The 114,239-nt window shown below is 32.2% G+C and overlaps 2 protein-coding genes and 3 long non-coding RNA genes across 10 annotated transcripts; 4 read left to right on the top strand and 1 right to left on the bottom strand.

Annotated features, from left to right (window-relative positions):
• Nucleotides 1-22,878: 22,878 nt before the first annotated feature.
• LOC139488997 (uncharacterized) lies at nucleotides 22,879-52,308 on the top strand. The gene is made up of 12 exons (XM_071275016.1): nucleotides 22,879-22,936; nucleotides 27,117-27,225; nucleotides 29,444-29,656; nucleotides 31,020-31,235; nucleotides 32,161-32,361; nucleotides 33,317-33,490; nucleotides 34,730-34,927; nucleotides 38,589-38,723; nucleotides 39,280-39,417; nucleotides 47,734-47,874; nucleotides 49,147-49,177; nucleotides 50,091-52,308. The coding sequence occupies exons 2-12, from the start codon at nucleotides 27,171-27,173 to the stop codon at nucleotides 50,218-50,220; spliced, it is 1,632 nt and encodes a 543-aa protein (XP_071131117.1). The 5' UTR covers nucleotides 22,879-22,936; nucleotides 27,117-27,170; the 3' UTR covers nucleotides 50,221-52,308.
• Nucleotides 40,465-44,016, top strand: LOC139488999 (uncharacterized). The gene is made up of 2 exons (XR_011656134.1): nucleotides 40,465-40,632; nucleotides 43,455-44,016. It is a non-coding gene; the product is annotated as an uncharacterized lncRNA (long non-coding RNA).
• Nucleotides 52,309-52,401: 93 nt separating the features above from the next.
• On the top strand, nucleotides 52,402-79,674 carry LOC139488998 (uncharacterized). 2 transcript variants are annotated; one of them, XM_071275018.1, is made up of 9 exons: nucleotides 52,402-52,715; nucleotides 54,129-54,159; nucleotides 56,684-56,792; nucleotides 71,638-71,856; nucleotides 73,644-73,862; nucleotides 76,901-77,065; nucleotides 78,071-78,211; nucleotides 78,816-78,846; nucleotides 79,255-79,674. In XM_071275018.1, the coding sequence occupies exons 3-9, from the start codon at nucleotides 56,738-56,740 to the stop codon at nucleotides 79,373-79,375; spliced, it is 951 nt and encodes a 316-aa protein (XP_071131119.1). In that variant the 5' UTR covers nucleotides 52,402-52,715; nucleotides 54,129-54,159; nucleotides 56,684-56,737; the 3' UTR covers nucleotides 79,376-79,674. The 2 variants fall into 2 exon arrangements, with proteins under 2 accessions (XP_071131119.1, XP_071131118.1); XM_071275017.1 differs by lacking the exons at nucleotides 52,402-52,715; nucleotides 54,129-54,159 and adding an exon at nucleotides 66,507-66,601 and having other exon boundaries at nucleotides 56,682-56,792.
• A 9,271-nt stretch (nucleotides 79,675-88,945) lies between these two features.
• On the bottom strand, nucleotides 88,946-99,715 carry LOC139488995 (uncharacterized). Of its 5 annotated transcripts, none has more exons than XR_011656131.1 (4): nucleotides 99,449-99,467; nucleotides 91,671-91,805; nucleotides 90,284-90,354; nucleotides 88,946-89,086 (listed from the first exon to the last, which is right to left on the bottom strand). It is a non-coding gene; the product is annotated as an uncharacterized lncRNA (long non-coding RNA). The 5 variants fall into 5 exon arrangements; XR_011656132.1 differs by lacking the exon at nucleotides 99,449-99,467 and adding an exon at nucleotides 98,806-98,824; XR_011656130.1 differs by lacking the exon at nucleotides 99,449-99,467 and adding an exon at nucleotides 98,114-98,132.
• A 73-nt stretch (nucleotides 99,716-99,788) lies between these two features.
• On the top strand, nucleotides 99,789-103,597 carry LOC139488996 (uncharacterized). Its single transcript, XR_011656133.1, has 3 exons — nucleotides 99,789-100,028; nucleotides 101,918-102,048; nucleotides 103,226-103,597. It is a non-coding gene; the product is annotated as an uncharacterized lncRNA (long non-coding RNA).
• The last annotated feature ends 10,642 nt before the right edge of the window (nucleotides 103,598-114,239 follow it).

The following is a 114,239-nucleotide window of genomic DNA, read 5'->3' as shown; positions in this document are numbered from 1 at the left end:
CCTTTCTGTATTATCTGATGAGTTAAGACCTATTTAACTGATTTTTATAGTTTGTTCTATGTTGTAATGTTATACCACAATCCTAGCTTAGGGAAGGGTTGGCGCCTTGAAACTAGTTTAACCCCGCCACATTAAATATGTGCCTGTTCCAAGTCAGGAGTCTGTAATGCAGTGAATGCCGGTTTTTGCTGTTTCTAATGTGTTTTTTTCTTCATTATTTTGCGTAGTAATTCTTGTGGGCTGCCGCTACACCGCTGTCCCCGGATAAAGGTTGTCGTTTGTTGATTTTGTTTTTCGTTCATTAGTATGTACATTAATCTGTTGGATAGTTTTTTTCTTTTGAATTGTTTTACATTTGTCATTTCAGGGAAATTTATAACTGACAACGCGTCATTGGTTTGATTATTGTTGGAGACTATACGGTGATATATTGTTGTTAACGTATATGCCATTTGTCTTCTGTGGAGAGTTGTCTCATTTTCAATCATACCACATATTCTTATTTTTATATTGACATACGCTTTACATTATACTTAGTAGTAAATACAGATGAATTGTATGTGTAATACAATCATTGGCAAGCGTGCTGTATCAGCCACCCGTGATGATATCGATATCAGCACAGTTGCAAAAGCTTTATCACACCTTTAATCTGTATGACGTCACGTCATCGATTGCAACCACTGTTGCAAAGTCTTTATCAAATCCCTAATCTGTATGACGTCATGTCAAACCTATAATCTGTATGACGTCATTTCAAACCTCCGTATCTGTATGACGTCATGTCACATAAAAAAACATCTACTTGAGGTATATATATATAATGAAGTGTATATGATATGGCTTTTTCAATATCACATACCGTATCAACCCTCAACCAATATAATCCCTCGAGCAGAGCTCTTGGGATCATATTGGTGTCTCGGGTTGATACGGATGCGATATTGAAAAAGCCATATGATATTCTCTATTTATAAAACGTTCTAGTGGGGCTTTCGTTATTCACCTGTGCAGTTACTGGATATTTTACCAATAACAAAATAATCTTATCGGTGATAACATACATACCTCTGCGTTTTTTCTGTTGCATATAAAATTTGATGTACTAATTTAAAATATCACAACTTTAAATAGTTTGCAGTACAGCATTAAATATAAAATCTTAAAATCTACAAAAACCATTATAAATAGAAAAAAAGTAACAAAATAAAAACACTAAGGTAAAAATATTAATAGGAAATCCTTATAAACTGACAAATAAAACTCTTGAAGATATCACCGTGTTGAATTTGCTCACCTTATTCCATTTATGTGCCTGTGATAGCTTCATGGTAACTATACGGACTTCGACTCTTCGAGTGATGAGTTTTGACTGACAGTGTCCAATTAGTATCTTCCACTTCATGTTTACTTTGAGTACAGAAGAAATAAATATCACTTTGATATCTATAGGGGAAACTGTAATGTATGCTCTATCCGTAAAAATAAGAATTGTATGTGTCCTTCATTTTAACTTCTGAATATGAAGTAATATTATTAATTCGTATATTTTAACAAATTTGATTCGTTTAGGGATAGTCACATGTTAAACTATATTTTCGAAGGTAAAGAGAAAACGGCGGATAGCAAAACGCATATTGACCGGCAAAAAGCATATTGCACGGTTATTTTTAGAATATACTTTGTGACGTCATGTAATGAATTTTAGGATATTGATTAACGTTTTGAAACAAATGATATCTGTGATCAATTATTTGACGAAAAAAAATCTTCAAATACATAAGATGTCCCCAAAAAAAGTAAATGAAATAACAACTAATATGTTGTTATTGTCAAGGAGACAATGTAATATATATAAAATTCCAACAAACCTAAATGACGATTTTGATACAAACATGGTCGGAAATTAATAATATAACAAATATAGCCTTTGTATGAGGTCAATACAGGATATATCGACCCAAAGAAGTATATCGACCTCGGACTTCGTCCTCAGTCAATATACTTCTTTCAGGTCAATATATCCTTGTATCGACCTCATACAAAGGCTATATTTGTATAATATTTACAGTTTGACGATATTGATGTAGAAATACAGATATCAACATTTTACATTAATATTAGTTAATTAGGTCTTTCCACTTTTCCGTGGGAAGACCTATTGCTTTTCTTTTTCTGATTATTTTTTTTTCTTCTGCCTAATTTTTTTCCTTCGCTGTTTTTTGTTTGTTTCACAAGATGTTGCTTAGATATTTGGAATATGATATCGGACAGTTTATACGCTTTTGAAACTGACAACACTTAACTCAATACTTTCCCATATTAGAGTGATCTTCCCGAACACTGTTTTTTTTTTGTTATCTCTAAGGCTTCGCAACCATATAAGAAAGCGACAAATTTATTTTTCCATATTGCTCGTTATATCCTCAGATGTTCTGTTTTATTTTGACCGAAGCAGTATATAGATTCCATATGAGAGTTATTCCCCCTTTTGTATTTGATATAAGTGATATGCATTTCTATCTGTAAAACCATAAGTGATAGAGGCCTAGGGTCTTTTGATTTGAGATCCTTGGTAAAAAAATTGAAAAAAAGGTCAAGGTCAAAGGTCAGAGTCATATTCTAAATTTTGATTTTGGTTTGTTTTTGATTATTTTCAAAAACCGTATAACATATCGACAAATTATTTTTACTAAATTGTTAGTTGCAACATGTCGTAACACATACATTTTAGTCGAAAGGGTACGTAGACATTTGATGCCAGTTTTCCCCCTTTTATATCTAATATTAGTTGTATGGTAATATAACTCATTTACAATATTAAGAAGAGGCCTAGAGTCTTTTGATTTAAGGTCCTTGGTTGATGACCTTGAAATTGAGCTCAAGGTAATAGGTAAATAACGTTCTAGATTTTGACCTTTGCTTTTTTATCATATGTATACATGATAAAGACATGGGACTTTTTGAAATTCAAACCGAAAGTGACCTTTTGTAAACCGGAAGAAGCTATTTTTTGTACTAAATCTATGTATCAGTATATAGAACCACATATTTTTGGAATCAGTGTCAAGTAAACTATCAAACTAAACCGGAAGTAACATCTTTAAAACCGGAAGTAAAAAGTTATCTTCCTTATTTATACATTTTTGTATAGAAACAATACATATTTTTAATCAGCGTTCAATAAGCTGTGATTGGACGCTGATATGACATTTCAAATCAAATTTTAATGTTTTCATTTCAAAATAAATCCTTACTAGTGGAAAGTTTGTTCTGTGAACAATTGGTTTTTAATTTTCTTTGTTTTACTTTAAAATACTTGTAAATGAAATTCATGCCATACTTTTTCTTACCTGTTCCATTCCGTAGTTGCCGTTTGTTTATTACCAAAATACACACACCTACTGTCATCAGAACACCAAATAGGAAACCTCCAGTAAAAAGGCCAATCTGAGTCGATAATTGATAAAAGAGGGACGAAAGATACCAAAGGGACAGTCAAACTCATAAATCTAAAACAAGCTGACAACGTCATGGCTAAAAATGAAAAAGACAAACAGAAAAACAATAGTACACATGACACAACATAGAAAACTAAAGAATAAACAACACGAACCCCACCAAAAACTAGGGGTGATCTCAGGTGCTCCGGAAGGGTAAGCAGATCTTGATAATCTGCGTCTGCTTTATTTACAGAAACTGAAATTAGTAATAAAACATACATAGCATATATAGTATAACGATTTGTTTTTATATTTTCAATGAATTATTATTCTGTTTCAAATCAATTTAACCTTTTAAAATGTTGAGTGATGTGTTAAAATGTCAACGTCAACTGGGGCTGCTAAGTAGTTAATGTATGCCCTGATAATAGTTAAAGGAGATGTTAAGTATACCTAAATGAAAACAATCGGAAATGATTACCAAAGACATCTAATTGTTACATACAGTATTCACCATAGATATATAAATACCATTTCGAGTATATAGAATCTGCGAAAATTATTAACAAAAGTAATCGAAATTACGCCGTCAATACTAATCTCTAAATAACATAAAACGTCAATATATAGCACAAGACGTGGTTCCTGAACTCTAACGCCCCATTGTTACATATCTGGGTCGCTGGTGTTTCCGTATTTGTAACAAGGGTTTATATCGGTTCTATTATCACATACTCCATCAACAGGATCGCACATATTTGAGATACAACCCTTACAAAACTGAGTACAATTTCTTCCGAATCGACCATAAGGACATTCTGAAACAAAATGTGAGGAATAAATAATTGTACATGACAAAAAATATTATCAGATAAAACCCATACCAAACAGTTAAAGAGTAAAAACAAATAAAAAACGTATACTTTAACGGAGAATGATTACATACTTTAAACCTTCGTACAGAAAATTAATTTTACTAGCTACATGAGCTACATAGGTTTTCTTTATTTTTGATTTTTGTGATTTAAATTGTCAATGAAATTTTTTTAATTAAGGTATTGAAGTACAAAATACACGGCAAAATTCATATGGAATTTAAGTTTGAGCTAATGTAATTTATTCCATTGATCTCACAAATTTTCCTCCTTTTTCAAAAATGAAATAAATATCAAATAAATAAGGGGAAAATCTTTGAAAACAAAGAAACAAACTGTGTGTACAATTTAATCCCAACCATTCGTTATCACATCATAAAAGACATCCTTCATTAACTGTATTACATGTTTGGTTGAAACAGTTTACTGAGCAAATCTCAAAACAACCCGTACCGTATATACCATTCTGACATTCTGGAATATTTATTTAAGTCAACATTGATACAGACATTTCTATGAAGAAATGTCTGTAACAATTCTTAATACAGTTGTATTTTAACGCTATTCTCGGGGTTTTCTTATCACTGTGTCCGTTGCATTCAAATGACTTTTTTGTGAAACGTTGTAACACTTTCCAAGAGCGGTCACATTATCCAATATCAATAAAAAGACCAATGTGTATACAAACACCCTAAATAGATACAATTTTAATTGATAATTTGAGGTGTCGGCCGTGTTTTTTTTTTTAATTTTGGGTCCTTCTTGCTATTCAACTTTGTACTTGTTTGGCTTTATAACTATTTTGTTCTGAGCGTCACTGACGAGTCTTATGTAGACGAAACGCACGTCTGGCGAATTAAATTATAATCCTGGTACCTTTGATAACTATATACACTACTGGGTCGATGCCACTGTAAGTGGACGTTTCGTCCACGAGGGTATCACCAGCCCAGTAGTTAGCACTTCGGTGTTGACATGAATATCAATTATATGGTCACTTTTATAAATTTCCTATTACAAAATTTGATTTTTCGAAAAACTAAGAATTTCTTATCCCGGGAGTAGATTACCGTAGCCGTATTTTACATAACTTTTTATGGGATTTTGGATCGTTAATGTTCTTCAACTTTGTACTTGTTTGGCTTTATAACTATTTTGATCTGAGCGTCACTGATGAGTCTTATGTAGACGAAATGCGCGTCTGGCATATTAGATTATATTCCTGGTACCTTTGATAACTATTTTGTCTACATAATACACATTCAGTGATACTAAAAGAAATCCAGTTAAGGATCAAATCAAATACGAAGTTTAAAAGCATTAAAATAACGAAACATTCACAATTGATATCAGAAATAATGCCTACAAACTTGATTATGCACACTTTTGATACAATACTCGACATACTTGTGTTACAGGAATTTCCGTATACATAACCAGGGTTGCATCCAGTTGAGATGTCACATATTCCATCTACATGATCACACATATTTAATAAACAACCGTTACAAAATTGTGAACAATTTCTTCCAAATTGACCAACAGGACATTCTGAAAAAAATGTTAAGGGAAAACATTGGTAGATATCAATGTAGAATAAATGATAACACATAAAACAAAACTCGGTCGAAGATTAAACCTCAGGTACGGAACTACACGTTCTTTTCTACTGTTTAATTTTGTTGTTAAATGTGATAAATTAAATGCTTTTTAATTTTATATTGAATTGCTTAATTGAAATGATTAAGGTAGATCATAAGTAAATGTTTTTTGAGACAAAATTTTCTTATACTTAGCCAAAATAAAGATTCTACTATGCTCTTTTCAAAAATATAATAATAAGTATGGGTCACCGAGCTATTTTTCAAGCTATGAGTCGTTGAAAATTGCCTAAATTTGGTTAGATTGTTCTTGGAAAAACACATTTGTGTGTATAAAAAAAAATCTATGAGATAGAATTTTGAAATAAATCATGAAAAGATAGGTTTTGTAATATATTTTAAGAATATAAAAAGAAAAAATGGTGTCACCGAACTTGTTTTCTGTCTACAAGTAAAAAGAAAAATTTCCCTATCAGTTCAGTATAATTTTTTTACTAAAAGAGTTATCTTTCCTAAAATGGCTCATTTGAAAAAAATGATTCTAAAAGCAAAAAAAATAAAATTTGTGTAAATATTTTGTATTATACAATAAATTACCACGTTTCCTTTATATCATTAAACAGTCTAACCATTAAATTGCAAATCTGTCTCCAAATTTGCAGATTTAGGCAAATAACTAGACCGATTTTTTAATGTGATTGTTAAATCCAAGATGGCGGTATACCATGTATCTACCTTAAGTCAGTGCCTCTCAGAATGTTAGTCTAACTTAATTTCTTATCAAACTAAAATTCTTGTTGACAAAGTTGATGTTTTAATTAAAATAACCAAAAACATTCCGATTCATGAGAAAACATAAAAGAGCGTATTTACATTTCATTTCAACGTCAAATGTATATATATGCAGGTTAGATGAAATACACTGTTACTCAGTTATTTCATAAATGTGTAGCATTTTTAAACGAAATGAATAAAATACCAAAAGCAGATCCTTGGTAAAAATATATAAACCTTGTGTACATCGAGTCATTGCCATCAACAATAGCATCCCAGACAGATATTTCCATATACATTATTACATGAATATGTATCAGAAGAATCCTTACTGTATCTATCAGGATGACTTGATTTCGTAGTCGATTAATGGGGAACATGTAGCTAAACACATAAAATGGTACTAGTAGTCTTTAAAAACAGTTCAAATCTTGGGTACAATTGCTTCCCTGCCATCCACCCTTGCATACTCCTATGCAATTTCCAGTAATTGTATTACATGTTTGATTTAAACAGTTTACTGAACATGTCTTAAGACAATCTTCACCATACGTACCCGCATGGCATGCTATGAAATAAATGCAGCATATGACACGTTTTAATTTTTTAACACTAAATGTACAAAATCGAATCATAGACGAAAGAGAATGAGCAAAAATTGTTCTCACAATCTTTCAACTTTAGAAGATCAGTTATGGCATAAATAGTTTCGTATTTTACTTTTCTATTGTGAAACTAATTCGACAATTTGGAAAAATACTTTGAATGTGCTTAATCTTTCTAAAGCATAATATGTATAACATCTTAAAGAACAATATTGTTTTCTTCTGATTATTGAAAGTATGAACATTATAACAAATGTGCAATCATTAAATCATTTGCAATAATTCGATTGATTATCCCAGCAGGTGTTCATACTTTTTATTTTACGGTTTATGATAAACATTTGCGTAGTTTATGAAGTTAGAAATGTTTATTGGAACAGCAATCATGTCATATTTTATTTGTATATAATATAAAAGAGTGTATCACAATTTGAAATATTCTTATGTAACGCAGTTAAAATCGTATGCTTTCACACAAGCCAAAGTCTTGTCTCAATGTTGACTTAATCGTCCATTTCATGTGAGGCTTTTCTTAGATTGTTGATTATTTTTCTTTCGTATTCCTCTCTGAAAGCAGTATTGTAAATACAATTATTTTCAAAACTAATCATGTTGTTTCAGAACGAAAGTATTTGAAATTTAAAGGTGAGTAGATACACAAACGTAAGTATGTAATAGACACGTATTTGTAATTTAGTGGCTGTTGCTATTAATTGTCTATTATATTTGATATATTAGTTATTGTCAAATATATAAATAAAACCGTTGGTCTTTTTGTTTGAATTGTTTAACATTTTGTCATAGCAATTTGTAGCCAAATATACGGTATGGTTTAACTCATTCTTCAAAGCCATAAGGTGACCTACAGTTGAAATTATTTTGTCTTTAGTGGATAATTGTTTCATATACAATTATATCACATATTCTTATTGCTACACTGTGTACCTTGTCCACATTTATCTCCAATCCATTCATCTAAACAGCCAAATATACAATTTCCGGTTTCAAGGTCACATGGTCCGTGACAATTTACTGGGCACGACTGATTACAGATAGGACCATAATGGGAAGGAGGACAACCTAAAAGAGAGAATATATTTCTATAAAAACGTATTGCTAAAGATCGTATTATTTCTTCTGTAACCTGTCTGATATGACTGACATACATTCTTAATTTCATAGTCTAGGACTTTTATAAGCAAACATTGTAAAAATTAAAAACAAGTTCAAAATTGTCTGTCCTTCATCACATACGATCTCTATTACAAGACCAACCGTTTGTTCGTATTGTTAATTAGCTTTCGTCTTGAAACTACAGGGACAAAACGCCACTAGACATAATGCAAATATCAATCAATAATCAATTATGAATAAAAAAAAAGTAAATGCACCGATATATAATTGATATGAAATTGTATAATGACTATTTATAATACAGACGTGAAAACTTTTTTGCACCATTTGTATTCTTTATTTTTTCTCTTTGTGCATGTTGTGCTAATTTCAATTTATCGAATAAGTCGAAAGTAGATAGTTGAATGAAGCATATCGTAGTGTACATTACTGGTGATATTTGTTATTTTCTAATGTATTGTTTAAGATTAAAAGCTTTCAAAAACTGCTATTTTAAAGTTGAGGTAACCAGTATATTGTCTTAAGCTTAATTTAGGCTTGCCGCTTTAAACGATGAAGGAGTAGGTTCAATAAGGGCCGATTTTGGTCTCAAATTTCATGTTCATCTAATGAAAGATTTTAGACACTTTTTTTTAAACACTTGAGTGTCTACTTTAGTCGATTCATTTAGTTTATGTAAAAGATTTGGACTGACTTAGTCCTTAAAGACGCTCAAATTCAAGCTTATATAAAACAAATCTATTAAATATGCCATTAAATGTCACTTTTCAAATGTTTTTTTGTCAAAAATGACAGTAGCCGCATCCGTGTTCACTCCCAGCCTTTATATATGTTATGTATTATCATCAAATACAACTTATATTTAATATTTAAATGATCACAAATGCGGCCACTTCCATTTCAGACTGAAATCGTCTAAAATTTAACTCAAATGCTAAAATTGAGAAAGATTTCAGTAATTTAGCATGACTTAATAATGCTAGTACCCGATATATGTGCATTATATTGTCAAAACAGCCCATATTTATGTCACAAAAGTATTTTACTTTTCAATGAAAATTTTACATGTTTACAATTTTGTAAACCTGCTTTATTTTGGGGCCGAAAGGGATCTTACTGGACCCATTTCTTTGAGAAAGTTGTATGAACGTCCATACTGACAACATTGCGAAACCGTGAATTATTTTACCATTTTGAACCCTTTCTTAAAGATAACTGATAACATTTCTGTAAATGCAATGTTTTGAAATGACAAATATTAATAAAGAATTTACTTGTGTGTTTATCGATTGTTGTGATTGAGATGCAAGTTTATAAGAATTCTTTTTTTAAAAATTTTCACGCAGTTACTACTATTTTCTAATATACATTGTTTCCAATAGTTAAATTATGTTGTGATAAAAACACTCACCAACAATGCCAATTTCACATACTTCAAGTTCATTAGATATACTCTGAACTTGAATAACATACGTCAAAAATCTGAAAACGGCGTTAAAGATGATTTCAGTAGGGAAACATTTTCCATTTTCAAAGAAAAAGCTTGAATTTGAAGCATACACTGTATGATTACCATCGTTTGTTGCATTTGTTAGTTCTAAAACAATGGATTGAGTTAAAAAAAATTATTTCACATACAATGGGGTTAAAACTGACAAATAATGCTTCACTTTCCGATTTAATTAATAGTTAATAACAAACATAAAAGTAACGAGCTTTTCATGCAACATAATTGTTGAGCAGTCCTATCAAACATCTTAAGAAATAAGATTTAATAAGTTAGAATTTAAAATCAATATCGAAGTTGAATATGATTACAAATAAAACATACATTTTTAATTCGAACGATTAAACAATTCATGAACAGCAAATGGTAACAAAGTTTTAAACATTTTAAAAAGAAGTTTAATTTTGTACTGTACAACTGGTTTTATAATTTTATTATTTAGCAAACCAGTATAGCATATACCAATCAAAGGAACGACCATTTTATAGATTCGCATATGGTATCGTCCGGTATCTACATTCCTGTTGTTTTTTTTCAATTGGTGGAACGCTGTCTCATTGCTATTGATGGATAACATTTTTTATATGTATCTGTCTATTATTGTTTAGAATTCAAACAATTTCAAAGAACAATTGTTATTGATTGATCAATCTATTTTGATTGCAGTGTCAGCAAAAAATAAATTTGATAGGAAAATAACACAAATTTCAATAAAGTCATTCTAATTGCAGTTAACAACAATCGTATTATGTACCTACAATTGTTCACTATAAAATATTGGTTCACAAAGAGAAATAAAAAAGAGTGAATCAAATAAACACATCACAGATACCAGATTAGTGGGCTTGTGATACCCTCGGGGAATTAACCAGCAGTAGCATCGACTCAATGTGTGTAAATAAACACATCATAGATACCAGGATTAAACTTTGCATTTACGCCAGACGCCCGTTTCGTCTACAAAAGACTCATCAGTGACGCTCGAATCCAAAAAAGTTTAAAAGGCCAAATAAAGTACGAACAGACGTACCCTTGCACGTTATTACTTTCGAAAAAAAACCCAGATATGTCCCTTATAAAATTAACAATACCAGTTTTTATGTACTAGATGCGCATTCATGTACTTCAGCCGACTAGATTTTTTATAAATTTCACCAATGTATAATCGTCTTTTTGAGTAAGTTTCAATGGAAATTGTTAAGAACGGTTAAAGATTATGACCAAAATAGGTGCTTTTGGTATTTCATCAACAAGTGAAGATTTTAAAAACAGGTGAGATAGTCCTCATAGTTTTCAAAAGAACTTGTTTTTATACCCAATGAAATAAGTTAAATATATACTGTTAACCAACATACCACCAAAAGTTATATACACTCCAGTCAAAATGCAGTCAATCCGAAATGTTACCGTAGTTCCGTCTGTTTTAATACATGATTTTCTATTTCAATCAGTTACTAGTCTACCTGGTTCGCTACCATTTGGTTTTTGCGCGACTAAACCGTCTGATGCCATGTTATCTATGAAAAAAATGTATGTAGAATTTTTTTTCTACTACCGAGTTTAATGAAGGCTACACTAGTTACAGCAAGTAAATTAAACAGGAACTTTTAAACCCGCTGCAAATGTTTGCACCTGTCCTATGTCAGGAATCTGATGTACAGTATGTGTCGTTTGTTTATGTTATTTATACGAGTTTCTCTTTTCTCGTTTTTTATATAGATTAGACCGTTGGTTTTCCCGTTTGAATGGTATAACACTAGTAATTGTGGGGCCCTATATAGTTTGTTGTTCGTTGTGAGCCAAGGCTCCCTGGTGAAGGCCGTACATTGACCTATAAGGGTTTACTTTTATAAATTCTGATTTGTATGGAGAGTTGTCTCATTGGAACTCACACCACATCTTCCTGTATCTAATTATTTGTTGCTCTTAAGCAGGTCAAAATTAGATGGATATGGTAGAATATAAACATGCTATAAGCCTTGAATTCACCATGGATGGCACGTGTGATTAGTAAGATCGCGGTCAAGAGTTGAGGATGTCAAAAGTATAAATTGCGTACGCAAATACAGAAATGGAAATATTGATAACGTCTAATTAAAAGTATTCTAACAGTACACACGATTATGCTTGCCAATGAGACAACTATCTTCTAGAGAACAAATGAGGTGGAAGGTAATAACCATACGTCATCATACATCCTTTCACAATAAGCTAAAACCATACCGCATAGTGAACTTTAAAAGACCCCAAAATAACAAAACTAATGGCCTGATTTATTTACAAATCAATAAATGAAAAACAAATATGACATAAATCGACAAACGACAACCACTGAAATACAGGCTTCTTAGATAGGACCGTTACATACAAAATGTCAACACGCCATCAACAGTCGGGGAAAACACGATATTGTGTAATGCTAAAATATATGTATCGACAGATTACAGGACTGTGAATTTATTTAAAAAAAAATTAAGACATAAAGTCGAAATGTTTAAAATAAGTCGTATATGCGACACAGAGGCTTTAACTTTTGTGCAAATACATTATTTGTAGAATAACCTCTCAAATGGTCAAATCAAATACAATTAGCCTTTGCAGAGTCTAAAGGACTATGGGTAATCTCATTATTCGCACACCAAAATGATATTAAAGTTACGTCATTGGTTGAATTTCTATTGTTTATTACGTTTTAAACCAATCACAACGTTTTGGGGGTACGCTTTTGGAAATAGTACCCAGAATATTACGGCGAATTCTTGGAGTAGGATAGGTTGTTTTATCACAAAGTAAGTAAATATGAAATAACTTACATTTGTTGCAATAGTCTCCGGTTCGTCTTTCCTTACAACCAACGGTGCAAACTCCGCTGAATGTATTGCAAATATCATTTAAACAATTACCACTGTTACAACCCAAAACACAAGAACCATTTCTAGGGTAGCAATGTTGCTATATACAATTCTCGGAGCACAATTCCTCGCAGTTATTTCCCCAGTAGCTCTTTTCACAACCTGAAATGCACCATGATACAACGATTATCATTTATATAAAAAAAGAGGTGGAAGATAGGAAACAGACATCGAAACTCATCAGTAGAGTATAAATTGACAATAACATGGTTAAAAAGAAGACCAGCAGACAAACAACACGTTAAAGTAATAAGTCATATTTTGTAGCAGGAGAAACATTCTATTACTTGAGTTCCTATATTTCTAGGTTTTTTTTATTTATTATACAGTTATTTGGATGTTTCTGTCATGTATTAAGTTCCTGCGTTTTCCATTACTTTAAAGTTAACGAATAAAGTATCCCATCAAAAGCCAATGTATAACACTACTAAATGTAAAATTTAATTGTATGTATTAAGATTCAACGTATGCAGAACTATATGTTTTACCAACATAGCGTTTCTTGTACACAAGTACTTAAAAACAATGCTCCTTTTTTTCTTCTTTTTAGAATTGTTCATGCTTAATTAAAAAAAAAGAATAAGTATTCATTTTGAAATGTTTTAATTAATCAACTCTCATAATCCAAACATCTTTTAACGTCAATAATAACTTACCAAAACTATGATTGATTGATTGGTGTTTAACACCACTTTCAACTTTATTGTCTTATTGTCCTATATCGTGACAGCCAGTTTCTATGGGTGGGGGAAACCAAGGTACCCGGAGAGAACTTCTTAACTTCGGTAGGACAATTCATAATCCTATAAACTTAATATTGGAGTCGAGCGCACCTGTCATGCGATTTTTACATTCGTTATCTTCCAGTTATTAAGTATTAGAAACATAAATAATTAGAGATAATCCTGTCATCATTTAACTAACTTTCCAAAAACTTTGAACATAAGCAATAGATTTTTAAAATTTCCAAATAACCACCAGATGTTAATAGTCGTAAATCGTAGATAAAACAAAATGCCTGGATATTTAAGACTATCTATATATTATCTTAAGCTAACGAATTTACTCCTATTAACAAAAATTAGCAAGGACTGAGGGAAGATCTCTTAAATCATGTATAGTATTATTATATACATATCATTATTTGATATACAATTGCATGTCTATTTGTTTGTTCATACTATAAGGTAAAAATTATTGGGTCTTGCTATTTGAAATTTTAATCTTGTTGTAAGAAGTATACTAGAATGGACTTTTAAGTGTTGTATCTTCTTTAAAAAAGTGAAAAATACGAGTATTGTTACATGTATCGGACGTCTGATCGTATAACTGTATGCATGAAATGATGAATGATACTCATAGAAACTACAGATTAATGTCAAAAATATTTGAGAACTCAAACTTTGGGGCCCTGTATAGCTTGTTGTTCGGTGTGAGCCAAGGCTCCGTGTTGAAGGCCGTACTTTAACCTATAATGGTTTACTTTTTAAATTGTTATTTGTATGGAGAGTTGTCTCATTGGCACTCACACCACATCTTCCTACATCTATTTAAATTTCAAACGAAAAGATGATGCAATGAAGGGATTAAAAGTTTTAATGGTACACAGTAGTACACAAGCGTTGTTTGAATAACACGGAGAGTTGACACGGGAGGATATTGAACGCACCATTGATATCAATGTAACATAATTCAACTATTGGTCCGCTGTGCGACGATCCATCACGTGATCCCTTATTATCGTAGTATATGACATATTTCCCAAGTTGATTACATGGAATAGTCTGAGTAATGTTTGGAAGACCAGGATCAGGATCCTCATAACAAAGATAACCATCAGGTGGAATGGCTGATGTATTAGTCACATATAACGCAAATCCATCCATGCGATATTCAACTGTAATATAAAAATGGTCTGATGAGACCAATACTCAATGGCTGGCCCCGTAAAAGGTTTTGATAATAATCATAGTTTTAAAAAGAGGCATCTCATGGGGGTGTCCAAGAAATCACATAATCACATTTCATTTGCAAATATAATCGCTTAATCATTAATAATTTTCTAAAAACAAGAGAAACAAATAATCAAAAACAGTCCGTGATTATCAAATAATAATGTTTTTATCCCCCTGGCACATTAGAGTTGACCTTATATGGGTTTGGGAATATTTGTAAGGTCCCATTCGGTTAAATACTCGTAATATCAAGTTGGCTTTCCAATTGTTGATGCGTATCGTTCTCGATGATGGAGGTAATAATACGGTTACGCTTCAAATGCACCAAATGTAATGCATGTAAAAAGCCTAGCATTGTTAGAGGATATTTATTGGTAATGATATATTTATATATACGTACAGTCTTTTCTGTTACAGTAGTAGATTGTAATAGCTATGATGAAACCCAATCCGAAAGAAAATTGAAACATCCACCAAGCCGATGAATTGGTAGGGAATGTGTGGGAACAAATATTCAGAGAAAAGTCATTTGATATAGGTGGGTGAATAGCATATTGAGGTTTCCCTCAAACGCCAGATGTGAACTTTGTGTAGCTTTGCCAAACGGCGTAAGATTATCTGTATAATAAAAATAAAGCTCATATCTTTAAAAAGAAAATTTTGGGGAATGGATGATAAAACATATAGAATTGCAAATTAAAGTGCTTTGTTTGTATTTGGAACGCGTTTCATCAGCAGGGCTATGTTCCTTACACAATAACTGATCTTCTGATTAATGATGAAAACGATTTAAATAGACACGATATAATGTTAACGGTCACTATCACGAATTGACAGATCAATAAGATATATCTGTGTCGAATCTCACAAGCGACATGTATGTCTCTTAGAAATTTCCATAACACAGAAGTGGTCTGACATATAATTTTCCCGATTATATTCCTATTCCAGTGTATGATATTTTGACTGAGTGTGGATTTGCACGGCGGGTTATGCACCTATAGATGAAACCCTTCCCCTGTCAACGAACTATGTCCCGCTCATATTCAAATATATTCGTTTTTGTTTGTTACATTAGTTTGTCGATGTGAAAACTTATAAACTACTGTTTGCCTTTATCTATTGTGTACTACCAAGCACGTTAAAACATTATGCGGAATGAGTGCCAATGAGACAACTGTCCACCCGAGTCAAATCTTGTAAAAGTAAACAATTAGTTGTCAAAGTATGACCATCAACACGGAGTGTTGGATCACTATGAACAGCAAGGCATAAACGGCATGTCTTTTTTATTCCAGTGATGTCAAGAAACGGTATTTAATCAAATGGAAGATAAATTTATTTGACCAGTTGATGTATTGGCTGCAACCGGAAGTGTTCTTTCGGGTCTTCAACTTTAAAATTTGCCTTTAACTGCAATTATAAAATATACTTCCGCTGCAAGGAGCTTTTGATCTCAGCAACTACAATTAATAGCTCATTGATGTACGTAATGGACTATCAAAGCGTTACTTACGAAATTAAATCAATCAAAAAGTATCGAAAGTACCAATTCATAAAGTTTCATTTGATTTACAAAACTTAACTTACGTTGGCCTGTAACTCTCAGTAGGACAGTTGTATGGATCAGTAAGAGCAGAAACATATCAGTTTTTGTTGCAATGTACATCATGCAGGTAAGGTTATAAATTATCTTTTGCTAAAATGAACGAAAGTTACGAACGAAATATAATCTGAAATAAAACAATTTTGAAATATTAAAAGGTCTTTTTTAGCACTGCACGATACAACTAATACATGTTTATATGAAGACGTTGGTAAAATTCATGGCAAACTAAGAACAGATTTCTTAATCTTTTTGATACATGTAAGAAGAGTTTTATAATTGTAAAGAATTATTGTAACTATTGAAAATCGGTCATTGAGCGGAAAGCCTTTTTCGTTATGTTTTTCTTTAAGAGTGTAACTTCATTGTACTTTATTTCAACTAGAATATATTTAAAAGGAAGATGCTTGTTCTCTGTATCGTGGAAATGTATTATTGAATAACATGATACTGTGCCTGTTTCACATGTGCATTCGTCTAGTTGTTTATTACATAAGTAATTTCTCATTGGCACTTATACTACATCTTTTTATATCTAAGTGCAAACTTAATGATTCGTCTAATTCATGAATATCACATACGAGGAAAGATGTCGGAATTATGATTATGACAATTGGAAAGTATCAAATTATATCATTATATTGAATAAAATTCAAATAATTTATGACATGATACTGATAAAAGAGGGACGAAAGATACTAAAGGGACAGCCAAACTCATTAATCGAAGATAAACGGACAACGCCATGGCTAAAAAGGAAAAAGACAAACAGACAAACAATAGTACACAACATAAAAAAACTATAGAATAAGCAACATGAAGCCCACCAAAAACTAGGGATGTTCTCAGGTGCTCCGGAAGGGTAGACAGATCCTGCAGATAAAACACATTTGATTTCGGTTAAAACAAATACAAACAACACATTTTGTCATATCAGATTTTGAAAAGCGTTTTTTACCTTGAATATCAATTATGTCATCATTTTTATAAATTTTCTGTTACAAAACTTTGAATTTTTTGAAAAACTAAGGATTTTCTTATCCCAGGAATAGATTACCTTAGCCGTATTTGGCACCACTTTTTGGAATTTTGGGTCCTCATGCAATGCTCTTCAACTGTGTACTTGTTTGGCTTTACAACTATTTTGATCTGATCGTCACTGATGAGTCTTATGTAGACGAATTGCGCATCTATAATCCTGGTACCTTTGATAACTATTTTACCCCTTTAAACATATTAACCAGGTATAACATGATGAGGCAAATGTGTTTCTTACTAATTTATAATAAGGAAAATCTAAATGTATAAAAAGTAAGGAAATAACCAAGGGAATAATACATTGTCAAACTCTTAAAATTAATTATTCACTATCTTCAGAAATATCCAAACAAATAAAAAGCACTATTAGTTACACATTGTGCAATTGTCCTAATACGAGAATTTATCGGGTCAATAACATTCGTATCGGGTGACCCGATAAATTCCATATTAGGACAATTGAACACTGTGTTACGAATTTATCCTGATTTTGTTATATTACATATCATTATATTCAAATTCAATATTAGGAGAATATCAACCAAACATATTTTAGCTATTTAATCTAAAACTGTGAAAAATTAAAAATATTAGAACTATAAAGCAACTCAAATTTTATCTTTTTCTTGTTAGGTCCATGGTATAAGATAGATAATTCCAATTGACGTAATGAATAAGGGAGATAATTCAAATTAATATATTAAAAAATTGTACTGAAATTTATAAGGACAATATCAGCCAATCAAATTGCGAGAAATTACTCTAAATCAGGATAAAAAAAATTTACAAGTTTACTTTGGTTAATTTGTTTGAAAAACAGTACCTGAAAGACAATTGACATTTTATTTTTATCACGATAAAAAATACAAATTGAAATGTTAAGGTCATTCATATGATTTTTTTGTCAACAATCTCATTCATAATTTCAAACGAACTTTTATCTATTTTTAACTTTAACTATTTTAGCATTTGAAGTTAAGTTAATAGTAAAAAGAACATTTCCTGCTCGATGGATGTTAATACTTTAATACAAAGGTTATTTCGCTTCTTTTGTTGATTAAACACAATAGATATAAAGTTGTAATACAAAAGGGATAATACTGGATTACAGTTCGCACGGAAGAAATTAAATAACAACAGTTCCGAAAGTTAATTCGGAAACTAACTCGTTTTGAATTGTTTTGACAGTATGTACACATATTCTTGTTTTCATGTTCAACCACCAGAATTTTTTAGTTGTTCATTTCTATTATTACCCAAACGGAGCACATGAGATCATCCCGGTATTTGATTGGGTTTGTGTAGCTCTGTTGTCTATGTTGTGTTTTATGTACTGTCGATTATCTTGTTTTCTTTTTCCGCTTTTTTCCACGTCGTTGTCAGTTTGTTTCCAACTTAACAGTTTGAATACCCCTTTAGTTTATTTCGCCTCTCTTTTCTTGCAATTAATGTTGTCTATGATGTGTTGTATGTTCTGTCGATTATCTTTTGTCGTTTTCTGTTTTTTTTCCACGTCGTTGTCAGTTTGTTTCCAACTTAACAGTTTGAATACCCCTTTAGTTTATTTCGCCTCTCTTTTCTTGCAATTAATGTTGTCTATGATGTGTTGTATGTTCTGTCGCTTATCTTTTGTCGTTTTCTGTTTTTTTTTTCCACGTCGTTGTCAGTTTGTTTCCAACTTAACAGTTTGAATACCCCTTTAGTTTATTTCGCCTCTCTTTTTTGCAAGTAATGTACCATCTTTGATCTTTCATTGAAAATAAAAGACCAAATTCCACGGAAGGCATAATACTAGTACTTTCTAAACAAACATATGAGGATGATTTTAGATTGATTAATTTGGGATACATGATACAAATGCATGAATTATCGTTTTAACGTATTTTTCGTACTTTTGGCCTTTTATAACTCATAAATTCTAGCGGAACTGTTCATGCTGATTCTTCTGTAGACGAACCGAGCGGTCTGGCGTACATAATTTTAATTCACGTCTATGATGAGTTTATAAATACTGAAAATCAATAAAACAGCAGCATGTGAATGATCCCTACCTTAATATTGGAAATTAATTTACTTTATCGAACATTAAAAAAGGGTATTTTTTTTATCTAATCATGATGACGAAGAATCATTTACGATGTTTTGATGTTATATTTGTTATTCTCGAGGGATTTTGTCTGATGCTTGGTCCATTTCTGTGTGTGTTAGTTACATTGTAGTGTTGTGTCGTTGTTCTCCTCTTATATTTATGCGTTTCCCTCAGTTTTACTTTGTTACCCCGATTTTGTTTTTTGTCCATGGATTTATGAGTTTGAACAACGGTATACTACTGTTGCATTTATTTACGACAGCGGGAAAATTCCATTTTCATATTTTATCATACATACTTTAAAATATAATAATATTTAATATTATATCTTCCTATCATATAAAACAAAAATCTTATACATCATACATTTGTAACCTGTCAATATTTAATTTCTAATGTGTATAAAACATTTACTTTCAACATGTTTATGGTACACAAGAATCATAATTTGAGAACAGATATTATTATTCAATACTTATCACGTATGCTTTAATTAATCAAAAGATAATAATTCAGTATTTAATAAAAGAAACTTACCTGGAACAATTAAGACATCAAAAGTAAAAGGAAGTATATTTGTATACTTTCCAAATAAAACTTACCTAATGTAACAGAACTGAAAGTGACCGTTTTGTAAAAGAAATAAACACATGCCTTTTTAAATTACCTTTACAACATGAGACAAATCTCTACAAGAGACCAACATGACACATTGATTAACTACAGATCACCATACGGCCTTCAACAATGAGTAAAGCCCATACCGCATAGTCAGCTATAAAAGGCCCCGCATTGACAATGTAAAACAATTCGAACGAGAAAACTAACGGCCTTATTTATGTACAAAAAAATTACAAATCAAATATGTAGCACATGAACAAGCGACAACCACTGAATTACAGGCTACTGACTTGAGACAAACACATACATACATAATGTGGCGGGATTAAACATGTTAGCGGGATCCCAACCCTCCCCCTTATTTGGGACAGTGGTATAACACTACAACATCGATATTATTCAATTCAGGGAAATTTTCGCAATATATACTTTTAGTCTCAAGGTATGTTGTAGTTTGTGGGTATTATCATGTAGGTGGAGCATTTGTTTGAGTTATAAAACAAATAAATACAAAATTGAATCTTTGAAACTATAAATTATTTCTAATATACATTTCTTTATTAAATTTAAAATTTTTAAGTATACAGTTTTTCTCAAATTGTTAGGTTACAGATATTTGTTAATTCTTTTGTACACTTTCGTGATGATCACTCATTTATTGTGTACGATATCCTTGTACAAATATGGACATGTGGTTTCATTGAAAATAAGGCAACTACCCATCAAAATCATAATGAAACAATTAATGAAATAAAATTATGACAGACACAAACCAACCACAACCACTGAAGTACAGGTTCTAGATCTAGGACATGTACATATATAATATTGTTGGATTAAACATGTTGGAACCCTCCCCTTAACTTTGTAGATTTGAGCTGAGTCTTTCGTATGTGTAACAAAATTGTGACGTATACAATTTAAGTTCTGGCCTCTATGATGAGTGTATTTGACAGTGGGTTACAGTACAACACATGCAGCATATAAGACTAAATTATAAAAATTAGTTAAAAAGGGCTCAGCTCATAAGATCGACCTAGCTGAAGTACGGACTCATGACGTGTAAAACATATCGTCGCTGGGCTTCTAAAATGTTGTAAATTACAAATTTTTCAAGAAAAAAATATCTCACAAACAGGCTTTGAAAATGTTGGCAAAATACATGCTTCCAAAATGTCGTATGTAAACTTGAACATTTTTGTAAATAGCAGTGAAATAATGACTTTGACATTTCTGGATTATCCAAGAACTTAAATTATTTTCACAGAAATAAAGAAATGTACAATTATTTTTTTCCCAAAGCCATTCTACAACGATTTTCAAGTTTTCATACACCATTTTGGAAGCAAACTTTACAAACAACTGACATTGGCAATTTTGTAATATGTCTTATTTCACACATTTTGATTGGTCTAACTGCATGCTATTTTGTAATACCAAAGATTTCCTCCCGCCCAGACCATTGGTGTTGAAAAGTGTTTTTAGCCAAAAAAGTCATATACGACATTTTAGAAGCCTAGCAACGATATAGAGTATGGTGGGATTAACATTATTGAAGTCACCTAGTCACTAGGCGACCTGGGAAAGTGATGTTAGAGTATAACAAAAGAAAACAAAATAAACACTACTTAAAAAAAGATTTTCTAATCCAATGAAAATAAAATAAAAACATATAACAAAAAATACAACCGAATTTTGGAAATTAGTCACCTCCACACTTAGTCCATTTTATTTCTATTTAAATATGTTTGCTTGTCATGTTTCGGAATTTTTGTCAGATTTTCGAAATCCTCTGATTTTATACATTTGAACGCCTTAAAAAAATTTTGCCCATAGACCCCCATTTTTCTTTTTATAAATCTTTTACATGTATAATCATATGCCATTTGTAAAAGTCTTATAAAATCTTTTTTTTTTAATAGTTTTTGGGAACTTTAACTGGTCAATGATAAAGCTATGAAAAATCAAGAGAGAACATTTTCCCACCAAAATTCCAATGGCTGATATCTCGAAAACAAGCATTTTGACCCCTATATTTTTTTTGGCTTTTTTGATTCCTCAATTATTCCCCTATCAATATATACTTTTGTTATGGAAAGCTATTTATTTTGAAACTGAGCAGCGAACTTCCTTAAATGGCAAACAATTCATCTTTTTCAATCCTTTAATAACCCCAGCCCCCATCTCATGCCCATGTACTTAAAACTGTTTCCGTCACTTTGCTCTGTTATATTATAACACTCTATCAACTTAAATCTTACAACCTAAATAGTCAATGGAAATGTACTTATCAAGTGGAAATCGTAATGTAAATATATGCAGTGTCTAGAATCTTTTTACTGAACAAATTATTTTAACCGTACTGAATATTTTCTATTTTAATTATTTTGTAGTGTGAAAAGCTCTTATGGAAAGTACTTAGGAGACATACAATACATTCAGGGCGGAATGAGAAACCATTATGAGGAAATGTTATGAGTATAAGTTTATACTTTGTAATTATATGTTATGTTAAAAAAAAAAATTTGATTTTGTTTGAAAAGGGAAGAGGTGGTGTGAGTTTGCACTTAATTAGAAATAAAATAAATATTGGCGTAAACTTTAAAAAATTATTTGTTACAGCTAAAACAAAACCTACACATCTAAAACCTACACACAAAAAACGCTACGGTTAACCAATAACCGGATTTTTAAACTGATGTTATATTTTTAGACATAATGAATATCTTACTTCCTGTTGAATTTGAATTAAAGATGATAGTTGTCTTGATACAAGGTATGTCTTTTTGTTACTTATTTTGTGAAATATCATGAAGTAAATTTGTTAAAATATGCTTGTCTTAAAATTGAGAATGGAAATGGGGAACGTGCCAAAGAGACAACAACCCGACCATATAAAAAAAAACAACAGCAGATTTCCAAATTGTACACAAGAAACTAATATTAAAATAATACAAGACTAACAAAGGCCAGAGGCTCCTGACTTGGGACAGGCGCAAAAATGCGGCGGGGTTAAACATGTTTGTGTGATCTCAACCCTCCCCTATTCATCTAGCCAATGTAGAAAAGTAAACGCATAACAATACGCACATTAAAATTAAGTTCAAGAGAAGTCCGAGTCTGATGTCAGAAGATGTAACCAAAGAAAATAAAGAAAATGACAATAATACATAAATAACAACAGACTACTAGCAGTTAACTGACATGCCAGACCCAGACTTCAATTAAACTGACTGAAATAATTTCATCATATGAACTTCAGGCACAATCCTTCCCGTTAGGGGTAGTCTATGTTCATCCATTAAGTGTAATATTTCATAGCATTTAATATCACTTGTAGTGTACTATTAATACCCAAGGTTACCAAAAGCCAAGAAGTGAGTTCTTTGGTATTGACATAATTTGTTCGTGTCTAAACTGTAAAGGAAATGAGTTTAAACTACCTGAGGTACAGTTGACCGTTGATGAACCTGGCTACTATATTTAGGTCACGTATGGTTATATAGCTCTGATTTTGGTTAGAACCCTATACATCTATTTTTCTTAGCACACCTGATAGTGTGATATTTTTAAATTGTTAAAGATTGTATGTAGAAACTATGGGCAAAGTTATCTTAGGCAATGCTAACTTGTAACTATTTGGCTTTTAAATCTACCTTTTTTGGTCATATAATCAAGCACTAAAAAGTGAAATAACAAAAATACCAAACTCTAAGTAAAATGCTACACGGGGAGTCCCTTATCAATAACAAATTAAAAGCGCAGAATTAAAACGAATGTAAAACAGCTGTAATATTCCTGACTTGGTACAGGCATTATCTTATGTAATACATGGTGAATTGAAACTGGTAAAACCTCTAACTTGTATGACAGTTGCATACTTTTCCTTAATGTAAGGGATATAAGCCGAGGACAGTCCATTCTATTAAATATTGAACAGGTATGAGGCTTACTTCTTGCTTAAAACATTGTTTAACACGTCAAAAAGGTATAAAAATGTAAGCAAATACAAACTTTTTTTACGATTTATTTTCATCAAGTGTGAAAATTGTTTTGTGAATAAACGTCTTTACATTAAATTTTATCCTACATGTTGGCCCCTTTAAACAGTAGCTCACATTGAACAATAGACGGAAAGAAATTACAGCTGAAAATACATTTGTAAACCACATGTATTGCTAAATAGATATAGGAAGATGTTGTATGAGTGTCAATGATACAATTCTCCATCCTAATAACAATTTAAAAAAGTAAACCATTATAGGTCAAGGTACTGCCTTTAACACAGAGCCTTGGCTCACACCGAACAACAAGCTATAAAGGGCCCCAAATTTACTAGTGTAAAACCATTCAAATGGGAAAACAAACGGTCTAATCTATATAAAAAACGAGAAACGAGAAACAAGAACAACGATACTTGAAGATTAAGACACAGCGTATGCGTATTATGATTTTTGTGTGCGCAAGGACTATTCTAAATATTTTCCGTGAACACCTTTACAAGCGTTTTGTGTATTAAAATGGACAAAGACAATGGAAGTTTATTCTTAATGCAAAAACTTCGGATTAAAATCAAATGTGTATTCAGATATATTCGATTTCAGTGTGGATTACAAAGAGGATATTAATAACAGCTAATTATAATAATGGCAAGTTAACTATTTCAAATATGACGTCACTTGGCGTTGTGGTTTAAACATATTCGGATGTGTCTACATATTGTGTTGCAAATGTCTGGTTATGTAATTTATTTCAGTTGTTTCCTGTAATTAGTTAATATTTCAGTTCTATCATGTACAGCTTTTGTTTATTAATTTTATAAATTTACTGTTTGCAAAAGTATAAATTATTCTAAATGATAAGGATGTTCTGGTAACTAACAGAAAACCCTGGCCGTTTTTGGCACAACTTTTTTAATCTTTTAGTCCTCGATGCTGTTCGACTTTGTGCTTGTTTCGGCTTTCAAACTTTGTATCTGGGCATCACTAGTAAATCTTGTGTGTATAAAATGCACTTCTGGCGTATTAAAATTTTCAACTTGTTGCCTTTTGTTGGCTGTTGTTCGTGTGTTTCTTTGTCAATTGTATTCTCCAATTTATTCATATTGTAGTCCTGTAGTCTTGAGTTGTCATCTTAATGTTATATTTCACATGGCTATACAAGGGGAGGTTTGGCATGCCACAAAACCAGGTTCAACCCGCTATTTTTTTCTTTAAAAATGTCCTGTACCAAGTCAGGAATATGGCCATTGTTTTATTAAAGTTCGTTTCTGTATGTGTTACATTTTAACGTTGCGTCGTTTGTTTTCTCTTATTTTTGAGTGTAAATTCACATTGCGATAAGACGTGTCACGGTACTTGTCTATCCCAAATTCATGTATTTGGTTTTGATGTTATATTTGTTATTCTCGTGGGATTTTGTCTGTTGCTTTGTCCGTTTCTGTGTGTGTTACATTGTAGTGTTGTGTCGTTGTTCTCCTCTTATATTTAATGCGTTTCCCTCAGTTTTAGTTTGTTACCCCGATTTTGTTTTTTGTCCATGGATTTATGAGTTTGAACATTAGTATACTACTGTTGCCTTTGTTGCCTTTATATATATTTAATACATTTCAAAATGTAGCCATATTCTTTTAGATATTTGTTTCTTCTGTGGTTTTATTACTTACTAGGTGAATGAAAAACAAGTCATGTGAAGACAGGTTCACGTTGAACCATATCAAGTGCACCATAGTCGATTTTAATTACAATGTATAATTAATATGTATAAATGAAGAGATTACAATGTTCAATCATTTGAAATTCTTTTGTTCATCGGAATTTTCAAAAGACTATAGTTTTCCTCAAACGATACAACATGAAAAATCCCCCCTTTTCTGTTTTTCTTTCTGTAAGGTCGTGTCGCTCTACTTTCGTTTATTTGTGTTTTGAATTCCCTTCTGTTTGTTTTTAATGTTACCGAAACATAATTTTGTCTCTCGATTTCCTTTCGCAAAACACTCTTTCTTATTTTCTATTATAACATAAAACGTTCACTGCGAACAAAGTTCGAATCGGACACACGATTGATTTATTTAACAGATATCAAGCGGTAGCGTCTTCCTTTATTCTGCTTCCTATATTAACACATTCATTAGCGAAGTGTTGTATTATATTCATATAAAAACAAGCAATCATATCAGACTTAAAATATAACAACTTGTAAATCAACCCCGAAACCTAAATCAATTCATTTATTGATTGTTGGTTGCTTAATGGCCAGTGACAAATATTTCAATCATGTTCAGAACGAAAAACCTCAATTTATAAAAAAAAACTATTGTAGTTCCCGAGTTCATGATGCAAGTTCTAAATTTGCACTTTGTACACAGGATGGGGTAAAGGTTGTTTATTGGCCTTGTATCATGTGCATTACGTTATTTTAGTGTGTAGATCGAAATCGAATTTTTAAGATTTATTAAAAACGTACAGCTACACCCACACAGTATCGCCCACTAGGCTGTTTCTGTTCAACTAATGATTTTTGATGCCCACGTTCTATCTTTGGAATATTTTGTTCCTGAAAACACACATGAACAATAGTAGTCCAGAGATACACACGGAGACATAAGCAAACACAAAAGTGTATATGCTGTTAGCTTTAAAACACATATGCAAGATAAATATATCTTTCTAGATTTGTTTGAATCAGGTCTTGTTTATAATGCAATAAATTTATATTTCGATAACAAAATTATTACAGTTTTATCAATTCCAAAAGGAATTTTAGATTGCAGCCACTGTTGAGGAATTTGGATAAACTTATTCTAGTCAACAACTAATAGACACATTGACAACATTTGTTTTTGATGAACAGAATCGCTCAGTCAGATCGTACAAAATTCTTCAAGACTTCATGATAAACATATATAATAAAAAGTATATCAAATGCATTACGTTTCTTTTTTTCGTTCATTTTAGAGTATCATTAGCTGTTATGGTACCCGCTGGGTGAAGATTTTAACTACAGCTGATATGTTATTACTATTACTCAGTCACACAGCTATACTACTGACGGTTACAGCCCAACGTATGTTACTCTTCCATAATTAATTGATACATCCAATGTTTATTCATTCCAAATGCTGCCTCATCTAAACCATAAACAACGGTTTATATTATTATATTATCCATTATAAACAGAGGCCATTGTGTAAGACCTTCAACACTTTTGACTATTTTGTGAAAGTTTTTATTAGTGAAGGAAATCGTTTTGCTAGTATCATGTAGGGTTTTAAACCATAAAAATCGGAAAGACAAGTCAAAATCTTGTAATACAATTTTTACATTTACCATGAAACATATTTATATAAAGTAGTTTTTCATTGGTTGTTAAGGTCGTACGATTGCTTGCAATTATTTACATCCACTTCATTTGAACTTTGGTGGATAGTTGTCCTTTTTTATATCATCTCTTTAAAGAAGTTTTATATATTACCTCTTATTTAAGGTAGATCATAAGTATAGACTTTTTGAGACAGAATTTTCTTATAATTTGCCAAAATGAAGATTTTACTATGCTTCTATCAAAATATATAACAAAAAGTATGTGTCACCGTGCTATCTTTCATGCTATGAGTCGTTGAAAATTGCTTGAATTTGGTTAGATTGTTCATGAAAAAACCCATTTGTGTGCATAGAAAAAAAATCTATGTAATAGAATTTTGAAATAAATTGTGAGAACATTGGTTTTTTATATGTTTTAAGAAAATAAAAATAAAAAATGGTGTCACCGAACTCGTTTAAAAATTAAACAATTCTCCATTTGTCCAGTATAAATATTGTACTAAAAGAGTTATTCCCCTTAATTGGCTCATTTGAAAAAATGATTCTAAAAACAAAAATAAATGATATTTGTTTGAATATTTTGAATAAAACAATAAATCACCAAGTTTTCTTTAAATAAATAAACAGTCTAACCATTAAATTGCAAACTTGTCTCCACATTTGCAGATGAGGGCAAATAACTAGACCAATTTTGTACTATGATTGTGCAATCCAAGATGGAGGTATACCATGAAACTACCTAAATACGTTAATTTTACTGAATTGTGCACTCTGACAACATTTTATTCAATTACAAAATGTTTTGCATATATAAAAAGCTTCATGATTAAAACACTGTATCACGATAATTTCTTTATCAAAATTTAGATTCTCACTGTTTATTTATTTCAAACAACTAAAGCGCAAGAATAATGAGTATTTTGTATTCGTAAGTCTCACGTCTTGAAAATGGTTAATTTCGGGGGAAAATTCATAAATAAAACTTTTGGTTACAAATGTTACATGCTCCATATCTTAAAATCAATAGAAAGCAGATGAAGATCCCTAAAACATAATCATAACAAGTGTCTGAAGCGTTTTCTGATTTTTTTTTATAATGGATACACTAAATGAGCTGAACTGGAAAACAAACATCAATTGCGATAACGAATTTTGGAACACTATAGGAGTTTCACCGGGACCACACCACTCTTTAATTGGCTAGTGTTCTCTCTTATCGTACAGTTATGGGAAGGAACATATTCAAAGTAATGTTACCAGTGGCGGCTGGTGTTCAAAACTGTATAAATATAAAATGTTTGGTGACAGTTATTTATTCGAGTCAGATAGTAAATTGGATTTTACAATGACGTGTTTGAACAATAATTGGTCTAATCATAAGGCTTCTTAATGATATGTTTCTTTCACCTTAGATCAGTTTAACAACGGAACAACAGAAACACTGAATTGCAACAAAACAAACGCCAACATACATAGACTGTCAAACGCGTCTGGCGTACTAAATTGTTTTCCTGGTACCTTTGATAACCATTTAGACTTTTTTTTGTCTAGTTAAAAAAATAAAATAAACATAACTTTGGATGTTATTTGCTAAGTAATAAGTTTTGCGTCACAAAAATTATTTATTACATACCATGCTTGTTTTTTTCTAGATTAAAGAAAAACTTAAAATTAGATCATAACTGCTAAATTAGATTTGACCTTAAGAATGTTCGCTTGTCATGTTTTGGAATTTTTGTCAGAATTTCGGAATCCTCTTGTTTTATCCTTTTCAATGCACTAAAAAAATTGCCCATTGACTTCATTTCTCTTTTTTCTTTTTCTTTTTTCCCAAAAACACATTCGGACCTGGTACATCATAGAAACAAGACATTTTCTGCTTTACTGTATTTTTAACAAGGCAGAAATATTATAAGTAACAGAAATATGATCTTCTTTTTTTTTCACTACGTACTTTACAGATAACCTGACACCGTTTGGTACAGCTACTCAAAGTTCTACTCAATCAATTGGATTTCCTCAAAATGCAATAAAACCACCTGTATCAAATGCGTTTGCCCATGAAATTTGTTCACACACAGGCATAACCACCAGAACACCAGCTTGGTGGATGTTTCAATTCTCTTTCGGAATTGCCTACATCACAGATATCACAATCTATTACAGGGAAAGCTGTAAGTATATATTGACAGGAGATACATTGGGAAATAATATACTATTTTCACCTTAATATTCTTGTCTTTATGACAGGTTTCTTTTGTAAAAAAACCACGTAGACCCCAGCTGGATTGAAATTTTGTATATGCACCAAACGTGCGTTTCGTCTACAAAAGACTCATCAGTATTTCAAAAGTGTAAAGTTTTGTGAACAGTTAATTCATAATCATTACCAAAAAAAAATGATAATTCATGTCAACACAGATGCGCTAACTACTGGCTGGTAATACGCGCTGGGAATAAAAACTCCAACAGCAGTGGCATTGACCCAGTGGTTGTTAATAAAATCATCCTAGATACCAGGATATCATCAAGCGTCTGTCGGTAGTTTTGTTGTACAACTTAACATAAAATTTTATTGTAACACAATCATCTATGTGTAACTATGCATCAAAATCGGAAATAAGCTTTTTCAAGCATCGTAGGCTGATTAAAATGAAAAAAAAAAGATAGAAGGGTTATGATTAAGTACACCAAATGCGCATGCGTCCTTTTACGACCATCAGTGACAAATCAAAACGTCAGGTCGGAAAGGAAATCAACAATCACTGAAAACTAAAATTCCAAAATAATGTGTACAATCATAAAACATGACGGGTGCACATGTTATTTTTTTTGCCAATGTGGTTTAATTTTCGAATTGATTTACCCTTTCGTTCGCCCGAAAGGTATGTTCATTGCATGAAACACAAATGAACAGTCCTGTAGTAAATGCAACAAAATTGTAGAGAATTCACGACAGAAAGATATTTGAAAATATAAACTATACATTAATTCCGACTTAGGAGATTATTTCGAGTTGAAGTGACAATTTAAGGCCAAACAATCATTTACCAATGTTACATGTAAGTGTAAACATAGATAGTTAGGGATTACATTTGACTAATTCAAAAGCCAATCCAAATGACGGTTATATTTGCAGTGAAGATCTCGTTGTATGAAGACTTGTACATGTTTATATCCTATCCTACTATTTATTTTTACGCACATCACAGAGTTTTACTGTATGTCAATGTTAAGGCGAAACTACACTTAGTTCACCCGTTCGTTCGTTTTAGATTGTTTCAATCATAATAATATTTAAATATCACACAGTACAGACAGGAAAGAATGGATATAAGGAAATAAACTCATCATAAATACCAGGATTGAAATTGTATATTTACGCCAGACGCGCGTTTCGTCTACAAAATTTACATATTGAATGGTGTCGTATCAAAGTATTCCTTGATTCATGATTTTTATAAGATTCACAATTTTATTTCTTCTTCAATTTATTGTATATCAATTTAGATTTTTTTGTCTGTAATTTTATTACAGTTGCGCATCGCATGGATGGATTTAAGTTATATGTGACAAATACATCAACCATTCCACCTGATGGTTATCTTTGCTATGAGGATCCTGATCCAGGTTTGCCAAACATCACACAAACTATTCCATGTAACCAGCTTGGACAATATGTCATTTATTACGATACTAAAAATGACAGTAGTTATGGGCCTATAATTGAACTTTGTTACGTTGCCATTAATGGTGAGTAAAGTATCATTTATATATATTGTCTTTTAACTTTCTACATGTACATTTGTAATGCTTTCAAGTGCGCTTATCTAAACTATACCAGTCTCTTTGTTGTATTGGAACGTATAGTATACGGTTTCGAATACCTAGGTTTTGCTCAGGAGGTTTTGTTTTTAATCAAGTAGGTCAGATTGCACTTGAATAAAATAACAACAATGTTTTTTTAATTTTCTAATTGTTTTTTTTCTTTTTCTAAATAGCTTATAACAACAACGAACAAAAAAAATGATATTAAAGGATACATCTTTATATATATATATATAACATATATCTTAATGTTTTCAAAACTGCCTTGTCCCGATTCCTTAGCAGTTAGCTATTAAAGGAAGGCAACAGTAGTATAATGTTGTTCAAAAGTAAAAAAAAGATCGAGGGAAACAGAATCTGAGCTACACACTATTACCGAGAAAAACAAATCAACAATATTAAAGAGGAAGACAACGGAACAACAGAAACACTGAATTGCAACAAAACAAATGCCAACATAAATATAAACGAACTATTTGATAACAACTTCAATATTCCGGACTTTGCTCAAGACATTCTAAGAACATAAATGGTTGGTTGAACTATGTTTTATGGCTGGCCAAACCTCTCGCTTTCATGGCAATGTTAAAACATATCGCTAAAATGGCAACACTGCGTGACAAAAATACTACACACAAAAACAAAACACTCAGCACAAAGAAACATACATTGTCAAGTAAAAATGTCTTATGGACAATGTATGATAAAAAAAATCCCACTATCATGATTTACAAATTGGTTTTCTATGTTCATTGTTTAAAAAAAGCGTTGACCTATGATATTCAAATTGATGTTGATATATTTTTGCATTCTTATTACCCATAAATCATGGAGATTTTTTTGTTTACAGGTTGCCGAAAAGGTTTTTGGGGAAATAACTGCGAGAAAGTGTGTTCTACATATTGCGTTGATCAACATTGCTACCCTGGAAATGGGTCTTGTATTTTTGGATGTAATAGTGATTACTGTTTGAATGATATTTGCAATAAATTTACCGGTATTTGTACCGATGGTTGCAAGAAAAGACGAACAGGAGACTATTGTAACAAATGTAAGTAATTTTGGATATACATATCGTGAAAAATCATTACACACTTAGACTGCGATATTTGGCAATCTACCGAAAAAAGTGACCCCAATAGGGGGTTGTTTTTTTGGGGGAGGATGACTAGGTACTAAACATCGAAAGGAAGAATAAATGGCTTTGAGGTCAATCAAAGTTTACATTTTATAATATGAAATCAAAACCATTATACAGCATGTTGAAGAAACATGCTATTCGTTTTCTTGAGTGTCAAACTTCATCAAGAATGAAAAAGAACCATTGCCTCGCAACGGATTAAGAATAATATATTAGTTTATCATGCTTTGAATCCACAAAAAAAAAACGCGATGAAAAAATAAAGACCGATTAAAATAACATAAAGAAAATATGATACGTTTATTAATTTTACTGATTAGACTTGTTTAGACTATAAACGACAAATATCTTAATATATACAGCTATGAAAGTGAAAGTTGGTTAATAGACTTTAACTGTTTACATGAATTATTATAAACAAGGATTAAATTATCAATCAACGAAAGATTTCGAAATACTAAGAATTTTTAACCCATGGAAAAGATTACCTAATTGAATTTGACAAAATCTTTCATAATTTGGAGTTTTCAAGTGCTAGCATCTTCGTACTTTTTTGGTCTTTTAAAGTTTTTTGAAACGAACGTAAGTCTTTTTAGACAAAAGAATGTCTGGCGTACAAAAATTTAATCCTGATATCATTATTGAGTTTATTTGAATATTTTTCCTTTTAAAGAAATAGTCAACATGTTTTGCTTTGTTCGAAGAAATATTTTGTTTTTGGTTCATTTAATTTCCAAACACATTACCACAAAGGGCAGCCCGTATTAATCTATCAAAAAGTCTCTACAAACTTGAAAAAAATCCAACCCAAATGATTTCTTTGTTAATTTAAGAAAACTATTGTTCCTTCTGTTTTTCGTCACAGATAACTTGGCATATGACAGTTCAGTTCTTATAAATCCAAACAGTAGTTACCCAGGTAGTCTAGCAAAGGATGGAAACAAAATATCATGTGTTAGAACAAAAGGTCCTACCGTTTCATTTCAAGTCGACCTTAAAGAAGAAAGCATTGTAACAGGAGTGTACATACTGTTTGGGGGTAAGTTAGTTAAACAGTCTATATTTGACTTTATTACTGAACTGACTATGCTCATATTTAATTGAATACTATAGTTAATATCTTTGATGTTGAAAGGCTTCTATTTGAGTTAAATGTTTAATTATTTCTTGGTTTAATTTTATCCATATTACCAAAATGCACTAGTTCAACTTAAAAAAGGCAACAGTAGTATACCGCTGTTCAAAAGTCAATTGATAGAAAATGAATCCGGGTTACAAACTAAAACAGAGGGTAACACATCAACTATAAGAAGAGAACAACGAAATAACAGAACATAGAAGTGCAACAAAAAAACAAACATGCGTCAACACGGAGTTTTAACTCGAATCGAACAGAAGGCTTTAAAAAAAGTCTTGAAAATGACTAGTGTTAAACCATTCAAACGGATAAACCAACGGTCTAATCTATATAAAAACCAGAATCGAGAAACACTTATGAACCGCATAAACAAACGACTACTACTGAACATCAGACTCCTGAATTTGGACAGGTGCAAACAATTGCAGCGGGATAAAATGTATTAAAAGGTACCAACCTTCACCCTAACTGAAACAATAGTGATATATCACAACATAGAAAGACACACTAATATATCAATTGGAATGGCTTTACTAAATCAAAATAGATATTAACACAAATGTACATACACTGAACGAATGGATTAGATCTATGATACAATGTAAATACAAAATCAATAAATTAAGGGGCGAATAATTAAAGTAACAGTAATATATCGCTGTAAAATGTTAAAGAATTTCCGGAAAACAACAATAACCTTGTACAAAAAGCCACAATTTACAAAAGTATGCATAGGTTAATGAAAATAATTTTGTTGTTAGGTATATGAAGAAATGAAATATTTTTACACAATATATACTTTTGATGTTGTTAGTACAAAGACGTTAAAATTCATAGTAACAGCGAACACTTGTCAAAGCTGGTATATAGACCAGATATAATCGTGAATAAGTAAACATAACCTAACAAAAGAGCATTACATATATTATTAACAGGTTTTTATTAACCAATAAAAATATTAAAAGAAGTACAATCTTCTTAAAGACTGGTATGCTGATTTTCATTGGGTGAAACCACGAAATCAAACATTTACGGACACATGTTTTTCCTCAATCAACGAAAAATGGTTTGCACAAAAATTAATAAAGCAGCAGTATATTGGTTTTGCTAGTCTGCAACGTTTGATGCTTCTTTTTGCAGAACATAATACAAAGGTCGGTAGTCATACCCTTTATGCATCAAATACAAGCAATTCTTGGAACACTGGGACAATTTTAAACGAAGACCATTTTTTGCCTTCACAAATCAACGTTAGTGCCGTTTTCAGATATTTGACTTATGAACCTCCAGTTCAGGATACATCTTCAGAACTTGAAGTTTGTGAAATTGGAATTATTGGTAAGATTTTTTTTTGTCAGAAAAAAATAAGAATAATTGAATGCAATAAGATGGTGTGTTTTAATGGAAAGAAAGTAAGAGCATTCAAAACTCTTTTGGGTTATTCAGTTTTGATTCAGCTCAGATTACTAAATTATCGAAATAGGTTAATAACTGTTATTTTGTTTACATGTCAACATATATTTGTTCTATGAAAAGTGCTTATTCGCCTACTATAGTAAACTGTAATAATTGGTTATTCGTATTATTAGTAAATACCGATAATTTAACTATTTGAGTTACTATATATGAATTTTAAACAGTCAAAATAGGATGAACGGATTATATAAACCGGAGGATAAATATAATACAAGCCCATAAGAAATAAATATAAAAAGTCTTAACTGAAATGAACGTTCAAACCTTTGATTGCGTTTTTATACGTGTGCATGTAACACATTTCGTTATAAAAAGGTCTAATACAGCACTTACAAAATTTTCTAAAAGACCAAGGCGTGAAAAAATATTTTAGCAAAACGCATTTTATTAGCAGGTCGAACAACTGAAGTTCTTAAACCCTGCTGACTGCCATTGACAATTGCCAAAAAAAAAAAAATAGATCACAAGGTGTACACACAAATGGATCTCTTTATCAATTTAATACCAAGTAGAAAAAAATAAACTTGCGGCAAAGATGGTAAACCACGACATGAGGTGCTTTTTTTTTTTACACCATATCCGGATTTTGACAATTAATGTCTCTTCAGTGATGTTAGGAATCAAAAAGTATTAGAAGGACATTAAATTTACCTACATTTAGGATATACTCTTGAATTTTAAAGAGTCAAAATAGGATGAACGGAATATATAAACCGGAGAAAAAATATAATACAAGCCCAAACGAAATAAATATAAACAAGCTAAAGTGCAAACAACGTTCAAACCTATGATTGCGTTGGATAAAAACAGCAATTTTTATACATGTGCATGTAACAAATTTCATTGTAGAAGGGGCTAAATACAGCACAAACAACATTTTTCAAAAGACCAAAGAGTGAAAGAAAATATTTAAACAAAACGCATTTGACTAACAGGTCGAACAACTGAAGTTTTTAAACCCTGCAATTCATATATATTTAAATTGATAGATTTACAAAGCGGGATATATTAATCAAACTAATAGCCTATAGCTATGGGATTAACGATTGCATTATGATACCAAAACTATAATGAAACTGAAACTTTAAATGTTTTGTGTGCCCGATGCACATTTTAATCAACAGGTATGCATAACAGCAAATATAATGATAACAAGGGCTGTATAGACAAAGCAAATACCAACAAGATAGTTAAACCATATAACACGTGTTAAGTATGGTAAGATCACCAAAGTCGAAAGCAGTTACAAAATAAGCTTTTAATAATTAATTATTTTATCAATCATGGAAATGTTAAATAACAAAATTATTCAAGTAAAATTGTGAATGGAAATGGGGAATGTGTCAAAGAGTCAACAACAGCCGTAGGCCACCAATGGGTCTTCAATGCAGTGAGAAACTTCCGCACCCGAAGGCCACCAACGGGTCTATAATGCAGTGAGAAACTCTCGCACCCGAACACGTCCTTCAGCTTGCCCCATAACACATATGTTTACTAGTTCAGTGATAATGGACGTCATACTGAACTCCGAATTACACAAAAGAAACTAAAATTAAAAATCATACAAGATTAACAAAGGCTCCTAACTTGGGACAGGCGCAAAAATGGGGCAGGGTTAAACATGTTTTTTGATATCTCAACCCTTCCCCTATACCTCTAGCCAATGTAGAAAAAACACACGCACGACAATACGCACAGAAAAACTAAGTTTAAGAGAAGTACAAAATATAACGACAAAAGTTTAAATGGAAAAGAATCTGATCAAAATGATGTCACATCGCTTTAGATTAATGAAAAACATATTCGTTGACTTTAAATTGTTTTGATAAGAGTGTCATTGATAGTTAAGAATGTACAATACCAAAATTTAACACCACTTTCAGGTCTACTGTCCTATATCGTGGCGGTCAGTCTTTTTATTTGTGGAGAAAGCCGGAAGTGTCGGAGGAGAAACATTGACCTTTGATAAGAAAACTGACAATCCTAGTCAATTAAGATTGCTGCCGAGTACAAGTGTCGCATGCGGGGAATTGAACTCTCAAATTCAAGTGTTGACAGGCTTTTTATACGGAATTATTTAGACCATACGGTCGACAAGGCCCCTAAGACCATTATGAGTATAGTCAAAGTCTGGTAAATGACGAACGTCGAAGTAAATAGAAATAAATGATTCTTTTAAGATTATACTGAAATTTAAACGAAATGGTATATAACATCATAAAATCAATGTAGTTGTAATTGATAAACTATGTGGTGCTACTTAAAGACGTGATGTTCAACAGTAAGATGACATTCTTAAAGAATTGACTGCTTTTTTTTTTAAACAATTAATTTTACTTTATAGACATACTTCATACTAGAATCTCTTATGAAGACTATCAATAATCTGGCATGAACTTTAAACCTCGCCGAGGCTATATTGGGTTTCTTTAGAAGCGTTATTTTCCCAGTTTGTGTTTATCATTACTTCCCCAATATTAGTTTTTAGTATTGAATGTTTTTCGCCAATACACTGTTGCTATTTCGATTCGAATTTCCTCTTCACCTTTTCTGCTTCGCCTTTCTCGTTCACTACTAACGGCTAGTTGTTCTTTGTTCATTTATGTATCAATGTCAATTTGCTTAGTTTCTTTTGTTACCCATTTTGATATCGGACTAGGACTCCTTTTAAACTGAGTTTTAATTTGTGTATTGTTATGTGTTTCTTTATTCTACATAGGCTACAGGTATAAGGTGAGGGTTGAGATCTCACTAAAAGTGTTTAATCCCGCGCATTTTTGCGCCTGTCCCAAGTCAGGAGCCTCCGGCCTTTGTAAGTCTTGTATTTAAACTTTTTTTGTTCATTTATATGTTTTGGAGTTTAGCGTGAATTAGTTCACAATTTTATTTAGGGGCTGGCTGAAGACCACCTCCGGGAGCGGAATTTTTCTCGCTGCGTTGAAGACCTATCGGTGGCTTTCGGCTGTTGTCTGCGCTTTGATCGGGTTGTTGTTTCTTTGACATATTGCCCATTTCCATTCTAATTTTTTTTCTATTTTCTTTTTCTTAATTTTAATTTAAATTTTTGACATTTTCTGCTAATTCATACTTTTTGATAGAGGTAAGTGTGAGGTATGAGAGACTGTGACAGTACCCTTCAAACATAATTCAACCGAAAAAGTCTTTTGAAGGGAGTAATGCACAGTATTTATTTCTGTTCGGATGGTTTTTGACACTATTTGTTTTTTATATTCGATATTTCATGTTCGTATAGTCAGATACCAATACACTCATTACATGTACCAGGATTACCTCAAACGACTTATAACTACACGTCAGGGGGAAAGTTCGCCTAACCGTGCAGTCATTTTTGCATGTATAGTATCAGCTAACCATGTTTGACAAGTTGGAATGGTTTCCTTCAGATTTTTTTGTTGGCACCTGTAAAAAACCGTCAAAACCTTTCGAACTTGTTTGACTTGAAAAGTTCATTTATTTCAGGAACAAATCGATATTATTTTAACCATGAATCACTCTCTTTTAGGTTGTCCTCCTTCACATTATGGTTCTGTATGTAACAAACTGTGTCCAGGTAACTGTAACGGACCTTGTGATCTTGAAGCTGGTAACTGTATATTTGGTTGTCTAAACGGATGGATTGGTAATAAGTGTGAACAAGGTACAAATATCAAAACAATTAATGTGCAAGAGACGTTGTACTTATCTGTTATGTTATAATTTTTTCGATCTGTCGGTTGATGGTTGTTTTTTGAGAACTCTTCATTGGTCTTGCAAAAGCATGCAAGGGTCATGGACTTTACCCCAGCCTGGTAAAACGGAAACTTGAAAAGAATGTTAATAGATGCTTCAGTTCTTTACACGTAGCATTTATGAGTAAGAGTAAGTGCTAGTCGAATTGGAGTCTCATGTTCTAATGTGCAGAAAATGTTTTGTTACAGTATTAGTCACTCAATAATTAATCTTCACCATCATCAACAACGTCAACGTCCTCATTTTCGTCGTTGTCGTCGAAGTCTTCTCTTTCATTTTTAAGTATTTATCGTCTTCTTGACAAAATGGATATTAGAAATATGGGGTATTTGCACTTTAATTGATACCAACGAAGTTAATGTGCGTACGTATTAGAAAATCGTGTGAACTCTCAGTGTATTGGTATCGCGTTTAACTATTTAACCCATCTGATGAAACTAAAAAGTTTCATTTTTATTTTATAGCATGTCAGAATGGTAAATATGGTAAAAATTGTCTTGAGACATGTTCACCGTTTTGTAGTCTTGCACCTTGTGATCGTAGAACAGGAGATTGCACTGATGGATGTATTCCTGGAGTGCATGGAACTAATTGTATGCAAGGTTAGATTTTAAAAAAAATATGAAATATTAGTAACCTTGTCTTTACAACTTGGGCTAGGCCACTGCAAGTAGAAGTTTTATTTGCCACATAATTAATCATTAACAAATAGAAATGTAAAGTAATAAAATTACCAAACTGCAAAGAAAACTTCTTCAGCAAAGGGCAAAATTAAAAGCTCAAACGTGTTAAACACATAAGGGAGCCACTCGTTTAGATCTAACGCAAAACTGAAAAATGATTTCATGTTTCTATTAATTATTTTTTACATTTGATACACAGTGAAATATATACAACATACACTTAATGTTGTAAAAAAATGTATAAATCGAATACAAATATACAAATGAAGTCATGATCAAGCTTAAGGTGGCTCACCCCAATAAGGACCCCCGGTAGATTTTTTTTATTTTCACATATTTGGTAGATCTTTTTATGCTGAATCCAAAAATGCAAAGAAAAAAGGGGGTCACCAGGCTCGTTTTCCCCTCAAATTGAAGCGAAATGTGCGATTTTGACCCTATTTCCAAACATGCCCACCCTTTCAACAATAACGGTTACATCAAATTCAAAGACTTTTAAAACCAAGTCAGTATGATTTTTATGTGAAAAAACATTAGAATTTGAAATGTAAACCTTTGCCTTGGTTGTTTTTGACTTAAAAATCCTTTTATTTTCAGATTAATGTCTAAATTTTGCATTTTCTAATTTCAGTTTAAGGCAAAAAATATTGGTTTAATCGATTTTTCGTAAAATTTCCCCGGTAGATTTTTTTTAAAAACAGATATGTCAAAGCTATGAACTTTTCGAACATTTTAAGGTAAAATAAAATGGGGGTCACCAGGCTTGCAAAAAAGTTACGAGCTTTTGTTTAACCCCTCTACCCCATAAGGTCTGATTTCAAAGGACTCCATTAATTACTTAATTGTGAATTCTTTATTGATGGCTTTATTAAAATAATGTTTGTAATTATATCAATAAACGATGACTGAATATAAATGTGGTTATCGTATTACTGTTTGTTATCAAAAAGCGAAATTTTGATTATTTTGGTGAAATACGGTAATTTTGTCTGGCGCGAGTTGCTTCCCTCTAATTTGGCGCCATTATCAGACCAGAGGAATTTCAAGGTCGCCATTGCCGAACAGCATACTATATTGATGAATACGACCATGTACATGCAAAACAGACATTGTGGCGAATATACAACGATGAAGGTAGAGTTATTACATAAGAAAACATAGATTTCGATATATTAGGCAACCAAATGTTATCAGTATAACGAAAAATACAAACTTGGGGGTTGTCTCAAAATACTCGCTACTGTTGAAAATCACTGCGGCTGAAACCTTGCACCGGCTCAATTTCTGTTCCATGTTTAATGTTATAGATCGCTATAGCTGGTATCTTATTTATGTGTTTATTTTACCCTTCACAGACAAGTTGTAAACATGTCTGGCCAGTTTTGAAAAATATCCGTGTGCAAACGGCCGAAGAGGAAGGGATGACATCTACTATGAAGCATACAACTGTCATTATTACGCTACCGTTAGTGTCAATGAATTAGTCTTTTTTTAATCATCATTTGTAATATCTAATTTCGTAGCCAAGTCAGGGTCATATGTACCCTTAAAGCCCCCCCCCCCCTTTTTAGCTCACCTGGCCGAAAGGCCAAGTGAGCTTTTCTCATCACTTCGCGTCCGGCGTCCGTCGTCGTCCGTCGTCGTCCTGCGTTAACTTTTACAAAAATCTTCTCCTCTGAAGCTACTGGGCCAAATTTAACCAAACTTGGCCACAATCATCATTGGGGTATCTAGTTTAAAAAATGTGTCCGGTGACCCGGCCAACCAACCAAGATGGCCGCCATGGCTAAAAATAGAACATAGGGGTAAAATGCAGTTTTTGGCTTATAACTCAAAAACCAAAGCATTTAGAGCAAATCTGACACGGTGTAAAATTGTTCATCAGGTCAAGATCTATCTGCCCTGAAATTTTCAGATGAATCGGACATTTCGTTGTTGGGTTGCTGCCCCTGAAATGATAATTTTAAGGAAATTTTGCTGTTTTTGGTTATTATCTTGAATATTATTATAGATAGAGATAAACTGTAAACAGCAATAATGTTCAGCAAAGTAAGATCTACAAATAAGTCAAATTCATGACCAAAATGGTCAGTTGACCACTTTAGGAGTTATTGCCCTTTATAGTCAATTTTTAACCATTTTTCGTAAATCTTAGCAATCTTTTAGAAAAATCTTCTCCTCTGAAACTACTGGGCCAAATTTAACCAAACTTAGCCATAATCATCATTGGGGTATCTAGTTAAAAAAATGTGTCCGGTAACTCGGCCAACAAACCAAGATTGCCGCCATGGCTAAAAATAGAACATGGGGGTAAAATGCAGTTTTTGGCTTATAACTCAAAAACCAAAGCATTTAGAGCAAATCTGACAGGAAGTAAAATTGTTGATCAGGTCAGGATCTATCTGCCCTGGAATTTTTAGATGAATCGGATAATCGGTTGTTAGGTTGCTGCCCCTGAATTGGTAATTTTGAGGAAATTTTGCTGTTTTTTTGTTATTATAGAGATAAACTGTAAACAGCAATAAGGTACAGCAAAGTAAGAACTAAAAATAAGTCAGTATGACCAAAATAGTCAATTGACCCCCTAAGGAGTTATTGCCCCTCATAGTCAATTTTTAACAATTTTCTTAAAATTTGAAGATTTTCAATAACATTTTCCATAGAAAGTACTGTTATAGATAGAGATAATTGTAAGCAGCAAGAATGTTTAGTAAAGTAAGATCTACAAACACATCACCATCACCAAAACACAATTTTGTCATGAATCCATCTGTGTCCATTGTTTAATATTCACATAGACCAAGGTGAGCGACACAGGCTCTTTAGAGCCTCTAGTTACTTCAATGCTTCCATCTCCTTGCTCCAAGACAAAATAAAAATGACAAAATATATTTCCAAGATACCCCCTTTTCTCTGATCCCTCATTCCCCTGTCTCCTCACCCCTGTCCACCCCTCAATTGAGGTCCTCAGGGGGTTTGATTGACTTGTTTATTTTCTTGAGAATATGAAATAATTGGCATAATTTGTAAATGATAAACCCTACACCTTATTGAAGGATTCGTCTTGATCAATCACAATTTGTTTACCATTAACCCCACCCCCCCTGATTCTGTTGGGTATACAAAAATGTCTTAAGGTCTAGTAATAGAAGTATCAGGGTTAAACATGTACAGAGTGTGGTCATAAGTATTTGTCACTTGAGATTTTTAGCTGTTCATGTATATTGTATTTAAAACTAGATTTTTTCAAAAAAAATATTTTGGATTGATTTTAAGCATCCTGGTACCAATAGAAGCAGTATTATCACAGGTTTATCTTTTGGTTATACATTTTGTATTTTTTTATGTCCCATTTTCATTATTTTCTGTTCAGAAATTCGATATATATTCAACCAATCTCAAGGGAAAACAAAAACACATAAAAACGAACCTATTATCAAATAAACACATAATTATTTATACCATTCTACTTCTTTTAAGGTTACCCTTGCATTGTCAGTCTTATCAAACTTGCATGTACCTCCCAAATTAGGTTTCTGTTCTCCAACTTGAGTTTGCCTCTACCAATGTTATGAAACTAATACACAATTAATGCATATATATATGATACTACAAACAAACAAACATGAAGTTTGAATTTTTGGTGGGGTCGCTTTTACTGTTCTAGAGATATGCCCCTTTACAAAATTAAAAAAATGCTGAATTTTTGTTCCTTTCTTTAACACAAGTTTGCTTCATCCAAATGTTCTGAAACTTATATGAAATACTTATTACAACAACACTCAGATCAAGTACAAATTTGGGTGGTGTCACTCTTTTCATTCTTTATATGCAAGCAGTTGCTCATCTGTGTCCCATGGACAAATTACCCATTATGAACTAGTCTACATATATATGCTTTTGAATGTCAATAATTGTTGATTTTCTGACAGAATTACTCTGATATTTAATTTCAGGCTGCAAGAACATTTGTACATGTACATTGCAAATGGAAGGAGTGATCTTGGAATGTTCAACTTTACTTGGAAACTATTGGCAAAGTTCTGACAGAATTTCATGAGAAGCCAGTATCATATTCTAGTCTTGCAACCGGAAACTATGCGTAAAGTGCTGAAACTTAAGAACAACATTCTACATGTATATATGCAATATGTATTGCCACAATCTACTTAAGGAGCTAAGATCAACTAAAAATTGGAACTACATGTATATGCTTTAGTGCTGTCAAAATCCTTTAAAAAAATCCAATCAAAAGGACCTACTTCACCTATATATATTGCTACCTGTCCAAATGATGAATACAGATCATATATATGAGTCTTATAAAAAAAACAGTGAAGGAGAATAAAAATAATGAAAATATAGAGCTGATCAGCAAATGATTGTACATGTACATGATGTATAAATGGCAACAATTCTTACATGTATACTAGTACATTGAAATTAATTATATTAATGAATTTTTTATAAATTTGATCTCATAGATATTAGAGGAATAAAATCAATCAATTTCAAAAATTTGATTTAGTTGAGGCTTTTTTTTATGCCCGTTTTCGGGACATATTATGGTATACCATTGACTGTCCGTCGTCAACATGTCGGACATATACTCAAAAATAATAAATACTAAAAGGTACATGTAGTAGATTAACTATTGCGTGCAATAATTTACAATTCTGTCTAGCAATTGTCATTGACCACATAATCACTTGTATGGTTCATTTGTCAACAGTAAGTCCTCTTTTAATATGCTATATTGTGAAATAAATAGGTCATCTTCATGTATATTTGGTGTATGAAATGATTATTAAATGTATTATAACAAATTAAAATATCAAATAAGTGGATGTGATATGATTGTAAATGAGACACAAGCTAAGAGACCAAATAACACAGAAATAACTATACATGTAGGTCACCATATGGACTTCAACAATGAGTAAAACCTATTCTGCATAGTTGGTTTTAAAGGCCTCGAAATGACAAATGAACAATTTAAAACATTTCAAATGAGAAAACTAATAGGTGATTTATGTAAAAAATAATGAATGAAAAACAAATGTCTGTCTTGCAGGGTTTATCTGAACTTAACCTCATTTTCATGGACTTGTCTGTTTATTGAATTCTAAATATGTTTCAAAATATTTGGTTGATGGGATGATTGTTTCAGAGTCTGACATAGGTTGCAGGCTCATCGGTTGATTATGTTGTGAATAACTGAAGCCGGCCCAGCTTTGGCAGTCAGTCCCCACATTGCCACTGGAGAAATAAAATGACTAAGAAAAAAAATGGTATAAGAAAAAAAAATTGAATCACGATAATTTTTTGTTGATATGCACATCTACATAGTATGTCCTTATTATCTAAAAAGGTTTCGTGAATGTTGTGCGGTTTGAGAGGAGTTGCAATGACAAACTGTTGCAGTAGTATATTGAAGCAAATAAGTTCAAAGGGGCCCTCCTCCTAGAAAAAAATGTGTACATCAAAATAGTATGTCCTTATCTGAAAAGGTTTCATAAAATTCTATTGTGCGGTTTGAGAGGAGTTGCAAGGACAAACATGCAGTAGTATATTGAAGCAATAAGTTCAAAGGGGCATAACTCCTAGAAAAAAATTGTTGGTCGGTTTGAGAGGAGTTGTGATGACAAAAAACAGGACAGATAGACTGGCTGATGGACGGACGGACGGACGGGTCAAAAACGTTATACCCTGCGCAACTTCGTTGCATAGGGTATAAAAATAGGAAGATGGGGTATCATTGTTTATGAGGCAACTCTTCACCAGAGACCAATTTACAGAGAAGATAACAATTATGTCCCCGTACGGACTTCAACAATTACTATAAACTGATATACCACATTGTCAAACAAATAAAAGTCCCAGAAATTATGTTTTTTTTTATCTGATTGCACATAATGAAAATTTAATTTGCATACTGAATGATCACTGGCAAATATTTCAAGCATAATACGGATGAGAACATGCAGATAAGTATCAATTATGAAAGTTATGCAAAGTAAGAGGAGCTAGATATATGGACTGCCATAAGAAAATGAATGGACAATTATGCTTGGTGCATGTATAGGCAAAAAACCCGCTTTTTAGCTTCGTATGTATATATCCAGCTGTTTGAACACCCTGTATAATCAAGGGATCATCTGTCAGATTAGTCATTTTTCTATGTTAACCACACGATCTGAAAATAAGCAGATGTGGTATGATTGCCAATGAAACAACTATCCACAAAATTCAATATTATAAATTAAAAAAAAAACATAATCATTATATCTCCTTTTATCATCACGCATAGATCGATGATTAGTTATGCATTTCTTTGCCACGGTAAGATCAAATCAGTGTTCACAAACAAAATTGTCATTCACATTTTTTGCCGCAATGACATCACTCAACTATATTTTTTTTAATCAAGAACTTTCCTTATTAGCTTACCTTTTAAAAAAGCATGTCAAAAATTAAGATAGAAGTTAAAGTTTGCCAACATCCCCGGCTAATATAGCGTTCCTGTGTACTGGGCGTAGTTTTTAAATTACAATCCAAACTTTCCCTGAACCTAGTAGTATAGATTTGTTTTATATATAAAATCTTTAGTAGTGTTTGAGACTGTCCGGCACGCTGCGGGTGTATGTCCTAGCAAAATCCCGACATGCTGAAACCAAAAATTTTGCGGTTCTCTGCAAAGCATGCAGTATTGAGGAATTATATCATAGACCGATATATAAGGTCGGAATACTAGGCCAGTCCCGGTTACTTTTGACAGTGGTGGATCCAGGGGAGGGTTCCGGGGATTGGAACTCCCCTTTTTTGGACGATAGAATGGGAAAATATAGTTGGAACACCCTCTTTTTGTCCTGGGTTGGGGACCCCCTTTTAAAATGGCTGGATCCACCCCGATTGATCAGTTTTCATCTTCATGAAAAGGCGGAAAACAGCAAATTATTGAAGTGTCGTTTTATTTCTGCAGGAAAACAAATAATCATTTTAGTGAAATAAGTTGCTGGATCCATTAGTCTATTTTAATAACACTCAGTGCTCTGATTCAATTATTTTAGTTTTAATGCTGATATTTCTTTTTTTTTATGAACTCGGTTGACATATAGATACAACAGAAAATTGCAAATCAACAAAATAACAATTCAGCAAAATAAGTAATAGAAGAAAAGTATCATAAAATAGAAAACATTGGCCCCGAGGTCTTAGATTATAGGACTTAGTCTAGTGTTCCGGAAATCATGGAATTGTGATACGAGAAAAAATTTCAAATGATTTTCGTGCAGGTAAACAAATCTTTAAATTAAAATGTTAGGTGTGCCTGTCAAGTATTAAGTCTGTTAGAAAATTGGCATGTCCAAATTTGTTTTTGGGAAAATAAACACATATATGTCTCTGATACGGGTCACAAGTCAGTGGCGGATCCAAAACTTTTCCTAAAAAGGGGGGGGGGGCTCTAGTCATGCTTCAATGATTCCCTATATAATTAACCAAATTTTTCCCACGAACGGGGGGCCCCCAGCCCCCCACCCCCCTGTATCCGCCTATGGAAGTTTACCTGTTTTTGAAAGCTGTACGATGACATGAATTTGTTTACATCGCTATCATTTGTTTACAGTAAATCATTGCGTCATTGGCAAAACATTTTCAAAAATAAATCTCCAAGACATCATTTAATTCAACCGGTATTTAAGTGAATTTAAAATATGGTACGAACGGACCCAAGAGGTGACCGTGTAAGATGAGAATGCGTTTTGGGAGCGAACCGGCACCAAAATATCGTCGACGTCATACATGTGACTTTGTCAGTATTTATATATTCTTTTTTTTTAATGTTATATTCATGTATATTTCTGTCCTTTTTAACTTTTATGCGAAAATGAAGAAAGCACTTTGAATTTCTGATCGAACATATTTCCTGTTTTGAAGAACGTTTTGCATCATTTCGACATTTGTTTACATCGTCAAGGGTGCTTTCATACACGCCCGCGTTCCAAGGTCGTCAAAGCTGTTTTTGAGAAGACCCCTAAAAGCGACCGTTCCCAAGGCACTCGTCGTAAGAAACATGCGTTAAAATATGCGCACTGTAAAAGGGCCGAGCCACCTTAATAAAATTTTGAAATGAACATGGTTATGAACTACTTTGTTTACTGTGATATGTGAAAATGTCATAATTTTTTAGTATATATTATATGAACTCTATGTATTTTATCCTTTTTAATTCAGTTTCTGTAAACACAGCAGAAAGCGATAACGAAGTCACTACCCGGATTGGAATTTTCATTGGAGGTGTTCTTTTAGGAATACTTATAACAGTTGCGGTGTGTTTTGTAATTAGGAAAAAACGACAATCACAGAAAAAGCAAGGTAAGCAATGTGGCAAAAGATGGACAAAAGATTCCAGAGGGAGAGTCAAATTCATAGATAAAATAAATAATAGTTCAAAAGACACAACATAGAAAACTAAAGACTCAGCAACACCAACCCCACCAAAATCTTTGGTGTTCCGGAAGGGTAAGCAGATTCCGCTCCACATGTGGCACCCGTCGTGTTGCTTATGTTATTACAAATCCGGTAAATAGTCTAATTCGGTAGGTCACATTCGTGAAAAGGGAAAGGGTATTGAAGTTACGACATAAGGAACATATCCGATATCATCTGTTAAACGGTTATTCCATAACGGTCAACCAACTCGGGATGGCGTCCGTAAAATTTACGAAGGGATGATTTCAACTTCACCATTTAGAACTCTTGGTTTAATAGCTTCCTTGTGAGTAGAAATCCTCTATAAAGGAAATCATGGTAGGAAATACAAGCCCGAGAATATCGTATCAACTGAGAGATATATACTCCGTATGAAATCGCTGCTGGAATGTAGCAATTTAGTCAATGATGCAGAACATCTTTAAGTTATCATGAATATATTTTATATTTTATATCGTTGGGACGTTTACTTTCTGTTGCTGAATAATTTCTCTGTCAATATAAGAATGCAAAGATCTAAGATTATTCCAATGACGAATCACCTGCAAACCTATACTGCATAGCAAAAAAGGGGTCGTCCCGAAATGACAAATACCATTGAAACGACCAATATGTTACGATAGACTTTAAGACTGAAAAATAAGATTACTTCGTAATTGAGGGTCTTTCAAAGTGATGATTCAAGCGCCATTAATGAGTCTTATATCGCGAAAATTCGAGCGTCTGGCTTGCCAAGTTCTTAGCCTGGCTTTTTTTGGTTGCGTTTATCCTTAGCTTTAACATGTGTTAATATAACTTACTGTATACATAAATCAAAAATCCTCGTTTTTTGTTCAGAAATATATTACATGCGACCCTATAGACACTAATACATTATTAATTTCCGACTCTACAGTAAACCAGAAGTTCTTCTTCTTGGAGACAATGATAATTTAATCAATTTCAATGTTTGATAAACATGATAAACAATAAGTCCAATATGTATCCATTTGGATAGAGGAAGGAATGTTAAACAGAAAGCTCAGATTGACTAAATGCTACGCTCTATTTTGCTCTTCCGTTCTTTGAAGTATATACATGTATCGCATTTGATACTGTTTAACATACTACTATACATGCATACAAATAGTTTAATTGTATCTTCTGTGTTGACAGGCAAAGATAATGTGTCAAAGAAAACACAGAGGTATGTTTGTTATTAATAACTTAATAAAATATATTTGGTTTATTCTCCACTGATAAAATTTCTGAAACATGAAAGATATAATTCAGGTGAAAACGGAATACTTCTTCACTTCAGCCTGATCTTATTTTTTCCGCGTCATATGCTTCAAACTGTTAAATTTCGTGATAGTTAGATGCATATTTAAAACTATAAGGCAACACACTGAAGTCATTGTTAAATAATCAGCAGATATTTGATGTTTAACTTTGTTTTGTAATGTGATTGGTGTTCCCTTTGGTAATACTCTAATGTAAGTTCGGAAAAAACTCTTAACAAACTAATCAGTTAATAAAAACATTAGAACATACATGTACAGAATAAAAGTTAATTTCGTCAATGTGTATATTGTTTCGAATTTAAATCTTGTTTTATGAACTGTTTTAGCAACAATTGACATAGTTGTTTTGTACTATCTGCATATAGAAAAAATAAAAAATCTAAACATGGGAAGTCTGCGAAAAATAATCAATAACAATTTAGTTTTGATAAAAAATATTTGTTTGCTTCTCAAGCTATTGCTTCTCCAATTATTAATGCGTTCCATGCGTTTTTATTTATAAGTTTATTGAATAGCGCATATTCCAATAATTTATATGCATTTCATGTAATACTTAGTCGTATTTGGCACAACTTTTGGGAATTTTGGATCCTCAATGCTCTTCAACTTTGAACTTGTTTGGCTTTATAACTATTTTATATGAGCGTCACTGATTGAAAGTTGTCTCATTGGTACTCATATCACATCTTCCTATATCTATTATGTAGACGAAACGCGCGTCTAAATTACAATCCTGGTATCTTTGATAACTATTATTCAATATTATCAACAATATGAAGACTTTATAAATACTTTTGATCGGGCTTTATTTTGTAGTCAAGATCCACAGCACTATGACGATGTTAGAATGGAAAATGTAAATACTTATCAGGATCTCAGAATGGAGACAGGAGCAAATGAATATGACCAGATAAGCCAGATAAACACAGCATACGATAATCACTGAGAAATAAACTTATAATACGTCATCTACCAGGGAAAAAACCCTAATGGATATTGAGTACTGTTAATTATAGGAGCTTGATCTACACGATGTAAATTATAGTATTGAATCAATGGGATAATAGTTGGTGTATTCATAGACATATGAAGAAAGTCTAAAAGAATACAACATCACATAAAAAAAAACACCAACATTTTTGTGAAATTGTATACTTCAAAACTTGCTTATTACATATAATATTTTAGAATGCAATGTATCGTTTAACGTTGTTATGTGATCCGTCGTTCCGTTACAATTATTGTTGACTATTTTTTCAGACATTTGATAAATGATATGAATATATGTGTGTGTAAGTGTATGTGTGTGTTTGGGAAAGTGTCTGAATTCAACATTTGTTTTACTTTCAATCTGGTTTGTGTTTTCTAAGTAATGCAAGTAACTTTGTTCTTGAAAAATGTTGAAAGTGAACTATGTCAACTAAGTTTAAGTACTACATTATTCCTATCTATTTTGATTCGACTGTATGTGTTTCTTTTTTCTGGCTTATATATTCATTGCTGGACCATTTTTCTGTCCCTAATTGTTCAGCCTCGGTCACACCTTACCGGATAGCACGAACGGACGCCTAACGGATGAAAATAAAAGTTGTCCGTTGACAAAATTGGTATCCGTTGGGAGTCCGTTGATGTACTGACCGAAAAAAAAACGGACGTGTAACGAATGCATAACGGACACACACCGGATATGCGACGTACGAGAAACAGAACGGATGTCAAACATACATCCCACGCAAGAGTACCGCATAAAACGGACACCTAACGGAAGCGTACCGGATAAAACGGACGAACAAGGTATACGAAAAAGTTCAAGACGACAATAATGATAAATGTAAATCGCATAAATAAATGTTTCTGTGTAACTGGTTTTGGTTTGTTCTTCAAAATGCCGCCAAAGGGCAGTGTCTGGCCTAGATAAGAGCTGCTTGACTGTGAAGACGTGCCCTTACTGTAAGTTCGATTATGTATAACAAGAATTCATGAACCTTAAAAAATCTGACATATCAATAATTGGCATTTCTGAAGCGAAATTTTCAATTGGCATTTATCCGTTTCAGATCCGTTCATCATCCGTTTTATCCGTTATACCTCCGGTAGTAGTCCGTTTCTCATTCGTGTCACATCCGTTTTGTCCGTTAAACGTCCGGTAGAAGTCCGTTGGTGAATTTATCTTCCAGTCCTCCAACGGATGTATAACGGACACGTAACTGATACAAAACGGAAACGAAACGGACGAGTACCGTACAAAACGGACGCCTACCGGACGTTCATCGGATATTTCATCCGTTGGACGTCCGTTCAAAGTTTTGAACATGCTCAAAAATTTCCACCGGACAGAACGGATGTCAACGGATAAAACGTACGCTAAACGGACATGCAACGGATATGGACAGACGTCCAACGGATAAGAACGGACGTCTAACGTCCTCAAGTTATAGAGGAACCTAAAAATGTATTGTGTAATTAAAACAGGAAAACAAACAGTCTAATCTATATACAAAACGAGAAACTTAAAACACATATGGACTTCATCAACAAACGACAACCACAAAACAACAAGTTTTGACTTAAGACAGGTGCAAACAAATGTAGCGGGTTTAAGCGTTTTAACAGGCGACAACCTTTATCCTAAACGGAAATAACTGTGTAACATCAATTCAAATCGTTTAACTCAATCAAAACAAATAATAAAAATACCCCCCCAAAAAACCATACACTCAACGAAAAAACGGTTTAATACAATATAATTAAATGACTGTTTTGTCTTGTTGGAATGTGCATTGCGTTACGATGTATTTTCGGCACATATGTCTCATTTGTCAGTATAGTAGAGTTGATTTTTATTATCAGTCGATAAGGTATTGTGTTAATCTAAATAATTATGATGCCTTGACAGCATTATTTTTAAACAGTCTTTTCATAAATTATAATAATGATTATGTGGACTTGTACTGTGAAAATGACAAAATTTTGGATATCATTCCATATACTTGTAAGATTACCTTGATAATAAATACGTTTAAAAAATACGTTACTTTTTTGTTGTTGATTCATTAAATGTGTGACCTTAATTTGTGTTGTCCTGTGCAGTCGACAATTCATGTGAGACCGTTTCTATGTATGTTTGTGTTTGTTTTTGTTGCTGTTCAGTGTTTCGGTTGTTCCACTGTTTTCCTCTTATAGTGTATTTCCCTCGGTTTTAGTTTGTAACTCGGATTTGTTTCTTGACTTGCGTACCGCTGTATACTACTGTTGGCTTTTTTATTTATTCATTTGAAATAAAGGTAAATGCATATGTAAACTTCCTCAAAATACCTTTAGTTAATGATTTAGTAGATATTTACCGACAACGATACTTGATCTGTCATGGAAAGTATTATCAATTAACATAAGTGTGTGCCTGCTTTATATGTGCACTCGTCGTCTAGTTGTTCAATACATGTAAGTACAAACTAGATGTTAATATAAACAAGAAGATGTGGTATGATTGCCAATGAGACAACTATCCACAAGAGACCAAAATGACACAGTAATTAACAGCTAAGTCTTATAATGAAACATCACATACACAAAGAGTGGTCGGGATAATCATCATGACAATTGTAACGTTTCAAATTATATCAACATATTCATGACAGGTAAAAACAAAAACATAAAACACCTTTAGGCTTATTAGATTATGAAAAGCATGCAAGGTAAGGTCATTCATAAAAAGATCTGTGAACTATTTTATTTCTAACTTTAAACGAACATTTATCTATTTCTACCTTCATGTATGTAGAAAGAAATATTGTTGTAAAGTCATATCAATTTAACAATTAAATTCAATAGTAGAAAAGATAATTTCCTGTTTATTGTATGTTTAATACTTTAATACAAATATTATCTTGCTTCTTTTGTTGTTATTTAACACAATAGATGTAAGTCAAGCTCTAATTCAAAAGGGATAATATTCTATTACAGTTTGCATAGAAGAAATTGTAATAACAACATTTCCGAAAGTTCGGGGGCTTACCTCGTTTTGAAATGATTTTGTCAGTATGTAAACATTATCTTGTTTTCATGTTTACCCACCAGAATTTGATTTTACTTCATCTCAATTAAAATATATACTTTTGCACTTGCATGAGCAACGTGATGACTGTCACATATGGAGCAGAATCTGCTTATTACCCTTACGGAGCATATGATATCATCCCGATATTTGATTTGAATTATGTTAATTGTTGCAAGTTTCAATGTATGTTGTGGTTAGTGGGTTCTATCATGTATGTGGAACATTTGTTCAATTAATAAAACAAATAAATTCAAAATTGTATTAGTCAATAATTTATCCCATTTGGTTAGGAATACAGGTTCAATCAAACTTACAAATCTAGTCTTTGAAATTATAAATGATGTCTATTTCTATCATAAATTTCCTTTTGAAATTAAAATTTCTAAATTCTCTTGTAACACACTTACGTGATTATCACTCATTTGTTGTTTACGATATCTGTATACAAATATGGACATGTGGTATAATTGCAAATAAGACAACTATCCATCAAAATCAAAATGAAGTTGATTTTAACAGTTTTATTCAACATTGAGAAAAAAAGGGAATAGAATATATAGTCGGCTATGAAAAAACCTGACATAAATTGTGTGAAACGATTCAATTGAAAATGGTGTAAGTAATAATAACATAAGATAAAAAAGTGCTTTGCTTAACCTAAATAGTCATTACAAAGGTACTTATCAAGGGCAAATCTTAATGTAAAACATGTGGTTAACCATTAACCGGATTTTGAAACTAATGCTATATGTTTACACATAATGAATGTCTTACTTCATGTTTAACTTGTATTAAAGATGATAGTTGTCCATATACATGATATACAAGGTATGTATTATTTCATTTATTTTACGGAATATCATGTAGTAAATTTGTTAAAATATGCTTTCGTTATTCAATGTTCGTACATAATTACATGCTTTTTGTAAGAATGATGAAAGCACACATGCACAACAGTATTCCAGATATACACATAGAGGCTTTAGCAATAGCAAATTATATCTGCAATTCGCTCTAAAACACAAATTCAAAATGAGCATATGTTTTTTTTTTTTTTTTTTTAAATTATTTTGATATGTAAACAAACATAATGCAATATTTCATATTTAAGTGAAATAATTACTACAGTTAAATTTTACGGACGCCATCACGAGTTGGTTGACCGTTATGGAATAACCGTTTCACAAATGATATCGGATATGTTCCTTACGTCGTAACTACAATCCCCTTCCCTTTCATGAATGTGACCTACCGAATTAGACTATTTACCGGATTTGTAATCACATAAGCAACACGACGGGTGCCAAATGTGGAGCAGGATTTGCTTACCCTTCCGGAGCACCTGAGATCACCCCTACTTTTTGGTGGGGTTCGTGTTTTTTATTCTTTAGTTTTCTATGTTGTGTCATGTGTACTATTGTTTTTCTGTTTGTCTTTTTCATTTTTAGCCCTGGCGTTGTCAGTTTAATTTAGATTTATGAGTTTAACTGTCCCTTTGGTATCTTTCGTCCCTCTTTTATATGAACTCCTTTAGGAATATTGAAATTCCGCTTCTGCTGCGGAACTTGCTGGTCGGCAGTTAAGGCAGACATACTCGAAACACACTAGTTTGAGGAACAATTTCGACCTGTTTATCTTGTTATTTTACACAATGAGGCCGTCTCTGGTATTAAGCATTGATAATTACGATAAAAAATATATCTGTATAATGATTATTTCATGATAGCAAGTGTTAATACTTACCAAACTTTTCTGATTTGACCAACAACATGTAAGTAATAGACAATTACAATTTTAAACGTGGGATTGTTTTTTCCGTATCCCGGTTTATTTGTTCTCTATTTTCGTCTATGTTTATTCTTAGGAATTTTATGTCAAATAGAGGTTTATTTTTATTTATATATATATCAAACGTTACACGAGCTCAGTACGTTGTGTTATGTCTTTGCAATGTCATCGTTCACCAACTTTCTATTTACCGAATACTCTGTTTTCTCACACATGATCCAGGTCATATATGAAAGTATCAAATCATAATTAAGTTTCTGACTTCATGTGTATTATTTTGCACGAAAAAAATTTGAATAGGCACACATAAAAGTTGATGTGTGATATTTGTTCATCAGACATCAATACAACAAAGCATTATCTATATTTCGAATATTGTCAACAATACATGTATGTACGTTTTAGTTATCGCATTGAGTATATTCCAGTTGAAAGTTAGAATAGAATCTCACAATATAATTGTACTACTTGTATTTTACTCATATTTCAAACAATAGACACATGTTCAGACCACACGTGCACTTCAAAAATTTTAGCATTTAAATAGCATTAAAATGTCATAGTTGCAATGCATTGCAGTTGGAATCTGTAGAAGTATTTACAGAACTGATAAAAAGAAAAGAAAAAAGATTTTGAAAACAAATAGGAAACAAAACATGATAAAAGAAGAAGATACAAATAAAGATATTAATGAAAAAAGAATAGGAATGTTAAACATCCATTTATTTTTTGAGTGTATTGAGATGAGTGTCGACGATGAATTACATAAAAGTAGTTACATATACAAATAGATATAGGAATATGGGGTATGAGTGCCAATGAGACAACTCTCCATCCAGATAACAATTTATAAAAGTAAACCATCAAAGGTCAAGGTACAGCTTTCAACACGGAGCCATGGCTCACACCAAAAGGCAAGCTATAAAATGGCCCCAAAAATTAGTATGGTAAAACCATTCAAACGGGAAAACCAACCGGTCTAATCTACATAAAAACGAGAAACGAGAAACGCGTATGAACTACATAAACAGACGACAACTAATGTACATCAGATTCCTGACTTAGGACAGGTGCAAAATGTATATTAAAATGAAACACATTTCCTAAATTGCAGATAGAAAGTTAGGGATTCAAATGATATATATTCTAAATAAGATTAATAGTTACCAACATAATGATATAATCAAGTTCTCAAAATGTATCCCATTGAAACTAAAGCTATGATATAAAAGTGATATAAATATGAAATGACTTCAGACATTCACAAGCATCTTTTGTGAAAAAAGTATATTTCTTTATATATTAAATCTACTTTTTGAATCTCAGTCAGTGAATTAACAAGGAAACACATGATGCGTATCAACTTAAATAACATACCTAACTCTACAACTATCAAGAAAATAGACAAAACAGCATATTACCAGATTGCTGTAAAATAAGAAGTTGTGGTATGATTGCCAATGAGACAGTTGAAGTCAGGTCGTACAAAATGCACGCCTTCAAGGTTAACATATATTCTACTGAATATACCTAACTCATAACGTTTTTTTTTCATTCATTTTAGCGAATCATTAGCTGTTATGGTACCTGCTAGGTGTATAAATGAACTACAGCTGATATGCTATTACTTTTACTCAGTCAGACAGCTATACTATTGAGAGTTGTAGCCCAACGTATGTACACCTCAATAATAAGAATTGAATCATACAATGTTTGTTCATTACTAATTCCACCTTATCTCTAATTGAAAAAAGGTTCGTGATATATTTTTGCTCTCCCTCAATTTATTAGGATTTAACAAAAAGACGTATAAAGCTTGGAATGTTACAGAATAATTAATACAATGTGCATTATCACAATGTTTAAAAATGTGTTTTGTTAAATGCAATTATAGTGTCGTTACACGTGTTATTGACACAACTAAAGAACAAAATGATCATAACTTGATAAAACACCTCCGGACTTTTCCAGTGGTACATTATAGAAATAAAACATTTCTGCGTTATCATATTTTTAACAATAATCTAGAAAGGAAGGCAACAGTTGTATAATTTACAGAAATATCGTCTGCTTTTATTTTTATTCAGTATGTACTTTACAGATAACCTGACACCGTTTGGCACAGCTACTCAGAGTTCTACGTATTATAAGGGTGGAATTCCTCAAAATGCTATAAAACCCCCTGTATCAAATGAGTTTTCCTATGGTAATTGTTCACACACAAACTATACAAGAACACCAGCTTGGTCCGTGTATATCTGCGTCCATTCGTATTTCGTTTTGAAATATCAAAAACAAAAAACAAAAAACGAAAGTGTTTTCATTTTTCGTTTTTGATTTCATAAAAACCAAAATGAAAAACGAAAGTGTTTTCATTTTTCGTTTTTTGATTTCTTAAAAACCAAAACGAAAAACGAAAGTGTTTTCATTTTTCGTTTTTGATTTCACAAACAAAAAACGAAAAACAAAAGTATTTTCATTTTTCAATTTTGATTTCTCAAAAACTAAAATCGAAAAATGAAAGTGTTTTCATTTTTCATTTTTGATTTCACAAAAACAAAAAACGAAAAACGAAAGTGTATTTATGTTATCTTTCCAACACAGTTTAATTGTCATTCAAAAAATGACAATGTTGTCATTTGTCATTCATTTAAAGGTCGTTAAAGTATACATGCACAGCGGTTGTCAGATCAATACTACTTTAATCGAAGATAATGTCGACGGATGCAAAAGTCTTTTTCAACCTAAACAATAAGGGTGCGTGATCTTTACTTTTAAGTTTGGAGAGGTTAATCTAATATGATAATATTGTAGCGTAACTAGCCTCTTTTACAAATAAAGCAAACTATATATTGTTGGCGAGGGAAGGGCTCAAGGACTCCAGAAGAACTGGAAAAAATGATACAAAATCTTTCACACCCTTTCTTAATCTAAAGCGCAAGTTTTAATTTATCTATTTTATTATGTTCTGGTCTCGGAGCAAAATATATAGATACAGTGTAAGACTTTTAGTATTTACATGTATGAACAATATCAAAAGACATATGTAGGATGATGAAAAAAATAATATAATCCACAAAGTCAAGTGTGTGGCTATTGTTAGTTTAAACATATTTATTAATAGTGGATTGGAAATTTTCTCACCGGAACGTGGATCGAACAAGGAACTTATGTTTTTGTATAGTCCGATGCACTAATCTATGTTACTTTTGTATAATGAGGATCAATGGTCTAGTTCCTCGTTGAAGACCCTCCAGCTCCTTTCAAGATGAAGAACAGGCATAAAAGCCCTGTTCATTAATAATTTGTATTTTTTCTATATATTGTGTGCGATTTTGTCCCGTGTACATTTACTCCATATCTCTTTATTTTCTATTTCGGACCTGGACACGGATCAATGCTAGTTTAGACCTCCAATGTTAAAGGTCATATGTTTTTTTTTAAATTATTCGATGCCGTGGGATTTTAATAAGGAGATTTGGTATTAATGCAAATGAGTCAACTATCCAACTAAGTTCAAATGTAGTGGATGTAAGCAATCATATATAGGCAACCATATAATCTTCAACAATGAAAAAAACCATACGGTATTGTCGGCTACAATAGTCCATGAATTGAAAAATATGAAACAGTTCAATTGAGAAAAATAACAGCCTATTTTAAACAACATGAATTACGAAAAACACATATAAAAGACATCAACAAACGAAAACCATTGAACTACATGCTCCTGAGTTGGAGCAGGCACATGCAATATATTGTGGCGTTTAACATGCTTGTAAACAACCGGGACAGTTTTGTTACAGCACAGCATAAGAACAAACTATACAAATCAGTGGAAAAGGGCTTAACGTATAAGATCGATCCAAAACAGAAGGAAAAAAAAGGTCTAACAAAAACACATACCGAATGTGGCAGGGTATTTTTACCTTGTTTTCAAACAATTAAAGTACTGAAGTACTGAACATCGAATGACTGCAAGTTCTTTTGGATTGTCACAAGCACTTGTCTCAGAAAAAAAATCACATCTCTATACATGAAAGTGAAGTTAATGTACAGATATATTTTTTTGAAACTCAGTTAACATATTCTATATTATATGATCTTTTTAATTTCAATGCCAAATATAGAGTTCTGACCCTCAATTCCACGGTCCACTAGACATGGAAAATGATAGTGCGAGTGGGGCATTTATGTGGTATGGACACATTCTTATTCAAATCCTTTATTAAAGAAGTCAGTAAATTTACTACAGATAACACTACATTTGTAAATTAGACGAACTAATCTAATCAAAATGTATATCTCTAATTTCGTAATACTTATGTGTATGAGAAAATTTATATTAATAAGATTGTTGAACGAACGCGTTCAATCTTAGGATTTTATTCTTGTCAATTTTTCCGACCGAGCAGAGCGAGTCGAAAACAATTAAATAGACGTCTTTCAAGCCAAAGTTAATATGTTTGCTATACACACATATGATTTTATTAAACTTGGTTAATCAAAAACAAAAATACAGTCCTAAATAATAAAAAATCATGAAATATTTGGTCTAGTAATAAAAAAATCACACAAAAAACAGTAGTTGTCGTTTGTTGATGTCGTTCTCGCTTCTCGTTTTTTAGCTTACCTGGCCCGAAGTGTCAAGTGAGCTTTTCTTATATCTTGGCGTCCGTCGTCCGTCGTCGTAACTTTTACAAAAATCTTCTCCTATGAAACTACTGAGCCAAATTCAACCAAACTTAGCCACCATCATCATTGGGATATCTAGTATAACAAATGTGTCCGGTGACCTTGCCAAATAACCAAGATGGTCGCCATGGATAAAAATAGAACATAGGAGTAAAATGAAGATTTTGGCTTATATCTCAGAAATCAAAGCATTAAGAGCAAATCTGACATGGGTAAAATTGTTTATTAGGTCATTATCTATCTGCCCGGAAATTTTCAGATGCATCAGACAACCTGTTGTTATGTTGCTGCCCCTGAATTGGTAATTTTAAGAAAATTTTGCAGCTTTTAGTTATTTTCTTGAATATTATTATAGATAGAGATAAACTGTAAACATAAATAATGTACAGCAAAGTAAGACCTACAAATAAGTCAACATGACGAAAATGGTCAATTGACCCCTTAAGGAGTAATTGCCCTTTATAGTCAATTTTTAACAATTTTCATAATTTTGTACATTTTTACAAAATATTTTCCACTGAAACTACTAGGCTAAGTTCATTATAGATAGAGATAATTGTAAGCATCAACAATGTTTTGTAGAGTAAGATCTACGAACACATCACCATCACCAAAAACACATAGACCAAGGTGAGCGACACAGGCTCTTCAGAGCCTCTAGTTATATAAAAAATTTAGATCTTTGGTTTTCCCGTTTGAATGGTTTTACACTAGTCATTTTGGAGGATCCTTATAACTTGCTATTCGGTGTGAGCCAAGGATTCGTGTTGAAGAGGGTACTTTAACCTATAATAGTTTCCTTCTACACACTGTGACTTGGATGGAGAGTTGTCTCATTGGAACTCATACCATGCACATCTTCTTATATCTATATATTCTTTCGATATTTTTGATTGGGGTCTGGAGCTGGCATGTCAGTTACTGCTAGTAGTTCTTTGTTAACTTATGAATCATATTCGTTTTGTGTAGTTTCTTTTGTTTACTATTTTGTCATCGGACTCGGATTTCTTTTAAACTGAGTTTCTCTGTGCATATTGTTGTGTGTTTGTTTATTCTACATGAGCTAGATAAAATTGTATAGCGGGAGGGTTAAGATCTAACAAAGCATGTTTAGCCCCGCCGTATTTTTGCGCCTGTCCCAAGACAGTAGACTCTGATCTTTGTTAGTTTTTTTATGTTCTTTTTTGTCTAAGTTAAGTGTGACGTCCATTTTCACATTACTAGTATATATTTTTATTTAGAGACCAGCTGAAGCCCGGATTTTCTCGTTGTGTTGAAAACTCATTGGTGGCCTTCGGCTGTGCTCTTTGGTTAGGCTGACTGTTGTTTCTTTGACACATTTTTTATTTCCATTCTCAATTTTATTGATTGATTGATTGATTCATTGATTGATTGATTGATTGATTGATCATTTTACTACAAGCAAAAGTCATGATCATTTGAGAATCCTTTATTTGTATTGTAACTTGTTAATTTCACCAATGAAACTCGACATTAATGTTTGTCTTATATTAAATTTCTTTGTAAACTCTAAAATTACCGTCTGAATTACGCAAGAATAAAAAAAAAATATTTGGCCTTCAATGTCTCAACCTTTTTTAATTTGAGTAACTTCATTGTTCACTTAGATTTCGATTTTGATATTGTTTTTGCAAGTTTCCATAATATATTTCCGGTAATTGTTCTGCATAAAACCCTATGGGAAAGCACATTAACTAAATTTTCCAAACGTTTATTGGAACCTAATGATTTGGCAAGGTGTTGCAACCTGTAAATGTAAAAAGGTTACAGCCGATTGCACTGAGTGTGTAGGCAAAGGTAGCCTATCCTTGGTTAGCTTGCTTGTATTATTAGGTTAGGTAAACCACCCTCCTTTAAGAGTAGACTAGTTCGACAAATAACCAATCAATCTGTCTGTAGGACTAGGCTCCTTTTACAGGAGGGTGGTATACCTTACCTAGTTACTTCATAGTTCAGCTAACAAACAAGCAATTCAAAAATATTACCTTTGTCTACACACTCAATGTAATCGGCTGTAATGAAAATGCGGAGTTTGTGAGACCAGGCTCAAGCAACCATTCGGTAGCAGTCAGTTTTCAAATATATAAAAACAAATATTGCATAAGACTCAAACGTACTTAAAATGTTTTTATTAATATATAACCACTATATCATCAGTTTTTAAAATATAATTCAGCAGTCAAAGACACTTTTCAATGAATCTTAAAATTTCATTTCTGGTTTATTTAAGAATTGAATGCTTTTTTTTTGTTACTTCATTGAGGTGTAAAGCGATGACCGAAATACATTTTGTATGAAAAGCGGAAGCGCTTCATTTTGAAAATGTACGCACGGTCAACGCTTTTACAACCCTATGAAGTTACAAAAAGAAGCATTCAATATTTATAATTACATGTTTTAGCTAGGATCATGAAAACACGATTTTTATCAAGTTTTTATTAAATTCACCTTTGCACTTTATTGTGGGACCTCGTGTCATCATGAATAATGATTTTCGTTGTGTAATGTAACATGAGATGTGCAGTTAGCAAATCAGAATAACGAATTATAATGAAACATACATCTCATGTTATTATTAGTTATATAAAGCCAAAATCAATCGCTTTCGATATATTACACAGCGTACTGCCCGCTTTTATATCTCAAATAAATTTTCATTTTTGATAAACGAAAATCCATTTGAATGCTTTCTACATCCCACTAGGGTTGTCAATTTCATTAACTATTGTACAGTTAACACCTGTCAGCACATTTTGATTCATTCAGTGCGGTGGTAAAGAAGATGATGACCCATTTATTCATCAATTCATCTTCTGAAAACACCGGCAACCATGCGTTATACACATTTATACAATTGGTCAGGTCTTACGAGAGTTAGAAAAATAGGTTTAACAGCTGTGATAATTGAATCTCGCTTGATATCAACTCTCGTTATATTATTGAAATTGTAATAATGAGGGCACTGACAACTACTTTATTATTCTTATCTTAATTAAATCATTCGAGTTGTTATCAAGAGACACCAAATTCTCACTCGTTTTCAAACGTATAGATTTTACATTTAAAAATAATATTCAAAATGAAAATATTCTTTTCTAAAGTGGTTTCAATTTACTTGATTTTACAATGTACAGTTTTTTAAAGACAACATATAACTATGCATTTACTTGCGTCAGGAATATATAATCTTTGCTATATTTGCCAAAACTAATTTTTGGTCATCAATGCTCTCCAACTTCGTACTTTTTTTTTTCCATTTTAACTTTTTTTATCGAGCTTCACTGATGGGTCTTTTGTAGACGAAAAGCGCCTCAGGCGTAATAACAAAATGGCAATCATGGTATCTTTGATAAATTTATTTACAAATAAATAAAAAATACATCAAATGAAATGTCTTCAATTTTAAATAATAAAAATAAAGGTTAAAAGAAAAACATGGTTAATCATACTATGATATCATTGAATGTTCATTTCTTTATAATATTAAATTTTTCAGTTTATCCCATCTTGTCGATCGTTGAATATTCTTTCCAATAAGTGTTATACTACATAAAACTAGGTTCACACTGCCGATCAGATCAACTAGATGAACCCGATTGTCCAAATTTCCACGACCAAGATCTACCAAATTCTGGATCGAGCCTGTTTACGACTTCTACCCGATCGCCATCCGACTGTAGACGACCTTAACTCGACAATTCACGACCCCATCAGGACTCCATTCCGACAACAAAATGAATACTTATTCGATAATTCCGATCAATTCACGATCTTTACACGATCTTTACTCGACTAGCTAGACCAAATCAACTTTTTCACGATCTCACTGTGATCTCGACCAGACCAGATCGACCTGATCGTATATGGGTCGTAGGGATAATCGGGAATTGGTCGGGTATGCATAATTTTAGTATAAAAACGTCCGAAACTTTTATTCCCCGACGTTTTGGAGTGGGAATTGCGTGTTACCCTTGTCCGTGCGTACGTGTGTGCGTACGTCCTAACAATATTAGTTTCCGTTCTCTAATTTTATTTTGCCTCAACCAAATTTTATGAAACGCCGTATACACCATGCTTATTACAGTTCAAATGCGAATTTAGGTGGCCGTTCTTAGAGTAATGACCATTTATAATGTTATATATGCTAGCTGGGTATTATCAGTGTCCCATGGACACATTTTCCGTATATTTGGTTATATTCAATAGAAGGTCCGAGTAAAATCATGCATTTAAAATATCTATATAGAAATAAAGCAATTGGATTTGTGGGCAAGGTGATAAGAGCTCATAGAGACAGGTTAATAGCTGTAACGGAGCTTGGAGAGTGAAAAGAAGACGAACAAGAAGGTGTAGACAGCAACGGGCGCCGAGAAATCTAGGCGAGGCAGTGGCTGACACGCCGACCACATGTGGGCAGTATGAGAGACTTGCACTAACTTAACAAAGAGGAACCCAGTGCTTATAAAAACTTCCTCATAGTGGACACTGATATGTAATGTTAGTTATATTGCTCTTTTTTGGAATTGACACCACAAAATGAGATTTGTCACTGGATTAATACTTATGTTAGATAGCAATATACATAAACTTTACCATCCCCTCTTCCTTGCTTTCTTACAAATAAAGCATACTGTTTGTTTAATATATGTGCATAAGTATATTTAAGCAGTATTTTTCATAGATTTGATATCCAGTAGTTGATTGGTTAAATATATTTATTTTCCTTATGCTGTATGGCAACAACCTGCATGTATTTGCTTTAAAATATTGCAAAAAGAGGGCAAAGTTGTCACATATTTCCCAAAAAATTGACCAAAAGTAGAATTTCAATACCTTTTCTGAAACTGTTTACTACTTTACATATACATGATATATTTATCAAGAGATCAAGAGTGCATTTCTTTCTAACCAAAGTTTAGTAAATGTTGTGTGCCATATGCTATAGTTTGTTTAACGTTACAGTAGTAGAAACAAAGGCATCGTTTAATCCGAGTTTGGTGACCCTCTTTGAACTGTCAAAACCGCATGCACATTTTGTTGTTATTTGAACTTATTACGCGGGTAAATAGCCTCCGTAAAAGATGTTATAGACAAAGAAGACATCGCTCCTCTGTGCATTTTAAATTTTATTGACAGTTTTTCATCTTAATCAGATGAATGTATGAAGAAAGTGATGATATTTAGCCTTTTTTTTTTTTTAAAGATTATGCTTTTGCTTTCCATAACTCAAAATAATGTCTAAAATTACTTAAATTTAGGTATTACCCTCCTTTCTTTCATAGCTGTTATGTTGAACTAACAAAACAACAAACGACAAACAGTAGACGCATTAGCAGCGAGTGTATAGTTTGTCAAAGTTTAAGCAAACTTTGCAAAAGTATGTAAGAAACAGATTATCAAAGCGTGTGCACGCTGAATTTTTTTTTGTATCTCCAGTGTAAAACAAATTGACAGTAATGTGACCTATAGTTGTTATTAATCATTTTTTTGTCATTTGGTGTTCTGTGAAGAGCTGTCTCGATGACAATTAATTGTACTCCATCTTCTTTTTTTTTATACTCGTACAAACATTTCTGAACAAACGAAAAATACGGACAGACAAAACAGAAAATAGCCCATAAAACAGGTAAATATAATCTTGATCGTTGTTCTTATAAACCAACATCGGAAGATAACTTAGTCGTCAGCAGTCTAATAATGAATGTTATTAATTTCATATTTGAAGAATCCGCCGGTGCAAAAATTGCAGGATACCCTTCCCTTCCAGAACACCTGAGTTCATCCCAGGTTTTTGTTGGGTTGTGTGTTGCTAAATTTTTAGTTTTCTATGTTATGTGGACTGCTGTTTGTCTTCTCGTCGGTTTTCGTTTTTGCTATAGCTGTGTTGGTTTGTTTTCGACCTTTGAGTTTGATTGTTCCTTTGGTGTCTTTTGCCTCTCTTTTAAAATTTTACATCTCCTTTCAAAAGAAAAGACACGCACTGTACATAGAGGCCGAATTTTTGTACAGTTAAATATGATGTTGCCAATATATTTTTGCGGAGGCAGAGTTATAAGAGTTAATCAGATCTGCACACAATTTTAGAGAATCGTGTAGCAGTCATGTGTTCTCGTGTATTGGCGAGTAGAGATCGAAGAGTGGTCGAATGTGGTCGCGAATGGATCGGGTATTGGTCGAGTTGGTCTGGATAAAATAAATATAGAAGTCGCAGTGATCTGGAAGCGATCGGACATTTGTCGAGTTAATCTGGAAATGATTGGACATTAGTCGAGCAAAGGTCGAAATGATCGAGTACTGATCGGTAAAAATGTTGTATTCCGACCAGACTCGATCTCTACACAATCCTTTACCGATCAATTCGACCTCTACTCGACGAATTCTCGATCTCTTGTCGAGTGACTTGCTTCTCGGTCCTTACTCGATTGTTTTTGACATGTCAAAAACTCTCAGGTAGAAAGTCAGATCGATGACGAGTACGGTAGACTATCCCGAACATCCTTGTCTATTGAGTCAGACCAGTCTCCCGATCATGTTATTTGTTTTGATCGGACTTTATCGAGTTGATCTGATCAGCAGTGTGAACCTAGCTTAACATTGGACACATACTTATCTGACATAATAGTTCGTAAATCCTAAAATCATATTTTTCTTTATATCATATCAAACTATAGGTAGTGACTGTTTCCTGTAGGAATCAAAACGACAGCTGGTATGTTTGTTTTGTTACTGATCCACATAACAGTTGTGTTGATAGTTGCAGCCCAGCGTAAGTTATGTTTTCTTTGAAACTTTCAATGTTTGTCATTTTTACATACTAGTACACATTATTGTTTATAACATTCAATGTTTGCTCATTTCACATGCTTGGCACCAATATATCTTGTTTTCTTTGCATGAAACCAAATATGTAATGCCATTAATTCGTGTCTGTCTCTGTTGTAGAGTTTTAAGGAAATACACCAATCCCCTTGCCTTTTCACGAGTTTTACCTACCGAATGATTCTATTTACCAGATTTGTAATAGCATGAGCAACACGACGGGTGACACATATAAAGCAGGATCTGTTTACCTTTCCGGGACACTTGCAATCACCTCAATTGTTGGTTGGGTTCATGTTGCTTATTTATTAGTTTTATATGATGCGTCTTGTGTACTATTATTTGTCTGTTTGTCTTGTTCTTTTTAGCCATGACGTTGTCATTTTGTTTTCGATCAATGAGTTTGAATGTCCCTTTGGTATCTTTTGTCCCTCTTTAAGATACTTAGTATACCTTTTACAGCTGACCATGTGTTATGGGCTATACTCATTGTTGACGGCTGAATGACGACCAATAGTTGTCAATATATGGGTCATTTGACCTCTTGTGAAAAGTTGTTCCATTGGCAAAATTACAAGTCCCACGTTCTCGACATAGTTTTCATTTCTAAATTTGCATTTGTTTGGCTGCTGGATTACAATTATTGTCTGATTATCCTATTGAGACTTTTTTAATTGTACACGAAATTTATTTGTTTTCAATGGATGTCGATGTTCTTCAGAAGAGACTCGCGCTGAAATTTCTCAGAACTTTTCTCGAATTCTCATTAAAAAATATAGACCATCAGATGGACCATTTTACGGTCTATAAATAATTGTGACCCCTTCTATTTTTTTTAATTACAACAGATGTACTAAATAAAGTGTACAACTTTATCAAATGTCTTGAAATTAACTGATTATAATCCACAAAAGACGGCTTGTATAATCACATTTTAAATAAGCATTTAATTACGCTGTAACATTAGGAGGTGCCATTACCAAAAGTTAAATATATATGGTATACGATAAAATATATCGATAGCGACATCACCAAAAGCAATGTGCTAAATGGCTGAATATTTGTGTCGGAAACAGAGGGCCTCTTTGAATGAGTGGTTTGAATAATCGCACTACCATATAACTAAAATATCAACACTTAAGTTGCGAATTCAAATAATGCACGTGCACGTGGCAGGTGTGGCCGACTCAAGTCTTTATAGATTAAAATTGTACGATTCTCTACTGGAAATATTTTTAAGACTTAGTACAGTAAAAATTTAAAACACTGACGAAAGGTATTTGTTAAACACGATTTTACTACATCGTTATCGTATAATATCATCTTATATAAGTATATTTTTGCACATATTTTTCTATCTGCAAATAATCGTCTATTCTAGACGATCCGGTAATATCTAAATGCTGGTTTGTCCTTTTAATGGACTTCTATATATACAAGCGAACTTGTAAAATCTGTAAGATAATTATCAATATTCTGAACATGCTGAAGTGTTAGGAATTTGAAAACAAAATATTTCGAAGAATCCATATTCAAAGATAGATTATCTATTTTGAATTATAATTTTGTAATAGATCCTATTTTTGTTAAATCCATCTAATAGTGACAATGAGTATTCAAATGACTTATGTGCTGAATTAAAGACAAAGATCCATATTTCAATAATTTATGCATACTAAATTGTTTTCTTGACAGACTATTTTCACACTCCTTCATTCTGGAATTGAAAGTTGCATCATGACAAAGATTAAGGATGCTCGAGGGTACAAAAATTTCAGAAAATTTAAATCATATTTCTTTCTTTATCAATTTTATTTATTACAATAATATTTATTACTTTATTATTTGGTACAAACATCAACCAAACAAATAGATTCGTTTTGGCCCGAGATGACTTTTAAAATGTTTATATCATTTAAAAAGCTCAAAATTAGCCCCTTTGGGCAAAAATTGCCATTTCTTTGCATTGAAATTGAAATATCTTTTGTTTAACTCATCGGTGAACCATGTATATTTTTTTATTATTATTTTCAAATAAGCTTTTCCTAAACTTAAACGATTTCTGTAAGTTAGTACTTCTTTTTATTTCGATATTACCTTTATTTCTCAATTAGTTTAACAAAAAAAGTACCTTTAAGTTAGCTAAAATGCATGATTCATTCGAATTTAGATTTTGGGCTTAAATGAACGTTGACCCCATTTTTTATTTTAGTTTTCTATTAAGAATATGTTTATGTTCATTCACAGAAAAAATATTAGCCAAATCTTATATTTCAAACAATTCGATCTATACCCGCGAGCCCCTTTAAATAAAACTTTGATTTACATGAATTTGGGTTATCTTTTATCTGGTATCTCGAATTCCTAAATTTTCTTCTGTTGGTTTCTTTCGAACATTGAATAATACGCCAGACGCGCATTTCGTGTTCATAAGACTCACCAGTGACGCTCAGATAAAAAAATGTATAAAGCCAAACAAGTACAAAGTTGAAGAGCATTGGGGACCAAAAATTCAAATAAATTGTGCCAAATACGGCAAAGGTAATCTATGCCTGGGATACGAAAATCCTTAGTTTTCAAAAAATATCATTGATATGTTCATATTTATAGTTTAATTGTTTACAAAATTTGGATTTGATCTATAATAATGGTTTGCTTTTACAAGTTGTAATTTTGAATGGAGAGTTGTCACATTGGCACTCAAACCAAATCTTCTATATCTATTGTATATACAAAAAAGAAGATGTTTTAAAAATTCAAGTTCCACATTATGCGAAACACCAAAGATTGTTACCGTAATTTTAAGTTACCCTGGCCTTACTTGGCACAATGTTTTGGATTTAAATTGATTGCAAAAAAAAAAAAAAATTCGAATGTGACCTTCAACACGTTATGATTCGTGGTTCTGTGATCCATTCATTCTTTTTTAACAAAAACGTGTGTATGTCTTATTCCCGATTGTGACTGTTTTGTCGAGTGTGAACTCGCATTACTATAAGACGTGGTACGGTACTTGTCTATCCCAAATTCATGTATTTAGTTTAAATGTTTAATGTTATATTTATAATTCTCATTGGATTTTGTCAAATGTGTTGAAGTCTTTTCTATTATATTTATGTGTTATGGTAAAGAAAATTAATCACCGCCTTCATTTATTAGATTTGATTTCGTTCAACGTAATCAGTACGATATTTTACGTTTGAAGTTAGATTCAAAACACACCGGACATAGTTTTATAATATAGTTAATTGCTACCTTAGTTTGATATAAATAAGTATTAAAATGTGTTTTGTTATTAAATGCAATATCAGTATTTAGTTCAAATATATAATCTTAAATCAATCCTAATTCTATCTTTTTCATTCTTATGTGACGTCATTTTTCATTTTTTGATGATCTGTTTTACAAATTCAAATGACGTCATTTTTTCGTCATTTTTCAGTTTCAAATAGGACGTCTCTTGGCGTAGAGGTTTAAACTTATTCGGATGTGTCTACTTTTGTCTTTCAAATGTCTGGTTATGTAAATGTATTTCAGTTGTTTCCTGTAATTAGTTAATACTTCAGTTTTATCATGTACATCTTTTGAATATTCATTTTATTAAATTTACTGTTTGCAAAAGTATAAATTATTCTAAATTATAGGGATTTTCTGGTAACGAACAGAAAACCCTTGCCGTTTTTGGCACAACCTTTTTGATCTTTTTGGTCCTCGATGCTGTTCAACTTTGTACTCGTTTCGGCTTTCAAACTTTTGTATCTGGGCGTCACACGTAGGTCTTGTGTGGACAAAATACACTTCTGGCGTATTAAAATTTTGAACTTGTTGCCTTTTGTTGGCTGTTATTCGTGTGATTCTTTGTCAATTGTGTTCTCCAATTTATTTATCTTGTAGTCCTGTGTTGTCATTTTGATGTTATATTTCACATGGCCATACAAGTGCGAGGTTTGGCATGCCACAAAACCAGGTTCAACCCACCATTTTTTCCTTTAAAAATGCCCTGTACCAAGTCAGGAATATGGCCATTGTTATATTATAGTTCGTTTCTGTGTGTATTATATTATAACGTTGTGTCGTTTGTTTTCTCTTATTTTTGAGTGTAAATTCAAATTGCGATAAGACGTGTCACGGTACTTGTCTATCCCAAATTCATGTATTTGGTTTTGATGTTATATATATATGTTATATTTGTTATTCTCGTGGGATTTTGTCTATGTGTGTTACATTTTAGTGTTATGTCGTTGTTCTCCTCTTATATTTAATGCCTTTCCCTCGGTTTTAGTTTGTTACCCCGATTTTGTTTTTTGTCCATGGATTTATGAGTTTTGAACAGCGGTATACTACTGTTGCCTTTATAAGCATTATATCTTTATGAGTTTTGAAAAAAAAAACACTTTTCAATTAAAAATAGTGCAATAATGGTAGAATGACGTCCCATATGCGATAGTATGTTTTTGTATTAAAAAGGATGTTGCATAATTTGCAACATAAATTTTTTCTAACCCAGGTGTTAAATGCAAAGGCTTTATTTGGCACACATTGCTCAAATTTGTGGTCTTCACCTTGTTTTTGGTTTTTTAATTGTTTTGATCCGAAAAAAACTGATGAGTCATCTGAAGACAAAACCTATACATAATCATAAGTCTTGGTATATATTTACTACAACAGATGCGTAACATAAAAGATAATGTTTTTTTAAATACAAGTGAGAGATTAAGAACAATAAACCCAGGTTTAATCCACCCTTTTTTCTACATAAGAAAATGGATGTACTAAATCAGTTGTTGTCCATTCGTTTAATGAGCTTTATCTTTTGATTTTGCCATTTGATAAGGGACTTTCCCTTTTGAATTTTCCTCAGGGTTTAGTAATTTTGTGATTTTACTTTTTACTTAGTATTTATCATCAATATTCCTGCAATCTACTGAATAATTATACTTAATTAACATATATATGCGGTTTATTTTTGGTTTTTGTTTGCAGATAACCTCACACCGTTTGGCAATGCTTCTCAAAGTTCTCTATTAACAGTTGCAACAGGACCTGAAAACGCCCTTAATCCACCTATTTCAAATGTATTTTCCTTTTCTGACTGTTCACACACAAAAGTAGACCCTGAAAACACGACAGCTTGGTGGATGTTTAAATTATCTTACGGAGCTGCATATATTCAAACTATAACAATATACTACAGAGAAAACTGTAAGTATACTTAAGAAATACGAAAGTATTATTATATTTATCAATATAATAATTTGTGTTAATTTATTTACATATAAACATGATAAAGATTGAGCACAATAAGGTGTAATGAAAAAGGATTAACAGGAAATAATTGGAATTCAAATAGTCTATGGGCAATATGGTAGATGACAAATCCATGAGTATAATTTCTTAAATATTGAGAAGAATAAAAATGAAAAATAAGACAAAATCTGTAAGTTTCATTGGAAAATTAAATCAAAGATTACAAATTTAAGTAGTTTGCAAATATACTTTAAAAAGTTCAGACAGCGTATGTTTTTAAAATTTCTTTTTTTTATGAAAAAACATGGCAAAAAATCATGTTTTATTACTTTTCTTTCATTTTATAAATCGCAACGTAAAGAGTGAATTTATGTGGTGGGTTTGTTTTTGTTACTTTAAATAATTGAATAATCAAAACTTGATTAATATGTCAAATTAAGTAAGATTGTGATATGTTTTTAGCAAATATGTTTCATTTTAACACAAAGATCTACTTTCGTCTAGATAAAACATGATATATAAAAAAGAAGATGTGGTATGATTGCCACTTAGACAACTGTCCACAAAAGACCAAAATGACACAGACATTAACAACTATAAGTCACCATACGGCCTTAACAATGAGGAAAGCCCTTACCGCATAGTCAGCTATTAAAGGTCCCGATAAGACAATGCAAAACAGTTCAAACGAGAAAACTAACGGCCTTATTTATGTAAAAAAAAAATGAACGAAAAACAAATATGTAACACATAAACAAACAACCACCACAGAAGTACAAGCTTTATGACATAGCCAGAAAGGTTATTTGAAGATATTTACTTACGCACTTATAGAAAATAACATGTATTTCCAAAAAAAATGGTGATCATCATCTCAATTTTCAGTTCTCTGGAATTGATAGGTTCCATAACATTAATTATATATCGTGCCCTCTCTTTTGATGAATTAACAAATTAGTGAGACACTAAATTAGTAATTCCCTCAGTCAAATTTAATCTATAATCGAAATAGTTATTATGTCAAGTCTCTATTTGTCAAATAACTATCACATGCTCGGTCCTGATACAAAAATAACTCAAAGCCATTCAGAGTAACTGAGTAAGGTGAAATAAGATTTTGTACTGCCGATGTCCAAAATTTACTATCACATGTGTACTATTTTATGTCTGTTTTTTTTTTTTTTCGTTTTTAGCCATTGCGTTGTCAGTTTACTTTCAATTGATGAGTTTGGCTGTCACTCTCGTATCTTTCGCTTATCTTTTAAACACAGTTATGTTTCTGTTTTCATATTTTTATTGAGTGTGTTTTACTTTCGTGTAACAGATTTTCAAATTGTTGTGTTCATGATGTCAATCATCCACTCATAATGTTATTTTTCTGTATCCGTGTTGGTTTCTCAATTAAAAATTCTCAAATATGTTTTCTGTAAGATGTCATTAGCAGTGAAAAGAGTATATTACGGAAGACCTATCTTATAATTTGAGCAGAAATATATTCACACAAAGCACCGGATTTATAATAACGCAGTATTTAATAATGATGAAAAACGAGACATATAGAGCACTCTTCACTTCAAGTTATATCGTTTAACATGTATCTATGTTAAGATGTAAGATTAAAATGAAACAGTTATAATAATTTCCTTTCTATTTGGATTGTTTCCATGTCCACCAAAGAAGCTCAGCGCGTTATTGTACTTGGCAACTGTCTAAATTTAAAACAGGTTCAATTGATGTTACAGATGCACATCGTATGGATGGTTTTAAATTGTATGTGGCAAATACATCAACCATTCCACCTGAAGGTTATCTTTGCTATGAGGATCCTGGTCCAGGTTTGCCAAACATCACACAAACTATTCTTTGTAACCAACTTGGAAGATATGTCATATATTACGATGACACAGGATCTTTGGAGAGAGTAGGACCTGTAGTTGAACTGTGCTACGTTGCCATTAATGGTATGTTATTGTCATTATGTAAAGTGTTTTCATTTTCATCATACAAGCTTCAATCTTAACAATGCTGAATGTGCCAATTTTTAAATATTTCAATCGTTTTGTTGCGTATGTTCAATCTAACAAAACAAAATAATGAAAAATAATAAAAATACTAGACTAATTTGATTACAATTTGTAGTAAAGTAAAGTCACAAAAATACTGAACCGAACGAGGAAAATAAACTGTCGTATTCCTGCCTTGGTACAGGTATTTTCTTATGTAGAAAATGGTGAATTGAACCTGGTTTTAAACCTTTCTCTTGTATGACAGTCGCATCAAATGCCATGATATTGACAACGATGCGTTAATTAAACAGATATAGTAGATAAAATGGTCAAAATAGGGGCACATAAGTCATCACCATGTCACAATCTCAATCAGAACAAAAGCAAACAAATATTTACCAAAGAAGCACAAAACGGAAATATCAAAATTAACATTCACTGCCTACTTATTTTGTGACAGCGTTAACGATTCACAACTTATTATATAGGTAGAATTGTCAAAATAGGGGTACAGCAATCATCACCGTGTCAAAATCTCCATCAGAACAAAAACAAAAAAATTTTCAACAAATTCAGGTTGATAATGATTTGTCAATATTGAAGATATAATATACAAGAAGTACATAAACATGATTAATAAGGTATAATTATATATATAGTTACTTTACTACAGTGTGCTTTGTGTGTTAAAAGAAAGTCCTTTTTTTTCTGGTGTGAATTCCAAAAAGGCCTTGTAGTTTTAGTTAATACAATGTCATGTTATATGTGCATTTGCTAAAAAACAGGACAAGACACATTTCTGATATAAGGTTCAACTGTTTCAGTATCTATGTGGCTTTTCTTATGTCAGTTCAAAAGAAAGTTATATCACTATATCAACTATGTAAATGTATTGATGAATTTTAATAGTTAAAATAAGATTTTTATAAAAAAAAAAGACACATTGCCAACAATAAGCACCTTAAGAATATAAAATTACTCTCAGAGCAAGACTAAACTGAGTTAATTTGACCATCTCAATTTGCTTAATCTGATAATCATGAAAGTAAAATATGTACATATATCAGTACTCTTTTTAGTCTAGTGCTGTGGCAGTTTAAAAGGATAGTAATATAAACATGATAACATATAGAACTTAAAAAGTGGTGGTTATTTTGTCAGACCAGTCGAGTATTGGTAATACTTTGGTTGAATTTGGCTCATACAATAGGTTGTATATGGTTCAGACTGGCAAACTAGTTCTAGTTTGGTTGAGTAAGGTTCAGACCGACAAACTACATGTAGGTCTAGTTTAGTCAAGCGCTGGTCGATAATGGGTCCAGACTGATTCAGAATTGTCAAGTAATATTTTTGACTTCCTTCAATGGCAAGGATAATGGTCAAGTGAAAATAAGCACAATTGAATATTGTTCGAATTGAGGTCGAGTGATATTGAGTAAAATTCAGACTTATCCAGACTTGATAGCAGTGCACCTAAATACAGATATAGAACATGTATTGCAAGAACCTATTACACCAAGAGTTTAAAATAGTGAATGTGAAAAATAAAAAAATAAATGGCAAAGAGATTATCCTCAAAACAACAAACGAGAGGGAAAACAACTGCAAATTTCAATGATTTGACTCATACGTGTCTTTAGATTATAAATTGTGGACTGAACCTGGTTGTATAGGTTTATTTTAACTTTACCTCTCTGAGATCCCTAATATCACAGTTAAATAAAAGTTTATGGGTGAACGAAACAAACATACGGGATAGAAAAAGTATCAAAATTGTCGAAAAAATTGAGGTAATCTAATCGAAATCTGTATTGACACCATCTCGAATACTTGTCACAAGGAGTACAATGGATAAGTTCAGATTGTCAAAAACCTCTGTTCATCGAAAGGGGCATCATTTTCAAAACATTCCTGAATTGGTATTTGAATGGTCGACCAAGACGACAAGAACCACATTGTGGAGGAATAATTGCTTATCCTTCAAAAGCATCGGAGTTCACCATGTTTTGGTTTTGTGGGGTCCGTCTTGCAGATATTTTATTTGTATTTTGTTTGGTATGGTTGTTAGGTGTTTATTTTGATTTGTTGCCATGACTTACACCGTAAGTAATCGACTGATGAGCTTGAATAGTTCTTGTTATATTATGTCTCCCTTTTACACCACTAGGCATTACTAGTTTAAAATATTAAAATCATAAGTGCTGATATAATTACTAACGAAACATTCAATCACAGTACACCAAAGGCATGGCTTTAGACATTAAAAGTCAATGAATGTCTTTAACAACGAACAAATCAAATACAGTATAGTTTGCTTTAAAGTCCATAAATGATAACATGAAATAAATTTCATACAATAAAATATCTAAGTTAATAGATTTAGACTTTGGAAAAGCACATTAAGATATGCTATTGTTCAACACGTGTGTCAATGCAGAATTTATTATTTTGAGTAACACGACAAGAATGAAAGAAAGAATATAAAAAGGACACAAACTTCAAGTGACGCAAAGTAAAAAAACTAAAAACTGATTAATCAATCATTTAAAACCTAACAAATTAACATCATTTTTTAAAGAATAATCAAAAGACTAAAGGAAAAAAAACCAACTCATTTTTTTTTAAACATTAAGATACCAGTACATGACTTCTGTACTATAAAGACAATGGTCTTATATAGTCTTAAATGCATGATTCTTTTATAAATTGTTAGTGGCTTTGAACTAGCTGTCAGTTATCTGCAAGTACTCTAAGATCTGTACCTAGTGCCTTTCTGTTGTTGGGATGTACATGTACCCGGCCACTTCCACTTGTATATTTGTCCATCTGATTAGTTAAGCCTTTTCAACTGACTTTTATAGTTCGTTCTTATGTTGTACAGCTGTCCCAGGTTAGGGAAAGGTTGTGATCCCGGTAACATGTGTAACCACGTCACAATCTTAAAGGAGAAGCCAAAATAGAAAAAAAATGCAGTTCTATTTCTCCTTTTTCAGGTTGTCAAAAGACCTTTTGGGGTAGTGACTGTGATAAAAACTGCTCCGAAAATTGCATTGACCAACATTGCTACCCTCAAAATGGTTCATGTGTTTGGGGATTTCACACTAGAAATTGTTTAAATGATGTGTGCGATAACTATACTGCAGTTTGCACTGATGACTGTAAGTAATTGTGCTTAAAATAACTTTGTAATGACATAATATTTCCTACTGTATCAATCGTAACTGATGTTTACAAGGTTAAAGAAAAAACTTGACACTCGAGGTGTTTTGAAGTTTTTACAAATGTAAGTATAGAAAAACAATATGGTAAAATCAATTACATATAAATCGAACCGTTTCCACTCAATTGGTTGATGGTGTAATTCATTGTTATTGAAAAACATCGTCTGTCGTGTAGAAAAATAACAAATTATTTATACAAAGTAAAACCACAAAAATACTGAACTCCATGAAAAATTCAAAATTCGAATTGCAAAATCAAATGATAAACACACCAAACGAATGAACAACAACTGTCATATTTCTGACTTTGTACAGACATTTTAAATGTAGAAACTTGTTGATTAAACCTCCGTTTTAAGCGTTAAAACTCTCACTTGTATGACAGTCGCATCATATTCCATTATACTGACAACAATGTGTGAATATGTTATCCTATCAACTGCTGTATATGACATGTATGACAAACCCTTTCAAAATGCAGGGTCCTTAATGATCTTCAATACAATATATTTGGCATTTTTCACTTTTTTTTCGCGCGTCACTGCATAGGGCTTTGTACACGAAAAGCGCGTCGTGTACATATCATGATAATCATCCTGGGACCTATGATTACTTTATTTCCATTTTATTACATAAAGTTCTTAATCGTGTAAAAGGATAATTAAATTAGTGATTAGTACTTCAATATCAAGATTTCAATAGCACAGAAGGAAGGTTGCTCTCTCCCTCTCTCTCATTCAAGCTTTTATCAATGTAATATCTCAATAGAAAAATGCCTGTTTGATTTTTAATAAATACTAAGATGTTTGTGTTAATGAAAACATGAATTTGAATCAGTCATTTGCTGCTGATATTATGATATTGAATGTCACCTTAAAAAAAATATGTACAAATTATTGCTTGAAATAACTGAAGCTGTATTTTCTAATTTATTTTCAATAGTTTCTGCAAATAAAGAAGAAAACATCAGCTTACTATCAACCCAGATTGGCTTTTTCACAGGTGGTGTTCTTTTTGGTGCTCTGATTACATCCACTGTGTGTATTCTAGTAATTAAAAAACGCACACGTCGTAAAAAACACGGTAGGAATTATTTTCCCTTATTAGTTCTTCTTGCAATGCTCAATATTTCATATATTCACTGAAAATTAATTAATGTATAGAAATGTCAATTTTGAAGTCAGTGAATATAGACATAAGAAGAAGTGTTAAATGTGTAAATAAAACCATTCTCCATCCATGTCACAATTTTATAAAAGTAAACCTTTATAGTTCGGTTTTCAATACCAAACAGCAAGCTATAAAGCTTAGGTAAATCAGTTCACCCTCATCTAAAACAGTAGTGTAACATCACAACATAGAAAGACACACTATGATATATCAATTGAAATGGCTTAACTCAAACAAAAGACTAGCACAAAAATGCGAACATACTCTGACCGAATGTGTTAATTGTAACACTGTATTAAATCAAAGGTATACAACATCAATATACATCTTATGTAGCCAGTCAAGGTCGTTAAAAACTTCCATGTGTATACATCTTACTAAATGAAAAGTACACTTTGAATAATGTGTTATCGAAGATTTTACACTTATAAAATGAACTAACTTGAAAAGAATAATGTATTACTAAGTAAACTCAAAGTTTGTTTATAGTTTGTAACAACTGTTTGTTTATTTGTAGGCAACAATGATGTAACGAAGACATCTCAGAGGTATATGTGTTATTTATAATGTGATAATTTTATTTGCCCAAATATTTTATTAGCCTTCCATAAGAAAAGACACAATTCAATTCAAATGGTAAAAGAAAAAAAAACCACAACAAATTCATTAAAAAGACGCCCAAAGTCGCAAAAAGTGTTATCGTACTCGGAATATAAATGATCATCATTGCTTCCATTTAACGTTATCTATTAGTGGCAAAGATTCCAACGCATTATATATCGAGTTTGTTATATGATATTTATGTGTTTTTTTCGGAACATTTATTATTGTTATTGAAATCAGAGTAAAGACAACGGCACGACTGATTAGAATGAATATTACCAAGTATCTCACTAGTTATTTTATACAAATAGGTGACAAAATGAAATACTAACAAACTAGTTTATATTTTGTAGTCATGAGCAACAGCATGGTGACGATGTTCGAATGGAAAATGTATCTACATATCAAGATCTTACAAATGATATAATGCCAAATGATTATGACCAAATAAACACAACATACGTCAATCACTAAGTTGTTAGCAATAAATATACAAACATTAGATGGGACCAACTAAACTTAATACAGTGAAATTTATATCAGATGAAGATAGTTAGACGGCGCAATCTATATACAAAATAAGTACACGTATATGCAAATGTGTCATCAACGAACATCGTACGAATAAATACTCTGTACATTTGCATTTACATGTGTATTTGTGTGGTACAAAAAATTGCAGGTGCTTTCTTGTTGAGTTTCAATTGGACCTTAGCAACGTGTATATTGGTATTGATTGGGTTAATAAAATAGAATATGTAATGGAAAAAATAGTATACAATAGCTTGATGATTTAATGTCAATTATTTAAATGTTTATCGGAAAAATTAAAGAGACAAATGACTAAAAGATAAATGAAAACAAACAAAAACGAAATCCCCAATCTAGACACTCTTAATTCAAAATTAAAGTTTGATGAATATAATTGCAGATATATTAAAAAACCATTGGATGCCTTTCCGAATTTAAATTCTTTTTTCTTGTTATTTTGTCTATAACGAATCAGATTTGTCTCATTTTGATTATATGAATTACCAAAATCATGTATGAATTACCAAAATCATGTAAAAGTGCATAAGGACAAAGGTTTTCCTCGCACCGTTTATGATATAAATGTCCTTTCACGTGTATTTTGCGTTCAATTGTCCCTTCATGTTCTTTGATATACATTCACATCGTTGATTTACAAGTATTACCAAAGTATAATATAAGTGGACAAAATCCATGACTCGATATGCAAAGTTTGATCATGATAAGCAAATTGACAACTGAAGGTAAACATTATGTGTTTACTAGTTGTAATTTGCTTTGAACATACTCATAGTGCTAATGTATCTACACATCAGGATCTCACTAGGGATGGTTTATCGAATGACAGTGATTATAAACATCCACCAAACGTCAATAACAATTGACGTATAACGCTTGTTAAAAAATAAAATGTATTTTCATTCTTAAACCAAGCCGAAATGTGCAAAAAATAAACGTGGAATGAGATAAGACATTGCGTAAAGTGTCACTGTGTTATTATGTCAGGTCGATAAGGACACCATGAATCGTTTAAGCTGCTGTGTAAGATAGATTGTTCGGAAATCCCTCGTCTATAGTGAAAGATCAGATAACTATTGGGTATATATCAGCATATGGTATAATTTCCAATGAGACCACTATAGCAAAGACGTTACGGCGTAAATAATTGCAGCACTTGCGATTGGTTACTGTGCATCAATATTAAGAATCCCTTATCGTAAAGTCAACTTTAAAAACCCTTTTCACTTAGCGAATTGTTGAACAAAACCAACAACTTAATTTTTATTTTGTATGACCATAGGCATGGTAAATCTGCATTTTTCATTTATTATTACACAAAAGTTTATCGATCCTCTCAGAAACACACAAAAACATGCAATATTCAATACTTTGACGTATATCCGTCTATACTTCGAGAAAATACATCATTCTATTAAAATATATATTTTATTTCAGGTAGATCATAAGTATATATTTTTTGAGACAGAATTTTCTTTTAATTTGCCATACAAAAGATTTTTCTATGTTTTTTTCAAAAATATAATAAAAAGTATGGGTCACCGTGCTATTATTCCAGCTATGAGTCTTTGTAAATTGCCTAAATTTGGTTAGTTTGTACATGAAAAAACACATTACTGTGCATAAAAAAATTCTATGAGATAGAATTTTGAAATCAATTGTGAGAAGATATGTTTCATAATATGTTTAAAGAAAACAAAAAGAAACATGGGGTCAACGAACTTGTTTTCTTGCTTCAAGTTAATATTAAAATTGTTAGTATTAGCCCAGTATAAAATTTGTAATAAAAGAGTTATCTCCCCTTAAATGACTCATTTGAAAAAAAAATGATTTTAAAAACCAAAAAATTGGATATTTGTTTAAATATTTTTAATAATACAATAAATTAACAAGTTTTCTTTATATAAATAAACATTCTAACCATTAAATTGCAAATCTGTCTCCAAATTTGCAGATTTGAGCAAATAACTAGACCGATTTTGTACTGTGATTGTACAATCGAAGATGTCGGTATACCATGAATTTACCTTAAGATATACAATATGAATAAAAATAGAATTAAATCAAATCGAACTTTGACTTAAAGGTATCTAAATAAATCACCATGATGTTTCACTTGAGAGATTCCATCAATACATCAATTCGATCTAAAGGATATTTATGGGATCCGACAAATAGAGTGTAGAATTGAAGTGTACGTAATTAAACTACACAATGGATGTTTTTTAAATTTTACATGTAGATTCTGCTTGTAAAAATAAATCGGAAAATAAAATAAAAAAAGGGGGTAACCGTTTTCGTTTTTGAGATACGAGCTGTTGAAGTTAACAGCATCATACACCAAAATTACAAAGGATATATAGGGAAAATCGTGAAATTCGGCAGGAATTGTTACATTTCCAAGATTTTCTATTATATTAGACAATCGATTTTTTTTTAAATTTATGAGACGATTCTAAAATGTCTGAGGAATCGATTGGTGCAAAAAAAGTCCTTAGCAACCGTGCTACTTTTCAAGCTATATCCTGTTAAAGTTGAATCTTGAGTGTAAAAAAAAACAAAAAACAACGACAACGTTATTGACGTCACCGCAACAGTTACGACGCTTCATATAGTCCTATACTTGTATGAAATATATACCGTTTTGTTGGAGTTCGTGTTGCTCGGTCTTAAGTTCTTTATGTTACGTTTTGTGTACTATTGTATTGTATTTGTCTATTATATTCGGGTGCGTGCGGAGATCGCCAAGGTAGAAAACGGTTGACATTTTTTTCATAATGAACTAGAACTATTTTCGACCTCGGTGCCTTATTTTTTGTTAAAATCTAAACACTGCGACGTGTTTTCAAAATCTTTGTTCTCATAAAACTTCATTTCATCAAGGTCTCTTCTCAGAATATCAGCCATCTGTCTGGCACAAGATAACAAATCAATATTTAAGTAAATTTAAGTTGTGTGGTAATTCTTAGTACATTTGGGTAAATTAATCTTATCTTTGTGCCGCATTTATTAGCATCTCTATAATTCAACACATCCCTGAGCCACGACATTATATATTTTATGCATCGCATGCGCTTCTTTTTATCACAATCCAGACCGGCTAGTAACCGTTGTAAAACTTTACACGTCTGAAGACGAATATTTGCGTGAAACATTTTTGTATGATTTTTATTTCTGGAAATCAATCTGAAATCTACAACAGTCCATTTCCGAAAGTCGGGCTGGACCTTTACTGTTATGTGCATTTACACAAATTGTAACCCGAATAATTCAATCGTATTTTTCAGCTGATGTACGAATGCTACATTTCTCGTGTGGGAGAAAATCGGACATGGAAAGGGCTTGAATTATTCGAGTTACTCAAATGGAAACTCGGGAATATATTTCTAGCTGTTCAATCAATTGGAAAAGGGGGGGGGGTCAACATTGATAGTCAAAAAGCCTTGAAATATTCCAATAAAAAACGTTGAATGTATATTATATGAACTCCAAAATCTCATATTATAAGACTAGTAAACCACAGGCTTCTAAATTCTTGTATGATAATGAACTAGGTGAAAACCTAGAGCTGACCGAGTGCGAGATCCTCATGGATAATCATCGAGGTCGTTAAACACCCCTTGCAGTAAACTTTGGTTAAATTTAAAAAAAAATCGAAATGTTATAGTCTGAACACATTTCACCGCTCATTCCACTAAATATTAAATTGCAGTTACAAGTATCACAAAACTTCCCTGACCTCTTTTCTTTAACCATAATAGAGGGAGGAGGGGAGGAGGGATCCAGATCCTAAAATCCCGGGCTTAAAAACACGAAGTCCGGCGAGGTCCCGAATTAAAAAAAAATCAAATCTCGACTACCCGAAATTTGGAAATAGAATTCCCGGATCCCGGAGTTCCGATAAAGGTCCTACCTCCTCACCCCCTCGTAATTCTATATTCTATTCATTCTTAATCTTGAATTGAGACTTGATACTTCAAAATTACATTCTCTAATTTTGAATGATGCACACAGGCACAATAAAGAAAACAGATTTCGCTTTATATCTCTTCGAAATTGGAATTTGTGAAAGAAGAAATGACATGTTATATTTTATCTTACATGTGTACTTTCAATTTCAATATGGTTCTAAATTTAGATTTAGTTTTCCCATAAATTGCGGACGGAATAGAGGACACCTGTTTATTTTCTGCACATGTAGAAAAAGTTGAAAACTGGGAGTTGAATGACATAATTTTTACTTATTTTAAGATAAATGTTGGAATTTTTAAGTTACTGAGTAATTTTTGGGGCATAATTTGTTTAATTTTTGTTTGTTTTCCGTCTTTGTTTTTCAGACTTGCAAGTGTTGCACTGGTGATCAAATTATTCTCCGTCTTGGTATCGTCTGATTTCTTATATGAATATAAGTCATGTCCTTAAATTTTGAATTGCACAAAATACGAACATTTCAACGTCTTTTTGATTAAAGAATTAAATTCACACGTCTTTCATTAATTATTTGTAACCTATTATAAAACTTTACGTTGAGTACTGTGTTTTTCGTTCAAGACTACGGCTTTTTAAAACGATATTGTTGGGTCAATTCAGGTTTCATTTTAACTAATTTGATATCAATAGAAGAAAATTTGTTACATGTTTATTTGTTTATTTGTTTATAATTTTGTTGTGAGGCGTTTTTTCTTTCTGTTGATATCATAAACACGAAATGCTTTCTCCTACGCGTCTAAAACAAAACCATAACAACAGTGTCAGGTTGCACACAGAACAACGTACAGAATGCTGTGATTTCTAATTGGAGTTATTTAGATAATTTCTACGAGGTTTAAGACAGCACAGGCGTGCTTGTTGGATTCATTATAAACCACAGAAAGTAGTTTCTCTTTCGTGTGTCCTTTCTTGGAGTAAGGGAGATAACTTGCGTAACTAAGGACGAACGTTTTTAATCCCGTATTCCGCTAGAGGCGTGCAATTACGTACACTTCGCCTTAACCGCTAGAGGCGTGCAATTACGTACACTTCGCCTTAAGGCGAAGTGTACGTAATTGCACGCCTCTAGCGGAATACGGGATTAAAAACGTTCGTCGTTAGTTACGCGAGTTATCTCCCTTATTCCAAGAAAGGACACACGAAAGAGAAACTTGCGGTCTATAATGAATCCAACAAGCACGCCTGTGCTGTCTTAAACCTCATAGAAATTATCTAAATAACTCCAATTAGAAATCACAGCATTCTGTACGTTGTTCTGTGTGCAGCCTGACTTAAAGACACTGTTTTGTTTTTTGTTTTAGACGCGTAGGAGAAGGCATTTCGTGTTTATGATATCAACAGAAAGAAAAAACGCCTCACAACAAAATTATAAACAAATAAACATGTAACAAATTTTCTTCTATTGATATCAAATTAATTAAAATGAAACCTGAATTGACCCAACAATATCGTTTTAAAAAGCCGTAGTCTTGAACGAAAAACACAGTACTCAACGTAAAGTTTTATAATAGGTTACAAATAATTAATGAAAGACGTGTGAATTTAATTGTTTAATCAAAAAGACGTTGAAATGTTCGTATTTTGTGCAATTGAAAATTTAAGGACATGACTTATATTCATATAAGAAATCAGACGATACCAAGAGAATAATTTAGTCTCTAGTGCAACACTTACAAGTCGGAAGAACAAAGACGGAAAACAAACAAAAAATAAAAAAATTATGCCCCAAAAATTACTCGGTAACTTAAAAATTCTAACATTTATCTTAAAATAATTAAAAATTATGTCATTCAACTCCCAGTTTTCAACTTTTTCTACATGTGCAGAAAATAAACAGGTGTCTTCTATTCCGTCCGCAATTTATGGGAAAACTAAATCTAAATTTAGAACCATATTGAAATTGAAAGTACAAATGTAAGATAAAATATAACATGTCATTTCTTCTTTCACAAATTCCAATTTCGAAGAGATATATAGCGAAATCTGTTTTCTTTTATTGTGCCTGTGTGCATCATTCAAAATTAGAGAATGTAATTTTGAAGTATCAAGTCTCAATTCAAGATTAAGAATGAATAGAATATAGAATTACGAGGGGGGGGAGGGGGTAGGACCTTTATCGGAACTCCGGGATCCGGGAATTCTTTTTCCGAATTTCGGGTAGTCGGGATTTGACTTTTTTTTAATTCGGGACCTCGCCGGATTTCGTGTTTTTAAGCCCGGGATTTCAGGATCTGGATCCCTCCTCCCTCTATTATGGTTAAAGAAAATAGGTCAGGGAAGTTTTGTGATACTTGTAACTGCAATTTAATATTTAGTGAAATGAGCGGTGAAATGTGCTCAGACTATTACATTTCGATTTTTTTTTTAAATTTAACCAAAGTTTACTGCAAGGGACGACCTCGATGATTATCCAATAGGATCTCGCACTCGGTCAGCTCTAGGTTTTCACCTAGTTCATTATCATACAAGAATTTAGAAGCCTGTGGTTACTAGTCTTATAATATGAGATTTTGGAGTTCATATAATTAACATTCAACGTTTTTTATCGAATATTTCAAGGCTTTTTGACTATCAATGTTGACCCCCCCTTCCAATTGATTGGATAAAACGAATGGATTGCCGCCCCTATTTCAAACTGAAGTCCTATAAACTGACAGGTATTCGAATTTGTTAAAAGAAATAATTGGTATCTCTCTTGATTCAATACCGTAATGCCAAAAATTTGTTTCCACGAATTCCGAACAGCTAGAAATAGAAGCCCTTTCCATGTCCGATTTTCTCCCACACGAGAAATGTAGCATTCGTACATCAACTGAAAAATACGACTGAATTATTCGGGTTACAATTTGTGTAAATCCCGAATGCACTGCACATAAAAGTAAAGGTCCAGCCCGACTTTCGGAAATGGACTGTTGTAGATTTCAGATTGATTTCCAGAAATAAAAATCATACAAAAATGTTTCACGCAAATATTCGTTTTAGACGTGTAAAGTTATACAACGGTTACTAGCGGTCTGGATTGTGATAAAAAGAAGCGCATGCGATGCATAAAATATATAATGTCGTGGCTCAGGGATGTGTTGAATTATAGAGATGCTTATGCGGCACAAAGATAAGATTAATTTACCCAAATGTACTAAGAATTACCACACAACTTAAATTTACTTAAATATTGATTTGTTATCCTGTGCCAGACAGATGGCTGATATTCTGAGAAGAGACGTTGATGAAATGAAGTTTTATGAGAACAAAGATTTTGAAAACACGTCGCAGTGTTTCGATTTTAACAAAAAATAAGGCACCGAAGTCGAAAATAGTTCTAGTTTGTAATGAAGAAAATGTCAACCGTTTTCTAGCTTGGCGATCTCCGCACGCACCCGAATATAATAGACAAATACGATACAATAGTACACAAAACGTAACATAAAGAACTTAAGACCGAGCAACACGAACTCCAACAAAACGGTATATATTTCATACAAGTATTATGGACTATATGAAGCGTCGTAACTGTTGCGGCGACGTCAATAACGTTGTCGTTGTTTTTTGTTCTTTTTACACTCAAGATTCAACTTTAACAGGGTATAGCTTGAAAAGTAGCACGGTTGCTAAGGACTTTCTTTGCACCAATCGATTCCTCAGACATTTTAGAATCGTCTCATAAATTTAAAAAAAAATCGATTGTCTAATATAATAGAAAATCTTGGAAATGTAACAATTCCTGCCGAATTTCACGATTTTCCCTATATATCCTTTGTAATTTTGGTGTATGATGCTGTTAACTTCAACAGCTCGTATCTCAAAAACGAAAACGGTTACCCCCTTTTTTATTTTATTTTCCGATTTATTTTTACAAGCAGAATCTACATGTAAAATTTTAAAAAAATCCATTGTGTAGTTTAATTACGTACACTTCGCCTTAAGTGTTTTTCTTGATGTTTTCTACTGATGAGACTCATGCTTAAGTGTCTAATCCCATCTGTTAAAATTAATATTAGCCTTAAGTTGGTACTCCATCACAATTATCATTACATTGGGGAAGATTTTATGGTGTAGGTAATGGATGCATGGCTAGGTTTCGGTTATACATCGATGCACTGTAACACCTACTGATTTAGAATAAACTGTTATGTTCATAAAACATAAATGAAAGGTATTTTTCTTTTGTATATTGCATTAAGAATATAGTCAAACTAATGATATTTATTTGAATTCATGATAATTGTAAAGAATATTTCTTGTGTATACAGGGAAAAGTGCCACGCATGTTTTACACATGTTTTACATATGTAAAACATATGTTTGGTAACGCATGGGAAACGTCTTTTTCCTACCACGCATGTAAAACGCATGTTTTAAACATCCGTTATTCATGCGTTTTACGCATGAAAAATACATGTTATGTAAAACGCATGTTTTAAACATGCGTTATTTATGCGTTTTACGCATGAAAAATACATGTTATGTAAAACGCATGTTTAAAACATGCGTTATTCGTGCGTTTTACACATGAAAAATATATAGGATGTAAAACGCATGTTTCAAAATCATGCGTTAAACATGTGTTGTAAGAAACATGTGTATAATATGCGTTTTAAATGATGCGTATAGCATGTGTGTAACAAACATGCGTATAATGCATATTTCAAACAAATTATAAGATATTATTCCAAATCATCCATAAAACCTTTGTCAAGTTTACTAGTTCACATTCCATATGTTCCACACAACCAAGGAGACTTATGTTTACTTTTGAAGGCTGTTCCCTGGACATATAATTGCTTTAATCAGTTTAATTTGGACTCTGTTGGATAGTTGTCTAATTGGCAATCATACAACATCTCTGCATGTTATTTTGACCACAAATCTCCTTTTGACATGTTTGACAAGCAACATCAGAATCATATATTGCAGACCAGACTTCACTTTTCATCAGTCTTTAAAATTTTCCTGTTTGAATACACCAATAAACAAAAGAAATATCTGTAACATGATTTTCATGTTTCTAAAACCTTGATCAGGTACATTTGACACTAAAATGATTGAAAAGACCATGATATGAAATATTTCATGGAATATAAACCAACAATCTTCTGTCTCTGTAGTTTCATTGGCAGTAATACCACAACTCTTTTAAAAAGAGGTCAAAATTGTCTTAAATGGATTTTGTGGAATGTTGTACATGTATTTGACAATTTTTGTTAAAATGTTACTTATGGTTAAACTTTGACAAACACATTTGTTGACTTATGCATGTAATATGAAAAGGAAAACCCCAAAAGAGTATTAGATGTTTCCTTTAGCATCAATTTAAATACAATTTTTTGTTGTGTCCCTTGCCGGTTTGATAATAACCAATGTCTTGAGAAATCTGAGATTGTATTATTTTTTTAAAAATGTTAAATGAAAAATTCAATAAATCCACTTTAAAGAATTTCATTCATATTTTTTTTCTCTGTTGTCTAGTTGTTGCAGAATATAAATTTTTCAAAAAACTTCCAAAAATTTGATTTCACTCTACTTTTATTTTATACAGCAATCTCAAAACGTTACACAACTTTTTATGTTTTTTTGTTGTTGTCATAACAACAATATCAATAGAATGTTCTATCTTCTAAACGTCACTCTTCTTGAAGTTGTCTTCATCTGAAAAAAAAAAATTACATTCATACATTTAAAAACTTAATTTGATTTATTCCCATATACTGTAAGTTGTTAGTTTTAAAAATAATGACATATCCTCAGTGACTTTTAAACATGCTTTTCTGTCTCATTTTGGTCTCTTGTGGAGAGTTGTCTCATTGGCAATAATACCACATCTACTTTTTTATATTTGTCTCGTTTTAATATAACAACATATTTGAATAAAACTGGAAAGTATTTTATAAATATAAATATTGATTTTGCTATCAGTAAATTAAAACCAAATTAAACATTATTGTTATACACATATGTATGTTGACCAGTTTACAAACTGTTGATTCCTATATTTTGGCATTGTACAAGATCATGTCCTTATCCTATGATTAATGGCAGTCTATTCTCTAGACTCTAAATCAATTAGATGTTTACTGATTGATATTTAAGTCTTAGACACATGATTTTGGGTTTTACATTTGGCATGAGTTTTGCTAATTTTTAAATTCTTCTTCAATGGTCTCTGGTGGAGAGTAATGACTCATTCTAATGCAACAACGTTTGTAACGTTCATTTTGATTGGATAGCGCCACTTTCTTACATGGCATCAATTGACAATTGATGCTATCGGACGTACGCGCAAGCGCAGACGGCAAATAACAGATTTTAAATACACGTTTTAACGTTGTTTGCTGTCAGTTTCATTAGAATGGAGATAACAATATTGTATTTTAAGCTCCGACGGCATCAATTTGGGATTTGATGGTCGCAAATACCCGTTTACTGTCTCCGCTAACGCGTCGCCAGTAAACTTAATTTGCGACCATCAAATCCCCAATTGATGCCGTCGGAGCTTAAAATACAATACAGTTATCTCCTAATTGGCAATCATACCACATCTTCTTATTTTTATATTAAACTTTAATATATGTAGCTAAAAATTGGAAGCAATTAATATTTGTAATAAAAACAATCTTGCAATACAAAATGTAACCACAACTGATCTTTTTACTTACAAAGTCGAGCAGTTTTTAAAGTGTTATAACCATAAGAATTAAGTTGAAACTTTTCATTCATTTATTTATAGGTAACCCATGAAACTTTAACAACTGCAATGTGTTTGGAAGAGCAAGGATTAAAACATTTTTTTTTTTTTTAAATCTCTCTCCAAATATTACATAAATATAAATATATTTATACACATACCTACTTTTTTTGCCTACAGAAGTCCTTTCTATGAAAATATCCTTTGGTTTTGCTTGGCTTTCCAGAAACTCCTGTAACATAAATGAAATAAAATTAAGTTTTGAATTAATTTTTTATTAGATGTCATTTTGTACTAATTATGAACATGGTAAAGGTACAAATAGTTTCAATGCACTCTCAATGACAGTGTTTTTCCATACAGGGTTACAGCTAATTTTCTAATGCATGTAGAGCAAAACTTTGGTTAGCTTGCTTGCTTTGTTTGTATATTGTACAATCATATTAGGATAACACCCAATTGAATTCAAATATAATATATACAGGTTTAACTATGCCTATATATATATTGTTTAAAGATGTCAATCTTATTCACAAAGCTTGTATAAACAATTATACAAACAAAGCAAGCAAGCCAACCAAAGTTTTACTTTGCAAGCATAAGGAAATCAGCTGTAATACATGCCGGATCATGATGTTCCATCCTTTTAGACATCTCTAAATAAAACACTAGATTCACTATAAATATTTGGTTTATCAAAATGTCAGATTTGTCCATTTTCATAAATTTTTTTTTTTTTATCTCCATGGGACACAGATGATGCCCCCTCTTGCATAGGTATGTTATAATAAGGGAAATAACTCCAGAACAGTAAAAGTGACCTACCCAAATTTGTACTTGATCTGCATTTAGTTGATATTATCAGGGTGTGCAAGTTTCATAATATTTGGTTAAATAATTTTACCCCATGTCAGATTTGCTCTAAATGCTTTGTTTTCAGCGATATACATTTTTTGTAAGCCAAAATCTATATTTTACCCCAATGTTCAATTTTCCATACAAGGGGGTTAAATTGCCATAGCTGTATTTTGACCTGATGGTCAATTTTCCATGAGGTTAAAAATACCAGGGGCCACCTTGCAATTGTATGTGTTTCTTTTTTTTTCCGCTGTGTATTTACTAATGTTGATTCATTGATATATACCATGTATAGTATACTCCTTATAAGTTATCAGTTGTTTATCTATTGCATTAGATCTTTTTTAATAAATTCTCCTTACTATTTGTAACAGCAGTGAATCCCAAACTCTGTCTCACCAACAAGTCTCAGACAAAAAGCAATTCAGACAGAAAGAACTTTCAAGATGTTTTAGTTGAATGTATAGTAGAAAAGTTCAAATTTCAGTTTGGCAAAGACTGTAACAGCAAAGTTACCTTAATATATAGTAATAAAGTTTCAGCATAAATAATGTATTGAAAGCAAGTTGTCTTACAAAGTACATATATATTCAATACAGTAAGTCTGACAAAGAGCAAAAAACAACGGAAGGCCACGAATTGTTTTGAACACAGCAAAAAAATCTTGCACCATACAAAAAATATACTTACCATTGCTGAATTGTACTTGAAACATTTACTAGGCGTCTTCCCTTGCCATTTTCTTCACCATTTGTGAAATTTTTTAAACATCCATGTACATGTACCTTCCTGACATACTAGGGGAGGTCAAATTTGATAACTAGCCTATAGGATAAAAAGAAATCCATTTCATAAAAATTTTACAGAAACTATTTTCATATTACTTTACAATTACAGACACATGTATTCATGTGAAAGCCAAAATGAAGATGATAGATATAAGAAGATGTGGTATGAGTGCCAATGAGACAACTCTTCATCCAAGTCACAATTTATAAAACATGTAAAAGTAAAACCATTAAAGGTCAAAGTACAGTCTTCAACATAGAGCTTTGGCTCACAATGCACAGCAAGCTATAAATGGCCCAAAAAATTACTACTAGAGTAAAACCATCCAATGAGAATTGCTGCAAGCATTTTTGAGTTATTGTCCAAAACTGGAAAACCCCCTTTATTTAATGAATAAAACCCCATGCCATAACTCTGAAATGTAAAGTGTAAAATTTTATAATTCTAAAGGGAGCTTCCATCAAAGCTATAAACAATTCACAAAAGTTTCACGAGAACAGCTGCTGAAAGTATTTTTGAGTTATTGTCCGAAAACTGGAAAAATTCCCCATCTTTTTATGAATAAAATCCGGTAAATCAAAAACCCAATATCTAAAATTATAAAAATTGTAAGGGATCTCATGTCAACAGATATAAACAATTCACCAAAATTTCTTGCAAGAAAAAGAAAACATTCTGGAGATATTGACTGAAAACTGGAAAATCACCCTTTTTTTATGAATATAAAACCTGGTAACTCAGAAATTTAAAATTTATAAAAATTGAAAAGGAGTTCATGTCAATAGATATAAAAAATACACCAAAATTTCTTGCAAGTAGGAGAAAACATTCTTGAGTTATTGACTAAAAACAGGAAAATCACTTTTTTTTTATGAACAACCCTGTTACTCAGAAACTTAAAATCTAAACCTTATAAAAAATGAAAGGCAGCTCATGTCAATAGATATAAACAATTCACCGAAGTTTTATGAAAGCATTTATGAGTTAATGTCCAACATGTTGACCATGGACAGACAGACAACGTTATACCATAATACATATGTACTCACATATAAATGGGCGTATAAAAAGAAGAAACGAGAAAAACTTATGAACTTAGTTACTACATGAACAAACAAAAACTACTAAACATCAGATTCCTGACTAAGGACAGGTGACACACAATTGCAGGGGGTTTAAACTTTTAAATGGTACCAAACCTTCACCCTTATCTGAAACAATAGTGTAACATCACAACATAGAAAGACACACTATAAAATATTAATTGAAATGGCTGATTCGTGTTCATCCTCAACCTTTATATATGTTATGTGTTATCATCAAATACAACTTACTTTTCAATATTTTTAAGAATGAACACCAATGCGGCCACTTTCATTCAAGACAAAAAAACGTCTAAAATTTAACTAAAATTCTAAAATTGTGAAGATTTCAGTAATTTAGCATGACTTAATGATGCTAGTACCTGATATATGTGCGTTGTATTGTTGAAAACAGCCCACATTTATGTAGCAGTAGCATTCTACTTTCCGATGAATAACTAGAAGTTTACATCTAAACAATTTTGTAATATTTTGGGGCCAAAAAGGGGTCTTACTGGACCTAATCCTTTGCATGAGGCAATTGCAAACTAAAGTTAACACTAGGAAACAACAAGAGGCTCTCAAGAGCCTGAATCGCTCACCTGGTAAACAATGCCTTCGGCCATGTTTTGTGACGAAATAGAAAATAAAACACAAACTTTATTTTATACACCCTACTGATCATTCAAATGAAGTTTGGTTGAATTTGGTTGAGTAGTTTTAGAGGAGAAGATTTTTTAAAGTTAGCAAATATGATGAACAAATTGTGAAAAATTGTCATTAAAGGACAATAACCCCTTAAGGGGTCAATTGACAATTTTGGTCATATTAACTTATTTGTAGATCTTACTTTGCTAATAATTTTTCCTGTTTACAGTTTATCTTAATCTATAATAATATTCAAGATAATGACCAAAAACTGCAAAATTTCCTTAAAATTACCAATTAAGTGGCAGCAACCCAACAATGGTTTGTTTGATTCATCTGAAATTTCAGGGCTGATAGATCTTGACCTAATGAACATTTTAACCCCATGTCAGATTTGCTCTAAATGCTTTCGTTTTTGAGATATAAGCCAAAAACTGCATTTGACCCCTATGTTCTATTTAAAGTAAGGGCGGCCATGTTTTTTGACGGATCAAAAATCAAAGCACACACTTTGTGCAGGATAATCTAAGGAACTATCATGCTAAGGTTCATCCAAATCCATTCAGTAGTTTCAGAGGAGAAGATTTTTTAAAGTTAGCAAATATGATGAACAAATTGTGAAAAATTGTCATTAAAGGACATTTACCCCTTAAGGGGTCAATTGACAATTTTGGTCATATTAACCTATTTGTAGATCTTACTTTGCTGATCATTTTTGCTGTTTACAGTTTATCTTCATCTATAATAATATTCAAGATAATGACAAAAAACTGCAAAATTTCCTTAAAATTACCAATTAAGTGGCAGCAACCCAACAATGGTTTGTTTGATTCATCTGAAAATTTCTGGGCTGATAGATCTTGACCTAATGAACATTTTTACCCCCATGTCAGATTTGCTCTAAATGCTTCCGTTTTTGAGATATAAGCCAAAAACTGCATTTGACCCCTATGTTCTATTTTAAGTAACGGCGGCCATGTTTTTTGACGGATCAAAAATCGAAGCACACACTTTGTGCAGGATAATCTAAGGAACAATAATTTTAAGTTTCATTCAAATCCATTCAGTAGTTTCAGAGGAGAAGATGTTTGAAAAATTGTTAACGACAACAGACGACGATGGACGCCAAGTGATGAGAAAAGCTCACATGGCCTTTTAGGCCAGGTGAGCTAAAAATTGGATCATCATCCAATGTAATACTGAAAGATGGACCAACAGTCCCTTAAATTTTTAATGCCTACATAACATGCATAAGGCAGTCTGCATAATGTCTCAGTGGCAATTATTTCAGATAACAATTCATGTCAATCAAATAATAAAACTAAGAAGTGTATATTATACTGAACTCACTCATATATTGGTTGAGGGAATATGCTATATATTTTGAACAGTTGTATTAATATTTTATATACATTTTTGTATTAAAACAAACCATAGTATAATGATAACCAGATGCTCCGCAGGGCGCAGCTTTATAAGACAGCAGAGGTTGAACCCTGAACGGTTGGGGCAAGTATGGACACAACATTCAAGCTGGATTCAGCTCTAAATTTGGATTGTGATTAAATAGTTGACACATCATAGGTTTCTGACACAGAATGAATGTGGTCTAATGAACTTAAAATTTTTGTTTTGCCTTTGAGCAATTCACTATGCTGTTGAATATCAATCCTCTCAAAAAAATGTTTGAAGAAATTTTCTTTTTATTTATGAAATCTGAAATGAGAAAAATTGACCCCCCCTCCCCCAATTTTTTTTTCCACATTTCCCTTTCCCTTATTCCAAAACTGATCTCAATTCAAATTTCTAATGGAGTTTGCAACAATAACTACTCATTTAAATACATCATAAAATATTAAAATGTAAAAAAAGTGCTTGTTATCACTGAATGGTAATTATATATATATAAAGATTGTTTTAATTTATCAGTTGGTAGTAAAAGTGAATATACATTGTATATAATATTGTGCAATTAGATATTTCTTGCTATTGCGCAATACTGTGCAATTGAAAATACTTGCTATTGCACAATACTGTGCAATTGAAGATTTCTTGCTATTGCGCAATACTGTGCAATTGAAAATTTCTTGCTATTACACAATACTGTGCATTTGAAGATTTCTTGCTATTGCTGAATACTGTGCAATTGAAAATTTCTTGCTATTGCGCAATATTGTGCAATTAGATATTTCTTGCTATTGCGCAATACTGTGCAATTGAAAATACTTGCTATTGCACAATACTGTGCAATTGAAGATTTCTTGCTATTGCGCAATACTGTGCAATTGAAAATTTCTTGCTATTACACAATACTGTGCATTTGAAGATTTCTTGCTATTGCTGAATACTGTGCAATTGAAAATTTCTTGCTATTGCGCAATATTGTGCAATTAGATATTTCTTGCTATTGTGCAATACTGTGCAATTGAAAATACTTGCTATTGCACAATACTGTGCAATTGAAGATTTCTTGCTATTGCGCAATACTGTGCAATTGAAAATTTCTTGCTTTTACACAATACTGTGCATTTGAAGATTTCTTGCTATTGCTGAATACTGTGCAATTGAAAATTTCTTGCTATTGCACAATACTTAATACATGTATAATAATTTTGGATCCTGATTTGGACCAACTTGAAAACTGGGCCCATAATCAAAAATCTAAGTACATGTTTAGAATCAGCATATCAAAGAAGCCAAAGAATTTAATTTTTGTTAAAATCAAACTTAGTTTAATTTTGGACCCTTTGGACTTTAATGTACAGACCAATTTGAAAACGGGACCAAAAATTAAGAATCTACATACACAGTTAGATTTGGCATATCAAAGAACCCCATTTATTCAATTTTTGATGAAATCAAACAAAGTTTAATTTTGGACTCTTTGGGCCCCTTTTTCCTAAACTGTTGGGACCAAAACTCCCAAAATCAATCCCAACCTTCCTTTTATGGTCATAAACCTTGTGTTTAAATTTCATAGATTTCTATTTACTTACATGTATACTAAAGTTATGGTGCAAAAACCAAGAAAAATGCTTATTTGGGCCCCTTTTTGGCCCCTAATTCCTACACTGCTGGGATCTCAACTCCCAAAATCAATCCCAACTTTCCTGTTGTGTTTATAAACCTTGTGTTTAAATTTCATTGATTTCTATTTACTTATACTAAAGTTATTGCGCGAAAACCAAGAATAATGATTATTTGGGCCCTTTTTTGGCCCCTTATTCCTAAACTGTTGGAACCAAAACTCCCAAAATCAATCCCATCCTTCCTGTTGTAGTCATAAACCTTGTGTCAAAATTTCATAGATTTCTATTTACTTAAACTAAAGTTATAGTGCGAAAACCAAGAAAATGCTTATTTGGGCCCTTTTTGGCCCCTAATTCCTAAAATGTTCGGACCAAAACTCCCAAAATCAATCCCAACCTTTCTTTTGTGGTCATAAACCTTGTGTTAAAATTTCATAGATTTCCATTCACTTAAAATTACTAAAGTTAGAGTGCGAAAACTAAAAGTATTCGGATGACGACGCCAACGTGATACCAATATACGACCAAATTTTTTTTAATTTTTGTGGTCGTTTAAAAAGTGATTGTACCAAGTGCTACAATATTATATATTATTGCAGTGAGGTTAAAATCCCTGTCATTTATTCATCATCCACACAGTTACTAATCGGAGAATTTTTTTTTTTCTATCATACCGGTATACATGTTCATGTTACAAAATGTATGATATTTTTCTAAGACCATCCACCAGAACTTGCAGTCGTCCTATAAAAATAGGAGATGTGATATGATTGCCAATGACACAGAAATTAACAACCATAGCCACCATACAGCGTTCAACAATGAGCATTGTCCACTCTGGACCAACTATATTTCTTATAGTTTATATAAACTATTCTTATCTATTATTGAGTATTTTTAAAAAGAGTTTTCCTAAACAACTTCCTATCGTGATGCTTCTTAAAATTTGATGGGTAATCTTTAGATCCGATTTTATGTAATGGGACAATAAATATTTTAGCCCATATTTCAGGAAATTTTCCTGTTGTTAATACATTCATTGACATTGTTAAACATGTTAAATATCTTTAGTTTTTCTTTACAAAACATTTAAGCAGATATGATTGGCTGCGCTTGAGCATCTCATTTATTATGGAGTCAAAGCTGCTTAATCTATTGTTTTTTAGTAGGCCAGACGAGCTTTTACTACCAATAGCGATTTAATAAAAAAATGACAAAATGTCATTGAATTTCTTGAATTCCAAATTTTTAAAAAGTTTAAAGAAGAAATTTTTAACTGCACAATATTGCGCAATTGATATGCAAGATCTTGACATTTGCTTAGTGTCAGAAACTCATATTACATGTCAAAAATTTGATCAGAATCCAAATTCAGAGCTGTATCAAGCTTGAATGTTGTGTCAATACTCATGATACTAGCCCCAACTATTCATGGTTCACCCTCAGCGGGTCGTAGAAAGCTGCTCCCTGCAGAGCACCTGGTTCTGTAATTTTATAATCCAATTTTCTGAAAATTTTAATTTGATATGACATTCTTAAATAAGATTCCTTAAAGCCCATGATTTATGAATGTGTTCTAAGACACCAGTCACCCCAGATTGAGAAACCAGACCAGGATATTCATTTTATGCCAGGTCACTTGTTTTCACAGTCCTATAGTCTGGTGTTATGTATTGTTAGCATACCTGCCAACTGTCACTATTTGTGGGAGATTTCCCCCATGAACAAAATGATGAAGGCTCCAAAAAATAATTTTGAAAGATCAATTTTGTCCATAATTTTTAACAAAACAATTAATTTTAAAATGGTCGTAGGCTTGTTAAAGTAAGGAGAAGCCAAAAAACAACTTTAAAATGTATTTGAAGGCCCCATTGAAGGTTTTGTAGGACAACATTGTTTTACACTATAGCCATCTTGCACGTAAAACCCCCATGGGCATTTTGAAAATTTGGCAGGTATGTCTTAGTACAAATGTATTACTTATACAGTTATAGTTCCGTAACTCTTTCTCCCGAGACCGCCACCTGCCTTGTTTTTATTCTTGTCAGGACTTTGATCTTGCCAGACTTCCAAACCCTATTGGACTCTTTGTCCCTAGCTAGGAACTATAAGTATGATGTCACTCATTGGGTTCAGGAAAGTTTACTAATAGGATTTGAATTGAGAGGACGCTCATCCTATGGCTCCCACTTTAGGGACTGTTACAATAACATTAACAAGTAGACTAGCGGCAGCCCCTCTGTATATTTATGGTATTGTATATAACTTATATTCAACCATATATATATGTCTTTTAAATAAACATCTTATTGTTTACGTGCTTTGATAGTTTATCTCAGAACTTGGGAAGACAACAGGAATATTACGAAGCCAGTGTTAACTTCACTCCGGTTTTACTCGCTACCAAAAAATGTAGTTATCAAAGAGACATATACATTTCAATGGTTATAAATTTAAACAGATAAAAGAGGGACGAAAGATACCAGAGGGACAGTCAAACTCATAAATCGAAAATAAACTGACAACGCCATGGCTAAAAATGAAAAGTACAAACAATAGTTCCCACGACACAACATAGGAAACTATATAAAGAATAAACAACACAAACCCCACCAAAAACAAGGGGTGATCTCAGGTGCTCCGGAAGTGTTAGTCCAAATAATTATGACGTCTTGAAAGGCTATTATATTTTTTTTCTTTGACGCCTTACTTCGTCAAAGAAAAAAAAAATTATAATAGCCTTTCAAGATTTCACAATTATTTGGACTACAGAAGTGTAAGCATAAATGGTCATCTGGTTCTACTTTACGGTCTAACTTTAGTTCGTGCATATCTTTATAATTTACTCAAACTGGATAAATCACAGAAGATTGATTCGAGTGAAACTCTACTGTGATATTCAAGTTTGGTATATGTTTACCCCGTTATTGATAGGATTTCAAACTCCTGAGTCCTGTGGATAAATAAATCAGTTTTGGAAATGGCATTTAAAAATCCTTCGTGAAATGTTAATCGAATAAAATATTAAAGTTGAATTCTTACCCATCTTGTCTTTAGTGTCTCCCTAGATTGAAGATATCCTACATTGTCCTAGCTGCATCTCATATGATAAAATTTGCGTTTTGCTAGCTTCACGAATCATGATGTCAATATCAGTGTCGTCTGTCTGAACGCTCGTTTCCGGGTGAACCGTACGGGCTAATATTAAACCAAAGGCGAAGCATTAAAAATTCCATTTACACGGCATTAAATGATTGAAATCCATGCGTAGATTTATAAGTAATAAAAACAAGTAAACATGATTAATAATTGTATGTAACCGATTGGACCTTAAAAAAAATATATGAATGTGGATTCCGTAATTTCCTCTGAGTCTCCATGCCAGTGTAATGGTATTTCCCGCGGTTATTTTTGTACAACTTATAAACAAAATACGGTATGACTATCACTTGCCACTATGTACCTAACAGAATGAACAATTTTGCAAAGACTCACTCAGTGTAAGTATATCGATACGGTGAATTAATTAACATGAAAAAACTCAGTAATTTCTAAATAATTTTACTGGACACAAAACACACGGGCACCGTAATTGTAATTCGTCACCTTATTTAAAAAGTCAAATCGGCACCTTTTTTCACGACATTTCTGCATTTGATTTGTTAACTGTCACCTGATATTAAAAACGGTTTTCATCTTTAATTTGAAAGTAATTATTGGTTCTCTTCTCTGCTGCAGTATTATAGATGAGGATAAAAAGAAGAGAAAACAATTAAATTTTATCATTGATTTTTTTTTTGATAATCTGCCTTTCCTGATTTTCCTGATCTTTTCAGTGGTGGATCCATAACTTTTTCTAGGGGGGGCGCTGACTGACCTAACGGGGGCCTGCTCCAGTCATGCTCCAATGATTCCCTATATAATCAACCAAATTTTTCCCACAAAAAAGGGGGGGGGCAACCTCCCCCCCCCCCTTGGATCTGTCTATGCTTTTACCTGTATACTTGAAAACAATAAATACTATTGTTTGCTAGTATTGTGCAGTTGTCATGAAATAAAAGTTCATTATAATAATAAATATAGGTTCCAGTAGGAACATGCAGATCTATTGTGGCTCCATTGATTGTTTATACAGAGAGCACACAAGATCATGTAAATTTGGTTAAATGTCCAATAGTAGATGGAGAAACAGCACTGTATATAAATAGAGCACCTAGATTCTACCTGTGAAAATATGGTTCCTTTTTCAAAGGAGGTTTAAGGATCAGTTCAATTATATTAGATACTAAGATAGTTTATAAAACAATTATGCATCGGTTGATCCTGGGGGACCGGGCCCCCCCCCCCTTTCGTGGAAAAAATTTGTTTGATTATATAGGGAATCATTGAAGCATGACTGAAGCGGGCCCCCCTTAGGTCAGTCAGCGGGCCCCCCCTTAGGAAAAGTTCTGGATCCGCCACTGTTATGGGAGTCTTCAACAGTTCACTTGCAAAACATAATATTAATTTTGGGTATGGACTTAACTACTGCGGGTTACCTGAATTAACAAGGGGCGGATTTGACTTGTTATGCCATATTAACTATCAAAGGTGGCTTAGGTGCCCATTTGACCAGGTTTCAAAACATGGCAAAATGACTAGAATTCAGACACAGTGTTAAACAAATTAAGATATATACATTTTTGTGTTGGAATGCACACTACACTGGCAGCTTTATTAACTAAGCTACATTAGATTGTAACTTGAGTTGTATTCCTTGTGACTAATTATACATGTGTTAAAAATAATAAATAATACAATTTTGAATAATAATATTGAAAATAAGGAGATCAATGTAGTATGATTGCCTATGAGATTACTATCTACTAATGTTTATATGAACTGAATTTAAGCATCTATATAGGACACCTTAATACCTTTAACAATGAACAAAGCTCATACTGTCAGCTACAAAAAATGTATAACAGGCCATCAAGGCTTGACATGACAAAATGTAAAATGATTTGCTAAAATAAATCAAATATGGCAGACTGCATCAAACAACAACTAAATTTCATCCGGACTTGGAACAGGCATAAATAGAATGTTGTGACTGTTGTGTAACAGCACAAAAGAGGAACAAAGTGGTGAAATCGGTTAGAAATTGTTTTGATTCATTGAATTGGTACAAAGCTAAAAAATTCTAACATGAAGACAAACAATCAAAACTTAATAGTACTTTCAGTTATTGAAAGCTCATTAAAAGCTAATAAAAACTCAAACATTATATATAAACCATGTTTTCCCGTACACATATATATATGTATAGATGTAATTATCAGAGAAATTCGTTTTACAATTTTTGTTTAACATGTTTAATTATCTATAACTGATATATTTTTTATTAAAGTTTCCAAGCAAGTCAATACATGCAATAACAAAAAACTTTTTGGACAGAAGACACTGTTTAAAAAACGTGACCAAAGAAAAGAAAAGGAAATGTACTTGTTATCGACACTGGAGAAAAAATGGACTCTTCAGGTAAGAAGTTTTATTCTGCAATAACTTTTGTTTAATTGTTAATCTGTTTTTGAATAAAAGAATGTGTAACGTATATTTTAGTGGGACAGCATCCCAACAAACAATAAATCTGAAGAGATATCAAGCGGTAAATATTTTGCTTACTGAAAGTTAATACCAAATGTGCCATGCTATAAATTATTCTTCATCTGAAGAAGGTATGAATATATGCAACAGGAATTTTACAGAAAAAATCTGTCCTTTATTATGTCTATATGCTAGCCGCAAATTTTTCACTGCATTTGCATATCTAGTTAGGTTAGTACTTTTTCATCTTTTTAAAATTTTGTTTTGCAAAACAACACATTGCAGGGATAAAGTAAATGCAACAAGTTTTCATTTTATCCAGTTTTTTTTCATGTTTGCACATTCTCTTTCCCATACAATGTTTTGGTGAAGTTAAATAATAGTAGTTTGTACACATGTTGCCACTTGGAAATATAAATGATATGGAAAATAGCATTGTGAGCTCTCTCAAGCCTATGTGAGTTGTAGGATTTTAGAAATTTTCATCATTTGTTCATAAGTAGGAGGCCACTGACTGCCTAAGAGGGTGCCCGCTCCGGTCATGCTTCAGTGATTTCCTATATAATCAACCAAATTTTTACCTGGCCCCACTCTAAATCCACCTTTGCTAAGACCAGTTAAATAATCAGCTTTGGTCAATTATGCATTGAAATTCTGTTAAAAAGGAAGGTGTTTGACTTTTTCTAGTTTAAAAATTAAGTGCTAAAAAACTATTTTTACAGGAATTAATAGTTCCCCCTTAAAATGGAAAGTATAATGAAAATTGCATTGTCAATCTCAATCCTATTGTTCAACTTCATGTTTGTTTTTATAATTTTTTTATCAAATTCAAAGGTTAGTTTGGCAAGCCAAAGTCATGGATGAGTTCAATAAATGTTGCAGATTAGCTTTTTTTGCAGGAGTTAAGCTGCTTTAGAAAACTGTATTTGTTACTTATTTCAAGTATAATAACTTGTTGATTTTGCGCATTTTTTTCATAAGAATGTTCAGTATATATTTGCCTTTCGTGAACTTTTAACTTTCAGTTACATTCAGTTCTTGTGAAATTCAACATCTCTTATATAAACATCACAAATGTCTTTTTACTTAATCACCTTTTTTATGTTTACAGAAGAAATTGTCACACGGAAATGTAATGGGCAAATTAAAAAGGAGAAGTAACTCTGCTAGGAAGCAGTTCCAGTCATTTGTAGCAACAGGACTGTGACGAATAGAACTTTAATATAAACTGAATCAAAATATAGAATTTACCAAACTTGTGTCAGATAATACTCTCATGCTTCTATTGGAGGACATCAATGATGAGAAGTAAAGGAAAAGACAATAAATGACAGCATATCAAATATCACAATGTATATTTAGTCAGTTAACACAATAATTCATCTACATACATTACAGCATTTCATTTTAACCATGTGTAAATTTTGTCTATTCAAGCTTAACAAAATGCTTTGAAATTAAAATATTAAATATTTTAGGCAGACATGTTTTTGTAATTTTCATTTATTTTTCAAACTTTTCAAGGTATTACATTCTTCAGTGGCGGATCCAGCCAAAAGCCCATTTTTCAAAGGGGTTTCCCAACCAAGGATAAAGGAGGGGTTCCAATCATGTCTTTCATTTATAAATTGTTAATTTCCACTACAAAACTAAAATAAATAAGCCAAAGATAAAAAATCAGTCATAAAAAAAATATAATTTTGAAATTCATGTAAAACGCATGTAAAACATGTATTTTACATGAGTTTGTATTTACACATGTTTTACACATGTGAAATATTTCATGCGTTTTGTAACGCATATTTAATATATGTTTTTGCACGCCTGTTATACGCATGTTGTAAAAAACATGCATTAAACGCACAAAAAACATACGTTTTACACACGTTTTCTTTACCATGCGTGAAACATGCGTGGCACTTTTTGCTGTATAGTCGCTTTAATCTGTTAATATTCTATTGCAATTGTGAAATTGTTGCGATCGGATCTTGCTGCACTTAACTTCTAACATTTTGTTTAATTGTTATGTCGCTTTTTGCAAGTACATTTATTATTAACAATGTGTTTATCGTAATGAGAATTACCTAAAGATTGGCATTTCAAATTTGTATCTTCAATTGACATTTTTTGTTATGGCATATGATCGTTCAAAAGAAAGTTAAACTTGTAAATTATTGCAGAAATGAACATAGGGATACACAAAATGGCAGAACAACAGCAAAAAAAGCATTGTCAAAATTAGATTTTCAATGTTTTGGTATAAATGTGTGTTTGTTTGTTTATTTGTTTTTGGTGGAGTGTATACAATGTTGAATATTATTTTGGTTACCATAATTTTTCGAATAACACGACATTCGTTTTTCAAACTAGGGAATTATAAAAGATAAATAATAAAATACTTTTAAATCATTATAAAATCTTACTGATAACTTTACTATTGTTTTTAGTAAAAAAAAATATCGGTACATGCAGACAGTTCGTTGTCTGCAGTTACTTACTCATTGTTTTCTTAATCACTTTACTTGACCATGCTAACAGTCAATATTTTATGCTTGAAACATTTGATACAGCTGTAACATGCTTAAGGTTTATGACCCGTTCTATCAGTCACGGGGGGGGGGGGGGGGGGGGGGGGGGGGGGGGGGGGGGGACTGGGTACTTAAACAAGTATTTTTTTAAGTTACTTATATAGGTATTTTTTTATTTGAAAAATAATTAAATTACTTAATAGAGTTATTTGAAATTTCAATAGAAGCATGGAATAAATGTAGTTTTCATGAATTTTTATATCATTTTATATCATAAAATAAAGATTTTTTTTCGATTAGAGAGGAGTATAGAGATAAAGGGTTACTTTGGAAATAATGACAAAATTATACATGTAACTTGATTAAGTTATATATTTTTATTTTTTTTTGGTTTAGAAATCATATAAAACTTCAACTCTGAACGAATTCACAAGTAAAAATCTATTTATATCAGTGTACATTCAAGATTTTGGATGAAAATGAGTACCTTAGCCGTATTTAGCACAACCTTTTGGAATTTTGGATCCTCAATGCTCTTCAACTTAATACTTGTTTGGCTTGATAAATATTTTGATATGAACGTCACCGATGAGTCTTATGTAGACGAACATTATTATCCTGTTACCTTTGATAACTATTTAATAGTCCCAAGAAGACCAACATATGACCAAGAGGCGTCGATATGAAATATAAGTGCGTTTAAAGTTAATTAGTGTTTCAGAAGGATTAGATTTTATATTTAATGGGGAAAATAACCAGATGACTGTGAATATTTGTTAAAGCTAGTAAAATATGTATTATCGGACACCTGTAAAAACAATATTCAGAAAAGTTACTTATATAAGTAATATTTGAATAAGCCTCGTTTTCAACATTACTTGAATAGGCAATTTTAATTGTAACTTGTTTAAGTAATGCCCCTGACTGTCTGTGGCCTATCAATTATGAACTTTTCAAACTGCAATAGTATCAAAACAGCAAAGATAATCAATAATAGAGATGGACCATTTTGTACATTTACCAAGGGGAAACTTCGTGCAACGCATAATTATTTATAGCTTGAACGCATTTAATGGAAAAGGGGAATTTGGTGAAAATAAAATCAAGAATTTTGTAGAAAATCCACAGAATTTAATACAGAAATTTTTGTAATAAAATTTGAAGCATAGTTTACTCCCTTAATTTTCTATGATCAGCTAGCGTTTATTGTTAACAAAACTTCCTAAACAACCTTTTAATTCCTAAACACCTCGTGCTGAGTCACTAACGTCAATCGCACCCTAGAAGGTGTACTTAAATTGGTCCATATTTATATTTATTTTAACCAATATCTTAATTTATAAACTTGTTTTAAGGAAACTATTGCTAGCACTGTATGCAATTATCCCTTATCTTTTACGTATCGAATATCCAAATATGAGAATACTAGTACAAGGGGAAATGCTGTGGATTTTCTATAAAATTCCGCATTGTTTAGCATTGAAGCAACAAAAGGGTACATAATCCTTAATTATTACACCAAAAATATTGTATCATCAGATACTATATTAGTAAGTCTCTTGTTGACTTCCTATGTTTATGTTTAAATTTGATAAAATAATTTTAAATGGCATATTTTCCCTTTACCATATATTATAGAAAAGTTTAAGTGCTGACTATATCTGTTTGTTGAACATTGTAAACAAGGCAGCAGACATGTTATTACTGCTATCAATGACCATTGTTATGTTGAGTGAAGCAGTCATGGTATTACTGTTATTAGAGTCCATTGTTCTGTTGAGTGTTTCAGCACAACGTAAGCTTATAATGATATTAGTTTAATGACAAAAAAGTGTGTTCACCTATTCAGAATAAACATATGTACATAGATATAGGAAGATGGGGTATGAGTACCAATGAGACAACTCTCAACCCAAGTAACAATTTATATAAAAAGTAAACCATAAAGGTCAAGGTACGGTCGTCAACATGGAGCCTTGGCTCACTACGAACAGCAAGCTATACAAGCCCCAAAAAAATACTAGTGTAAAACCATTCAAATGGGGAAACCAACGGTCTAATCTATATAAAAACGAGAACGAGAAACACGTATGAACTACATAAACATAGGACATCCACTGTACACCAGATTCCTGTGCAGACATTGTTTACAGACAACATATAGATAACAAACAATACGGGTGTAAGATGTACGAGAACATTTAGAAACAAGCAGTATTGGAATTTTTACCGTATTTCTATTATATAGAATGAACGAATCAAGTAAATATAAAAGACTGGCAAGGAATCACACTTTTTTAAAGTCCTTTCAGACCAAATTAAACGAAACTACGTCAAAATGCTTGATGTATGTCCCTTTATTATCATTATAACGTAATGAATGTTATCAACGGTAGTGTCGTTAAGGACAGTGTTCAATCGTCACCTGAATATTGATAGAAGGTTTGAAAGCGCCAGTGATATTATTTCAACGAACTGTTAATATTTGAAATGAAATGTAGTCTGTGAATTTTAATATTTATATATATGTATATATATATATATATATATATATATGTTCCTGTTTGTCTGGGTTAAATGGATGCTAATATTTCATGTCTTGAATTTCGGCAACATCAGTTTACAAATGGTTAAATTTCATCAACTACTTAACCCTTACCATGCTGAGGCCGTCATATAACGGAATCACCAAACCACCGTTATGTGGCTCAAATTGGTCCCCATACTTTTATGAGTGAACTGTATGATGCCTATTTCGAAAATTGTGCATGTTCCCTCAACATGAGGCTATATATTGCCATGCTTCTCGTGTATCAATTCCATTTTTAACTCGTATATACATTTGGAAAATATAAATAAGATAAAACATGGTTTCCTGGAGGGGCTGACTTCCCTTCGGTGTCTTACACAGAAGGTTCAGAGGCTGAACACTTGCTAAAAAGTGCAAAACCGCAGGCATTTAACTATTGATCGTTATAGTTATTGAAATACATACAGGAAACGACTACTTTCGGTTTCAAGTCTAGTTGAAGTAAAAAATCGGTAAAAATTGTGAAACTCCGTATAGTTGGTCCAAATGACCTTCTTTAGACTGATGAACCAAGATCAGATACACTCCTACCTGACAACTGTTGAAATCAATTTGTTAACTTGGGTCCACCATACATGCAGACTACATATGTATACCTATAACAGCATCCCTGGGTCTTCTGGGTCACGAAATAGGCAGACAAATAGTCAAAACTGACGATTTGTGCACCTGATGACTAATTTTGGGCAAATTCCCACCAGCGCCATGACTAAAATAGAAAAAAAGACAAACAGACAAATAATACTACAAACAACACAGCATAAAAAACTAAGGACTAAGCAACACGAATCCTACCTAAACACTTGGGTTCTCTCAGGTTCTCCGAAGGGTAAGCAGATCCTGCTCCACATGTGGTACCCGCCGTGATGTTCATGTTTTAAAAAAACCGGTAAATTCTCTAATTCGGTTGGTTATACTCGTAAAAAGGGAACGGGATTGTATCAACAAGATAAGGAACATATCCTATATCATCTGTGAAACGGATATTTGTAATGGTCAACTAATTCGTAATGGCGTCCGTAAAATTTACGAAGGGATGATTTCAACATCACCATTTGGAATTCTTGATTCAATAGCTTCATGGTAAGCGGCAACCCTATATTTTCTATGGAAATACAAGCCCGGGAATATCGTATGTGCGTATTAACTGGGAGATATATACTCTGGATGCAGACGCTGCTGGAATCCTGCTACATTGAAATCGAGATTTCACGATTGGTTTTGTCTTCAACCGACCAACATAGCAATTGCCAGATGAACTTACGTAAGTGGTCATGATCAACATTAGTTAGGTCTGTATTCAGGAAGGGTATCATTAGTTATATTGAATTGATAGCGAATTTGTCTGTAAAGTTAATGTTTATAAAGTGGAATCTTTTAAAAGTTAGAACAAGTAACGTGTTTCTACCCTAGGTATAATAAACTCATCATAGATACCAGGACTACATTATATATATACGCCAGACGCGCGTTTCGTCTACAAAAGGCTCATCAGTGACGCTCGAATCCAAAAAAGTAAAAAAAAATAAAGCCAAATAAAGTACGAAGTTGAAGAGCATTGAGATCCAAAATTCCTAAAAGTGTTGCCAAATACAGCTAAGGTAATCTATGCCTGAGGTAGAAAAGCCTTAGTATTTCAAAAAAATCAAAATTGTGTTAACAGTTAATTTATAAATATAACAATAGCAATGATAATTCATGTCAGCTCAAAAAGTGCTGACTACTGGGCTTGTGATACCCTCGGGGAAATAAATTTCCTCCAGCAGTGGCATCGACCTAGTGGTTATAAATAAACTCATCATAGATACCAGGACTACATTTTATATATACGCCAGACGTTTTACGTTGCCTTTGAATTATTTGGCACATTATTTTGCAAATTTCGGGTTAGGATTCTAGCACCACTGTTAAGGCCTAAAATGGCAAATGAAAACAAAATCAAAAGCCTGGTATAACAAATACGTATTATGACAAATCATGGCTTTTAATATTATTTTGTTTTTTTCATCGATATTTTTTTATCTACTGGAGAAACATGAAATATTGACTAATATGTATTTTTTTTATATTTACTGCGTTTTTTGTAGATAACCTAACACCGTTTGGCAAAGCTACTCAAAGTTCTTCATACCTAACTGCTCCTGTAAATGCCATAAATCCACCTATAGCAAATACATTTTCCTTTCCGTATTGTTCCCTTTCACAAACTGAGACAACAGCAGCTTGGTGGATGTTTCAATTCTCTTTTGGAACTGCATACATTACAGATATAACTATCTATTACCGAGAAAACTGTAAGTAAAACAAAAAAATCAAAAGGTATATATGTCGTGTACAAGTTGCGATTTTGTACAGGTTATACTTAATTACAACTTACAACTCCCGTTAGCGCCATGTGTCGCAAAGGGCGCGAATGGAAGCCTTCCATCTGAGTCTGTCTGCTGCTGCTTGTTGTGCTTCTCCCCATGTTCTCCATCCAAATTCTGTTCTTTCCTTATCTACCATTCGTCTCCAAGTTTCTTTTGGTTTTCCTACATTTCTCTTTCCTGGTGGTGTCCATGTCAAGGCGATTCTACAATCATTCCATGGGTCCATCCTCAGGATGTGACCTATCCAACTCCATCTCCTGATCTTAATGGTGTTGGTTATGCTGCACATGTTGGCTTTTTGTAGCAGTTCTGCGTTGGATATCATAGTTGGCCAAAATATCTTAAAGACAGGTTATAACATATACAAAATTTTTGTACATGTTATAATTTGTACAATGCCAAAATACAAGTTATAACATGTACAAAAATACCTCAAACATGTTATAACATGTACAAAATATTGCTTAAAATTGGTTTTAACTTGTATAAAATTTAAAATAAAAACACTTTTCTATTATTACAACACATGCCATTAACCTCAATAATATTTTCATCATTTTTTTGTTATTGTCCATTCATGTTAGTGTGATACCTGTTTGATACAGTTAATGACCAGATAAATAGTTTTTATAGTCATCTAGACTTTTGAAATACATATGTAGCCAATAAACTTTATTCGGTATTCTTACCTGGTATTCAGAAGAAGACTTAGAAGCAATATTTGAAGCAAATTCTGTATCCAATAATACTGATAGTGAAGACACCTTTACCTAGACATTGAAATTGAAACTGACAAAACAATGATAGAGACGGACATTATTTCTGACACAAACACTGAAAGTGGCAGTGAATTGAATGGTCATGATTCAGCAGACAACACTGAGCAAACAATTGAGCTAGAAATAGAAACAATGGTAATTGAATGACGTGATGTTAACACTGGTTGATGAGGAAGTATCAGCATGACATCTACAGGTAAACTTCCTCGAAAGAGAGCGCTTTCTGGTGGTGATATTCCTGCTGTCAATACCAGTGAAGGTTTGTCAGAAATTACAAATATTGACATCAAGCGTGCACGAAAGAGGGCTCTTTCTGGCCAGCAGGTACACTTGACTATCCCTCTGGTATCTTTCGTCCCTCTTTTACAAGCTGATGCCTTGGCAAAACTCAAAAACTAGGTTAACTGTTTTCTCCCAAGGTGATAACGTTATCATTCCTATTCCGTCCATTGATATGGATCCTGCTGATGAGAAAAACATAACAGGCATGGTGACGAATGTGAATGAACATGGCGGCTTTAAAATTGAAACTAAATACTTAGTTGGACAAGTAGAAACCAGGTCAAATGCAACTTTAAATGTGTCTGAAGTCCCAATGAGTGATATTAGTATGAGAGAGATGGTGTGTTAGATATCATTAAGTGGAGTACAAAGTTTTGTGCATTGTCAGTGTAAGAAAGGCAGTTGTAAGTCTGGTAGGTGTAAGCGTAGAAGAATGAAAGTTTTCTGCAACTAAAAGTGTCACTGTCTCTGTCTTGTAGCAACAAGTAAAAAAACTTGTTTCTAAAATGTATGAAAATGAAGTATTTTGTGCATGCTGTAAATAATGCACCTTCTTTTGCATTTGATTATTGTTCTTTATTATTTAATAAATTTCAATCATGAATGTATATTCTGCTTTATTATTATTTTTAAATTTTGTACAGGTTAAAACAATTTTTAAACAATATTATGTGCATGTTATAATATTACGAGGTACTTTTGTACATGTTATAACATGTATTTTGGCATTGTACAAATTATAACATGTACAATATTTTTATACATGTTATAACCTGTACAAAATTGCAACTTGTACACGACATATATATCATCTTAATATTTTAATCTATTTAAATGTAAAGACTTAGCAACACGAACCTTAATTCAAAAGCTATCAATCATTTGATTAATGACTTATATTCGGATTAAGAAATGGCTTACCATGTCTTTCCTTAACTTTAACAGAACATGACCGAAAAGGAAATTGTCATACTTTAAAGCCATTTTTAACAGATTGAAATTTGACAATGAACATGTTAAAAAGATTGATCGAATATATTTGAGATACTTTTGTGTTGCTTGAAATTCCTGACAGAATCATTACTCAATACTTTTAAAGCATCCCCGTTTATTATGTTGCGGTTGCTCCAACCAAAATGTTCAGAAACGTACTGTGTTAATTTCTATTTGTTCTCTTTTTATTCGCCTTTCTTGATTTACAATTATGACTCATCATATCATTATTTAAGTGAACAGAAAATAATTGCCAACCTACATGATGGTACTCGTTAACTTAAGGTATTTAATTAACATGCCTACGGTTGCAAGAGTTTCTCGCTGCATTGACGACCCATTGGTGGCCTTTGGCTCTATGGTCGGGTTGTTGTCGCTTTGACACATTCCCCATTTCCTTTCTCAATTTTATTTAAGAATGAATGTCAATTAGGTGCAATTTCATTTTGTTTAATAAATTAAGTCTGAATCTGTGATTGTTATAATTATGATGTCGTGTTCGTTATTGTCATGTTAATATGCTTTTAAATCTTTACTCTTTGTTTTGTTCACGCATCTTTTGTCAATATAATGGAATTGGATGAAACTGTGATACAAGTGAGAGGGTTAGCTAGCTATCAAACCAGGTTCAATTCACCATGTTCTACACGAGAAAAATCCTTGTACCTAGTCTGGAATATGACAGTTGTTATCCATTTGTTTGGTGTGTTTGGGCTTTTGATGTTGCCTTTTGATTAGGGACTTTCAGTTTTGAATTTTCCTCGAAGTTCAGTATTTATGTGATTTTACTTATTACAAAGCATGTTTTGTCAAATAAAAACAAATATTTATGATTTTTTAGCGTTCCTCATTGAATTGAATCTAGACTTGTAGAACAACGCGTTGGACATTACAGTTTATAAAGAGTAATTGTCATTTATTATTGTGTTCAAGGTGGATTAGCCACTGTTTAAAACCAATTTCTTTCCTCAAGTTGCAAACCTTGTGATGTTTTGATTTATCTACTCACCCTGTTAATCATCCTATGCCAATTTGGTCCTTATTTACCATGTTCTAATTTCTAAACTTCGAATGCAAATATTTTATCACAAAACACAGGATTTACAAGATGTACTAGATAACCAAGACATGACTTACACATGTGCACAGCCCTCATTCTTTAAAATAAGAATACAAATCAATAGTTTAACTTGTCTTTGCAATAACTTATATAAATGTTTATAAAATAGAATGTTGACCATTCAGTCATTAGCTACCGTATACTAATACTAATGTGGTTTGAATTACAGATGCGGATCGCATGGATGGGTTTAAGTTATATGTGACCAATACATCAACCATTCCACCTGATGGTTATCTTTGCTATGAGGATCCTGATCCAGGTTTGCCAGACATCACACAAACTATTCCGTGTAATCAACTTGGACAATATGTCATTTATTTTGATGATAAAGGATCAAAACAGAGATCAGAGGGACCAATAGTTGAACTGTGTTATGTTGCAATTAATGGTGCGTTAAGTGTTATTGTGTAAGATTTTTTTCATTTTCATTATACCAGCTTCAATCTTAATATTCCAAGGGCTAAATCTTGAATCTTCTAGAATCTTAGATTTTATCTTATATACAAAAGTTCAACAAAATGATACATCAAACACACTATTTTGAACACAACATTAAATATTATAATTGATTTTTTTAAACTTTATTTAAAAAACCCAGATAAGAAACATAACTAACAGATCACTAAAACACAAACAGTCGCAAAGGAATACAAATGACAAAGAGTGCGATATTCTTCAAATAATAACTTCATTCATATTAAACGGAGCATACATTGCATGCATCTTGCATAATGTTTAAACACATGTGTTTGGGTAATGGACCTTCAATCATTGCTGATCGACTGATCAGTTACAATGATAACCGAAGATACTAATTCGAGGAATAGTATTGCTTATACTTTTTTTCTATTGCAGATGAAACAATACTCATTCGAAATTCACAAATCTAATAATACAAAAGGTGTTTAAATTTAAAAAAAAGGAACTTATATACGTTTAGTTGAAATTGAAAGTTTTGTCTGCTTCAATAAAGGCAACAGTAGTATACCGCTGTTCGAAAGGCTACAGGACATTTTAAGAAAAAATCAAGTCTGTAAAATTTTAAAAATGCAAAAATTGTTTTCGTAGTTGATTATGTTCGCAACTTTCAAATGCAGACAAATGAAGACGTTACAGGTCACGGGCAATGTATATGTACATTTGTACTATGAACTCTAAATTCAAGTCGATGCCTACATATAAATATAGTTGATAATGGTTTATTGCTGACAATCAACTAAATACAACGAGTAATCGAAATACAATAAGGTGAAATAATCCCTTCGTCTCAATTTAATTGACCGTTATGAAATATCTGTCTCTCAGCTGACGATAATATGTTACATATGTCGTAACAACAATCTTGTGATTTATTCCTCGAATCTGGTATCATTCATTTAGACGGATAAACTTAAGTTATAATTCAAAAGCAAGACGACGTGTAACCGAAATATACAAGTATTTTAATATCCCTTCAGAGTA

The sequence above is a fragment of the Mytilus edulis genome, chromosome 9 (genome assembly GCF_963676685.1).
Source record: "Mytilus edulis chromosome 9, xbMytEdul2.2, whole genome shotgun sequence".
In the NCBI taxonomy this organism is placed as follows: domain Eukaryota; kingdom Metazoa; phylum Mollusca; class Bivalvia; order Mytilida; family Mytilidae; genus Mytilus; species Mytilus edulis.
The sequence above is the reverse complement of the archived record's forward strand: the minus strand, read 5'-3'. Positions and strand labels throughout refer to the sequence as shown.

What these genes read in the sequence shown, in the direction of transcription:
- LOC139488998 (XM_071275018.1), top strand. Translation starts at nt 56,738, where the DNA reads ATGCTATTACTTTTACTCAGTCAGACAGCTATACTATTGAGAGTTGTA. An exon ending in ATTGAGAGTTGTAGCCCAAC is followed by an intron (nt 56,793 to 71,637) that starts GTATGTACACCT and finishes TTTTGTTTGCAG; the next exon opens with ATAACCTCACACCGTTTGGC. An exon ending in GTGCTACGTTGCCATTAATG is followed by an intron (nt 73,863 to 76,900) that starts GTATGTTATTGT and finishes CTCCTTTTTCAG; the next exon opens with GTTGTCAAAAGACCTTTTGG.
- LOC139488997 (XM_071275016.1), top strand. Translation starts at nt 27,171, where the DNA reads ATGTTATTACTATTACTCAGTCACACAGCTATACTACTGACGGTTACA. An exon ending in AGTGTACATACTGTTTGGGG is followed by an intron (nt 33,491 to 34,729) that starts GTAAGTTAGTTA and finishes TTCTTTTTGCAG; the next exon opens with AACATAATACAAAGGTCGGT. An exon ending in TGGTAATAAGTGTGAACAAG is followed by an intron (nt 38,724 to 39,279) that starts GTACAAATATCA and finishes TTTATTTTATAG; the next exon opens with CATGTCAGAATGGTAAATAT.